This window comes from Sylvia atricapilla, chromosome 8 (assembly GCF_009819655.1).
Source record: "Sylvia atricapilla isolate bSylAtr1 chromosome 8, bSylAtr1.pri, whole genome shotgun sequence".
Lineage (NCBI taxonomy): Eukaryota > Metazoa > Chordata > Aves > Passeriformes > Sylviidae > Sylvia > Sylvia atricapilla.
In genome coordinates this window covers 12,612,599-12,716,286 of record NC_089147.1, presented here as the reverse complement: position 1 = coordinate 12,716,286, position 103,688 = coordinate 12,612,599, and the positions used below count along the sequence as shown (strand labels likewise).

The 103,688-nt window shown below is 44.9% G+C and overlaps 8 protein-coding genes across 9 annotated transcripts; 3 read left to right on the top strand and 5 right to left on the bottom strand.

Annotated features, from left to right (window-relative positions):
• Positions 1–5,328: 5,328 nt before the first annotated feature.
• INA (internexin neuronal intermediate filament protein alpha) lies at positions 5,329–11,828 on the top strand. The gene is made up of 3 exons (XM_066323631.1): positions 5,329–6,256; positions 9,716–9,840; positions 10,406–11,828. The coding sequence occupies exons 1-3, from the start codon at positions 5,402–5,404 to the stop codon at positions 10,677–10,679; spliced, it is 1,254 nt and encodes a 417-aa protein (XP_066179728.1). The 5' UTR covers positions 5,329–5,401; the 3' UTR covers positions 10,680–11,828.
• Positions 11,829–18,383: 6,555 nt separating this feature from the next.
• Positions 18,384–38,950, bottom strand: PCGF6 (polycomb group ring finger 6). 2 transcript variants are annotated; one of them, XM_066323630.1, is made up of 10 exons: positions 38,574–38,950; positions 37,539–37,638; positions 36,133–36,229; positions 35,491–35,546; positions 34,522–34,581; positions 33,814–33,922; positions 31,891–31,918; positions 31,183–31,281; positions 25,807–25,893; positions 18,384–20,626 (listed from the first exon to the last, which is right to left on the bottom strand). In XM_066323630.1, exons 1-10 carry the CDS (start codon positions 38,922–38,924, stop codon positions 20,576–20,578), a joined length of 1,038 nt encoding a protein of 345 aa, XP_066179727.1. In that variant the 5' UTR covers positions 38,925–38,950; the 3' UTR covers positions 18,384–20,575. The 2 variants fall into 2 exon arrangements, 1 of the variants encoding a protein (XP_066179727.1); XR_010744097.1 differs by lacking the exon at positions 31,891–31,918 and having other exon boundaries at positions 20,592–20,626.
• A 908-nt stretch (positions 38,951–39,858) lies between these two features.
• TAF5 (TATA-box binding protein associated factor 5) lies at positions 39,859–50,395 on the top strand. The gene is made up of 11 exons (XM_066323651.1): positions 39,859–40,466; positions 41,609–41,849; positions 42,533–42,848; positions 43,534–43,697; positions 44,161–44,296; positions 44,802–44,922; positions 45,587–45,716; positions 46,749–46,913; positions 47,810–47,987; positions 48,131–48,308; positions 48,604–50,395. Exons 1-11 carry the CDS (start codon positions 39,962–39,964, stop codon positions 48,819–48,821), a joined length of 2,352 nt encoding a protein of 783 aa, XP_066179748.1. The 5' UTR covers positions 39,859–39,961; the 3' UTR covers positions 48,822–50,395.
• Positions 50,396–50,636: 241 nt separating this feature from the next.
• ATP5MK (ATP synthase membrane subunit k) lies at positions 50,637–53,827 on the bottom strand. Its single transcript, XM_066323660.1, has 4 exons — positions 53,690–53,827; positions 52,640–52,737; positions 52,454–52,549; positions 50,637–51,629 (listed from the first exon to the last, which is right to left on the bottom strand). Exons 2-3 carry the CDS (start codon positions 52,724–52,726, stop codon positions 52,457–52,459), a joined length of 180 nt encoding a protein of 59 aa, XP_066179757.1. The 5' UTR covers positions 52,727–52,737; positions 53,690–53,827; the 3' UTR covers positions 50,637–51,629; positions 52,454–52,456.
• Positions 53,828–53,907: 80 nt separating this feature from the next.
• PDCD11 (programmed cell death 11) lies at positions 53,908–79,448 on the top strand. The gene is given in 46 exon segments (XM_066323629.1): positions 53,908–54,061; positions 54,971–55,084; positions 55,624–55,755; positions 55,938–56,105; positions 56,717–56,878; positions 57,486–57,609; positions 57,936–58,117; positions 58,648–58,755; positions 59,192–59,398; positions 59,713–59,837; positions 60,455–60,515; positions 61,182–61,328; positions 61,450–61,701; positions 62,551–62,688; positions 63,395–63,595; positions 64,147–64,317; positions 64,710–64,926; positions 65,693–65,833; positions 66,838–66,953; positions 67,117–67,357; positions 67,360–67,636; positions 68,119–68,181; positions 68,637–68,745; positions 69,204–69,293; positions 69,843–69,918; positions 69,921–69,944; positions 70,457–70,634; positions 71,284–71,340; positions 72,050–72,172; positions 72,480–72,553; positions 72,556–72,601; positions 72,768–72,963; positions 73,365–73,487; positions 73,817–73,866; positions 73,868–73,955; positions 75,026–75,185; positions 75,188–75,275; positions 75,931–76,097; positions 76,366–76,410; positions 76,413–76,433; positions 76,436–76,480; positions 76,483–76,518; positions 77,084–77,164; positions 77,167–77,248; positions 77,931–78,000; positions 78,002–79,448. Coding segments are annotated over 45 exon segments (5,466 nt in total). The 5' UTR covers positions 53,908–54,061; positions 54,971–54,982; the 3' UTR covers positions 78,104–79,448.
• A 2,430-nt stretch (positions 79,449–81,878) lies between these two features.
• Positions 81,879–84,346, bottom strand: CALHM2 (calcium homeostasis modulator family member 2). The gene is given in 6 exon segments (XM_066324475.1): positions 81,879–83,028; positions 83,030–83,088; positions 83,091–83,235; positions 83,237–83,275; positions 83,277–83,351; positions 83,435–84,346. Coding segments are annotated over 6 exon segments (951 nt in total). The 5' UTR covers positions 83,978–84,346; the 3' UTR covers positions 81,879–82,938.
• Positions 84,347–89,367: 5,021 nt separating this feature from the next.
• On the bottom strand, positions 89,368–91,784 carry CALHM1 (calcium homeostasis modulator 1). Its single transcript, XM_066324474.1, is given in 3 exon segments — positions 89,368–89,835; positions 91,237–91,514; positions 91,517–91,784. Coding segments are annotated over 3 exon segments (1,014 nt in total).
• Positions 91,785–96,185: 4,401 nt separating this feature from the next.
• Positions 96,186–99,027, bottom strand: CALHM3 (calcium homeostasis modulator 3). The gene is given in 9 exon segments (XM_066324445.1): positions 96,186–96,318; positions 96,320–96,572; positions 96,575–96,604; positions 96,607–96,643; positions 97,577–97,725; positions 97,728–97,831; positions 98,741–98,774; positions 98,777–98,810; positions 98,812–99,027. Coding segments are annotated over 9 exon segments (990 nt in total).
• Positions 99,028–103,688: the final 4,661 nt, after the last annotated feature.

Sequence of the window (103,688 nt, the reverse complement as noted above, 5' to 3'; positions counted from 1 at the left end):
CCACTGTGGGTTCACCCACACAGCACAGAAGTTCTTCCTTATGTTCAGGTGGAACTTCCTGGGCATCAACTTCTGCCCATTGCCTCCTGTCCTATTGCCCAACACCACCGAGCTGGGGCTGGTGATCCATCATCTTTACACCCTCCCTTCAGATATTTATATGAATTAATGAGGTCCTGTCTCAGTTGCCTCTTCTCGAGGCTGGACAGGCCTCAGGCTTTCCTCATAAGAGGTGCTCCAGACCTATGACTTTCTCTGATGAGGAAAAACTTTGTGCTGAAGGTGGCAGAGCACTGAACAGACCATCCAGGGAGGTTATGGAGTCTCCCTCCCTGAAGACATTCAAAACCTACATCCCTGTGTCATATGGTCCAGGTGACCATGCCTTGTCAGGGGAGCTGGACTGGACAATCTCCAGAGGTCTGTTCCAACCCTAACAATTCTGTGATTCAATGTGGCAACTCACAGAACAACCCCACAGCCCCTCCTCAGCAGCTTCCTCCACACAAAATCTCTGGGGCTGCGCCTCCAGGCCTGTACCTCCCTGAGCTCCCACAGTTCTGTCACCCCGCCTCCGTGTTGCTGTGTGCCACATGACGCTCATTTTCCATTTTCGAAGTCTGTTACAAGGCTACTTTATGTTAGTTTGCCACTGAGTTACCATACCTTGATCTAGGAGCTTAAGGAAGCATAGGCTTCAGTATCAAATAAAAACCTAGTCACTCTGACACAGTCTGCCTATGCTGCACATTGTTCATTTGTTTTTAAGCTCCACGATAGCTGAGAGAGCCAGAGCTTTGGTTAAAATGATGTGATTAGTCGTTGTTACTTTGGGGAGTGTGTCTGCATCATGGGCTGAGGCAAGGCTGGGGTCACTGTGTGCCCCATCTGCAGCCAGGAGGGTGGTGAGGAGCTCCCCAAGAAGCTGGCATGGCAGGAGGTGATGGCTGGGGGCTTGGGAGACAGTGACCATGGGCAGGTGTGCCCCATCCCAGTCTACTGTGAGCACAGACTACATCTCTCATACCTCCAGGCATGCCACTAGGTTGGACAGGCTGAGGGGATCATTGTGGAGAGCAGAAACTGCCTTGTGGTGCCTCCCCAGTTGTGCCACACTGGGTCAGCACCACCACAAAAAGTGCAGAGGAAAACAACCATCCCCGGAAAAACAAGCATCATTTCTGTCTGTTTTTTCCCGGTCCTGGAGGGCTTGAAAAGGCCTCACATTGGGATTCTGCCCACATCATGTTGATCCCTGCTAGCAACAAGGGTGATGGCAGCCATCCATCTACCCCACCTCATCCAGGCTGCTGTGCCAACCCACGGGAACACTCATTCAATCTCCTTTCCCATGCCTCAGTTGTCGCTAGAGGCTGGGGATATCTGCCTCACTCTGGCAGCAGCTCTTCTGTCCCCACTGCCATAATGCTTCCTTTATCTCCCCAAGGACTCACTCAGCTTTTCCTATTGCCCTTTACCCTGCTGCAGGTGATAAGGCTCTGCCATCACTCTTGGCACAGGGACACACAGGTAGGCAGAGTTTTGCTGACTTGGATGCACTTGGCCCATTGTACCTATCCTGGCTCTGTCAGCCTTGCTCCATCCCCTTCCAAGGGGAAACACCCAATGGCATCAGAACTATTAGTTCTGGCTGTACTAAAGCTCATTTTTGGTGCCTAGCCTCTGGTGGGGAGGCATAGTCTGCCAGGGAAGCTCAGCCTGCACTTCCCAATACCCCGGGACATCTCACAGCACCTGCACCAGATCCCCAAGAAAGAGTTTTTGCTTGGAGATGCAGACACTTGTATTTGTCATTTCCATGCATCCCTATAGCAGGGTCGCTCCTGAAATGTCTGTTTGTGTGTCTTTCAAACACATAACTCCAGAAGAGTCACTGAAGCCAACAAGGATGACTGAAAATGTGAAATGGCTTTTCACTATTTAAAAGTGAAATAGACAATAACCTTTCAGCCCAGGAAAGAGGTGAAGTGGGGTAAGGCAGAGGTCTGCAAGATTCTGCACTGGGAGGTGGATGGGAAGAAACCATGTCCCAGTTCTTCCACTGTGTCCCACAAGCCTGAGACATGGAATGAAATTAGCTGGCAGCCGCTCTGAAACATGAAAAAAGATGTTTTTTCATAGAGTGCGTTATCAAACTGTGGATTACAGAGCACAGTGGCATGCAGGACGTGAACTTGCACTGATTAGATAAGGGCCAGCAAACAGAGATGTGACTGCTGTCCAGGGAGCCCGAGAGCTGCAGACAGACAGAACCAGAGAAGTTATACCAAAGAAGCATGAATCTTCTTCCACTGTGAGAAACAAACTCCTGCATTAGTGCAATACAGTAAAGCCTTTTTCCTGTTTTTATTACCGTGTTTGTGTGTGTGCTATTAAGCAAATGCATCCATCCTCCTTATGTGTGTGTTTAACACTTACATGTTTTCTCCCTGGCTTTGCTGCCCTGACCCAAAGAGCTCTCCCACTTGCAGGGGGTCAGACACACCTGTGCCACAGGAGATCTGGCAGCAGCCTCCTGGAAGACACTGCGATCTGCCTTTTTCCCATGGCTGGCAAGCATTTCCCTCTAACAAAGCTGCTGTGGTGAGGCTGGGTGGTGAAACAGCTCCCCAGAGCATTCATTTCACAGGCTGTGCTGGCCAGGAGGTGTGTCCCACTGCCGTGTGTGCACAGCTCAAAGCACAGATTTCCCTGTGACTCACAAGCCCAGGTAGATTGCAGCTCAGGAGATAAGTGGTTTAATGAGCCTCATCATCAGGCAGATACTGTGCAGAGAATATCACAGAGCTTTAAGGAGTCCCCCTGCTGTCTCACAAGACTTGATTTTTGAAGTAACTAGGAAGTACAGAATGGTCCTGGATAATTTAATCCCTAATACAACCCATTGTTGTTTCGTTGGTGTACAATTCTTAGCTATGGGACTGTTTGTCTTCAGTGTTCTGCTTGTTTTCTGGCCTTATAAGGTTCCCCCTGATGCCACGTGTCTCTGTGTCCCAAGTTACTCAAGTGTCAAGGTTTCCTGATGCTGAACACATCACAGGCACTGTCTTGCTTTTGGTTTGTGCCCACTGGTCCAGCTTGTCATCTCATTTCAGGTCTGACATGCCCGTTTTAAGCATTTCTCCAGCCATAGTCTCAGCCTTGCTCTGCAGGACAGCAGTGCTCACTGTAATTTAGTGACTCTGACCCCTTGTAGTCATTCAGCCACACAGTTCCAGCAGTCACATCAGCAACTGGAACAGGTCTCAACTGTTTCATGCAGCTTCCTTCTGGGTGTGTAGAATGATGTCAGAACACTTCAACCCGTTGGGAGGCAAAGGGATTTGATCCCAGCGTCTTTCCCCATGGAAGTCGGCACTTCTGCTACTTCCTAGTTCTTGTGCCAAAGGAGACTGTGACACTCCTAACTCCGATGTTAGGGTATATATGTATGACAGTGCTAAAACAGTATGACTGAGGAAGCCAGGGTAAGCTGCACTCCACTTTTCCGTGACAAAGAGAACCACAGAAGCCTCTATTATCAGTAATGAGCATCAGAGGACAGAGCTGGAAACATCTCAGTTCTGTGACAGTTACTCACAGTAGTAAACCCCTGACTTAGGATATTGTACTGCAAAGGAGGAGATATTGAGGAAATGGTAAAATGCACTTGTGTGTGAGGAGTATGTGAAACACCTGGGGAACAAAACAGACCAAAGAGAGGATTTCTGCCCTGGCAGTGTATGCCAGGCTGCCCAGGCCAGGACAAGGACAGCTGGCAGCCCTATCTGTGCCGAGGCTCTCTGCCTGGGATGTTCTGCCATCAAAACATGAGCTGCTTGGATGATGCAAGTGTGCAGCTCATGCTGCAGCTGCACATTGAGCTACCTGTACTGAAGGGATTGCTCAACCACAGCAACAGCTCTTTTGGAAGTCACAGCTCTCTCCAATGCCAGCCCTGGCTTGTTCGTTCTCCCTGCTCATTTGCTGGAACTCCCTCGTGCTGTCCTCTGGTCACCTCTGAGGACAAACAAGGATAAGTGGAGTAGAGGAACGGGGCATCAGTGCAGGTCTCTGTGGCACCGAGATGTACAGCAGGGGGCAGGATCCAAACATTTGCTCATTTCACCATGTTTCTCACACTTAGATCACAATTAAGTTGTTTTTCCATCTCACAGCTATATTTTGTGCTGCTGCTCCCAGAAATCAGTCACTTCTCACTGGTGTCTTGGAGGTCCTGCACTGGAGTGCAGGCAGTGCACTTCACCTGGAGGTGGAATGTGCCTGTATCCCCCTTCCTGTCAGTGATGCAGCCTGCATACTACCGGCAAACCCTGGACAGTGGAGGGCCCAGACTGCGTGCATGGACAATAGAGAAACTGAAGTGTTTCTGTTCCTGGCAAACAACCCGAAGGCAAAATCCTCCCTGTGCTTCACCTGTGATACATTTGGACTGACCATTATCAGTCTTTGTCCTGGTCACACCCTGCTCCAGGCATATCCCCAGCTCTGCACCCCAACAGCCTCCATCCCCATTCCATGGAGATCCCACACAGCCATGGGCAACCTCGTCCTTATCAGAGAAGAGGGGCTGGAACCAACCCCCCAGGACACCTTCAGCCCAGACACAGATGCACAGCATCCCTTGAACATTGGAGGGGACAGCTGGGGATACCCCAGCAAGAGTGATTTGTGTGTGTATGTGTGTGTGCACCTGTGTGGCCGTGTTTTGTCTCTCTAGGTGCCTGCATAACTCTCTCTCTCCACCTGCCCATTTCTGTCTCTGTTCCTTTCTGCCTCTCCTTGCCAACGCATCTGTGTCTCTCCCTGAACGGCTGCTTATCCCTTTGTCTCTCTGGCTCCGAGCATGTGGACGTGTGTGTCTTACTGTGGATGTGCCTGACACTTTTCACATGCCTGTGCATGCATCTGTCTCTTTGTGTGTGTGGCCTCGTCCATATGCCTGTGCATGCTCCTTCAGCGTCTATGTGTCCGTCTATTCCCCACACCTCTCCCCCTACATCCATCCGTCCGTCCGTCCGTCCGTCCGTCCGTCCCGCCCCGTGCCCCGCCCGCTGCCACAGCCCTTCAGCACCGCGGCGGGCGGACAGCTCCTGCCGCCTCCCGCCGCGGCGGCACCGCACACGGCACCGCACCGCGCTCCGCATCGTGCACCGCACCGCGCACCGCGCTCCGCATCGTGCACCGCACCGCGCACCGCGCCCCCTCCCCGCCGGAGCGCTCCGCCCCGCGCCCCCTCCGCGCCGCGCTCCGCCCCGCCGTACATAAACGCCGGCACCGCCGCCGGTCCCGCTCCGCCGCCATGAGCTATAGCGCGGAGCCGGCGGCGCTGGCCGCTTCCTATCGCCACCTCTTCGCGGAGGCCCCGCGGCGCCCCGAGATGCCGGCGGGCCGGTGGGCGCGCCCCGGCGCGGAGCCGGAGGCGGTGCGGGAGCGCGGCACGGAGCCGCGGCGAGCGCGGAGCAGCGAGAAGGAGCAGCTGCAGGGCCTCAACGAGCGCTTCGCCGGGTACATTGAGCGGGTGCGGGCGCTGGAGGAGCGGAACCGGGCGCTGGCAGCGGAGCTGGCGGCGCTGCGGCAGCGCTCGGACGAGCCGCGCCGGCTGGGGCAGCTGCTGGGCGGGGAGCTGCGCACCCTGCGCGCCCGGCTGGAGGAAGCGCACGGGGAGCGGGCGCAGGCGGCGCTGGAGCGGGCGCGCCTGGCCGAGGAGACGCAGCGGCTGCGGGCGCGCTGCGAGGAGGAGGCGCGGAGCCGCGCCGAAGCGGAGCGGGCGCTGCGCTCCCGGCAGCAGGCGGCCGAGGCGGCCTTCCGCGCCAGCGCCGATCTGGAGCGGCGGGCGGCGGCGCTGCAAGAGGAGCTGGCGGCACTGCGGAGCGCCCACGCCGAGCATCTCGCCGAGCTGGGCGCCTCGCTCCCGGCCGCGGCCCCGCCGCCTGCCCCGCGGCCCGATCTGGCCGCGGCGCTGCGGGAGCTGCGCGCTCAGTACGAGGCGCTGGCGGCCCGCAACCTGCAGGCGGCCGAGGACTGGTACCGCGCCCGCTGCGCCCGCCTGCACGAGCGGGCCGCCCGCAGCCAGGAGGCCGTGCGCGCCAGCCGCCGGGAGGCCGGCGAGTGCCGCCGCCAGCTCCAGGCGCGCCTGGTGGAGATGGAGAGCCTGCGCGGCGCTCACCAGTCCCTGGAGAGGCAGCTGCAGGAGCTGGAGGAGCGGCACAACGCCGAGGCCGCCGGCCTGCAGGTGAGCCGGGCGGCCCCGGGAACCGTCATTGTCCCCTCCCCTGGCTCCGGGCAGCGGCGGGCACTGGGCGTCACCGAGCACCCTCCTCCCGCGCCATCCGCACCAGCCGGCACCTCCATCCCAGCAGCCTGTAATGTGTAGCACTGGGAATCTTATCCCACCCAAACACCCGGCGCGGTGCCGCACCGGTACCCGCGACCCCGCGCTCTTCCTCCCCTGGTGCTGTGCAGCGCTGAGCATCTCTGCGGCCTGCGAAGTGCTGCAGCGCAGCTCTCTCTTGCAGCAGCAGCCCCTCCCGCAGTTCTGTGCAGCGCTGGACACCCCGGCCCCATGCGGTGCCCCCGCCCCGCATTGCTCAGCACCATCGGCTGCGCTGTCCCGACCAGTGCCGCGCTACACAAAACACCCCCAGCACGGAACGGCACCCACTCCTCTTCCCTTGCGCAGCACCCACCCATGCAGGCAGTGCCCTTGCAGCGCTGCGCAGCGCCAGGCATCCCTGCAGCCTTCCCACCACCCAGCATTGTGTTTCTCTGCCCTGCACTCATATCCTGCCCCACCACGGCATTGCCTGTTGCCTTCACCCTTTATCCAGAGGCAAAACTCCACAGGGCAGATTTCGGGGAAGTAAGGCAGGACATCCCCTCCAACACTCCCTTCCTGCAGCGGACAGGACTTCCCTTCCCTCCCTGCTCACGGTGGTGCTGTTTGGGGCATCGATCCGTCCCTACCCTGTCCCTGAAGGATCCGGTCCAAAATTGCCTACACATTGTTGTGGGTAATTCCTCGAAGCTGTCTGGCCAGGCTTGGCCCTTTGCCCTGTGGCCTTGGCTCTTGGCACCTGCACTGCAGAAACTGGAGCTCTGCAAATGTTAAGTCTGGATTTGCAGACACATCCCAGCATCTTTATGTCTGTGGGAAAACTCATATAAGGCAGATACTGAGTGCTTCATGTCTCTTATTCTATTACCGCAGTATTGGCACATTTTCTTGCTACAGGGAAATGTTCATGATTTATAATAAAATGGATCATGAGACTGTTCTATTATATGGCTGTTAAATGATCTGTGATTTCTAAATCAAGCTGTTTCCTTGTAAATACTGAAACAACTGCCTTTAATCATACCTGGAAGGCCCAAGTAATACCTTGTCATTTCCAAGGCCAAATTTTGCCAGGCACTCTAGAATTCGTGACTTAGTTCCAAGCTGCTTGCAAGCTTCCTGAATAGTTGAGGTGATCTTCAACAAATTTTGTGGAAATAGGCAACATAAAATACTATCTATAGTGAAAAAATTATACACTTGATGGTATCTGTGTATATTACATTCTTGATGCCATGAAAGAGGGGTCCTGGGAGCAACCGATCAATTGGGGGAAAAAAATAAGCAAGTGGATTAAACACCACCATAATTGAAATTGCTTTTGTGACAGCATGGTAGTGCTTTCCTATATATGACCCTCAAGATCTGCTTTATGTGTAGCAATACTTAAAAGTCTTTTGAGCAATGTGCATGTTTAGCAGCTAAGTAATTTCCCTGGCTGCAAACAGTGGAAAAGGTTCGAAGTGTGTCTTAGAAGAGAATATTCCCATTGTCTGAGATTTTAAAATGATCCTGTTAAAGCAGAGGCAGGTCTTTATAATTGTGGGCTGCCCAGTCACATCTGAACCAACATGCAAGAGCTTTTTGTTAGGGGACAGGTTTGCAGTGGTGTGAGGAGGGGGTTTTTATTCTACCAGCAGGTAGAGCTGGGGCGTGGAAAAGAGGTGCAGACCAGGAACAAGGACAATCAGTTTTGAAAGAGCTTTTTGTTCATGTGTTCTACAGGCAGAGGGAGGAGAGCTGTAGGCACAAAGAGTCACAGCAGCAAGAGGGGAACTGTCCCAGGGTGGGGATCATCTCAAATCGTTCCTTCCTGTCCTGGCTCGGTGCAGCAGCATTCTGTCTGCATGGAGCAAAGGCTTTAATCTGTACAGCAGCAGCAGCCATGCATGTCCTGGGGCTTTTCAGTTGATGCCTCATGGATCTCCTCAGAGGCACAGCTTCTTGCAGATCTTTTGCTGTGGAAAATGGTCAGGGCAGCACAGGTCAAAACAGAAACCAAAAGGATGACTCCTAAATGTCCTGCAGGGCTGGTTGTGCCCAGCTAATGTGATTGTGACATGCTCTATGCTGCATTCAGGATGAGCTGCTACTCTGAGGGGCTCTGCTCGAACAGGGTCAGCATCAGGGTCAGCACAGCTCCCTGCTCCTTGGGCAGCTCCACTTGCTGTGACTGCCTCTGCGCTGTCCACGAGGAAGGTTAGGCAGGAGAGGAAGCTGGGGATGTGATAGGAATGGGAAGGGGACAAGATGAGGATGATATGGAAGAACAAAGATCGTTTGCTGGAGCAGAGGATCTGGAAGCAATTGCAAAGGCCTGACTCTGGGAGGGGGTGCAGGAGAGTGGAGGTTGGCAGTGGCCATTGCAGGGATCTGTAGGAAGGGCTACATCATGGCTTAAGTGCAAACTGCTGACTCATTCCTGTTCCAAATCACGCTCCTCTGGTGGCACAGTGGGGCAGCTGGCAGCAGGAAGCCTGACTGGGAAGAGCCCTATAGGAGCAGGTTTCACTGCTTTAAAGCTGCTGCTTAGATACCTATATGCATATGGGAAAAATACAAACTGCTTGTTCTCTGAGAAAAAAAAATAGAGAAAAGATTAGTATCCCTTGTTAATAGGAATTCTGGCCTTGGAGTCCTCCACATCATAGGTAGGACTGGTTAAAAGGGACAAAAAGCAGGGCAAAGCTGACAGAAGGACACCGTTGTCCATCTGAGCACCCTGGCTCTTGCAGGGCAAGCCCCTGTCTCTGTAACCTCCCTAGATCCCTGCATTCAGAATCCCCCACTCCAAGGCTCTGAGACATTTTCCCAGGAAGGTGACAGACTTCCCAACCTGGAGGGGATCCCTGGCAGCAGCACCTCTCCTTCCACCTCCTGGAAGTGTGTCCCAACCTTTCTTAAGCCCTGCAGACACAGACTGCAGCCTTTCTTCTCTGCTGCTGCAGCGTCGGGTGCTTTCACTTGTCTTGTTGAGCCACTGCCTCTATTTTGATGATGTTTAAGCCCAAAACTTCCCTCTGTAGCAGCCTGCCTTGTTCTCTGCAGGACTGGGGGTCCCACCACCATGCACTATTTGCCCATGCCACAGACCCTGCTGCAGATGGGAAACTACATAAATCCATCAATGGCTAAAGCCTCCCCCACTGCACACGTTCACAAGCCACGCCTGGTGCTCTACCTGCTTCTTCATCCCTGCTGGCATGCCATTTCATGGTCCTCAGCTTCTGGTGGGATGTGCCATCATGGATCAATTGCCCATTGCAACTTCCCTGTCTCTACAATGGGAAAAGCAGAGTGGGACTGTAGGAGAAGTCCTGTTCCAAAATACAGGGCTGAGCATCCTTGCCTTTGCAGGACACTATTGGACAACTGGAGGATGACCTACGAAACACCAAAAATGAGATGGCTCGGCACTTGAGGGAGTACCAAGACCTGCTCAATGTCAAGATGGCCCTTGATATTGAGATAGCTGCCTACAGGTAAGGCTGCTCTATTCCTGCTCTACCTAGACACTTCCCAAGCCCAATCCCTTGACCCCACTAGGCTGCAGTATTTTCAAGGGCCCAGAAAATACTTGGGCACACACTCAAGGAGCACCACAAGCATGTTGTTCATCTCCCCTGCCTGGATCTGCCATACTCCTGCCTGGGCAGCAGTCATGGCTCCATGTCCTGCCTCGATCTAGCAGCTGTGAACCACTTCACAGCCATCCCTCAGCCATCCCAGAAGCAGTATTTTTTAATGGGCACAGTTGGGGTTGGAAACTTGTCTCTCTTGCAAAGTTAAAAGTAGATGCAAAAATCTATGCTTTGGGTATTTATTTTCCTGGTGTTTTTGGAGAGGAAAGGAGAAAGTTGCTCTCATGTGCCCCATATTGCAAGTCCTCCAGAAATGATTGACCAAAATCTGATTTTGAATCAGTTTCATGATGCAGTGTGACCTGTGATGATGGCTTGGACTTGACTGCAGGGCACAAGTTGCTCTCAAGTTTTGCAGATGTTTCACATCCCCATACTAACATCTTCTCTTGTGATGTGCTTACAGGAAGCTGCTGGAGGGAGAGGAGACCCTCTTCAACATGGGAAGCGGCGGCCTTCCATCACTCAGTTCCCTCCCCAGCCCCACTTACTCCTTCCAGCCAAGGAGCTTTAGTTCCTCTACTCTGTCCTTCAAAGAGGAGGAGCAAGGAGAGGTTATTAAAGTGACCTCTAAAATATCATCCAGCAGGGCTGAGGTGATTGAGGGGACCATAACCTCTGTCAAGAAAAGAGGGAGGTTAAACCTCCATGGAGGAATCCTTGCAAATGCAAAGATGTAACCATCAGGACCCTGTTCACAAGCATTTGAGGGGGAACAGTCTCCACTCGGCCTTGAAATTGCTCCTCTGGGCACAAAGCTGCACTGGGCTCGCAGGAAGCCTCCCTTAAAACCACATAAATGCCGCTGAGGGCACCAACCCAGGGATGGCTTCCTTGCGGGTCCTGTCACACAGAGGCCGAGCTTGGCACATTGCTCCCTTTTAAATGGGGTGGGGGCACACAGGACAGGTAGCTAGAGATGCATGTTGGTCATTGTGGGGGTGGCACATGGACTCGTAGCACGCTCTCCCTCTCTCCTCCTGCGGTGGGCGAGGGGCAGCCAGCTGGGAATGCTGCTGAGCCAGCTCTCTGGGGAGGGGAGGGAGACAACTCAACATGTTTACTGTAACTAGTTTCAAGGCTACATACCTTCATCAACTATCCAAATCCATGTACAGCTAAACTCTTCCCCACTCCTCAAACTGTAGCCATCCACTTTTAACCTTAGAAGCACAGAAATAGCCATACTGGACTGTAACCACACCTGACATCTGATCTCAGCCACGTATGTTTTGAACTATAAGGAATGTTCATTTTTCTTTGTACTCACAAATCTTGTTTTCTGGCACTAGTCAAGCCAGGCACATGGGGTTTGTAAGCAGCAGGCACAAGGCAAAGAGCTGCTACATTGGAGGTGAAGGCACCACCTTGCTGTGGGTTGCACACCTCACGTGGTATCACTGTCTCCCAAATATGAGGGTCTGAGGGCCCCCTGTTTGGCTGCACAGTCTTCACATGAAAACCCTGTGCCCAGCTTAGCATCGTGCCCCAGCCAGCACTGGGAAGCTGCAGGACTCCTGAACACCAGCCCACAAAGCATCCTTGTCTCCGCTCTAACTGTTCCAACGTGTGCCAAATTCGATATAGGATTTAACAACCATAGGTTTCCTTCAATGCCTTAAATTGCCAGCGATCGCTTTTGCAAGAGCCGGAGACTCTGCGTGTTGTGTGCCAGTGCCCTGGCAGGGTTTCATCACCAGACCTTGCTGCCCTTGCGGTGCTGCCAGAGTAGTTCCTGGAACCAGCAAATTGTTTGCTCGCACTCTTTTCCTCTTCTATTGTAAGGCACAAGTTAATAATTAAAAAAAGAAATAGCTGTGTGGATCAAACCGAGCTGTTTTGTCATTTTTGCTGCTGTGTCATCTTGGGAACACACCTCAGTGTTGGGCCCACAGCTGGTTCAGTGCCCAGCAGTCCCTCTGGGCCCCGGCAAAGAGCTCAGTGTCGGGATGCAGCTGCCAACCCCTCCTGCTGGAGCTGCCTGGTGACACTGGACCCACCGATGGCAGTGGGGCATGTCGGGGGCTCACCTCAGGTGCCTGTCAGGATGGCCTTGATGTGTAGAAGAGTCCAAGGCCAGCTGGCTGAGGGAGAAAAGTCTGCCATGGCCAAGTGCACCTTCATTTGCTCAGAAAATGGGCTCTGAGGATGTGATTTGCATCACACCCCTGATAGTTCAGTCCCAAGGTACCTGTCATTTCCTCTCCATGCTGCCTGTGTGCTCAGGGGTTAGAAACAGCCTTGTGCTTTGCCTGCACAACTGAAGATAATGATTTACACAAGAGCAGATGAAGAGAGGAGGGTGCACCCACCTCCCAGATAAACTCAGCAGTCACAGGTGCTGTGACCAGCAGTGGCTTATATTTGGAAGATGCACATGTTCTGCTTGAGATGTGCCTGTAGAGGGAAAGAGCACAGGCAGCTCCCTGCTGGCTGGCCCTTTCCAGAGCACACTGTCCTGTTGCTATTCTGTTTCTGCTTTGTTGCACCACATCGTGGCAATCAGCCCCAGAGCCCCAGTGTGACAGCCACAGGCTTCTCCACCAGAGTTGCAGGCCAGGAGCAGCATGGCTACACCTTGATCTTGTCACACTGGTAACCTCAGGGATCATGCCTTGGACAGGCTGCTCACCACAGGGTGACAGTCGTGGGGAGGGCAGCCCTGCAGTGGGTGAAGCAAGGAGCACTTTCCAGAGGCAGGGGAGGGGCCCTCGGGCATGGCTGGAGCAGTGCAGCTCACCAGCAGCCCCCAGCAAAACAGCACAGAGCAACCCGGGGTGCCCAGGCAGAGCCGGGGGGAGCCAGCATCTGCAGAGTTAAGTCCAAGGTACTGGTACATAAAACAAGATCAAGAAATGTCCAAATATCTCCTGGCTCATCTGTCAGTTAAGAAATGCAAACACACAGTATTTTTCGCAGTCCATTGGGGGAATAAAAAGCAGATGTGACTGTGCAGCTAATGAAATATATTCTGAATCTCACTCTCCAGTGCTGCTGCTTTCTGTCCCTTGAGCATAAGCAGCCTGACCTGTCCTTTGTTCCCAGCATAATCCTCATTCAGAATTCCTGCTTGCTCAGCTAACTGGATGCTAATAATGAAACTGGGAATTTTAGTTTGGTGATATCAACGTGAAGGGCCTGCAGTGGTGGAGCAGGATGGAGGAAGCTGCAAGAAAGTCAAGAAACTATGTTGGAAAATGGCTGCAGTGTGAGGGCCAGCCCAGAGATTTCTGCATTTCTGGAGCTCTGCAGCAGTTTGGTGCTGTCTCATGATGTCAAACTCCAGAGGTGACAGAGGGGAAACAGGCAGGGAGGCCCATGTCTACACTCTTTTTCTTCATGAGAAGAAAAATGACAGCAAAGAGGGACTGAATATGTTGCCAATGCTGACCTCTGGCTATCTCCATCCAGGTCTTCTTTTCCATTGCTATCTTCTTCAGAGTGGCTCCTTTCACCTGCCTGCTTATATGCACCAGAAGGCTTCTACAGTGAAACCATAAGCTGGAACAGGACGATAAATCCTCCTTTGTGGTCCCATCTTTCTTACTGGGTTAAACACCCAGGCTGCCAGAGGGAAGGAGTGAGTCACACAGATGTTGAAAGATTTATATCTCTATAAAACCTCGACCTCTGGGATAAAAGGCAGCTGTGGACACGGACTGCACCATCAGCTCAGGAAGCAGCAGAGCGCAGCTATTTCTCCATGATACTGCATTTCCTTCATCTTTATGCTGGGGAGGACTTGAGCTTCCACACAGTGAGACAAATTCCCACCACTGGACTGGCTGGTTTTTTTTTTTTTTTGCCCCTGAATGTAGATGCTGGCCCATGCAATGGAGATGTAGAGCTCCTTGAAAACAGACAAAGTTGCTGCACACAGAGAAGTTTTGCTAATGACTCTTATCTAGATGCTGCAATTCATTAAAAAGTAAGCCAAAGAAAAAGCAGCCAAAGGGAAAAAAAAAAACACCACAAACCTCAAATGTTTTCCTCTGGCAGGAATACAAACATCTCCTTTTCCAGACTGAAGAAGAATGCTGTCATTCAGCAAGAAGGAATCAATAAACAATTCAGAGCAAAGTCTCTTCCGGTACCTTTGGCTGGATCCAACCAGCTCTCACTTTGCCAGCTCTTGGCGCAGACACCTCTTTAAGGAAAAGAGCTTCTTCCTGCAAAGGGTGACCCACACAGAGTCCCTAACACCAGTAGCCAAACAGATGTTTCTGAATGATCAAATGTCCCCATCATTGGGGTTTGACACTTTGAAGCAGAGTTTATGTCAAAATAGCACAAGCAATGCCAGCTCATTCATGCAAGACTTCCTAGGCCTATGGGAATAAGGATCACTTGGAAAATGCAGCACAATGTGCGAACAGGGTACTGCTTGGGGTGCGAGGATTTTCATTGACCCTGGTCTGTTCCAGTGCTTCCAGCTGAACCAAAGGGCTGCAGAGCTGGGGGGTCAGGGGGAAAGCACTCCTACAGATTGTGCAGGGGTCTTCAGCCAAAACCCAGCCCAGAGAGGCTCAGAGATGAGCCTGCAACTCTGTGACAGGCAATTACATCCTTGTTAAAGCAGACATTGTGCTGGCCAGAACTGACATAGAGCATAACATGAAGAAGGAACAGTGTCCATGCTAAACATCTGCTTAGACAGAAGGGAAATACCCAGAAAATGTCAGAGTGCAGTTCCAGAGCCCTGGGTACACATTCACTTGATGATGGCAGCAAAGCTCTTGAGGTGCTGTATCAGTTCTGGAACAACAGAGGCCCAAAGTCCATTCCCACCACGGCAGGGTCACTCTGCTCCTTTGCCTTTGAATTAAGAGGCAAGGCAGCTGCTGCTTGTCTGTGTGCCAGAGAGCATGAGGAGAAACAAGTTCTTGGTTCTCCAATGTCCAGAGGAACCTTGTAAATGCTCTGAGAGACATGGAGTCATTCCCTGAGATGATGCACATGCAGACTCAAGTGCAGTATGTAAGAACATCATTAAGTTTAAGCAAATTTTCAATGGAAATGCAAAAAAAAAAAACCCCAAACAAACAAAAAACACAACAAAAAACCCCACAAAACAAACAAGCAAAAAACAAAACAAAAAACCACCAACACAACAACAAAAAACCAAACCCACCAAAAAAAACAAACCCCAAAAATCTGCCTAAGCCCCAGATATGACATCTCATTAGCAAATTCCTAGTCAGTCTCTCAATAAGACCTGAGAGATGTATGAATAAGAATGCCTGAAGCCAAAATGATTCAGCAGGCTAAAACATTTAGGCTAGATTTTTAAGGAAGCAAGGATTATAGGATCATACTGTGACTCTATGTACTCTTTACCCCCTGCATCCTCCCCTGATCATTTCTCATGCTCATCAGCTCAACTTCAGCCACATTTGAGAGCACTGGAAGTCTCCAAGATACCAAACCCCTTTCAGTTTCATGCTATCAGGTACACAGGTAAAGCATCCTCATGGACTGAGAAGCTGAGCTTCCCCTACTGGACACCAGAAAATCCATCCACAGGACAGAGGTTATGGATGCCTCAACACCAAGGGCTCCAAAGTAGCTCTCACAGGAACACACAATTTTTCTCAATGTTTGCCAAGTCTTCACCACCCACTTTTCTACTCTTAAATGTTTCCTTTGGAAGAAAACAGACATTTTAAGCTGTCATTTCCAAATAGACTATTTTACCACACAATTAGAAAATGCAAACTCTCTCTTCCACTTTGGGAAACATTTGTTTCGCAGACCACTGCTGTATTTGACACAAATACACTTGTTTTACATTAAATCCAAACCCAGTAAAGATGGCAATACAGCTCCAGCAAGAATTCTACAGTTGCAGGGCAGCCAATCAATATTGCATTTTATCTCAGATGCAATTACCATTTCTCTCTCAAAAAGAATAAAATTTGAATTGTCCAGTGAGTAAACTTGTATCTACGGCAACATTCTGAAATCTCAGTCAATGTAAATATCCTTTGGCTCCTTTAACAAGAGTCTCTTAAAGATGATAAGGTAAAATTCCATTTGTGGCCACCTTTCTGCTGGACTAATTAGTATTACAGAAGAACCACGAGGTAGAAAAACCAAATAAAAAGCAGAAGTGAAGAGAATGCACCATTTGCAACATCTCTCAGCAGGTATTTATGACAGCCTAAAAAGTACATTTTAGGGAACCTAAATACTCAGGCTGGCCCTTGGTGCATTTTATTCAGCATATTAGAAGATTCGTGGGGACAATGTGACAATCTTTAAAAGAAAGGCATGCAATCCATAAAAACTCCTGTATCTGTCAATAGTCTTTCTCTCAACTACTGGAATGAATCCCTCCACTCATTTGTATTGACCACAAATTTCATACTAATGATATTCCACTGAAGAAAAGTAAAACCAGAAATGCCAGGGATGTAATTTTTACTAGTGACTGTTAAAAATGTATTAACATAAATCATTGCACATAAATGATTAATGATTCCCTGAAAATAAATTCAACATGGACTAGTATTAGATGAGCTTGAATGGTTTTTCGATAAAACTCTTTGGTTGTTTCACATCTACAGAAATAGGATTTAAGAGCTCCCCTGGCTCACGTGTGCCACAGGCTGGTGGCAGTGCAGAGCCAGGCTGGGTGCACCGTTGTGTTCAGGACATAAATGACACCTGACCCTGGCCACTGCAGATCCCCTCTGCTTAGAGGGCTCAGCTGCACACTTCACCCATCTCTTGAACCTTATTTCCTTCTTACACTGAACCTGTACTGAGCACAAAGAAAAAAGGCAGAATGTAACCAATATGACTCTGCTCATGACTTGATTGTAGCTTGATTCTGCATTTATAAGAAATCCAGAAGCTAAAGCTCATCATCTCCTCTTGCTGGGAATTAGCAGGTCTGTACAGGAACTCAGAATTATGCTGCACTTATAAGCAGTATTTAATAAGGATCTGTGTTAGCCATGATGCTGTTAAGAAGGTAGTGAGAAAGGAAAAATATCTTTCTTTATCAGAATTATCTCACGAAGTAAAGAAACAATAGTGTCTGTAAAATAATGAATGAGTCCAAGCACACCTTCCCTCACTTCCAGAGCACAAGGCTGGCTCATCTCCCATGAGGGCAGAGATGCCATCCCATAGACAGCCTCTTGTTACAGATGCTCCTCTATCATCAGGACCAAAAGTGGCTGGAGAGAAGCCAAGGTTAAAAGGAGACCAACAGAAATAAAACAGCAGGAGAGCTGAAAGAAGATTGGCACATTTTAAAGCAAGCAGGCTGATTATGCAGGAACCCACAGAGCCTCAGCTCATCCTTGGCAATAGCTAAAGGTCACCCTGCTGCACACGGATGTGCCCCAGGGGACCTGCAGCACTGGAGAGAAGGAACACTTCAGTGGTCTCAGGTGAAAGAAAGCAGGATGTTCACCCAGGAAAACTATGCTAAAAATACACTTCCTGAAGGCAGGTGAGGAAGAAATAGAGAGAATTTGACAAAAGGGAAATAACAGGTCACTAAGCATTCATGTCAAAAATACCACAGGCTATAGACCTTCAATCCTCCTCATGAAGCCACCGAAAGGGTGAAGAAGGGAGTGTTGGCCTTCTGCATTTTAGCCAGCATGTGATTTACCCTACAGGAAAATCCTTCTAAGATATCCAGGAGGCCTTTTTTTTTTTTTTGAAAAGCAGAATTTGACACTGACATTAGTGCCAGTGGCAGCACAGCCCTCTTGGGGCCATGCAAGTCAAACGCATCCTAGAATGACATTAATTTGAATTAACTATCAGCTTCTACACAGCTGTTAAACTCTGCACATGAGCCCTTCTGTAGATGTGAAGTTCAAGCCAGGGTTAAGGGCGAATTTGCAATGTAAAATGTGACTATACTGATAATGATTTTTAGCACAGAGGTATAAATTTGAAAACATAATGGAACAGGAGAGGCAATACTGAGTACTAGAACCAGATGCCTTGATTCCAGTGGCAGAGTCAGTTCACAGGGACTCAAGAACAAGAGCCATAAACATGAAAGACAATTGAGAGGCGGATTTTACAAGATGTTCTTGTTGATGAGAAAAGGGATCCTTTAACTACGTAGGATTATTTCTCCTGTATTTCTGTGGGAAAATCATCTTGACTTATTTACTGAGCTATTTTTCACCAAAATCCTCATTAAAAGGAGGGTCCCAGAGATTTCACGTTGCTCCAGCTAACAAAACCACACTTAGCTCCAGTGGAGACTGGTATTGAGTTACCCTTCACCATTCAATCTCATAACTGAAATTTGTCATTCTAACAACCCCAGAGCACATTCAGCAGTTTCACTATCATCTGCTATAATTCTGAGACTGACATAGGAAACATGGCATGAAAACACAAGGGCTCAATTTTAAATTGGCTAAAATAAAGTTTATTTTACTGTTACAATATATAATCTTTTATCAACACAATTCACGAGGTGTTTACAAAATAGTCTCATTTTCTGCTGCATTTTAAACACTACTTTTATACAAACTTTAAAGGTAAAATAGGAGTTTGTAGCTAAAAAGGCCTTTTGTTACATTTTTTAGAAGCATCACGAGAATTACTTCAAACAAAACTTTTTTTTTTCTTATGGTACCACCTTCACAGAAAAAACAATGTTTATTGTAAAGACCTGAGGGAGGATTCATGAAAGCTTTCTTTAGACAAAGGATGCCAGTCCTCTTAGGCTGACAGTGAACAAATACATTTGAGCCCTTGCAGCCCCGGGGGTGCATTGGGAAGAGTGTGGCCAGCAGGTCAAGGGAAGTGATCCTACCCCTCTACTCAGCCCTGGTGAGGCCACATCTGGAGTGCTGTGTCCAGTCCTGGCATCCTCAGTACAAGAAAGACAAGGACCTCCTGGAGAGGGTCCAGCAGAGGCCACAGGGTCTTGCTCTGCTCCTTAGGGACGCCTAAATGTCCCTTGCTGCTCCTGGGAATGTCCCCTCCATGCCTGACTGGCTGCCAGGGTATCCAGGTCTGGATGGAGCTTGGGGCTGCTGCTCAGGTGTCCCCAAACTCCAGAACCCCTGTACAGCTCAATCAAACCCTAATTCCTGGATTTAGCTCAATTGCTGCTGCTGCCTCACCAGCTGACTGAAAGGAAGAAAGGAGGAGTGAAAGAAGGAAGAACTTCTTTACATTGAGGGTGGCAGAGCACTGAGCAGGCTGCCCAGGGAGGGTGTGGAGTCTCCCTCCCTGGAGACATTCCAAACCCACATGGACACATTCCTGTGTCACCTGCTCTGGGTGACCCTGCCTTGGCAGGGAGGTTGGACTGGACGATCTCCAGAGGCCCATCCAACCCTAACAATTCTATGGTTCTGTAACTTAGGTGCTCTGAAATGCCTTACAAAGGAATCTCCTCCTTTTCTCTGCACTGACTGTAGGAAAGGGAAGGAGCCTGGTGCCTAATGGAAGCTTTCATGAATCCCCACACAGTATGCAGCACAACCATAATACACAGAGCTCTCTGGTCCTTAATGCTGCACGAGACAACATGGAAATCTTCAACAGAAGAAAGTCTGAAGTGTTACAGTTGTCACAAAACCTAGTATTTTAACATGTTAAAATAAAGTCACCTAATGTCCTCTGTGATTCTGGTAGTAACAGGCAGGTATTACATTACTCAACCCTGGTCTCCACTACAATGCACTAAAACACATTAAAAGAAAGAGTGGAAAAAGTGACCATTTTCACAGCTGCTGGAGAGGTATGTGCTAAAGTGAATGGATTTATGCTCCTGACAGTCAAGTCAGTTGATGGATTTTAAATCAGGTTGACAGTGATTACTTTATATACAGCAAGCAGGTAGAAAGAGGTGCTACTTTTTTTTTTTTTTTTCCATGCATAGTTTAACCAGCTTACAGCCAGCTCATCTCTATTCAGACTAGAGATGATCCACCATTTGGTATAAGCCAAACTACCAGCAAAAATATTTCCAGTGCAAACAAAATTGTCTTTCTTCAAGAAAAACAACAGATTTAATGCTACTTCTTAAAAAATAATGCTTATGCTGCATCATTTTCTACCTATTTTGGTCTGCATTTCTGAAGTTTCCTTCCTCTCCCCAAATCACATCCAAAGACAGAAGATCACAGTATACTTTTTTTTAGGCAAATGACTGTCTCTTCTCCAAAACAAATTATACTGCTCATTGAAGATCATCCCTGAGAGCACTGTTCTAGCTAGACACTTAAGACAGCAAGAGAAATGTCAGAGCTTAGAGGAAAAAAAGGCTGCTCACTCTGTGAAATCTTGTGGTTTTAGAAAGTAAAAAATTAGCTACTTCGAGCATTTAATTTCCCTGAGCTGAGTGAAATTTGAAGACAGTAATTTGTAACATGAAGCATAGCAACATCTACAGCTGTACTTACAGAAGCTGCATTTTACAGTGGTAAAGTCAGACATTACATTACTAGCACACAGCAGTTAGTGGTGGTTTCTTTCACTTGCTTCCTGCCACAGGAAATGTGATGGCTTCTTTGGTGAGAAACAGCAGTTAAGAAGCTCCATTGACTTCAGATTCTTTTGCCTTCTGATATTCTGGACATCTTTAAGTTAGTGGAGAAACCACCAGGCCATAGTGCAGTACAAGTAGACCATCCTAGGGAGAAGAGAAGAGAAAGAAACTGTCTCATCATAGCACTTTCCCTTATCCACGAGGCACTTCTGTCACCACCTGGTGTCCCTTCCATATGGAGAATGCAAGTTTTGAAGTATCAAGGCAAGTAACTGTATTCCCCTCTCCCCTTTCAGATGGAAAAGGGTGTTAAAAATAAAGTAAAATCCGGTACTGCTTTTCTATTGAAGTTATAATGGCATCATCATCATCAAATAGGCTCTTCTTTACAAGTCATGCTGATTTCCACATGATATTGTGGAGCAGAAAAAGCTGTAATCCATTAAGTAATTCTAGAAGATGCTGCCAAAAGTTGTCGCACAGGAGTCCAGACTACCACTCTATACATTTATTAAGTAATAAATGCATTGGATTAAAAAACCTCTAAATTACAAACTATTGGTTATTAACTCATGTTTCTCCTCTTCAAAGACTGCTTGACATAAAAAAATCCTTTTCATCTGTGAAACAGGACACTTCTGACCCATTAGTCTTACTTATGTCACTTAATTCACAGGCAGCTGCTGAAAGGCCTAGCACTTAGTCTGCTTCCACCACAGACCCACTGGGAATCTGACATTGCATTACACCTATTTATATGGACAGACTTTAAATAAAGTATTCTTTTGAAGAGAGAACTACGTTAGTACCAACTGATGTTAGAATTTTTACTGTGTTTTGCTTCAGATGTTTTTATCTGTTAATATACAGGATGTAAGATAATGTATTAGTATCAACTCACTAGCTTTTCTTCATTTTCTCACCCTGTTAATAACTAAGAATCCATTGCTAACTCCTGAAAGGATACAGGAGGAGACAGGAGCTTTAACTCACTAGGTGATTAGCATAAATTGGGATAGCAGCACTGCAAAGCAGAACAAGTTCTAAGAGGTTACTCAGGAACCTCTTGGCACATGAAAATGTTGTTATAACTTCCCAAAAATACTTATTCCTTGTGCCCATTAGTTCCTTGGTCAAAACCAGTTTTTCCTCTATTTTCCAGTTTCTTGAAGGAAATAAATATTTATACAAGAAGAAAATGCTACAATGTATTCTTTGATTAATAATTTGGAAATGGTACATTTGGCAGTAGGACATTTAAAGGAAATAGCCCTGTTAAACTCAAGGTCAAACCCACTGCAATTCCTTCTCTACAAAGAGAAGCTGAGGGTTTACCCCAGTAGTGCCACTTCTAACTCAGTAATTATTCACTTGTAAAGTCTTGCACATTTCTGTCTATGTTCAGCTGCTTTCTCTAGATACTATTAAGAGGAAATCCAAACAGAGAATGAGCTCTCACTGCCCATTACAAATCTCAAGGCTAACTCAGACAGGCACAAAAGAAAAGCAAAACTCTCCAGTGTCCTTTGACACACATTTGTGACTCTGACCTAAAAAATTGTAAAGGATCCCACCTGTTACACCCAACTATAAACTTTAGAGCGGATCTGACAGGTGTATGAGAGCATACACCCCTTTTGATATTCTAAGAGCAGCAGAAACAAAAAGTGCCCCATTTTCCAAATTCAATAACCCCATAGGAAAGAGTAAAACACTTCCATAGGAAATGTGTGCTAGAAGGTCACAGTAATTAAATTAGAGCACAGCTCTTGCTGCCTAGCTCAGGAGACCAAAAAACCAGCACAATAACACTGGGTTACAAGAAGGTGAGAGCTACAAAGAGACCATTATATTCTGCCAAACCTCTGTGCCAAGGGCCAAGGACATCAAGGAAGCTACTCCTTTTAGCTTTTCCCATGTGTGAGCTCATTATATCCATCAGTGGTGCAGAACTCTGAGAAGGCCCACTTTTAGACAAGTGAAAATAACCACCAGCTCAGATTAGGTTGCATTTGTGCAGCAGAGGGGAGGAAGGTAATACAGGGAAGAAGTTATATTCCCATTTAGTTAATAACAAGCTTCCTTTCTCAGCTACTTGATCAAACTCTTAATTACAGGCAGGTCTCAATGGTAACAAAACTGAGCCTTTTAAAGTCTCTGTAAGTGTCTTTGGTAACTCCTTGCAGTAAAGTCCACAAGTTTTACACTGTTTAAAAAAAGAAAAAAAGCAAAGTTGTTTCTTATATAAATTCTGCCAGTGACTTTTTTATGGTTTTGCCCTAAACAGAATCTAGAAATCCTACTTTCAGTTAATTAGGAAGATTTAACCAACCACGCAATTTCAGAAACATCAAAATATCTTGACATCTACAAGATCAAAGATTTATTCCTGATTCTTTTCTCGTCTTCTATCAACTACTTAGAAATGAATATATTAATTGCTTACATTCAACCACTAAAATTTGTTGCCTGTTTACTCTGATAAAACAACCCAAACAGATTACTATGGGGTCAGTGTCAAGAATATTTATTTTATCATCAGATCCAACTTGGTCTTCCCACACTTGTTGGAAAGGCAGAAATGTATCCAGAAGAGCTAAAATCCTGCTAGCTTGCACCTCCAGGAGACTTTCATTTACTCAGGCTCTAAGGCATCACTATCCAGTGTTAGTTAGTAGGGGGAAAAAAAAAAGAAAAAAGAAAAAAAAAAAAGAAATACAATACCCAAAATCTTCACAAGCAAATCTTATAAACCATCCAGTGTAAGTAAAAGCCACTAAAACTCCCACAGTGATTATTGTTCAGAATAATAAATCACACATAACATATGTGATGCTGCACTGCAAATACTACCAAAGAACGCACATTAAAATTAATATATTTGCCAAAGAGAAACTTAACTGCATTTTTATAATCACTTTTCCCAACAAAAAGAATAACTGCTGACATGAATGAACTTGCAAGTGAAAATGCGACTCAGAATAGCAGCCATTTTTCTCCTCTAACAGTGGTTGTACTCATCTAAATAAAAGAGCCCAATGTTTGTTCCTTCAAATGACTTTCTGTTGCAGAAGTAGCTACTGAAGCTGTTTTATTTGCATGAAGCATCCACAATGAACCTCAGAAACCTGTAAATGACAACAGCAGTTTTGAACAGTGTCTCAGCATCCTGGTGGGAGCTGTTAGGGACATTCCAAGCTCCAAGACTGATTTGAAAAGGCTGGAAAGTTACAAAGGCACAAGACGCCCTTGGAGTTTAATATAAAATTCATCAAACGTTCCTCTGTACTTGTAGTTTCACTGGCCAGGCCAACTGTGCCCCTTACTGAATTTCAGATCCTGGTGAGAAACAAACAACCCTCACCGTTTTAGACTTGACTTATCCATTAGGGTTTTTTTCATGGTTAATTATATAAAAATTTTTCCAAGTTGTTTTTTTTTTTTTTTTTTTTTTTATTTTATTTTTTTTAATCCTAGAAATGCATCCTCTTGATTTCTAAAAAAATATTATAATGTTAGACTAAAGAACACGAAAATGTCACAATTATTTCAATATCAAAAAAGAAGCAACATTGCTAACTATTTGGCATCCTTAGAGATCTTCTAACAATATGAAGAGAAATTAAAGATGAACCTGGTCTCAAATTTCCTGTCAAAAGCTGTCACAGTACAGCTGGTCTACATGTAACAGAAAATGACTATGAAAGAGCAAGACTTCACAATAAGCCAGGATGTTTCTTTTCTGTTTGTTTGTCTAATAGAGAAGCCTTGAGAGAATTAACTGCTAGCATACTGATTTGGTAATAAATGTGATTTGAAACATCACTGGAGAACGCATCCCAAGACAACTGCTCTCTTTGTGGAGCTGCTGACTGGTACTTTATCACTAAACATCAATCAGGCAGACCCAGTTCTGACAAGAAATGAAACTGCTGCAGTATTCCTTGAAGTGCTCCCCCAAGAGCATTTCTCACACATGAAAAGCCTTCGTGCTAAGGTCAAGTCTAAAACCATACACGTGATTATACCCCTGGACTGAAAAATATATCATCCCTCTGCCATTTAGTGAAGCTTTTAGTAGAAGGCACTTCCATCACTATATGCTGATTGCTGAATTTACTTACAATGACTCAAAGTGTTAGAAACAAGTTTGTAACCAGTACCCACTTCCTCCCAGTTTCCATCCCCTGCTCCCCAAACTGGAATAGGTTACATTTTCATTTCGTCTTCATGCTATTATAAAACAGCTAAGACATCAGCTATGGCATTTATTCCCTTCAGCTGCAGAAACAGCACAAGCCTCACAGATTTTAATGTTTGCCAACATCAACATGAACCAAATACCTCTGCCCTGACTCTGGGACCCCTCCTAGTGATTCAAATCAGGTACAAATGATGCAAAGTCCAAGAGATCTCAAAACCAGCTTTTTACTTCCTGCCCCCAACATAGAAGCCTTCCTGTAGCATAAGAAAGCTCAACAAGAATTTTAAATGTAAATGTTTGTGCATGTGTGAGCTAATTTTGCTACTATTTTAGCCCTCCTGCTATTTGCTAAGATTGCTTTCCAAATAAAATACCAATCTAATCCTATTTCTTCCCATTCTATTAAATATTAACTTTTCAGACTTCCAAGGTCAGATTAAGATATAATTTACCATATATCACAATTTTACATCTCCATCTTACGATGCACTTGGCAGAGTACTTCATTGCTTTTGCAGTACTTCTAAAATGGTGTGATCCTTTAAAGACACTTTGAAAATATTCACAAAGAATTAAAAAGAAATGCATTATTATTTGCAAAGCCAGCAAGTTATCAAGAAATAGCTGGCCATACACTCATGCTGTGACCAGAGCCAATACAATATGCATCAAGCACATTTACTGCATTCATTACCCTCTATCTTAGGTTTGTGTTTTTATAAGGAAGTTTATTCTCCTGACCCAGTCACAAGGATTTGCCTTATTTAGGATTTGTCCTCTGATTTCCCACAGAGATGCAATTGCCAGAGGGGAAAAACAAGGAATATTAATTGAAAGAATGGCTGGTACATTTCATCACTGGTAAGATGGCAACTTGTTTTAGGGAAAAAAAAAACAACCCCAAAACAAAACCCAACACAAATCCTTCATATCCAGAACATCATGAGACCAAGAACATGGTATACAGTCAGCTCTACTTACAAGATAAAAATAATTTTGCATAAACTGGAGAGATTTTTCTAAGTCACTTCTTCAGACAAGCTGGTGCTACCTGAGGGCTTAAGAGAGGTCTTCTGTTTTGAAACAAAACCCCTGGAACAAAGCCCCAGCTGCCACATACCTGTACTGCACTCTCTCCTATGACCTGACGAATTTCCCTCAGTGTCTGGTAGTGCTCCAGCAGGTGATCACCACATATTATATCCACCTGTGGAAAAACACAAGCATGGTTAAGTCCAACTTGCCTTTGGAGTAGCAAAACAGTATCCAAGCCCTTTCGATTTTATTAGCAGAGTTCAGTGTTAAGGCCATCTTTACCTCTGTTGTCCAAATGTATTTAGCATTCACAGCACTACTGCACTGCCCTAATGCGTTTCATGGCCCTGACCTGGACTCACTGCTGATCAGAGAGCACAGTTTATTGTTTCACTCAGTTTGGTGTGTCCACTGAAACAAGGTATTTAGTAATAGTTGTGATGAATTTAATGGAAATTTAAATCATGCATTAAAATGATCACACAAACATCTGGCATCATTAATCAGTGGCAAAAGAGGGAAACTTGTTTGTGCCACTACAAAAAAAAAGAGCCATTGCCTCCCTCATTTTTTATCATAAGGGAGAATAAACATGACAATTCCACTTAATACTGTGGAAGATGTGCCTTAATAGAAAAGAGCATCTTGGTGCCATTGTCAGTAGTTACATCACACAGTCCTCCTTCAGCATGCACTCAGTCAGTATTCCTGGGGTGCAGCTGCAGGGCACACTCAGCAGTTCCATGCATTGTCCTCTACTGCAGCTGAACTCTGTTAGTGGTGCCTGCAATTCCATGGGAGGCACTTTTGTTTAGTAACTGCCCATAAAAACAATAATTTTGTGGAAAACAAACCTTTATCAGGTATTTTGAATTCCTTGCCTTGATCATCATGAAAAATAGGCTTCTTTATAAAGTCACCATGGATTTACTGTGCATAATGTAAATCCAGTCTCTAACATTCCAAATTAGAGCAGCTAACACAGCACTGTTTTCAGCTCTCAGCTGGAGCTTACATTTTCCTTATGAGCAATTTCCAGATAAGGAAATGAGCGTGCTTTCATTTGTAAGTTGACAAGACCTCAAAACGGAAGATAAGAGCATTGACAGTGAGCAGTTCCACAAGCTTTCTGCAAGGGAACTGCCTAAGCTCTGCCCCTGCAGCAGTCGGGGAGCACACTGCAATATCATGACGTATTGCCTTGAGCAGCCACTTCCCACCACAGGATGCACTCTGCTGCAGCTATTCCACTCCCCAGATTAACCTTCTGCATGCTGACCCACTGCCTCTCTCTTGTCCTTCATGGAAAGACTAAGTAGGATTTATACTGGCAGACCACACTGTTCTGAGACTTGGGAATGCAGGAATTCTACTCCTCAGAGGTTCAAAAAGGACTAATTTACACCGCCTGTATTGCATGAGAATGATGCAGAATACTCTATGTATACTCTGTAATATTCATGTTTGATTCCTAATGTGCAGAAGATGTAAACTGCTTAGCAGTATCTCTGCTTTTAGCTCACAGGAGGAAGCCAGGAAGTAAAAATTTGTGTGGACATAACAGTAAATACTGATAAGCTATTAATCCCTATATACTCATATATTTAACATCAACATCTGATGTATTTAACAGAGTACTTGAAAAATATACTTATTTTCCTTTTGGAAAACTATCTGCAGTTCTTTCTGCTATCTCCCATACATTCTTAATCTCTACAGTTATTACTGCAGGAAGACAAACATGACTGCTTTGCTTTCCAGAGACATGAGTTTAATTACTTTTGCTTTATAAGCTTACTTCTACAATTTTTATAGCATAAGATACTGAAAATTCAATCTCGCTCCCAATGAAACATAACACATAAATGTTTTATATATTCTACAGAAATAGAGAATCTAATCTGTTTGACCAATACAGGATGCAAACAGACAGTCACAGCTGCTGACAATCTCTCAAAACAGAATTAGAATGCTTGTTTGAAAGTACACTGTTGTACCTGCTGCTCCAGTTTCAAATGGCAGTCAGTTCTCTAAATACCAAATGTTTCATCTCCTAATTCTAGCAGCAAAGCCTGAAATTCTGCCTGCTAATTGTTAAGATAGCATTCATTCTATAAGGACAAGAGAATAAAACATACAATGAAAAAAAAAATCTCAGATCAGTGCAAAAATAAGTTGTGAAATGTGTCTCAGAGGAATCCTTGCGTCATACAGGAATGAATACGTTCCATTACAAAAGAGGTACCAGCACCACAAGTGCTATGAATTTACTAAAATTTCAAATGACTGGTAAAATTGAAGCCAACTAGTACTGATTGCCTGAGACAGCAGTAACTGTAGCTTGACATTTTGTTGAAAGGAAGCATGAAGGTGGATCTGCTGAATACTCAGTCACTTCTGTTAAAATTCTTATTAAAATTAAGTAGGTTTTCCATTATGCCATTTCCTTTCTTTTGGTGGCATGTCTGCTATTAGAGCTACTTCTCTAAAAGGCACCATAACAGACAATTATAAATTCATGCTCACTAAGTAAGACAGAGATAAAAATAGAAAAAGTTCATGCAAGGGACACATCACATAAGACTCATCCCAAGGGAGAATTTGGCCTAGAAAGCAGTAGGCTTCAATCAATATTTTCCAAACCAAGTCATACTACCCAGGGAAGAACAAGGAAAACATAAAGTTTTAGAGACTGAATGAGTATTTGGGCTAGTTACTCAAAAACCAGTCAGAATTTCCCATTTCCTCTAGCTGCTGTTTACTTTCCAGAGGCCCTGGATGCTTTTACTCAAGGATCTAAGTTTGGCATAAATTGCATCAACAACTACACTGTGTATGAACACAGAGTCCTTTCTCCCAGTCTCCCCCAAGACTGCAGTTCACACACTTTTAGGAATGCACATCTGGTTACAGAAGACTTCTGTTCCATCAGCTACATTACTAAATTCCAAGCAGTTGAGCTGCAAGTCTTTCAGCTGTTTCACTCATCCTTACAGAAGAAATAGCAGGAAGGAATACTGCTGCTGCAGGAGGGGCTCAAAGGAAATTACACTCTAAAGAAAACTTCTGATGTCAAAGACAAGAATCTACTGGGTTCCAAACACCACAAACTGTATTTAGCCCCTATCAGATGTTACCTACTTAGTTATTACTGGCAATTCCAGTTTCTAAGAACTTATTTTCACTCTCTCCTAAAATATTCCAGCAAGAATATTCAAGAGACCTTGTAATTAGAAGTATACATAAACACATGCAGAAAGTTAATCGTTGCCCAAAGCACAAAGTTCAAAACAAAGCATCAGAAAGAGTAAACTACAGTCTGCCAGCTCAAGTGGGAGATAAAAATAAACGAAGCCGTAACCTTCAGCTAAAATAGGGAATTTAATCATGATACATTTGCAAATGCAAATACAGAAGTCTTAAAGTAATTTGAAGCCTCAGAGCAGAAAAAAAAGAACAAAAGCAGTATCTTCAAAACTGCTTTTTAGACTTTTATATATACTGCCACACACTAGCCAGATGGCTTATTTCACATTTTCATTAACCTAAATCCATTGCACTTGTGCAGGTCAACGAAGAAGGGCAAGTATTAGCTCATATTCCACATGAAAAGATTAAGTCAGAGATGTCCAAGCAGAGCCAGGAATTCAGGAGTGTGGATAACATACCTTCTATCACATGGTCACCAAATCAGCTCTAAAAGGGAATGACAAACATTCTCAAATAGTATTTCTGCAGACCGTCAAACTATGCTGATACTCAGTAGGAACTGACTGCACTCACAAAACTGCCACACGTAGTGTCCTTACAAGAAGATTCAACAATGAAACCAAAAATGCAATTGATATGCTGAGATAAAGGAGGAAACACTCTGAATTCCCAAATTTTTCAAAAATGAGCCTGGATATCTTCAAGACAACAATCATGACTTGGGGCATAAAAATCAGCTACAGGTTTCTAATGACCAAAAAAACTTGCTGAGAAAAAAAGTAGAAGCACATCATTAAAGATGAGAAAAAAAGGCAGCCAAGGCATCTGTCTGTAGAAGAAAGAAGATTTATTATTTCCTCCAAACAGGCAGGGCTTGCGCAGGAGAGGCCAAGGATTAGAACCAGCCAATGATTGTGCCTTACACCACAATGGCAAACCAGATACTCACAGAGATAGGAGTGACTGGCTCAGCATCAAGCAACATCTTTAGAAAGGAAGTCTATGAAATCATGAGCTTTTGAGCTGTAGCAACATTTACCCACTAACGGGGGATTGTACCTATCTGGCAAAGTCCAAGTTGAAAGTAACCAATGAGGGAAAAAGTTCTCTTAACAGATGATCTCAAGATTTTACAATCTGAAAGACACCCAGCACACAGGCAGAGGCTGATTTTGAAAGATGGACACCTGCAGTTTCCAAGACTGCAGTGTTCCCGAAAATTGAGACTCTGATGTGCTATTTAAGAAAATCCAAGCAAACAAAACAATTCCTTCCCCTCAAATAAACAACTAAATAACACAAGAAGTATCTCCAGCCTCATTTTGAGGACACTTATTTGTTTAGAATATCAAGTCACCACAATGTAAAAGCTACAGACTCTCACTGAGAGGAAACCAGCAAACAAAAATATATTAATTCCTCTGCAGGATGAATAATTTATATCTGATTGGCTTTGTCACCACTGGAAAGGTAAGCAGCATGCATACTCATTACTGAAGCACACAGTCATGCTTTATTATGCCACAGCTATTGTTGTATGAAAACAGCCCTAACTCCAAACCCAGCATGAAACTTCTACCATTTGCCTATTCACATCAGCATCAGTTTGATCTTCCAGGAATTGAAAGCTTTAAGAATTATTTACACATTACAGAACTCTTGCACTTGTCCAACTGAATGGCTGCTGAAATACACTGCAAAGAAGAATTGGAAGCTGGTTTTGACATGTAGTTCCTCTCAAAATGGTTGAGAAATATGAAGCTAAATCCTTTTGTACCATATTCTGCTCCTTTGAATTCTTACTTGGAGGAGAGTGTTTGTATTTGCATTCATACCTTTCATTTCAACACATCCATCCATAGTGTAATTCCTTCTTAGCCTTTGTTTGCCTTCAGTTAAATTTTATTATTATTCAGCTTGCACCTGTCTCTGCCTTTGCATGCTCCCACTTTCCCACTTTCCTGTCTAGTTTTACCTTTGAAACAGCAGAATCCCTTGGCTTGGAATTTCACTGGCTGCAATTTTACATGGCACTTTAGAAATTCTGTCCAATTAGTATAGTACTATGAAAATCTGAACAGTCTGACTGTTGCAAATAATTTAGAAGAGCTGTTCCTTGCAGATCACAACACTGCAAACAATTATTTTTTTAATACTTTCTGTATAAAAAACTCTAACATTACTTCTAGAATCAAGTGAACAATGGAAATGTCTGTCCAATGCACAGTAACTGCTACAGCAAGTGATGTACCTGACAAGCAGGGTCTAGATCCATTTTTCTTCTGAGGAATTTCTCCACATGTCCAATCGTTGCCTCCCCAGAAACACGCACAAACTTCTTTTCCAAAGGCTGCACAGAATAAATAAAGATTTTAAGTTAAAATTAAGTTAAAGGTTTTGGCACTAATCCCTCATGAACTCCAAACTCAAGCAACATACAATAAGCAGCCCAGTAACACAGAAACAGCTTACATTCTTGAACCCTTCTCTCATCTACCTGCAGATTAGCTCACAGGGAACAGACTAAATATGTATTAAGACTACACTTGCTGTTTAAACATTTAAAAATAATAAGCAAGTGATTATTTTTAAAATGTTTTAAACAGCCCTATGTTCTGTGTGGCCCCAAAGCCCCAGGATAAACAAGGCAGAAAGAAGGGTAAATATGAGACAAAAAAGGTAGGAGGTGATACTGAAGACGAAAAAAGATGATGAAAAAACCACTGTGACATATGAAGATAAAAAGAAGAAAAAAATGCTGGGTAGGTGTGATGTTATGCAACAATAGGTTTGAAATACACTGTAATACAATATTGGTAATTATTAATCTGATGAAAGCTCCAGCTGCACTCAGTATTCTTTACTCAGATGGTAAAGAAAACCAAACTAAATTAAATATGCTCAGGTTATATTTATTTCTGAAGTAAGCTGTAAGACAAAAATTTAATCACATTTGTACCTTAAAATTCCCTGTGCCTTCATTAGCTCTGAAAAAACAAAAGAGTAAATAGTCAACATTGCTAAGATTATTAATACCCTCAAGCTCTTTATTGTAACAGTGACACTGGTTTATGAATCTTGCATATCCAACTTATTTTCCTAACTCAGGCTCCTCCTTTCATTAAATTGCTATATATAAAATAATACTGGACTGAAGTTATATATCTTTTTCTCCTACCCTTTATTTTTTCTGCTCTATTTTTCTTGTGAATTCAGTTAGTTATGATATTAAGGTTTTTCTACATAAAATGTGAATAAAAACCAACACAATTTTTGAACACAACATAACCCTAATTTTCATAGGAGTAGGTTGCAATATTGATGCTGCTTAAACATCCATACTTTACAATCCTTGATATTTGCAACCTTAACAGACAGTACCTAAGAAGTTACTGACAGAACACTCCTAACTACCTAATGGGCTCTCTGGGATGCTATCTAGGAACTCAGGAAAGCAGCATGTGTTTCTCTGCAATGTGAAATACATTCAAGGGTGGCAAATAACTGAATTTCCAGCTGGCTTCAGCCAAGGTTCACTTATTTGCACAGCCTGAGCATATAATCTACCATTGATCACCTATACTCCACATCTCCTTCTTGTAGTGCAATGTGTAAATTTCTCAATTAATGCCAATACAAGACATTCCATTATTCTCATATTGCATTAGCAAGTTTGTACATATAAGAGAGAAAACAGCACAGTATTTTCAGTGCACTGGAGATGGCAAAAAAATCAAACATTGCTATAAATCAGCTGAGCATTTGCTATAGCAAACAAATGTAACACTTGTGCAGACCACACATGACCATGGCACTTTGAGTTACTGTGATTGAGTATCTCCACCTCTAAATATGTACTAGGTATCAGATAAAGTTAAGTAAATCTGTCGTGAACTAAGAAACAAACACAAATAATCTCTTCCACTACAGTTGTCATTTTCTTTGGTACAGTTCCACAGCCATGGTGACCACATTATAAACTGTAGAGACACAATGTATACAGTCAGATGTTCAAAGTAACAATTTCTTCTGGCTGGCTCAATCTATTCCAAGTTTTCTTTATCCAAAATGCTTTATTAATCTCCCATTGCCACAATAATCTCTTTGATTTTGACATATAAATTATCTAAGGTTTAAAAAGTCACTGGAATAAAATACAAAGTAGATGGTGTTAAGCCATCAACTTTTTTTGTTAGAAACATTCTGTTTCCCTTCATATAAATAACAAAACCACAGTGGAAAATTCCACGTGGTATAGATGGTATTTGCACAGCATTACCTGCTTTGCTGCCAATGCTGGACATTTAAAATAAAACTACCAAAAAATGAAATACAATAGATTCAAAAGTCATCTTGTTTCTAAGGCAGTTACAAGTTTACTAGGTTTGAGGTCTAAATGGACTTCTGCAAGTCAGGCATGAAGAAAATGAACAGCGAAATTAAGGCAGGAACGTGAATTCATTATGCTAAAAACTTTCTATTATTCGAAAGCCGCTGAGCGCTTCCTCCGAGCACATCCAACATTAACGGTGCTGCCACCTACAGGGATCAGGGACTGCAACAGACACTGATGTCTCTGCTCACTTTACTGAGACTGCACGACTTTGTTAAAAATAAAATACATCTAATCTTTTGGAACTATACTTCCTAGGAAGCTACTTTTATAGGAAAATACATCTTAAAATTTAATTATCTGCGTCATCTACCTGTGCATAGCTGGCTGTAAGTCACTACTGCACTGTAAGTTAAAGCTAGCTCCCCACTACTATTTCATATGGAAGAACTGCACATTTAATGAAAACCAAGAGTCAGTTAATGGCCCACCACATGCTAGCAGCACCCTCATGTCAGTCAGTTTCTCTGACACTTGCCCACAGCTCACCCAATAAACTCCAGAAGAATGGAAATGTCAAGTTCTGGTGGGATCCGGAACACTGAGCCCAGAACTTTCCGAGGTCTTCCTCTGCTCGGTGGAACTGGCTGTGGGACAGCTAAAATATTCAAGTAGCCAAAATGCAAAGATAACTTGAAATAAAAGCAGCATAAGATACTAGCATGCACTGAGCAAAACAGAACAGCTCACCAGGTAAAAAAGCCCATGCAATTCATCCTCTTTTTTTATTACTAAATCAGCTCTTCCTACATTCTATGCTGTGTATCTGAATCAGAAATTTAATAGCTTTCAGCACAGCACTCTCCAAACAGTTTTATTTGATAGGAAGACACAAAATAATTAAAATAATCACTCACTGTTTAGCAGACTTTGAAGCTCTCATTTTTACTCTGTAATGTGTATTCCTTATTAACAGCCAGAGCATAACATTATTGCATATTTTATATATATTTCTTGGTGGTAAGCAAAATACATAGTTCAGAATAATTCAGCCACAATCAGGGTTTAAGTGATGCCAATTTATCTATTTTTGTAATCTGAGATCTGTGACAAGTTATAATTTCCAGATAACTAAGAGTCTCATATTTCCAGTAGTACTTCCATCTTCAGTTGTGAACTCATATTTTAAAGAAAACCCTTAAGAATAAATTATATGCTATTTCCATAACAGTGTTTCTCAAAGTGATTAAAGCTCACCTGGTTTGGGCACTTCTAATCCTCTTTCTTTATAAAAGTCATGCATTTGTTTTTTCTCTCCTGAAAAAAATCCACACAATACAGATTGAAATGTTCCAGACGCTGAGAAAATCAATTCTCATTGACCAATTTTCAATGGTTAGAGCAGTAAAAACTTTCCAAGCTATTACAGACCTTCACCATCACTAGTATTTCATGTGGTTGAGATACTTAAGAAACCCAGACTAAGATTTTGTTAGTAAAAACTGGGAGGAAATTAGAGAAACTGGCCATAAATAATACTGAAATGGCTGCAAGAACTAGTATCCTTCTGGCTGTTATGTCTCATCACATGACATGGTATTTTACAAGATGTTCACACAGAGCACAGTACGTTTATACTATAGTTATATACACACAAATATTTGTACATATACATATATTTTTTACATATATATTCATGGTATACAAAGCAATACCATCTATAGTCCATACATATCCACTAGATTGTATATTTCACTCAGCCCACCCCGAGGGACTGTGCAGGATCACTGGCTCCCAAAGTTGAAGATAAATGAGATGAGACAGTAAACACATCTAAAATCAGACAAGTAAACATGGCAGTGAGGAAAAAATAGAAGCATTTGAAAGAATCAGTCTTGGAATTTTTTTCTACTGAGCCAAGAGAACTTTTGACACAGAATTATATGATACAGTTCTCCTAAAGTAAGAGGAAGGGCTGTGAAATACTATCTGCATGTTTATCTGGATACAGTGACAGCTGTGTTTCATGACACAAGGTACACACCACTACCACAATAGCATTTAACAGCCAGGAAGATGCCAGTTGTCACAGTTAATTCATTACAACTTATAAGCAAACATCACAAATTTATTTTAAAGAGTCCAGAGTAGGAAAAGGCTTTGGAATACTCTGTTTTCTGTTCTTTTCAATCTCTGGATAGTAAAATAACAAAGAAAGAGACTTACTTTCCTCCAGATTGACAACTAATTTATAGACTATATCTTGCAGCTGTCGGTCCAGTCTATGAAATGGGAAAAAAGGAAAAAAAAAAAAAAAAGAAAAGAAGAGTCTTTGGTGCAAGACAAAATGGTTTCACTAAATTGTAACAAAGGTGCCAAATACAACATTGAAATGGGATGTACAAGGAGTGACAGAGCAGCAACTTCACATCTCTCTAAATACTCATCCTGACAGAAGAGCTCCAACAGAAGCCATGGAAAGTTTAAAGCACCACCCTTCATGAACAGCTCAAGAAACTAAAACTCAATTTTTTGAGTTAAAAAATGTACAATGACAAAAAGTCTTCATCTTGAAAGGAAATCAAAGCAAATAGTTAAGTGTTTGTATCACCTGTAACACTGAGCAAATGAATAAAAATTTGTTACCCAGGGCAGGGGTAAACAAACCCTGGAAATGGATACAAACTAGATAAAACAATGAAGAGAGTCTTTTTATCTTAATTATTGTGGTGAAACTCATACTAGTGAAGAACACAATGTATTTCTTGTAACCATTTCTTTGTTTCTAACAGGAAAGCACTGCAAGTCTGTAAAACAAAACACTGAAAAGCAAGTAGCAAATCTATAAAAATGGGACAAATTTATTACCTGATATTATAGAGGGGCTGTGTCTGATGCACAACAATATTGCACTTTGGACATCTGTTGCTATAGTAGAAGTGCCTCACAATGCAGCTTTTACAAACTGTAAAGAAAAGAAACCCCATAGGAATCACATGTCCATTACACAGTGCCATCTGTTCGGGGGTAAATACAAAAGGGGTAAACACACCCAGACTTCCCATACAACATTTGTCAGAGACAAAGCGAAGTCACTGAACACTCTTAATCCAATGGATGCATGGGTGGAAGTTTAATGTGTATGCAGAATGTGAGTAGAGCTAAGGCAGAATATTGATTGCTGAAAAGCACCCTACAAACACTTTCAGTAGAAACAAGGTGAGTACTCATAACTCTCCCATTTTCATTGTGTTTTACAAGTCCTTTAAAATTTTTAAAGGAATGCTACTCAGTGTAAATACCTAGAATAAATAACCTACTATCAAGTCAGCTCCCCATCAGCCTGAACAGAGGGAACTTTTCCATAATATTTACCAGGAAAGTTCTAAGACATCACTACAGTTGCATTTGCAACATTGTGCTGTCCTTACTAACAGTTGTTTCTCTTTGTAAATTGCAAACTGTGCTGAATACTTCCTGCCATAGAACAAATTAGTGAGTAGTGCTCCAAAAAAAGGAGGGAAAAAAAAAAAAGAGAGAGAAAGTTTTCCCTCTATGCAGTGTGAACATTTGGGAGATCTAGTAAACCAGGATTCTTGGATTTAGGTATGAACATGGGTGTGGCTGAAAGAGTCAGCTTCACAGAAGGTGTTTTATTAGTTTGGAGAGAAAACAGTTCTGTTAGCACTGGGAAAATTGTTGGCACTAGGATCGAGGGAGGAAAATAACAAGACAATCACATTGAAATCAGTTATTTATTACCCACCTATTTCCATTCATCAGATTATGGACAGCCTGTCCCATGGGCAGACACTGTTTGTGTATCTGAACAGTTACTCCCACACAGGCGCTTATGGGGTTTTGTGAATTCACAAGCTCACATCAACAACAGCTTAGGAAACTTTCCAGTCCATTAAAAGCAGAGCCACTCAACTTTCTTTTCTCAGTTATACACTCAAATTTCCAGAGCCTACTTAAAAAAAAACAACAACTAAAAAAATGTATGTAGTAGCTCTGCTTTTGTTTTACTTGGGCTTTATCTTTTCCTCCACCTTTTTACTTCTTAATATGGAAAGCTGACTTCATGACTGATTGGTTTAATAATTTTCTGATGCTTAAAATACCCACAAATACATCCTGCTTAAGGAACAGAATAAAAGCAACACACGTTCACTTTTAAGAATGTATTTTTCTGAAGTCAGAACATTTCAACAGCTGAATTGGTTTGAATTGGCAACTAAACCCTTAGACAGACAATACTGACAGATACTTACAGGTGTGCAGACATTCTGTAATAGTTGTAGCATCGATAAAGTAACCTTTGCAGATGGAACACAGGATGTAGGGGGTCAGCTCTGCGAGGTTTATCATACGCTGCAAACAAAAATTGGTAAGAGTTTGAATACACAGGCTAAGCCATGAAATTGCCTGACTGCAGCTTCCAAAATACCATAGCCTTTAAACTATGGGAACAAATGGGATCAATAAGTTACAGGAAGGAGTTTTCCTAACAGATCAGTTGCTTCTCATATACAGCTCTTTTCTAAAGACTTTTACCTAGTCTTCTAAATTGAGCTTTTTGACAACAGTAATCCAATTTGTTTCATGAATCATACCTAAAAAGAAAACTTTAAACAATCATTTTGGGAAAAGTTCTCTTTGATAAACTCTTTTAACAAAATATCACATAGCCAGCAAGCTTGAAGTGAATAGGATGGCAAACATCATTATTTAAAAACGCTAAGCAATGCTCAGTTGGAGTCCCAAAGCAAGATACAGAGAGAGCTTGTATGACATGAGACAGTCATTTCTTGTTTGAGCACACAGTTATGGATTATACAAATACACATAGAAGCAAAGGCTGAAATTTCACTGCTTTGAATCCTGGTCATGGAGAACATTTACGAGGAACGCACACAAGTAGTTCCACAACAGCTTTCCTGGCTGAATAATATTATTAAAAAAAAAACGAATTTCTTCAACAGCGATGATCTGAGATGTGTGCGAGACACATTAGATTCTTACGCTTCCCCTCGTGCCAAAGCCCGACGAAAGGGCTTTCTCCCCTTCCCTCAACACCACCATTCATTTGGCCCACGTGCCCCCGTCTACCGCCCTCACAGCAACGCCGAGAGTTTGCAAGGGCTCCACTTAAATGAGATAGATGAACTGAACCGGCGTAAGAATAAAATAAATAAAAATAAACAAGAATAATAAAATCGTAAAAATAATAAAAAGCCCATTACCACACGCGGGGCACGCCGGGAGCGGGGCCTGGCGTGCCCCGGGCACCCTCCCATCCCCTTTACCTCCCGGTCGTCGTCCGAGTCGAGCTCCCCGTCATCTGTTCCGAACCGAGCCCTGGTGTCGCTCTCCATCTCCTCCTCCTCCACCTCTTCTTCCTCGTCGTCTTCATCGTCGTCGTCCTCATCGCCGCTGGACTCCGAGCGACCCCGTTCGAACTCGAAGGGGAGGGAGCGCGACCCCGAGCAGCTGGGGGCCCCCTCCATGTCCCGGTCCTCATCGGCTGGGCCCAGGCTCTGTCCCGCGCCCGCTCCATCCCCGCCCGACAGCGCCGGGACCCCGGATCCGGTGTCTCCCTCCATGTCCACGGTCCGGGGCTGGCAGGGATCGGGATCGGTCCACGGCCCGGGGCGCATGCGTGGGAACGCCGCGGGGCACGCTGGGAAATGTAGTGCTAAAGACCGCACGGCTGCGCTACCGCCCGTGCGCTTAGCTACAACCGGTTTGTAGTTTATAACCCCACGGCGCGCCTTTTTGGTGTGGTGTTGGGTTTTTTTGGTGTGTGTTTGTTTGTTTGTTGTTGTTGTTTTCTCCAAGCGACTCAATGAATGCTTAATTTGTCCCGAAAGACTCTCAATCACACAACACCAGTTTCATTCAAAATAAGGTTTTAATTCTGTAACATAATTAAATTGTTTGGGTTGCAATGGACCTTAGATATCACCTAGTTCCAACCGCCTGCAATGGGCAGGGATAGCTTCCACTAGAACAGGTTGCTGAAGGTCCTATCCAACCTGTCCCAGAACACTTACAGGGCTGGGGCATCCACAGCTTCTCTGGGGAACCCGTGCCAGTGCCTCACCACTCTCACAGCAAAGAATTTCTTCCTAACATCTGATGTAAACCCGCTTTCTGTCAGTTTAAAGCCATTCTCCCTTCTCCTGTTACTACACGCCTTTGTCCAAAGTCCCTCTTCCGTCTCTATTTTTTTTTTTTTTTAGACACTGGAAGGTGCTGTAAGGTCTCCCTGGAGTCTTTTTTTCTCCAGGCTGAACACCCCCAGCTCTCAGCCTTTCGACAAGTACCACTGAAACTCAGTTTAACAGACACGATTAAAAGAAGCAGTATTAGAAATATCTGGACAACTCAGCGACCCGGCCGTAATTAAGTTAATTGGGCACCCGGCCCCTGAGGGCACACAGGGCACACAGTCCCAAGGCCATCCTTGGTCTACTCCTGAGAGCTCCGATCCCTCGCCCCTCACGGCGCCCCGACATCGCCGCTCCTCACCGCGCCCCCGCTGCCACAAAGCGCTTCCGCCAGCGTCGCAAAACGAAGCCGCGCGTGCCTGTGGAGGCAGCGGCAGCAGTGCCCTTCCTTTGCCCTCACTGTCGCAAGAGCGGTCTCGCCTGGCGGCGGCCGTGCGCCGCCGGCGAATGGAAGGCGGCGCAAGATGGCGGCGCTGCATGAGGAGCCGGCAGAGGTAGTGACGGTGAAGCCGGACCCCGAGGCGGGGACGCCGCCACCGCCGCCCGCGGTGCCTTCCGCCGCCGCTCCCGCCGCCGTCCCGGCCGCCGCGGCAGAGGGAGAGACAACGGGAGCCGGTGGAGATGCGGCACCCCCGAAGCCCGCGGCGCCGGGCCCGACCGCCTCCCCGGCGGCGTTGGACCGGCAGACGCTTGTGGCCGTACTGCAGTTCCTGCGGCGCAGCAATCTCCGCGAGTCCGAGGAGATCCTACGTCGCGAAGCCCGGCTGCTCGGCGACGACCTGGGTGCCGCCGCCCTGAGCCCCGCCAGCGCCGGGCTCCTGGGGGGCTCCGGCAGCGACGCGGACTCCGGCGAGGCGCTGCTCGGCCGGGGCACCAGCGCTGCCGCCGTCACCGTAGGAGGCAACGTCGCCACTGTCGCGACTTCCAGCCCCGGGGTGGCTGCAGTTGCCGCCGTGCCGCCGGGGAAAGGTGAGACCCGCGGGGTCTGCGGGGTCGGTCCCTCCTCTCGGCGGGAACCTCGGGAAGTGGGGAGCCCGTATGCTGCTCGCAGCCTCGGTGGCTCTCCGTTATTCTGGGACACAAAGGTCGGTGTCAGGTTCTGGGTGCCACCGAGAGTCTACCCCGGCCTTCTGGGAGGTCCCTGGATGTCTCATTTCCCCATAAAATCCGTGGAGAAATCCGAATCTCCTGGAGAAGGGGTTAAAACCAGGATGCCTCTCGCATATGCAGGAAGCACTGTGAAGCGAGAAGTGCTCCTACTTGTCTTTGTGTCCCATCACAACTGATGGAGTAGCAGGAACTGGAGGTTTCCATTGTAATTGGTGGGGATTGTCCCAGGTGTGGCCGCAGGGATGAGAACAGGTCTGATGTACAGGCTGCGTTTTGGTGAAGGAGCCATGGGATATTTGTAGACAAGGCATTTTGCATTTCTTTATCGAGTTTCTGAGTACTTGAGATGTCCTTTGGATAATTCAGTTCTAAGTGTTGTTAATCAAGGTGTTCTGTGAGGAAGCTTTACTGAAGAATGGAATTTCAGGAACTGCTAATCTGAGTTCCTGTGAATGTGCAGGATAAAGTCAGCTTGTTCTTGACGTCACCAAATATGATTGTTTTTGTATAAAAGACAAAACAATGGAAGTTGTAACAACTGCTGTGTAGAACAGAATTGTCAGAGTGTTAAGTGCCCCTGCTCTGTGATTGTCATGTGGTGTTCTTGGTGAATTGTTCACTTAGTCTACTTAACTTGCTTGTTTACTGGAAGCAAAGTAATTATAGTGGGTATGTCTTACGTTCTGCTCCTTGTTTAAGAGTTTCTGGTACTAGCAGTAAAATAACTCATTCTGGTGATGTTAGTGGCTTCTTCCTTTACACTTAAAATCCTGGCTGAGTTAGGCTCTAAGTGCCTTCCTTACAGGCAACTGTTGGCAGGCAAGGTCCAAAAAACAGCTGGAGAGAATTGGTTGCTGGACCAAGGTGCTCTCACCTGTATTGTTTAGACACAGAGGACATGTTTTGCTCACCTGACCGGGGGGGGGGTGGTGGCCACTGTTTGTTTGCTGGCCCTTCCAGACTGTCTGAGCAGCTGTTGTTGTTGGCTGGTGCTTTTGCAGTGGGAGGCGCTGTGGTTGTGGAGGACCAGCCGGACGTGAGCGCCGTGTTGTCGGCTTACAACCAGCAAGGGGACCCGACGCTGTACGAGGAGTACTACAGCGGGCTGAAACACTTCATCGAGTGCTCCCTGGACTGTCATCGGGCAGAGCTGTCTCAGCTCTTTTATCCTCTCTTTGTGCACATGTACTTGGAATTGGTCTACAATCAGCATGAGAGTGAGGCAAAGTCTTTTTTTGAAAGGTAATTTTCGTTTCTACGTTTGGATTATTTTGTGTTTGCTACATTGGCTAAATCTGTGAGCTATAGTAGTATGGATGTATATATGTATACATGGGTATGTATTATTTTTCGTCTCTAAACTTGAAGAGATTTGAAATCTCAAGTAACAGTGCCATGGGTTGTAGTTACCTCTTTAAATTGTTTTCCAGTTTCCTGTTAGAAAGATGTGGAAACTATTGAAATGTGCATTGGCAGAGTTTGCACCATGTAAATGGTGTGATGATGGGCTCCTTGCTGCAAAAGTATCAATGAAGAGATTCTGCATCCTTAGGGAAGGATTGTGGCGTCAGTTTTTAGCACTGGAAAATTGCACTGAGATGCCAAAATAATGGATGCTTTAAGTATTTGCTGATATCATATCATGTGCATTGAAATTCTTCAAATTAGCTTAAATAAATTAATTTCTGGCTACTCTATAACTTTCTGTACTTTTACTATGTTTCACTGATTTATCATTTGAGAAAAAAATAGAATTTAATTTGTTTCATGGCACCAGACCAGTTGTAAAATACTTCAGTCCAAAAGGATAACTTTGTTTCCCTTCAAATGGTTCTATACATAGTTAAAATGTCCCTTGCCACAACTAGTTTATAACAAGTTTATAACAAATATACCTTTTATCTTATCTTAAATCGTTTCAATAGATTTCATGGGGATCAGGAGTGCTATTACCAGGATGATCTGCGTGTATTGTCCAGCTTAACCAAAAAAGAGCATATGAAAGGTAACGAGACCATGCTGGATTTTCGAACAAGCAAGTTTGTGCTGCGCATTTCCCGTGACTCTTACCAACTCCTGAAGAGGCATCTTCAGGAAAAGCAGAACAATCAGATCTGGAACATTGTTCAGGAGCATCTTTACATTGATATCTTTGATGGAATGCCTCGCAGTAAACAGCAGATAGATGCTATGGTTGGAAGCTTGGCTGGGGAAGCAAAACGAGAGGCTAATAAAGCAAAGGTAGGAGACAAAAGATTGTTGCACTTTTTACAAATCGCCCTGTTTTTTCAGGGAAATACTTTAGTGTAGATTGACAGTCATAACTTGAGATCTTAAAAGATAGCATGAAGAGAACAAAGGAAGAGAACTGTACAAACAGGTATTGACAGGAGTAGAGAGATCAAGATGTATTTTTGTCAGGTGGACAAAACTGCTGAACCCTTTTGAGAGACAACCTTGTGTTCAACCCACTGAACTAAACTTTAACTCATTAATTACTTTGGAGTTTTGAAATGGACACCTGACTATTTGGCTTCCTGTTTTGTACAACAGATAGTAATTCTGATTTGTAATTTTGACAGTTGTTACTAGAAGAGCTGTGTGTTTATAACCACAGTACCATACAAATAAATGAGGTAGGGTGGGGATTCTGCTTTAAGCAAGGGCTAAGAGATGGTGGGAGAACTTACAGTAGTCCAGATCAGTTGGCTGGGTAAACCAGAAGAATGTGTACCATATTCCTTTTGGGCTAAGCATTAATATATGCTGTAATATGAAACAGAGCAGCTTTAAAGGGGCAGGTCTATTGCTTGGACTACTACATTGAAAAGTTACCATTAAAAATTTAGTTTTCAGTAAGAACAGCAGTTACTGTTTTATTTTTTTGTTTTGTTTTGTTTTGTTTTGTTTTTTTATTGGCTTGTAGGTTTTCTTTGGGTTATTGAAAGAACCAGAGTTTGATGTGCCTTTGGATGATGAAGATGAAGAAGGAGAAAATGAGGAAGGAAAGCCCAAGAAGAAAAAACCTAAAAAAGATAATGTAGGGTCAAAAAGTAAAAAACAGGACCCTAATGCTCCTCCCCAAAACAGGTACCAAGGAAATGATGTGTAGAGAAGTTTTTACAATCCAGTCTTGTCAAACCAAATCTACATCTCTGTCTCTTCTCTCAATCGCATTTTTATAATTTTGGCTGTAGACAGCTTTAGCTGTAAGACTTCTAAAGGAGGTCATGGATCCCTTAGCATATAACCCTCTGTCACTGCCCATCAAATCAATCTAGATTATCTCCCTTGATGAAATTTTACTTGGTTACCCACTAGTCTTTTGAGGTCATACTCAATTGTTTGTCTTGTTCCAGTACCTGAAATTCTGAAAGCTACTGGCTCTCTTTCTTAGCAGTTAGTCTTCTACATAGTCTTTCTTCTTTTAAAATTCTTGTTTCTTATTTGAATACTGAGGTATGGGGTTGCATGCAAAGTTTTCACTTTCTTTGTTTGGATTAACAGTAAGGAAGGTTCCTTTACTTTGTACATTTGTGTGTTTCTTGTGTAGAATTCCCCTGCCAGAACTCAAAGACTCTGACAAGTTGGATAAAGTAATGAATATGAAGGAAGCAGCAAGGCGAGTGCGTCTTGGACCAGAGTGTCTGCCCTCCATCTGTTTCTACACATTCCTTAATGCTTACCAGGTTGGTAAAAGAGTTTGGGTAATAGGGGAAAGAGAATTGAAATAATGAGCATCAAATTTGCTAAAGAAAAAAGACGTAACAGTGTTGGCAAAGGGTGATTGGAGTATTTGGATTAAGCATTGCCAAGTTTATGTTCCAAAATATTCAAAATTCTCTTCAGAGACTCCTTAAACTATGAAATTGCCACGTTCCTTGGTTTTGCTTGGATTTTGCTGTAATTCTTTCTTTCACTTTTCCTGTCCTAAGTGTTTCCTGCAGAACATAGTAGATGTTTTGCACTGGAGTACTGGAAAGCAGTATTCTTTGTCACTACTGACTGTCCTTCATACATAAAGCTTTATTTTTAGTGGGACAAGAATTTATGTGTGCTTATGTTTATCCTACAGTAATTCTCTCTATTTTTATAAATGAGTTTAATTACCTTTTTAATAGTTCTTAGGAGTTTGTAATATTTGCAGTGTATTGTGAGAGATGCAAACAATGTAACTGGATATTTTGTGTGTAGGGTCTGACTGCAGTGGATATTACAGATGACTCCAGCATGATTGTAGGAGGCTTTGCTGACTCTACTGTCAGAGTGTGGTCTGTGACTCCAAAAAAGCTACGTAGTGTGAAAACAGCTGCAGGTAATTAAGACAATAACACTTAACAGAAGTATACAAAACTTGTGACATTTGTATTCTGCCTGAACAGGGAAGATAGCTGTGGCATAGAGTTGGCTGCAGTGGTTAGAGGCTTCACTTTGAAGAAACAGTATGTGAACAGATACATGATTACATCTTGCATGCTACTATTAGAAACAGTTTTAAAGGAATGAGAAATCTGGTCATGTATACCTGCTATGAAGTGGTCAGTGCACAGAGCTTGCAACTAGCCATAACTAGTGGGGAAGTAGCCATAACTAGTGGGGAAGTAGCCATAACTAGTGGGGAAGTAGCCATAACTAGTGGGGAACTAGCCATCTTGCTTCTTAACTGGATGGTAACTACAGGGTGTAATAGACAGTTGGGGTTAGGTGATGTAGGGGAGAGGCTAGAGATACTATGGTGGAAAGGATAGGAGGGAACTCTGAGAAGGCTGGAAAAGAATGTCCTTAGCTAAACACCTACACAAATTCATGGAAACCAGCCTGCTTTAATTCTGGTTTTTGTGTAACAATGTGTGGTGGTTGAAGCTGGATACTATGGAAACATTTCTTCATCTTGATCTTTAACTGAGATGTTGTCATACTGACATTTATCATTGAAGTTCTGACAGTTATTCTGATACATGAACTTTGAAATCTTGCAGACCTCAGTCTCATTGATAAAGAATCAGATGATGTCTTGGAGAGGATCATGGATGAGAAAACAGCAAGTGAGTTGAAGATTTTATATGGTCACAGTGGACCTGTCTATGGCACCAGCTTCAGTCCTGATAGGTAAAAGTTTACAAGCTAACTAGTTTGCTTGTCTTCAGTTTTAATTACATTCTACTCAATGAGAACATATTCTTAATGTGGCTTTTTCCAGGTTAAAGCAGTTCTTGCTCCTGCAGCCTGCAAGAAACTGTGTAAATACTCATAAAGTTCAGGGTGTTGAGCTTTGCCAGCTATTACTGAAATCAACTGTAGCTGAGAACACCAGCACCATTTTGGAGAATTAGGACTTAGATGGCAAAACTACAGTCTTGCAAACTGTAGTTTAAGCTGGGTTTTAACTAACTGATATATAGAGAGGAAAAATACTGCAGCACTGATATAACTTAGAGTGTTGCAAAACTTAAAGTCTCAGTAACACATGATAGCACTTCAAGTTTCCCATAGTCTATCGAGACTTTATTTTCAGAACGTATGGAACAGTATCTTTAAAATAAGAGATTTTAAACCTTTGTGTAATGGCAGGAGTCTGAGTGGTGGAAAAGAGGTTTAAATGTCTCAGGTTTTTGTTTTGCTTGTTTTTAGTCAGGAAACAGCCACCACAGAAACACAGCTGAGAAGTAAACTTTGTGTGGAACAAGTATAGTCTATAATTATTAATTGAGAATGAAAGCATGATATGAATTCTCTTTCAGGGAATCATGAAATTTTGTTCAGAGTTGTAATAGAAGATCTTTTAAAATAATAATATAGTGTAGCAGTTTACTAGTCATTTTTTCCTGTGACTGGAATTCCTGAGTAAAAACCTCCTCTGTGGTGTGTTTTTTGGTTTTTTCCCCTCGTTCTCCTCAGTATTAAGTGCCATCAGAATTAATCATCAATGCCAAATCATCTCTTTTTTTGCATAAGGGCCTAGAACTGGGTTCTGCTTGAATTGGTCATTGTTGCTTACTGCACTGAAATGCTGATTTTTGGGTGATATGGCAAACTGGTGCTGCTGAGGGGACACTTCTATCATGGACATCTCACAGTGTTTATATAATATTTATACAGCCCCCTTGTGAGTTTGATATGCTATACTTTCTCCCATGACAGGAACTATCTGTTGTCCTGTTCTGAGGATGGCACCGTGAGATTGTGGAGTCTCCAAACATTCACATGTTTGGTGGGCTATAAAGGACACAATTATCCAGTTTGGGATACACAGTTCTCTCCATATGGTTATTACTTTGTGTCTGGGGGACACGACAGAGTGGCTCGGTAAGAAACTGCATGTGTTTTTCACTTGTCTGGGTCAATTTGTGGTGGATTAACCCTGGAAGTCATTAGCTGATACACCCTTGCCTACTCTATTACTCAAATTTTATCTTCAGTTAAAATACTGAACAAATGTTTTAATGAAGTTTTTCTATTTTTTTCAACACACATTACATTATCTGATGACTAAAGAGGGATTATGTCCTCCAAAGTGACCCTCTGACAGATGTATTCTCCTCTAATTGTAGAACAGCTTGAGAGTATTTTTTATTTCTCCATTCTGAAAAGTATATTTTTTCCAAAAAACATCCTGCTAATTCAATAAATTGACCCAGAAGAAATCATTCTACAATTACCAATTACTTTTTTTTTTTTTTCTCATTGTGCAACAGATCATAGAATCATGGAACAATTTGGGTGGGAAGGGACCTTTAAAGGTCATCTAGTCCAACAGCCCTGTAATGAGCAGGGACATCTTGAACTAGATCAGGCTGTTTAGATCCCTATCCAACCTGACCATGAATGTATCCAGGGATGGGGCATCTCCCACCTCTCTGGACAACCTGGGTGTTTCACTACCCTCATTGTAAAAAATGTCTTCCTTATATCTAGATTAGATCTACCTTCCTTTAGTTTAAAATCATTATCCCTTGTCCTGTTGCAATAGGCCCTGATAAAATATCTGTCCCCATCTTTCTTTTAATCTTCTAAGTACTGAAAGGCTGCAACGAGATCTCCCCAGAGCAAACTCTTCTCCAGGCTGAACTGTTATCCTTTGCTCCATTGCAGAGGTACTTCAGCCCTCTGAGCATTTTTGTGGCTTCCTTTAGAGCTGCTCCAACAGATACAGGGACTGAACTTCTTCAGGGTTCTTTTATTAATAAAGCTTTTCTTTTCAGTCTGTGGGCAACAGATCATTACCAGCCATTACGGATCTTTGCTGGCCATCTTGCAGATGTGACATGTACCCGATTTCATCCAAACTCCAACTACATTGCTACAGGCTCAGCAGACAGAACTATAAGGCTCTGGGATGTTTTGAATGGGAATTGTGTAAGAATATTTACTGGACATAAGGTAAAGGCAGATCACTGACAGCGTGAAAGTGATTTTAGTTCTGTGCTGAGATTATAAACAGTTCTGTTCTGAACACAGCTTGACTGACTGAATGTGAGTAGACTTAATTAACTTGTTTTGATGCCTCCCGATGTCTGTTTCAGGGACCAATTCATTCATTGGCATTTTCTCCTAATGGACGATTCCTGGCTACTGGAGCAACAGATGGAAGAGTTCTGCTGTGGGATATTGGCCATGGCTTGATGGTTGGCGAACTGAAGGGGCACACTGACACTATCTACGCCCTCAGATTCAGTAGGGATGGGGAGATTTTAGCATCAGGTAAAGATCACCAGGAACAGTGAAGTGTCCATTGTATTCATTAATTCTGAAGAGGAATGATATAATTAGTTCCTTAAATTGAGAAAGACAAAGTAGAATCACTGGCTTAGCAAAAGCAGCAAGGACTGGTAACTTTTATGTGTGCATTCAGCATGCTATATGAGGCTTGCTATAGTCTTTTGCTTTCTGAGTTCTAATTTCTGTTAACTTGCTCCTCAGAACCATTTTTTATATACCATTTTATTAATAAAATACTTCAAATTTAAATGTGGGGGTTTTTTTGTTTTGTTTTTAGGTTCAATGGATAACACAGTTCGTCTGTGGGATGCTGTGAAGGCATTTGAAGATTTAGAAACTGATGACTTTACTACAGCCACTGGACACATAAACTTGCCCGAAAACTCACAGGACTTGCTACTGGGCACGTACATGACCAAATCAACCCCTGTTATTCATCTCCATTTCACACGCAGGAACCTGCTGCTGGCTGCGGGAGCCTACAGCTCACAGTAGATCAGAAGGCTGAGACTGACTGTGCCAAGTCATTGCAGTAGTGACCTCAGGATGTGAGATGAGGGGGAATGTCTTGAAGAGAAGGACCCCATGAGTCCATTGCAAGGAGTATGAAACTTAATGCAAGCAGCGTTTCTCAGTTCTGCTGTTTCATATTTATCTGCAGTTTGAAAACGCTGGCAATTGACAAGACATCGTGGCTGTAACAGAAGGAACTGTTTGTGGTGCTTTTGGTGACATAGATATGTACATATGAAATGAGCCATCTCTTCCAGAGGTGTTACTGAGCTCTGCTGAAACTTGTGAGAAGTTAACAGCCTCGACATGTGTTCTCAGATTTTTTTTAAAGCACTTAATTTATGGTTAGCAAGTGTTTCCTCAGTTTCAAACACAAGCAAAACTGTCCATTTTCAGGAAAGACGAATGTAGTTTGATTCACTACAGCCTGGGCTGGGCAGCAGGCGTGGTGAGACCACAGCAACAACCAGGGCATTGATGGAGTGGGCCTGACAGCTGTGAAGCTCCGTGCACCGTTTTTATGCAGCCAAGTACTAAGTCCTGAAAAGATTTCAAACTCATGCTCTTTTGAGGTGTCAGAAACACAGATCTTGTTACTGTTTTCAAGGTAGCCAGTGCTGTCAGTGTGATGAACAATCAGAAGCGCAATATGAACTTTATTTACTTTCATACTTTACTGTATGAGAAAATAAAAAAAGGGTAACTGATGCACAACTGAAATAGTTACTATTAAAAAAGTAGACTCAACCCCTTTACTTTGTATTAGATGTAAAAGAACATTAATAACCTGTATCCTTTCTGCATAAGGTTTAACATAAAAAATGGGCAAAACTAGCCAAGAAATTAAAACATTATAGCAGCACAAAAGGGTAAGTGCACAGTCAGTTAGCTTTTGAAAGGCCAGCTTGTCTGCTGAGTGACAATTCCTATCCACAAGATTGTGCCCAGTGAGTCCTCCTGGACTACCAATAAAGCTGTGTTTTATTTCTAAAAAAGAGTAAAACATGCAGAACACTGGGAAGAATGTTAGTGTCTTTGAACCAAAAACACCGCCACCAAAGGCTAGGTCCAGTGCAGCTTGGGTTTGGGTTGGTTTTTGTTCTTAATCTCTTACAAGACTTGTGCAAAGAAATCTGTTTTGTGTTCCTTATTATTTCACAGACTTGGACACTTGAACAATCTACTGGCTCTCCAGTGAAAAAAAAAACAAGACTTGTCATTTCTGAGGTCAAGTAAATGGAGAACTACCTCCTCTTTCGTCTCTTGTCTTGCTCTAACTCTCAAGAGTAAAGCTATACTACAGGCATTGTACATCAAAATAAAGTGTGGAATATTCACTAGGACACCTAGACATTTTCTTTAAACAAAAAAGGGTAAAACTTAATTTTCTTGATTTTTTTTGTGTGTAATGATACCTCAACAAAAATTTCCTAGTTCTCAATATGACCAGTTAGTTTTAAGTACAATTTTTGACAGCTTAAAGAAAACACTGCCACATTCTGCCTTTGTGTTTTGTACAGTTTTATACTTTTGATATAATAAATACTAAAACCACATAGTTTGTGTCTATATGTTACAAGACTGTATTTACTTCCCTAATGGCTGCAATGGAAGCAAGAGCACTATGGAACTGTGACAACTCTGCTAAGAGAAACAAAGTAATCAGAAACGTTTAAGTTGATGAATAGCCCTGTAAATCTTACCCTAAAGGAAGGTGAGTGGTTCTAGCTCCTGAGATTGTTACTCTTACAGCCACCATTCTTCAGCGGTGGAATTAAACACAGCTGAAGCCATCTATGCAAACACTCAGGAGGGAAAGATGACCAGATTTGTTCAGCAGCCCCAAATTGTTCAGCATACACAAACATGACTTTAAGAAAAAATGACGTAGAGAGAGCACCAAGACCCTGTAAATAATTTTTCCAGCAATCATTCCTACCTCCTGCTGCCCTCAGTTTGGGAAGGGTAGTTGCAGGCTTTAGCACGGTTTCCCTGCTGTTGGCAAAAGCCACATCAGCACTACTGTGACATCTAAGGAAGGTATCAAGTGTTAATGAGCTACAGAAAGACAGTGTGGAGAATCTGATAGACATATTTTAGTGTTGGGCAGGGAGGAGGCTGCACACACTTAACTGTGGTAGAGCACCTCCTTTCACAAGAGGCAGGAAAAGTAAGCACTGGACTATGTGGGTCACCGTTGATGAATGTGCAGAGTTATGGCAGCTGAACATCAGCAGGCTAAGCCATTTTCCTCCTCCCCTCCACAAGAGAAGCCAGTAATAGAAAAAGCTCAAATATCGTGACTGGGTCAGCCCATCTTCAGAGGTTTTCCATCAAAATAAAAGTGGTTCTGTGCAAAATACAGACAACTGAAGCAGATGTCATGGTTTTCATGTGAGCTACTAGCTTGGAATGCAAAAAGTAGGAGCACCCAGGTGGCTGCAAACCATGACACGGATGTGTGGAGATGCTTGGATCAGCTCCAGGCCCTGTGCAGTGTTATGGCTGTGCAGCTGAAGTCCTTCCTGGGTTACTGCCTGGTGCTCAGAACACATTAGGACATGTTACAACAGCAGAGTTAAGACAGTAAGGACCCGATCAGATGCTCCATCTCTGCTACAAGCAACTATTTTTGACAAAGGAGGAAAAATGAGAAGTACCACACTTGAGCTTTTTTGGATCATTTTGTACTTCCAATAAAACAAGTAATTATTTATATTTTATTAGCCACAACAAGTCATCAGCTTGCATTACATTGACAGAGATAGGAGGTTCAAACATGCCAGGAACCTGCCAAGAGAAGAAAGGTCAAACATAGCAAGTCTTGCACAACGTTAACTGAGCATCCCCCTGCCCCAGGTGCACACTATTTTAGCTACAAGCAGCCAAATTTCAGCACATGCAGGAAGAAGTGGCTGATGTCCCCTTAACATATAACAACAATGCCAAAGTTCATTGTTTTACACCTCTTTCTTCAGGCTACGAGGACAGCCCATAGGTTTTGCCAAAATGCCATTTTAGTGACAATTCTTTATTTGAAAGTGACTCCAAAATTTTGTAACCCTTGGTTGTTGCTATACAAGTCCAGTCACTTCTGCATGGGCCTTGAATACGCACAGTTCCATCATATGGTGCTTTTTTTCCTCTGTTTAAATATAGGTTTTAACAGACTGCATTAATCTCTACTTGGAATTCTAATACAGTCAAGAAATAAGTCCTTTACATCATTATTTCAATATCCTACATAGCAAGTTATTCCTACTTTACAGCAAAGGCAGACCAAATATTTGTAGGCAAAGATTAATGTATCTTGCTGCAACATCCTTCTGTTCCTTCCTCTCTGCATCCCATCCCTAGTCCCATTTACCATATCAGAAGAACAAGAATACTGTATCCCATACTTTCTGCACTCCCCTTAATAACCCACTTTATTCAGAATGCCCCCAAATAAGTTGATGCTATAGTTTATTTGATGTTTAAAATGGTAAATAGGAAGTCCATGTGCCTGTGTTTCTGTTTCTCATTACACTGTATAATTGGCAATTAGTCCCTTGTCACCGCTTCCTGAGCTGGCAGTGAAGCATTTTGGTCCTGGTGGAACATCAGCTACTTACCTTTTACTTATCTGTCACAGCAGGAGTTTGCTTTTTAGGCCTAAACTTGAAATACAAGACAAGGAGTGCAACACTTGCGTACGTTGCTATTACATACTGGAAAACAGAAAAGTTAAATATAGTTTCAGTCTAAACCTCAGAAAACGCCATTATACCAGACTACAAAACAATGTACATAATACATACATTCCTCCTGCCTACGACAGTATAGGAATTGAAGTACTTCTGAAATCCAGTGAACTGGTGCTGAGATCCCGAGTCATGGCCAGCCATGGCTGCTTGTCCTAACAAACAGTACAGGACAGTTAATTAATTTAAAGTCACCTGGATCAATAAGAAAACCAATCTAATCTCTACACTGAGCTTCATAATTCCGTTTTCTGCTCTTAAATCTGCTTTCAAGACATTTGATAAGTAGTGGATATAAATAAGGACTAGGCACATCCAGGGCATTCTCTCTTGAGGTACAAAAAAGGTGATGGGAGCAGATAAGCAAATAAAGGGTTCACTGCACAATAAAGGCAATAAAAAGTGGGGTCTTACAATAAAAGTGGGTTTTTTAATGTTTAGAAATATATCTTTTTTTAAGAGGATGCTATGTCTAGGACAAACATTTGCTGCTTATCTTCTTCCTCCCCCCAAAGGCACCCCACAGCCGACACAGTTCCCCAACCCAGCACACGCTGCAGCCGCCGGTGCCCCGGCAGCAGAGACACGAAACTGCACCGCAGGTGCTGCGGTCACTAACGCTGCTCCTATGTCTCATGCATCGCTTATCTAACCCAATCCAGCAGCGTTACCTCTGGTGTATAACCAGGTAAGCGTTAGCTCGGCCGACTGTGCAACAGTTAAAAAGCTTAACGAAACAGTCCCTTTAAACGTTTGCCACACACTAGTGGCAAAGATTTGAGAAGCCAAGGTCATCTTTTCTCGTGCCGGACCGATACAAAACCCTGAGCAAGAGCCGAGGCGCCCTTCCGAGGACGGGAAGGCAGCCCGTGACAACACGAGTCCTGTTTTCCAGAGGAGCTCGGTGCCCTTGCCCGCCTACACTCGCGACCCCGCGCTCACGTCGGGCCGGGTAAGGGACAACCAGCGCCCGGAACTCGGCGGGAGCGACTCCACGGCTGAAGGTCGCGAGTGCCCTGGCACTGCGGAGAGCCGCCCTCCCACCCGGCAGGAACAGGACCCGACTCCGGGCTGGGACCCGACCCCGCCCGGGCCGCCTCGCCGTACCTCGGCCGCCGCCGTCCCCGCCGCGCTCTGCCCTTCGCCTCTGCCCTCCCACAAGATGGCAGCCGCAGGCGCCGCGCGCCGCACCGCGGCGCGCCGATTGGCTGTGGCCGCCGGGGCGCGGCCTGGCCCCGCCCCCTCCCCTCCGGGGGCCCGAGGAGCGGCTGCGCCACTTCCGGCCGCCCTTTGCCCTTTGCCCTCTGCCCTCTGCCCCGCCCGCCGCTTCCGCCCGGCGCCGCGTGCGCCTCCCGCTGCCGGCAACCATCCTCATCCCGATCCCGGAACCATCCCCGTCCCGATCCCGGGGACTCTCCCCATCCCCATCCCGGGAACGCTCCCAATCCCGCGCTTCCCTCTGGCTGCGGCCCCGGGCAGGTAAGATGCCAGCCCTGCCCGCTCCAGCGGAGCCGGCGCGGTTGCCGGCATGGGAAGTGTCTGTGTTCCTTAGCCAGCCCTGAGGTGAAGCGTGCCTTGATGGGCTTTCGCTTTATCATGTGCTTTTCATTTAAAGGAGTTTTGTATGTCTAACGGGTTGCCTCAAGTTTGATAACATAAGGTTTCAGCGCTATTTTTTGTATTTTGTTTGTATTTTTTGTTGGCTAATAATAAACAATGGTGTTAGTAGCAGTATAACCTCAATAAGCAATACTAATATAGTACTAGCAACTACTTTATTTAATACTTTGTTATTAATTAGAATTAGTAATAAGTGAATTTTGGCCTAATAAGAAAGGTGTTGTTTATTGATTGAAATACTAAGTTTAAACACCTATTTTATGTACGTATTCTTATGGCTTAGACCATAAAGAGGTAGCAAGTTATATTAATCATAAGTAATCATAAGTAGTATTTAAAAACTAAAGACGCAAGCCAAGCTTATGTAGTGTTTTACTCATAGCTTTCTCCTTGATGGCTGAAGCTGGTAAATTCAACCACTGAATATAGAAAAGACTCGTTTAGGAAACATAAAGTTAAAGCAGTTTTATGAGTGTGTATGTGGTGTATCTAAGAGCTTTAAAAATTAGTACTGTAATACTTCAGTGGAAGTACTGTGCAGTAGTAAAAAGTGTTACGGATGTGCATATTTAGATGGATCGTTGCAGCATTTAATTGTAGTCAAATGTTAAATCCATTGGAATGTGAGTTTCTGTTTTATCACTGACTAATGAGCACAGCCATCCAAAGTCTTTCTTATTTTGGAGGTAGTTCACTCTTATGTCACCTCAGTATTCATGAGGAACAAGCACGATAACTGTTTCATTTCTGCTTTGTCATTTGTCCCAGAGCAGTGCAAGCATGGCATCCATGGAAGAAAACTTTCCTCGAGGGGGCGTTCAGAAGAAACCTGCAGAAGGAAAAACACCCAAGCCAAAGTCGGAGCGGGACAATTTGTTTGACGTATGTTGTTTCCATGGTCTTGATTAACTTCTCAGAACTCTTCCACTGTCAGAATTTGACTGCAACCCTCTCTACCTGTTACTTCTACAGTAAACAATAGAACTGACATCCACCATCCTCCGGATCTCTTTAAGATCCCTGATATCTGTTACATCTTGAATATGATGACTGAGAAAGTTCATTGATCAGGGTGTAGCTTTTAAACTTTCCACAAGCATCTTATCCCAAGGTCCTGCATGGTGAGCCTGGTGTTACTGGATACAGGCTAAGTTGGTCTTTCTGTTAGTAGAGTGTGGTGCAGATCTCTTGCATCACTCTTTTCCATTCCCAGGATTCAGCTGTATAAATGATCAGCCTCAGCCCAAAGGAGATACTTTGGAAGACGTGCATGTAGACAGACAACAGTTAGCAAGATGATTCTCTTTTTTTTTTGTCCAAATCAGTATTTTATTCATGGCAGCAGAGTTCTGCCATAGTGCAAAATTTGTTTCTCTATCCACTTTTATTTTTTACCCTTCCATGCTTGTAATCTGCTTTAGGTTCAACATGAAGAAAAATCCCAGAAAAGAAAAAGGATCCAGAAGGATCAAGGAAAGCAGAAAAGGTTCAAGGCAGACAAAACAGCTGCTGTTAAAGACAATGTTACGAATATTGGACCACTCACAATTGAGGTTGGTGCATAAATGTTTGATTTTATGTGCCTCTCTTTTTTAGGCTACATAAAAATGGCATGCTTTTCCTCCCTAAACCTGCCAAATATATTTGTGAACCAGTACAAAACTTTACTGCTTGTCCCCCTGTTATCATTGATTTGCCAAGATATCTGTAATATCTGTTTTTCCTGCTTTTCCAGGCACTCAGTGAGGGGATGCTGCTCCTTGGCTGTATAAAAGAAGTCACTGACTATGAGCTCGCCCTCAGTTTGCCCAACGGCCTCTCCGGATTTGTGCCAGTCACACAGATCAGTGATGCCTACAGCAAACTGCTGACCAAGCAGGTGGCCCAAGGAGAACTCCTGGAGGTGAGACCTGGGACTGGGGCTATGATTTGTGCTTGGAGCTAGAGAGTGTTGTTAGTACCTCAGAACGAGCCCTGAGGTCTTGCTTAGGAGCTTGACATTGACGAACCTTGGTTTGGAACTGGATTTTCCAAGCAGACTGCAATTTTCTGGTAACAGCTAACTGCTAGAAAAAAAAATAATGAAATAATCAGTTACCCTGCCTCTCTGTTGTCAGTGGTGCCTGAGTTTCCCCAAGGTGTTGTGGAATGTGGGATTAGCACTACCCCTTTGCTGGTGCTTTTCCCTGCTGAAGGGGGAGGCTAGGTTAGGGTCACTGTTGGCTCTGTAGATGTTTCACTGTTTCCTCAGCTGCAGTCTGCTGACTCCAGCTCATTCAGTGCTTTTAAGCAAAGCCTCTCAGTCTTGCTGACATGACACAGTGTCATCCCTGCCTCTCTACTGAGATCATGGTGTTTGTGGTATTTCCTGCCTGTTACTGTAGTGTTGACAGAGAAACAGGACTTTGCTATAAGATTTTGTTTTCAAAATCTGCTTCAGTAACAAATTCTAGCCTTATATTATTTAATATTGGAAAAATTGTATGTTTCTCTGTTGATCATGTTGCTGGGCAGGAGTTGAATTCGCTCCCAGACATATTTTCTCCAGGGACACTGGTCAGGTGCATCGTGACCAGCATTGAGAAACGTGACGATGGAAGTCGCAGTGTCAAGTTATCAATTGACCCCAAGAAGGTCAACAGGGGCCTGAGCTCTACAGCACTAGCAGCAGGCATGGTAAGTTTTCTGGGTCTGTCACAGCCTCTCATTTCAGGCTCTCAAGAGCCTGAAATGCTCTTGCATTTCAGTTTGTCCTTACAGGGGGTCAGAGCAGAATGTGGAGCTGCTCCCACCATGGAAGACACTTGTGAGGAGAGGGTGGGTTTAGTTCCTGTCTCCAGGTTGTCATTCATAAAATTAATTCATTTTTTTCTGTTCAATATGGCTAAGTTATTTAATGATTTCTTTCTGAATAGGTTTCTTCATTAATTTTTACAGAGAGTAATATATAACATGGCTTGCAGAGGTGCTTGTTTATTTATGTTTTGTGTTTTCAGCTGTGATTGTATGCAACTGCTATGTTTGATCATCACAGTTCTTTTCCTGATAGTTTGTGAGCTCCTTATGTGGATAGCTGGATAAAGGTAGAGTTAAGACCTCGCTGTTAGCTGAGTTGTGTAATAAGAAAGAATGTAGTATTCTTGCTACTGCTCTGAGAAGCTCAGTTCTCTGTCCATGCAAAACAAGAGAGTACTTTGATGGGGAATCTCTTACCATATGTTCATTCTTTGAGGACCCAGCTGTTTCGTTATGTTGCTGAGCTGCAATGCTTTCCTCCCAACAGTTGCTCTCTGGCTCTGTGGTGAGTGTGGAAGACCATGGCTACATCATAGATATTGGTGTTACTGGAACTCATGCTTTCCTGCCTCATCAGAAAGCCAAAAATTACATCAAAGCAGCCAAAAAAGGTAAGAAGTGGTGCAGGAGGATCTGATGGGTTAAAATGGAGGTGGAGAATGACAGGGATTAGAGTTTATTATATCTGTGGTGTTAGTGCACCTTGGTGGGATTGGGTCAAGGTGGAGTCTTGGCAGGTTGCTGCAGACAGCAGCTTTGTGGCTGGTCTGCAGCAGCCTTTGTGTTCCAGCCTGTGATCTGACAGACTGTGTTCCAAGCCCTGCTGGCAGTAAACTTCACTTAGATTGAGAGAGGACTCTGTAAAAGCTTTGGAAAAGGTGGGAGGAAATTCTGACTGTTCTTGGTAGAGGTTTTATGCTGTGACTTGTCTTTGTAGGGCCTGACCTAAAAATAGGCCAGAACCTGAACTGCCTCATTGTGGAAGTGAAGAATGAGGGCAGGGTGGTCTGTTTGTCCATTGATCGATCGGAGGTGGCTGCATCCATTGCCACAGAGCGACAGAACTGGGCACTCTCGAATTTATTGCCAGGGCTGGTAGTGAAAGCTCGAGTGCAGAAGGTAAGCTCTGGTTTGGATTTCTTCTGTTGTGTTGGTTTCTTTTGAGTGTTGCTGAAGGCAGGAGATAGGTGAAGCAGAGATGAGAGTTTATGCCCTGGAAAATTTCTGCTTGGTCTCAATTACTTAGCATTAGCAAACATAATCTGCTAGACAGTCCCCTCCACTGCATTCACTTGAGGTGTGATCTCAGTTCTGGTTTTGATGACCTGGGTGTAAAGGTTTCAGACTGAAGCTGGTGCTGGAGTTCGAAGCAGAACAGGATTCATTTTGTGCTTTCTGACATTTACTGCTAAAGTATTCAACAGGATAGCCGTAGTCTTCAGAGTACACACAGCATTATCAAAAAACTAAAGGGTTGTTTTTTCAACAGAGTGTGCAAAGCAGAATTGTTAACAGTTTTTCTCTCTCTTCTGATCTGCTTGTGGATTAACACCTGACAGTGCCATTTTTTGAAATGTGTGAATTGCTCTCTGTGCTGCTTGAAAACTGAGTGCGGATATTTTTTAGCATCATTTTGTTCCCCTTTTTAGGTGGACCCACTTGGGATGAAAGTGATATTTCTGTCTTACTTCACTGGCATTGTGGATTTCATGCACATGGACCCAGAAAAATCCATGAGCTATTCTCCAGATCAAGTGGTAAGGAGGGTGGAGGATTCCTGGAGTTGTTATGTTGCTTACAGCTTCTCTTATCTTCTCCAACATTTCTTTGCAATTGTCTTTGAAATCTTAAGGCTGATAGTCTTCTTTCATATCATTTACTTGAATTACTATTGTGGCTGCTTTAAAGCTGTAAAGAGCAAAGCCATTCCTGAAAGACTTATTTGGGAAGCCTGGAGGGATAGATTTGTGTGGTCATGTTCCCCTCCATGCATTGATACCAGCCTAGTCCATAAACAACAGACAAACGCAAAATTCCCTCCTTGGTGAAGCTGTTAGAAGCGAGTGATGTCTTAGCAGCAATTCTGGAAAATGCTTGTCCGTGGGCAAAGAGTTCAGGTCCTGAACAGAATGTCTACAAGCATGAGTGAGGTGCCTTTGTCCTGTTTTGTTCAATGAGCACGCTGTGTTGCAGGTGAAGGCCTGTGTGCTGTCTGTACACCCCACGTCCAGGGCGGTGCGGCTCACGCTGCGCCCGCCCTTCCTGCACGCCGGGGGAGCCCCACGCCAGCTGCCCGGCCAGCGCCTGGGGGCCGTGCTGGAGCAGGCCACGGTGAAAGCCTTCTACAAGCAGTTTGGGGCTGTCTTTGAGCTTGACGATGGCACTCTTGCATTTGCACGGGTAAGTGCCAGGCTCTAGGGGCAAGTCCTCCATATCTGTCTTAGCCTGCTGGGAAAGGGGGCTAGGAGAGGGTTTTGTTTTTTGCCTTTGTCCTGTTGTCAATACAATAAAACTAAGACAGCATGCGAGATGTTTGTCAAATGATACATCCCGTTGTTTGAATTGAAATGGGAGGGTTACTGTGGAAGAGCTGGTGAAATCTGCACAAAGAGAATGTTAAAATAACAGATTTGTCAGATGCTACCTCTTCAACATAAGGCCCACATCAGTGTTTCCATTTTCCAAACACTGACTTGTAATTCCTTTTTTTCTAGTTGAAACATCTTTCAAAAACCAGAAAATCCTTTAAACCTGGGGCATTTAAGGAAGGTTGCAAACATAAATGTCGGATCATTGACTACAGCCTGATGGATGAGATGTGTATTGTATCTCTGAAGCAGTGAGTATGACACACTCTTCCAGAAAACTGGTTGAAGATTTAGAAAGGTGTTTGAGAGTGGAAAATATTACACTGCTTTGCTGGACCGGAACTTGCCATTTGGGGTTTTTGACTTGTGTCTGTGTTGTGGCACATCAGGTTATCTGGGCATCCTGCACATATTCCCCATACTCTGTGGAATTGGGACGCCATCAATATTGTTGGTGAACTGAGGCACAAGGAGGCTAAATTAGTTCTGCTATGATTGTGTCAGAGGACCATGGCTCAGCAGGAAATTGAGCCTGGATCTTGCAGCTCATTTGTCTTATAAAGTCCCTCTTAGTACTTCCAACTCTGTGGCTTTAAGGAAAGCAGATTATGGGTCCTCCTTTCATGAGGCCATAACTGAGTGACTGTCACCTGGAATGGAGCCTGGTGAACCTCCCTGAGCTTTATGTCGTAAGAGTTGTTTTGGGAGATTGGTCAGTGGGAGTAAAACACAGCTCTGGAGTTGTAGAACACTGGGAAGTGTGCAGAATAATGAATATTTGGGACAAGTCAGAGATGGGACTGTCTTCTCTTATCCTGGATTTCCTTCAAGATGACTGACTGGTGTTCTCTTTGTGTCTCTTCTCTAGTCAGATTATTGAAGCACAGTTTCTGCAATATCAGGATATCCACTCGGGTGATGTGGTGCAGGTGAGCTTCTGAAGGACCCCCGAGCATGTTATACTTAAAACAGTGATCTTGCCAATGTGCACTCCTGTCTAATATGTCTGTCCAACTTCTGATCCAGACTAGTGAGATGAAACTGAGAAAAACCTTGTCTTGCAAGACGTGATTAATGGAATGCATTACTCTTCCCATTTTGTTCATGTTTTGATTCATGGTGTGGTGAAGGCAATCAAATTTTACCTATGGTCAGTCATTTATTTGTGGCCATGAGTACATTTTTAAAAAGACTTGAGTGAAAGAAACTAAAACTTGCCTTGCAGTCAAAGTAAAAGTTCATGTATGAACAATCACAATGAGCTGATGGGCAGAACTCATGATTGTTATGTTTGAGTCAGGGCTGTATTGGATATGTCTCTGGAAACAATTCTAGTTTGCTAGTATCGATAGGGATTTTGCAGAAGTAATCTATACTTAAAGAAAAGAGGCTGTACAACAACTGTAGGAAGTATATAAAAGTTAACAGGTCAGATTAGTTGCGTGGAGTGTAGTTTGGTCTATAATTACTTGGGGTTTTTTTGAATGTGATTCAATTTGGTGATTATAGGTGTTGTGTCTTGGCTGTTTCCTACCTGACCACAGTCTGCTCTTCATGCTGAATTTACTGATTCTTTCCCCTATTTTGGGTTCTAGGGCAAAGTGCTCTCTCTAAAACCCATTGGGATGAAGGTGAAGCTGGCTCATGGGATTAGAGGACTTGTGCCATCTCTCCATCTCTCTGATGTGATCCTGAAGCAGCCTGAGAAGAAGTACAACATAGGAGATGAAGTCAAGTGTCGGGTGAGAGCTGCCAGATTGGGTCTTCAGCTGCTTTGCACTCTTCCCTTCTGAGTATTTAGCAGCTGGATTGATCAGGCAAAGGCAGACATACTTCTTGAACCTTTGTACTCCATTCTTGTAGGTGCTAGAGTGCAATCCTGGAGGAAAGAAGCTGATCCTTACTCTAAAGAAAAGTCTCATCCAATCAAAGCTTCCAGTCCTCTCAAATTATGAAGATGCAAAACCAGGCCTGATCACACATGGCTTTGTAGTGTGTGCAAGGGAGTTTGGCTGCATTGTGAAGTTCTACAATGATGTCAAAGGTCTGGTACCCAAGAATGAGCTGGGCTCAGAACTCATATCTTGTCCAGATAAAGTCTTCTATGAAGGCCAGGTAATTAATGAACCTCTTCTTTGCCATATGCTTAAATGCAAAAGAGGAATCTGCAGTTGAGTTGGTTTCAATGTGGATTTTCCTGAGGAGCCAGCTACGCCAGGAGATGTCTGTGTCCTTTCACTTTATTACTTAGTTGTGCTCCATTTAAACAGGTAGGCTGTAAAAAGGGCAGCTCTTATTTGGGTATGTCTGACTCGCCTTTGTTTCTAGGCCCTCTCTGCTCTGCAGAAGAACACGGTTGCATGGTATGTGACTTAGATATCAGTAGAAGTCTGGAGTTCGAGGCTGCTGTTTCTCCTAAGCAAGTTAAAAACTCTTACCTACAGAATCATAAGGATGATGTTTTCTGCCTCAGTATTACTCTGGTTATCCTGTTGGTTTCAAATTACAGGCACTTTAGGAACTGTGTTATTCACAGTTCTGGTTTTTGTTGTGGGCAAAGTTACAGAGATTTCAGCAGTGTTCATTTTTTTTTTTTTTGGTGCTTTTCTTTGTCTTTAATCCTGTTATTTGTTAGATGGTTTAGGAGAAAGGTAATTTTCTAGTCAGAAGTTCTGACTGCATATCTGGAGATTTGGATTTTATCCTCAGCTCTGCTACAGACCTGCCATATACTTTCACAAGTATATTTAATGATTATGTACTTCTGTTTTCCACCTGTGTGATCAGGACATTTGTCTGTGGGTGAACCTGTTAAGTTCTAGGCACTGGCCTGCTATCTTCAGGTGTGAGAGAAAAGTGTATTGTGTATGTATGTCCCTGTCTTGGTTTGTAGGTCATAGCAAACTGAGGAGGATGGTTGGCTGAACTTAACTTGTGTTTTATACTTTTTTTTTTTTATTGTAGGTTCTTAAAGTAATGGTCTTAAAATGTGAGCCTGAGCAAGAAAGACTCCTGTTGTCCTTCAGATTATCAAGCAAGCCTGGCCCTGAGGACAAATGGAAATGTACTCCTAAGGAGAAACAGAAATACCAAATAGGAGAGGTATTGAATTCAATGGCTTATTCCTTTTTAGCCTTTTCCTACTAATTTTCCATATGATTTGGTATCATTTTGAACAACTTTGCTTTGAGAAAGCTGATGGTGATCAGGAATTACCATTGAATATGCGTTTCTTACTGTGTGGCTGACCTCCTGGATCAAAAACTGTATCTCAGTTTTCAAAGATCAGGATAAAGGAGCCCCAGGAGAGTCCTTCTGGAGGTACCAATTAGTGCTCCAACTCCTTGGTGGAATCCTCTTTTTTATTTTCTCGATGCTTCTGATTTTCTTGCTCCAAAACCAGCTGCTTTTGCTTCCCTACGAAAAAAAAAAAGCTTTAGAGAAATGTTTTGAAATGTTTCCCTGTTTTTGCAATAAACAGTTTCCAACTCCCTGCAGATATTGCTAGTGCAGGAACAGGACTGTTCTAATCTTGATTAAATTATTTCTTTCACCCTTCAAATGAGAAGTCACAACCAAGAGAATGTTTCTAGCTCTTTATTTCTCTGGGAGCTGAGAATTAGTTTTTATTTTACCTGCAGCATTGGCCTGCTTTTTAGCTCAGCCCTGTTGATGTGAGTTTTTCATGTATAGCTGGGAGGCAACATCAGATCCTCTGCAGTATATCACATCACATCCCCTGTGCCTCAAAAGAGATGACTTAAAAAACACTTGGAATTTTATATCACTGTACTTGTTCTCTTTTCAGGTAGTTGATGTGAAAATATTGAAGAAGAAAGATAATGGGTTAGAAGTTTCCATCTTAGAAGATGAAGACAATGTGGTAGGCTGGATCCCCACACTGCACCTCTCTGACTTTGTTGCTACCTCCAAGCTCCTGTGGCACTGTCTTCAAGAGGGAGATGTCCTGCCCAGAGTTATGTATCTGAGTGACAGGGGAGAGCGCATTGTATCCTTTGCCACCTCAACCAGGCAAACAAAGTGTTGGGGAGGAGGTATCTCTAAGGATTCCTGAGTATCTGCAACAAACTTAAGATTACTGTAGTTAGCGTGAAGTGGAAGTGTCTGTCATGCTAATGATACTTCAAAGAGGCATTATAACTTGTGCTAGAAGTGAGGCTCAGCTGCGGCTACAATCTCTTCAGAACTAGATTGTGAACTGACTTGTTTTCCCAACCAGCTTCTGGGCTGTTCAACCTATCACAACTTCAGGAAAAAGTTTGCTGTTTTTATATCAAAAATCTTAACTGAATTGTTAGGAAGTTGATATTTCTGCTACTGTGGAGCATGTATCTTTAATGCTGAGCAGTTTAAGAGACATGAGTTGCTAAATTTTTGTGTACGAAGATCAAGACAGAAACTGGAATTACAGCATTTAGAGCTCCTGTACTCTAACTTGCAGCGAGTGCTTTAGTGCAATGGTTAGCACCACTGAGAGATTTGCTTGGCATCATGCTGCTTTCATCCATCTTTTCCCATTTTTCTTAACTGGCTGTTCAGATCTTGAGTAGAAAGTCTGCAGTGATTTCTGCTGTGCAGGAGGAGCAGGTTGTGAGAAGCTTCTCTGAAATCCAGCCTGGCATGCTGTTGACTGGTTATGTGAGGAATGTGATGCCCTTTGGAGTGTTTGTGGAGTTCCCTTTTGGTGTGACAGGACTGGCACCTAAAGTGGTAAGCAATGCCTTCACTTCAGTAAGCAGCATGTGTGTGCTCAGGCTGCTTGAAACATAGTTTTAGCAAAGGTACAGTAACAAGGAGGGAGGGACTGGACTGCAGGTCCTGCATTTGCACAGCTTTCTGCTGCAGGGTAAAAGGGTTTAAGTTTGCCTTTTAAATCACTTCCAGAATGAAACTAAGCGCTTCATTCAGGTGAGCTTAAGCTTCAACAAAGATTTCATGTGACCTCAGTAATTCATTTTAATTGATGGGTTTTTCTTAGTCTTTGTTAATTTCTCTTATGCATTTACATGAAATTGTAACTCAAACCCATCTGAACAGCTCTGTGGGTGGTTGATAAGCACCAGCTGTGCTCAGTAACCTTGCCCTCTGTTTCCTCTGAACAGAGCATGAGTGACAAGTTTGTGACAGACACCAAGGACCACTTTGTGGTGGGACAGACTGTGATTGCAAAGGTGATGAGCATTGACGAGGAGAAGCAGCGTGTGCTCCTCAATCTGAAGGTGTCTGAGTGCAGCTCAGGAGATTCTGCTGCAGAGAGCTTTGCCCTCCTGTATCAATATTTCAAGGAGCTGAAAGAAATCAGGAACTTGTCGAGGAGAGGTAAAAGACTGTAAATAAAGGGCAACAGGTAAAAGAAAAAAGGTACTCTAGAGGAACAAGAAAAGAAAAACATTTAAGTGAAAGAAAGTTCGATTCAAACAAAGACTTTACTTTCCAAAGTAGATCATTCGAAAAAGGATGCTTGACAAGAGGCTTTTTGTAAGTACAGCTGGAGCAAGCCAAAGAAACTACTCTTTTCATTGAAGTTTGCTAAGCCTCTTGCATTGGTTTTGGGTCAAATGCTTGCGATAACCCAAGCACAGTACTCATATGAGGGTGAGTTTGTTCAGACAGATTTACCTATATGTATTACAGGTCCTCCAGCAAGGGTATTCACACATGCTGTTTTTCCAGTGGTTTTATCAAATTCTGAGTTTATCGTTTTAGATTCTTCCTATAACCAGTACATTTTAATGTTTGTTTCCTGTAATTGTGAAGTGACAGGTCTGTTTTGTGCTTCTAGTGTTGCACTATTTTGCTTTCACTTTTTTCCGTATGCAGTGCTGGGTGCCAGTGTTCGTATAAGATTGGAAAATATTCTCTCTAAAATTATTAGGTTCTTAATGTCACACAGGGGTTTCTACTTTGATTAACTCCTAGAATTTATTTTGTATTTCTGCAGATTCAGGAGCCTAGGCTTTATTTTCCCTTATGAAGTCAGATGAATGCTTCACGTACCACTGAGTAAATGCAAAGGCTTGTCTTTGTTTTCCAAAGAAACAACATAAGTAAAACTAATTTCCTGCTTTTTCTTCCCTTTATTTAGGAGAGCCTAGCATTTGTGAGTTGGTGCCTGGGAAGAGGGTGCATCTGGTGGTGCAGGATGTGAGGGAGGATGGCTCAGCACTGTTCAGTAGCAGCTCTGTCACAGGCTTGACTGTAACTGCCACCCGTTACCATTTGGGAGGTGAGGGTCTTTCCTTTGCTTGTGTTGGTTTTCAGTCTTGTACTTTGAAACCTCTCCCAGAATGGATTCTGCTGATCAGGAACTAATAGGGAGAAGTCTGATCAGACTAGGGATGGCATTGAAGGGTAGTTAAGTTTCTCAGTGTCTTGCTGGCCCATTTGTGTGATCCAGAAAATATGATAGAAACCTACCTGTGCCTCTGTTAATCCTGTCTCATATTTTGGGCATCTAGTTTGTGCTCAGAGATCCTTATTTGAACCATACTGTATATAGACAAAGATGAATACAAGCTCCAGCTTTCTTGGTTTTTTTTCTTCTTCCTTGAGAAAGAGCATACTTCAAGGAATATCTATCTGAAATTGCTGTCAATTTTTCTAGAAAAATCAATAACTTTATAACAGGACTGCAATTTTCCAATTCAAAAATTAAAGAAAGGTGTCAAATTGTGCAAAACCAAGCATATACTTGCTGAAGTAATGAATAAACCAGTGAAAGCAAGATAAACCTTTAACTTCAGCAGAAGTAATAATCCCAGCACTTCTGTCTCAGAAGAGTTTATTTTTTTTCCTTAGCAACAGATAGACTGATGATAGTTTTGTGCAAATGTTAGGAAAATCTTTTTCAAAACCTATATTATCTTCACCTTGTTTTAGTCAGCCTTGTCTTCATTATTTAAGAGTTAAATTTTAGATTTAAACAATTAAAATAATTTAATTAAATTTAAGATTTAAATAATTAAATCAACTTCTTTTTTCCAAGAAAGATCAGCCTTTTTCCAAATACAAAGCTCTCTCTTTTTTCCCTCATTGCCAGTAATGTTGGAAGAATCTGTTCTTCAGTAGACTTACTATATGTTTGGTACTAATTTGGTTCAGATACAATATTAATTAAGCAGTCTTTGGTCTTCAGGAATTAAACCTTTTGTGTGTGTTATGTACCACTATCACAGTTGCTCAGAATTCTTCATTGTCATCAGGACATAATTTCCTTATGCTCATTTGTAGACAAAAATATTGCTCCTGGTGAGAAAAGGAAGGCATTTGTTCTTCATGTGGATGCTGTCACGTCTAAGGTGTATGTTTCTCTTCGGGAAGAACTGTTAAAGCAAGGACCCAAGCGGGTGAGTATGCATTCAGTTTTTGAGTTTGTGTCTTTCTGCTTGTCTGGCAAACTAAGTGATATTTCAAGGGGGGCTGTTTCCTGTTTTAGAGCTGTAGGAGGTATAGTGAAGGGAATCAAAATCTCAGCAGGTGAAGTCACTCTATGTGTCCATTTCTGTCTAGCGGCTCCGAGAGAACTCGCAGTGCTCTGCGGTGGTGCAGCACATCACAGAGCACTTTGCCATCGTGTCTGTGCTGGAGACAGGCCAGCTGGCAGCTGTCCCCATCGCCTGCCACTTCAACGACACCTTCCGCTTCGACTCGGAGAAACTGAGGGTGGGACAGACAATCTCTGTGACCTTAAAAGCAGCGAAGGAGAACGACCACGGAGTCTTGTTAGCAGTACAAGGCCCAGCCAAGAATAATGTTTTGTAAGGGTGCGGAACGAGTCGGAGACAGCATTAGAGGAGATGCTTCCTGCTGTGAAACACTCGCTGTCCCCGGGGGATGTTGTCACTGGTACTGTTAAATCTGTCAAACCTACCCACGTCACTGTTGCCATTGATGACAAGCTGACAGGCTCAATCCATGCATCCCGGATTCTGGATGAAGTGCCCATAGGCTCTTTTCCAACTTCGACTCTGAAAGCTGGACAGAAAGTGACTGCTCGAGTCATTGGAGGCAGAGATGTGAATACTCACAGGTGGGAGAACGTATACATGGTATTGCTTCTGGAGCAATGCAGAGGATAAAAGAGTTTGTGTTTCAGTTCAGGTCATCTAGGCCCTCCGTCAACAAATGCTGTTATAGCTGCCTTTGATGGAGTAGTTCAGGCCTGAGGAAATCTGCTATTGTATTCTAGCCCAGATCTAGCTTTCAGTAAATTAGCTTTCTACCTGTGTCGCTGTATTTGTCTTTGAGTATAGATTGCAAGAAGAAAAGATGCCTAAACTATTAAGATCCAGTGGAAGCCCTAAATAAAGGCCCCAGGGACTAATTTTGCTGGGGTATTTTGGTTACCTAAATTGCTACTGAAATGTTAATAGGAAGAACTGGAACTGGAAAGCTCTGGTGGTTTTAGAGGGCTTGCACCTGGGGTTTTTTTGCCAGTGCAGAGGCATTAAATGTGGGTGACTGGGGCTTGGGGAGATCATGAAAATCTTTGACCCTTTTCCTCTTGTTTAGGTCCCTGCCAATCACCCATCCACACTTCACACAATCCATTCCAGAGCTCAGCATTCGACCAAGGTAAGTGTTTGCCTCTGTGCTGTCTGCACATGCTTTACAGATCTTGTATCCTTGGATGTCCCATCCCTTGTAGCTCTCATTCATAAGGGAGCTGGCCTTGAGCAAGGACCTCCACATATATGCAGTGAGGCAAGTTACTCTTACTCTCTCTTTCACACTAACTTGGGTCCTGTAGCTGTTTTAAATACCACAGTGCTCTCCTAGCACATTATTTCCTTTCAATATCCTTTTGGCTTCAGGTTCTGCCAGTCTCGAGTCTGTCATGTCTATTCCCATCAGAAAGATTTCCTCTTATAATCAGGGAAGAATTAATTCCTGGTAGAAAAAATGCAGCTGGGGAGGGGTAGTTTCACAGTAGTACTAGCTTACCACATTCCCCTGGGTTTCTACCTTCCATCTTCATCATTAGGATCAAAGTTGTTTTGCTGATATCCTCTTTCTTCTTTTGCAAACAGTGAAAAAGAAGGGGAATTCACAGCAATGCTGAACCTTAAAGAAGAAAGTTCCCTTAAGAAACTTGGACTCTACAATGTTGGGCAAACAGTCACCTGTTTTGTAAAGAAGGTGAGGTCAGAGTCTTCTTAGGAAGTGTACTGGGGGAGGCAGCAAGTGGGTGTGACCTCGGGGGGGATCTTGGCTCTGACCTAAATACTGAAGACTATGGTCTTCATTAGCTGTCAGGGCAGCCCATGGCAGTGGCAGTCTTACCAGGAGAGTAGAGGAAGGAAACAAAAAATTTCAGTACTCAATGGAGTTAGGCTGACTTGTCCTCTTTGGCATGCCTGTTTGTTGCCAGCAGGCTCTAGTAAAATGCTGATCCTCTGTGTGCACTTGCCTGTGAACCACAGCAGTGTTATGCTTGTAAGAACAGAATCCAAACCACCATTCTTGCTTGGTGCAGAAGCCAAGGCTGGACTGGTTCTTCTTAGCCTCAAAACTCAGTGAAAAATTTCTGTCAGGGAAGATTTTCTTTTCCCCCAAGGCATCACACTGTCTTCTCTGGTTATTTGGTGTCTTTTTAGTATAACATGCTCAAAAATTGGCTGGAGGTAGAAGTCGCCCCTGACATTCGAGGAAGAGTTCCTCACCTGCTGCTGTCTCTGAACACCAAGGTAAGAGGCTGTTACTGGTGTGTTGCTGTTAGGGACACGAAAGAAGGAGCAGGCAGCAGAAAGTCAGCAGGAAAAGCTCTGAACTTTATTTTTTTGACTTTATCTTATATACACTTTTACAAGAAGGCCAAAGATTGGCTACACAGGTAGCCACCTCTTCGACCTTGTTGGTGAACATCACCATCAATCATCTTTCTCCTCCCAGAGGAGAAATATGTAAACAAAATAGATAAATTCTAAAAATATACATAGTTTTCTTGAAGCTGCATGAGAATAAAGTACATACACAGACTTCTTTCTTCCATATGCTTCTCCATGCATAATTACTGCAGATACTTCTGACACCCATGTTAACTCATAACCCAGTGCTCTGCAAGTACTGTGCCTGTAGCTAGTTTGGTGCAGGATAGGAGAGCCATTGAAGCAGTGCTGAGCTATCAGTCATCAAAGATGTTTATACAAAGTGTAAAGATTCACAGGGGAAACACAAGTCAGAGTTGTGCAAAGCTCCTTTTCTGGAAATAAGTGTAAATGTGTCTTTTGTTTCAGGTCTTAAAACATCCAGAAAAGAGCTTTAAGAATGGCCAGGCAATATCAGCCACAGTGACTGGAACAGATGCCAGTGAAGAAACCTCTGCTTGTCACTCACAGGTATTGTGGAGCCTTAACAGCAGGACCCCACCCCATGTGATGCTTTACTTAGAGTTAGGCTTGCACTGACCCCTCAGGTGAAGATGTTACACTCCGGAGCCAAGCTGTACCTTGCTGTAGAACAGAACTAACTGAGACCCTGAATTAGATGTAGCAACATCTAAGACAAGTGAGGTCAGACCTCTAGGATAAAGAATCACTTTTCTAGTGTCTCAGACTGAAGCCCTTGTCTGAGCCCTTCTGAAGATATTCCCTTCTAATCTCAGACATGAGGTGGTACATTATCACATTTGTCAGTTATTCTGGATCTTGGAATTGTGCAACTAAGGGACTTTGTCTGGGCTACCAAGGCAAACATGGCTGCGAACAGAGATTGCACAGACTGCACCTTACGAAAAGTGTGTGGGCTTGATATGTGACTAGGCAACTAAAATCAGCTACACTAACTTATTACCTCTGTTGCTTCCTATTTTGAAGTATTATGAAGCTCTTTTCTTCCTCACCTTTTCCAGGAATTCAGTCACTAGAGCAGGACACCATCTCTGTAGGCATGGTAACAAAGGTGACTCCACACATTGGTCTGACCATTGCACTGCCAGGTGGGAAGACTGGCAAAGTCAGCATCTTTCACCTGAATGATACTTACACAGAGGATCCTGTGGGGAACTTCAAAGTTGGCAAGATTGTCAGGTCAGTAGTTGTCTTCCTTGTTCCTTCAAGCTGCAAGGCTTAGAAATATTCTCCTTTGGTGACAGGCTTTTCACTGCCTTGAGGTAGCACCAGACTTTAAGGTCAGTCTGTGGCTAAGAAGTGATGCTGACTTCTTTACATATGTTTGGGTGAAAGTCTTGTATTTTCCATTTATGAAGAAGCCCCTTTTCAGCTGCCTTCATGGACTGTCTTTTTGAGAGTAGCTACTCTGTTAGCTAAGGTGCTGATGGGGCTAAGGGTAGCCAGTTATCCCAGCTCTGCAGTGGTTCTGTGGGCTGTTTGGCACCTGAGTTGTTTCTGCATTTGTAATGCACAAGCAGTTGCATTTCCTTGCTTCACATACTTGTTGGGAATGTTGGAGAGTGCAACAGGCCAAGTGATTTCAGGTGTAACAACCTTTAACTCTTTTGTATTGGCAGTAGAGACAGTAAATCAAGTAGACAGGTTTCAAAAGTCCTTTATCTAGTTTTATGAACTATTAATGCTGGTTTGTATTAGACAGAACGTACTCCAAGGAACAGAGTGCTTTGTTTCTTTTTCTACTAGTGAAAATAATTATTTTCAGTCTGTGGCTTTTTTTTGGTGTGTAAAAAAGCTTTCTGTTTTCTCCCCATCCTCTGCCATGCAGGTGTTACATCCTCTCCAATGAGAATGGTAAAATCCAGTTATCTCTCCGGCAATCCCGGTATGTATCATCCCTCTAATCTGTTAATCTCCTACTAGTAAAAAAAAAAGATCATGAAATACAGTTGTTGTTTGTTTGGGAAGATCAGTGAGAAGTGTTTAAAGAACAAGGAGGGTCTGACTTTGCACTTTACATAAAGCTGCTCAAGTGGGTTCAGATTTAATTTCTGTTTGTCATAGTTTCTAGGCCTGCCTTATCTTTTTTTGTTTTCTTATTTCTACCACTGTATTTGCAAAACAAACATGTCATGTTTCAATGTTCAGCTGCATCTGCATTTTAACAGTTATGATTAAATAATAGGCTTCGCCCTAAATGTTGCTTGAAATTGAGCCTCTTGCTTTGTCTTCCTTATGAAACAAAAGTGTGAAATTAAGTATCTTAGAAATAAGTGAGGAAAAACACCAAGCAAATGCTGTGCAAAATTTCAGCCAGCATTTTACTCTCCTCATTTTCTTAGTGTCAGAGAAAGCCAGGCCGATGTGTTTGGCTTTGTTTGCAGCAGCATGTGTATTCCCTAATGCTATGTGGAGCTTGGCAGAAATGCAGAAAGTCCATTAGTACATTTCAATAACTGAAAGGGTGTCTCTGATCCAGTATGTTTTCCAGAGAGTATTAGCTGTTGTTAATACTGAGCTGTTTCCTGCTATCCAGAGCAGAATGTGAATTATTCAGATGAGTGCTTTAACTTCTAACCTCTCCTTCCTTTTAGGCTAAATCCAAAGATAAACAGCAAAGTGGAGGATATTGAAATAACAAGCATCAAGGATGTTAAAAAAGGCCAGCTAGTGAGAGGCTATGTCAAATCAATCACTCCATCAGGTGTATTCTTTGGGTGAGTAGCCTGAGAAAGGTATTCAGGCAAGTGATAACTTACTGAACTATTCTGGCAAGTGATAGCTAACTAAAGTGGAGAACTTACTTTGAGTGTATGATTGTGGATGGTCTCTGGCATAATGTGAGGTCACAAAACAAATTTACTTTTGGGAATCAAGATGCCATGGAGACTGTCTTGAGCCTGTGAAATAAAAGTAGGGAAAGTTAGTGAGACAATAAATAAAACTGGTGGTGCCACGAATGCACTTTATTTTTCTTTCCTCCTGCTGTAGAATACTTATTTTTGATTTTCTTCCTCTTCTCAGATTGTCCACTTCTCTCATGGGCCGAATCCTGTTCCAGAATGTTTCCCCATACTTTGTACAGAAACATTCCTTATATGAAAGTACCTTCCTGAAGGAAAACTGCTCACTGCCAAAGTGCTTGGGTAAGTCCAATGTTCTTTAAAAAGGACTATGAATTAGAAGAGAGGAGAGAATAGAAAGATGGAAGATAAAAAGAAGGTTTGAAAGAAGTTCAGATCCCTTCAGTCATTGTAAATGCTCCGATTTTTTCTTACTCTTTTGTCGTGCTACTCCGGCGATGCACCACAGGGTAAATCGAAAAGAACAACATATTGAGCTCTCTCTCCTGCCTGAGGACACTGGGATGCCAAGTGTTTTGCCTGAATCCCTAGGCCTACCACCATATGGAGCAGAGGAAGAGAAAAGACAGACAGATGATGAGGAAAAAAGAGAGAAGCCTAAGCTGAGGACAAAAAGGAGAAGAGGAAGCTATGAAAGTGGTCAGGTATGGGTGTGATTGCACAGTATATGCTAAGGACTTTGTTGGTTCAAATACTGAAAGTGACTGGGAAGATCCTAGTCTCATCCCAGAAGGATGAGACTGAGAAATTAACAGGCTAGGAAAAAAAAAATATTAAATTCCATTGGATATTACAAAAGATCAAAAACTATTGCTTTGAGTGGGAGCTGAGATAACAGCCCAGGTGTATTTCCTGTCCTTTGATCTTTGCACCTTATGTAGGTGATTGTGGGTTTTTCTCCACTGTTTCTGTTAGCTGAGAGAGTGGTGGGGATGCTGTGCCGGCCATTGCCCTCTCTCTGCTGCCAGGCTCTTTGTGATCAGAATTGCCTTCAGATTGTCACAGTTGTTGTCCTTCACTGTCCACTCATTTCCACTTGTTGCAGGAGGTGAAGCCAAAGAAGAAGAAGATCTGCCCAGCAGATGAAAATGACAGTGGAATTGAGGTGTATTACCGTGAGGAGGAAGAGGATGACCAGGAGGAAGAGACAGCTAAAAAGAAATCTAAGGTGAGAAGTTTGGAGGAGAACCTGAGGCTGAAATGGCCTTCTAGCTCTACTGATACATGTCAGTTTGACTTTAAGACAATAAGTATTACTGCTACAGATGGGAGTGACACAAGCTGGTATTTGTTGTCATCAAAAAATGGCTTGAGGTGGATGGAATTTAAATTCCAGCAAAACTGGTCACAGAGTTAATGTTTTTTGATGGGCTGTTTGCAAGTACAAGAAGTCAATAGTATGGAACAGAGAGATGCCACAGCAAAAAGCAGTTGTCTGATTCCAGTTAAAAAAACTTAAAGTTAAAACCCAGGGCATTTTCTGTCTTCTCCAAACAGGAAAGGAAGCCTGGTGAAGCTCCCAGGCTGCAAGTTTCCATGGCTTCACCTGGATGAAGACAATGCAATGGATATACCTGTGTTGGATCAGAAGGAAGAGAGCTCAGAGAGCGAGGAGGAGGAGGATAAGCAGTCCAAGGTACTGTGTAATTGTGTTGTCTGCACAGGAGACCCCCAGAGTGGCTGTAACGTGATGTTTGGTATTTGCATGTCTGTCTGCCCTGTAGCAAAGCCTTTTAACCCAGGAGACAATCTTGACAGCTGACACAGAACTTGTTCAGCTATTTTGAACACTGACTTTAGTAGCAGATACCTCTGAAGCAGAGGAGGAAAGGCCCAATTTTAGCATGGCTGCATGAAAAACAGGTTTCTTACATTGACATGTTAAAAAAAATCAAGTATTTAGAGTCAAACAAGTGTTTTAATGAACACAAAACTTTATTTAATGTCAGGTCTGTTTTTTACTTTCCTGAGTGTCATAATTTACAGAAAAACCTGGAGGTGAAAAACCTGTGAAGTTACAGTCCTCTTATTTAGCAAAACACCAAAAAGCACCAAAAAAAATCTTCTTTCTTTTATGCTATAACCTTTAGAAAGGTTTTCCAGTGAGAGCAATTCAGCAAAATCAGAAACAAGCTCATGAATTCCTTCCATGTTTGCTCTTCAGGATTTCCCCTGTCCCTTAAAACTCACCTCTGTAAAGGCAATGCGTGCTGATGCTTATTGCCCAGGGTAACAAGGCAGAGAACTATGGCACTGTGGGTTCCAAATTTAGACTTGAGTCAGCCTAGTGATCCAGCAACATACCACGCTTGTACATGGGGTGAAATTGTGTTGGATTTTTACAGACTGAAGGAGGGTGGTGGTGAGTACTGGCTGGAGGGTAAAGATGGAAGAAGGAGAGGGAAGGGCAGTTCTGGATCCTGCAGTTGGGGTGCCAGACTAGCAAAATATTTGGTCCCTCAATGTATTTCATTAAAAAACGGGATTTCATCTACTGCTGCTCATCTTTGAGGTGTGAACTGTGTAAGAAGGGATGTAGGGCGTGTATAATTTTTATCCTCTTTTAAACAGTTGGCCTCATCTCTTCTTGTGGAAACTGCTTAGTTTTGGACATGCTGAGGTCTGGCTGTACTTTAGCTGGACCTACCTATTTCCCCATGAAGTGCTTGCCTTTCCTCAGTCCTCAGTCCTGTTTTGCTCTTTCAGCTAAAGAAACGAACAAAGAAGGAGAAGGAGCTGGAGAAGCAGAAGAAGGAGAAGGAGCTTTGCAAAGTAGAGGCGGCTCTGATGGACCCGGGTCGGCAGCCGCAGTCGGCAGATGACTTCGACCGCCTGGTGCTGGGCAGTCCCAACAGCTCCATCCTCTGGCGCAGTACATGGCTTTCCACCTCCAGGCCACAGAGATTGAGAAGGCCAGAGCTGTGGCAGAGAGAGCACTTAAAACAATCAGTTTCAGGTAATATCATCAGTAAAATCAGTTTCTGCTTTTCTTTTCTCCAAAGAATAAGTCATGATGGGGTAGTTTGTGGTGGAAAAACACGGGTTACTACAAGTGTGAGTCTCTGTGTATGGAGTGACTGGGTCTTTTTTAGTGAGCTCAGAAGGATTAATGGTAGCAACTGTCAACCTGGCCCTCTGAAGGTCTGGCCTGAGTCACACCACTGGCCTACAGCTGACCTGCTGCAGGTCCTGAGCTCAGGAGCTCCTGAAGGTGTCACTGAGTGCACAGACATTCTTCTGGGCAGTCAGAAGCATTTGGAAGAGCATAATGCTGTTACTGATGCCTTTGAATCAAAACATGAAACAAATGCTGAAACTCCTGTTGCTTTTGCCATAGGGCTATACCTTAAATCATCTCTACTGCATGGTTAAGTATATTGTGCTTTCTTGACTCAACCTTCTGATTTTTAATTACAAACTACAATGATAAAAAAACTGTAGTGTGAATCAACTGCTGTGTTCTATTTCAAAAATGGTGTTTAAGGGATCAGTATGTCCTTCTTCTTGTCCTGGAGGCCTGCTACAAGTCAGTGAGTCTGTGTCGGGTAGTTTGCAAAAACCTGGTGAAGACTGGCAAAAGGCTGAATATTCTTGTTTGCATCTGCTTTAAGGGAAGAACAGGAGAAGCTGAATGTGTGGGTAGCTCTGCTGAACTTGGAGAACATGTATGGTACTGAGGAGACACTGATGAAGGTCTTTGAGAGAGCAGTTCAATACAATGAACCTCTGAAAGTCTTTCAGCATCTGTGTGACATCTATGCCAGTTCTGAGAAGTACAGGTAAGACAGTGCAAGCAGATCCCTGGCATGTATCCCATTCAGGCATGCCAGTAAACTGCAAGTGCTGGCTGTGTAAGCTTCCTGCTGTCAGATGTTGGGTCTGTCCTGTTCTTTACTGGAATTAATGGGTTTGATTGACAGTGGGCAAGGATGCATTGATGCTTGCTTTCATGTCATAAGTGTTCAGAGATACCCAGGCAAAGAATAAAAGTCTTAAAGCTGCAAGGCTTTGTATGAACGTGTGATCTAACCCAGCTCTGTTCTTCCAGCAAGCAGAAGACTTGTACCACACAATGCTGAAGCGTTTCCGTCAGAGAAGTCTGTGTGGCTGAAGTACGCTCTTTCCTCCTGAAGCAAGGCCAGGCTGAGGCTACACACAGGCTTCGGAGCGTGCTCTCAAGGCTCTGCCCACCAAAGAACGTAAGCTCTCTCTGCCCCAGCCTTAGTGTGGACCTTAATGTAGACAGGGATGTGCTGCTCTCTGATATCTCTGCCTGTGACAGCATTTGGAATAATTGAAAAGTGCAGCCACCTTACTCTTAGGGGAGGGGAACTTTCAAGCTGAATGTCACTACTAAATGCAACCTCTGCTAAAGGCACCAAATCAAATTTGCTGTGATGCACAAAAGCAAAGCCCCCAAAGCAAAGGCAGCTTTGAGTTTTACAGCCCTCTAGAAAAGTTCATTTGGTCTAAGCCCAGGTTTCTGGGGCTGCACCATGAGTGCTGCATGATACATTATGAATATAAAAAATAAACCTCTTTCTCCCACAGAGAGCTGAAATGGGAAGTGAACTATGACCTTTCTGTCTCCCAATTTGATCCCACCTTGGTCCAGAACCTCTTTACAGCAGAGCCTTTTGTCTCTGGGTAGAGATGGTGCTGTCTCTGTGCCTGCCTCTGTTCTGTGTAATTAATTCTCACTCGTGTTCTATCACGTGGAAGAGAGTTGCTGTGATACCCTAACAATGTCATTACTTTTTCCAGATGTGGATGTTATTTCAAGGTTTGCACAGCTGGAGTTCCATTCTGGGGACACAGAACATGCCAAGGCCCTCTTTGAGAGCACCTCAGCAGCTATCCCAAGCGGACAGACATTTGGTCCATCTACATGGACATCATGATCAAGCATGGCAGCCAGAAGGAAGTACGGTGAGTTGTGTTGCAGCAGGGCTGGGAAGGGGCAGAGCACACCTGAAAAGAGCAGAGGTACCTTGCAGTGTGAGGTTGTAAAGGGCTTCCCACAGAACAGCAAAAGGATTTTTTTGTTTTTTTCCCTACCCCAACTGGGGTGTGTGGAAGTGCTTATCCTTTCTGGGACTCTGGAAGAGACCCCAAAGAGACTCCACAGGGCAGAGGAGACTGATTGTAATTTGTGGCCTGCATGATAGAAACTAGAGGGCTTGGACTGAGGTTCACCTGTCCTTCTGCAGGGATTGCCTTGTATCTGAAGGGTGAGATCAATCTTGAATAATCAGTCTTTGTATCTTGTGATGCAAAAATGGAAAAATACACTTTTTCCATTTTTTTTCCTGAGAGGTGACAAAAGGTAGTAATTTTCCCCATCCACTTTATAAATGCAGGATCCAATGCAGTGTCTAGATCTTTGTTTAAGTTGACCAGCAGCCTTAGTGTTCTGCAAGCAAGTAGAAGACTTCTATGTAGAGATTTTGGCCGATTGTCATGGATCTCTTTCTTCAAGCACCAGCACTTCACAGTAATTTCCCCTGAATGTTCCCCCTGTCTTTCTGCTCTTAGTTAAAAGACAGGGTACAGGGCTTGTACTGAATGCTGTCACAAACACAGTGATTTTAATCACTTTGGTTTCTTGCAGAGACATCTTTGAGAGGGTCATACACCTGAGCTTGGCACCAAAGAAGATGAAATTCTTCTTCAAACGCTACCCTGGATTATGAGAATAAATTTGGAACAGCAGAAAGTGTCATGGCTGTTAAAAGAGCAGCGCTTGAGTATGTGGAGACCAAGAGTTCCCTTGCTGACACCTGAGTATGGTGCAAGTGAAAGCAGAGAGACTTCACTTTCCATGCTCTGTGGGAACTGAGAAGTGTGGAGTTCTGCCCTGACTGTCCATGGACATGTTTCTGGAGAGTATTGGTCTGTGACCAAACCAGCTTGGAAAGAACAATCAAATTAAAATATTTGATAAATGTTTGCAGCTTTGTCCAGATGTTACAAATAATCCTGGTCTGTTGATGACATGTTTTTAAATATAGACTGTTTTATAATCAAAAAAAACCATCAGCCATACCTGTTTTACTTCCCTGGGGAAATTGTGCAGTTATGACACACTGCTTTTAGGTACAGCAATGTCTTACAAACTGATTTTTCTCACTGTTAAGATGGCAGAGAAGATTCTTGTCTTTTGGATGAATTACACTTCAAAAGATTTATCTCGGGTGCTTTTGTGCTCTAGAAATTGGCAGAGCAACACTGGATTCTGTCATAGTTGAAGCTGGAAGGAAACTCTTGATGATAATCTTCAAGCTCCTGCTCAAAGCAGGGGTCAGCAAAACTAGGTTGCTCAGATGCAGTCCCAGTTTGGTTTTGATTTCCCCAACAGTGGAGACCTCACAATCTCTCTGGACAACTATCTGTTGTAACAAGTTGCTAGAGATTGATGACAGAAAAGTAGTGATTTTCAGTAGTCATTGTCTCTTAAGAGAAATCACTGAAGTAAAAGAAAAAAGTGTATTTTCTGTGCCAAAAAAAAGTTATTCCAATGTAACCTTCTGCTTGGAAAAAGCCGGGTACTTAAAAAAGCTGTCACTGATGTCAGTATCCTATGGTCCATATCCTTACAATTGTGTATTCCTCCCACTTTCCACTGAGATGTGGATATGATCAGCCACATTTTACACAGGAAGAACTCGAGGCAAGGGGATAAAGAGGATATGCAAACAGATGTGATTATCCAGTGTAGATCCTAGTGAGTAGATGCCCAGCTTTGAAGTACCAAACCTGAAAAGTCTTACTCATTGTAGCTACTCTAAACTCAAAACCAGAGCTCTGCAGGAGCCATCTCTTCTGCTTCTGTGAATGCCCATTGTTGGCAAGGCTGCATGATTCAGCATTATTTAATTCCCAAGTCCTTTGGGAACGAGAAAACAAGTCAATTCACTTCTTGCCCCCAGGGAGAGCAGGGTGCTGTACTCAGATTTTACTTAATGATCTTGTAGTGGAGGAGGTTGATTGCAACATCCAGTAGCAACTGCTGCCTTTTTTTTAAAGGACACAGCTTCAATGATGGTGGCTCTTTCTTTTCAACTTTTAATTAGTTGCATAATAAAACATGTAATAAGCATTGAAATAGAAACCAAGATCCCTCAGAGGTATTGTTTCTTCTTCACTAATGGAGCTACTATAGTCTCTGTATGTAGGCAGGAAAAGTGAAGACCTGTGTGTAATTCTCTGTAGTGGAGGAGCCTGGTTTGAACCCATCTTGGTGCTGGGAGCTGTGACCTGTGGGACTGCTCTGTGATGGGATTGTTGTTGGTCTTTGGAGGAAAAGCTGGGGGTGTGAGCTCACAGCTTGTGTGATCCAGCATGCCAGGAAGATGGTGGGCTCAATTTTGCTCTTGGCATTTCAGTGAGAAATCTAACCTGGCTGCTTGTGTGTAACACCCTGTGGGTTAATGTTCCTCACCTCAGCATTGTCACTGGAGGACACTGGGTGACAGGAACAGCAGGATATTCCTGAGGGTGCTGATGTGTCTCTCATCACAGGAGGGGCAGAAGCCTAGGGCTGTCTCAGTGGGGATCACACTCAGGGTGGCAGAGGAGAGGAGAAAAACCAAATCTCTGCAATTGCAAACAATTTTCTGAGTGTAGTGTCTTGTTCCACTCCTCACTGACAGATGTCCACTCAAACATGCCTCTCCAAGAAGAGGGAGGGAAAACAGACAAGCTGGACAAGCCCCTAGGCCATCCTAGCACATGGAAAGAGTGGATTTAATGCAGGAGAGAAGGGATGTAAACAGAACAAAAGATTGGTTTGTGCTCATGGTTTATTCTTAGGACAAAAATCCATTCTCAAGCATTTTTGTCTTGCCCCTTTCCTTCAAACGAGGGGAAGGGGGAAAAGAAGGAACCAGAGTGGAGATGGTTCAAAGAAATAATTAGGACTATCAGGAAGGCAAGGGACATAAAGGAAGTAAGAGGAACTCTGCTTTGTTTCAGCAAGTTACCTTGTGTCTGCTGCTGCGTGGGGGTGGCATGTGCGTCTGCATGTTCACACTTGAGGACCAGTGAGAAGAAATGCAAATGAACTTTGCATCCCTTTCATCATAAGTTAATGCAATTTCATCTAACTTCCATCTGATTATTTATGTAGATTAGTTGATGGTGAGGCCTGAGAGCCAAGCCTTCCCACAAATGCAAAGCAAATCTGTGGAGAGGTTGAACAGGGATCCTCGGAGGGCCTCGCCCATTAAGCGGTGTTCCAGCCTCTTTATGTGAGGGAATAGCCTGCAGCTCTTTCTGGCAAGACACCATACTTGTCAAAAGCTTTTAAAATAATTTTCTCTCCTTTGCTGCAATTGTGTATCCTGATACACAAGATTTGTGCTACTCACTGCAAGAATAACTAAAAACACACCTTACTACTTGTAATACATGGCAATGCTTTAAAACATTCTAGGATGATCTGGAGAGGATCTGAATCCTTTAATAGAAAGAAATAAGAAAAAACAAGTTCCCAGTCCTTGAGTTCAAAGAGAATATTAAATTATGCCTTTTCTGCTCCCTGAAAAAAAACTCACAAGGCAATGAAAAATAACTCTCATTTAATAATTTATTTAAAATCTCCTTGTGTGTAAGCCTCCGAGTTCTGTGGGTTGAGCTGGTTTTTGAAACACTTATGAAGGCTTTTGGTAAATACAGTGTAAAAAGAAGTTGTACCTATAACAAAACAGTTCAAGTAGGAAAAGCAAACTTCTCTGTTGTGCCAGCACTTTAAATAGTTTTGAGTACACGGGCTCGACCCCTGGGAGAAAAGGGACTGCAATGCCAGAGAGCAGCCTTGAAGCCATAGTCACACAGTGTCATGGTGAGGGTAGTAATCTTACACCTTTCAGAGTATGGCCAAGTCCATAACAGAGGCCTTCTGCTTCAGGGGCCAATTAAGGCAGTGGAAAGAGTTTTACAAATTCATTGGGAGATGAGTAGGGAGAGGGCTGCTGTGTCCGTTTTGCTCCAGGGCTGCAGCCCTAGTGCAGCAGATGTGTGAATGTAAGGTACTCTGTGGGCTGGCAGCTTTCTCATCCCCTTCCCCTCTGAGAAAAATGCTCCATCAATACAAGTGACTACTACAATTACATGGTATATACACTATATGTATGTTTATATACACATTAATGTAAAGCTAATTCTGGTGAGGTCTTCCTGCAGCTTGTAACCCAAACAAGGACTCTCATCCGATGGCTGGATGAGAAATGCAATGAGATGCAGACAGTGCTGTGGGTACTTTTCCCTCTCAGTCTCCACCTCACCAGCTTGCCCCAAAGCTGTTCTGCTGATGGTGCCTTCTCTGGATTTATGACCATTTGGGTTCATTAGAGATTGCCAAGCCTTTAGTAAGAACAAAGGGAGTTTTGTGTCTTACCCAAATTTCAACTTGGTAATTACAGAGTGCCTTTTTGAGTACCAGGAATATTGGTGTTTCCTCCTGTGTAGTCTCTGTTACTTGGTGTGTTCTACGTTACTGACCCATTCCTTCCCAGATACCATTGCATCCTCCTTGCCTCAGGGAATTTACCCACTGCTTCCTGCTTTTACCTGCTCTGTAAAGTCTGTAGAGTGTTCTGGACCTGCCTGTGAACAGGCATCACACAAGTGTGTGAGAAGATCTCAATATCAATAAAACAAATAGGTGTGGGATGGCCGGGGCTAACCCTGCTGTGGGTGAGACAAGTGGAACTGCAGGAGTCACAGTGAGAAATGTGCCCATCTCTTGCTCCCCAAGGCTTCTGCTGATGCATCAGACGGTGGGCTGCACTGGCAGCCTGGAGGTAAGGGCTCTTTGCTCCCCTGTGTCTCTGGGAACAGCAGTGAGACTGCTGTCTCTGAGGGAGGGCTTCCCCAGTCTCTGCCTTGAGGCTGTTATGATTCCTGTTGACCTGCTGAAAGAAGTAATCCTGCTGGGAGGTATAGCAATGTGGACGTGGATAGTGGTTGCTACTACATCTCCCCAAAAAGCATTTCTTCTGGAGAAGCTGCTCGGGTGGGCACACAGGCGAGGCTTTCAAGTCCACACACACCACGGCTAGCTCAGTGAAGAAAGGGCAGGAAGGGTCTCATGTATAAAGTTCCAGCACAGTTTATTTTGCAGATGCACGCTGAAGGGCTTTAGAGACAGAAAGACCCAGATCAAAGGAATGTTCAGGGTTAAGTATGAGGTCAGGAACCAATGGCCTGAGGGCAAGGGGCAGTATGAGGGCAGGGCAAAGGGCAGTGACCTATAGGGGACATAAGGATGGGACATTAGTGATACCATGACTAATGGGGAAACAGGGAAAGCTGAAACCTTGAGAACCAGGGATATATATGAACATAGAGGTGGACAAGGCCCACGGGCCAATGAGAAAGACAAACTGAGGTAATTAACACAACTGTAGAGCACCATGGGGGAAGCCTTTTTGCTCACCCTAAGCTAAAAAGCTTTCCTGAAGCCTACGGTAGATTCTTCCAAGGCATCAGCCTAGAAGTTTCCCTGACAGCTCAGGTGCCTCCACAGGGAGGAATGTTCCCTGTGCATCCCTCAGCTGATCACCAATACTGGAAGGCCTGCCAGGCAGTCTGGGAAGCACTGCTGGTGCACATCTGTGTCAGGAAGCTAAAAACAGCAGTTCGTGGCTTCTGGGTTGGCCCGTCCCTTCCACACCTTTGGCCCACTTGTGGAGGCGGCTGTAGAGGGGGAAGCCCTTGTTCCTCTCGGTAGATGTAGACACCTGTGATGGCATTCCACTGGGGGCTCGCTGGACGCCCTCCACCGGGAACTCCTGCACCAGCTCCTTCTCCTCCTTGTCCAGTGCCACAAAGCCAAAGAACTGTTTCACGTTCTTGGCTGCCAGGATGCGGGAGTGGACCTCGGCCGTGCGTCGGAAGAGCTTGTCCTCGTTGGAGGCGGTACTGGGCCCAGTAGGCCTCCTGGCGGTAGCTCAGGCGGCGAGCAGCAGTGCTTCAGGCACTTGTTGAGGAAAATCAGGACCGCAACGATGCCGAGCAGCCAGCCAAAGAGCTGGGAGAGAAGAGAGAGGCTGCGTTAGGACATGGCAAGGTGGCCTTACCCACTCCCCGTGGCTTTCTCCCTGGTGTGCCTACCTGGGACTCGTATCTCAGTCTCCGTGTCACCTCGTCCCTGAACTTGGTGAGGTTTGCTGGGACGTCTCTACAGGGGAACTTGGCCAGCACATCGGCCCCATACTCAGCTGGAAACTTGTCCAGGGAGGATGGCTTGACGAACTCACTGAGGGCACAGATGTAAGCTTCCCCACGCAGCAGTGAGATGACTGACCAAGTGATTGGTGCCACAGATGCCCGGCCCATGATGGAGCCGAAGAGGAGGAAGGTGGCAGCAGCAGAGAAGTTCTTGGTGCCACGCTTGTGGCACTCTGCCACCAGGTTCCAGGTGTGGTTGTTCCAGATGACGCCAATGAGGAAGAGGGCCAGGGCCGGGACTCCAATGGCAGCCAGCCCATAGATGTAGTTGCGGGCAGGGGAGCAGGGGCAATTGAAGGCAACAACTGAGAAGAGCTCCTCACTCCCCACTGTGCCCAGGGCCACCAAACCATTGAAAATCATCACATCTTTGCTCTTGAAGAACAAGGAGAGGAAGCGGAAGTTCTCAGCGATGAGGGCGGCCATCTCGTCCAGGGGCTGAGGTGTGTGGGGGCAGCACCCAGCACTGAGAACACTCCAGTGGGGGATGAAATGGCCTGGAGCTAGCTGATGTGCAAGGAGCTGTTCCAGGAGCAAGACACCTTCGCTGATGTCCCTTCCTCCCACCTGGTGTCCCAGCCTCTGGAGCTGATTGCTGATACCAGGGATACTTCACAAGGGGCTGAAAAGCGACTTCCTAAGCAATATGTGAAACCTCAGCCATTTTAGTTTCCCAGCAAGCCCTCCAAAAGCTTCACTACAGCAAAGATGACAGGTGGGACATCTCTTTCTGTCCCTCTCAATTGCATGTTTGTCCTCTTTCTTTCTGTTTGCTTTTAGTCACCTCCCACAGAGGTAATTATTGTCAGCATCACGGCAAACTTGATGATCTCCCAAACCTGCAATGAAGGAGAACACCATGTTACTGGGAAAACTGGACCAGAGCACTGGCACTAGGATGTGTCCCCAACCCTGACTCACACAAGCCCAGCTACACGTGGCACATGGGTGCTGGGGTTGTGCTGCTTTGAAGTTGCTCTGTGTGGCTTTTGCCTCCCTCTTTAGTGCTGATGAGTTAATATTTATTAATAGACACAGGTATTTGAGGAAGGCAGCAAGGGGTGCTGTGAGACATCCCAGCAGATTTGGGAGCACAGAAATGCAGCAGGGGAGGCCCAGGCAGGAGCAGTCTTTGCTGAGAAGGATGAAGGGATGCTTGGGGTTGTTGCTATCAGCAAGAGAAGTTATTTTCTGGGAAAGCTTATCCTAATGTCTAGAATACAAACACTTATGCTTACAGAATACAAACACAAATGCTTATAGAGCTGGGACAGCAATTATGTGTGAGCTTTTGCTAGGATTAGGTGTGGCAGGATGATCTCCTGCACGTGAGTGACATAATCGTACGCCCTGTCCTGGCCTGCAGTCCCAGCTCAGCCTCTTAATTGCTGCTCCAAGATTGAGTCCCTCTACCTGCAGCCTCAGTGCCAGAGGTGCTGTTTGGTGCTCTTTCCCTTTGTTACACCCCACTGACAGGGCTGCAGGCACTTGGGGCCAAGCAGGGAAAGACATGTGCCCTGATTTTTTAAGGGCAGGGAAATAACTAGGGAATATATCCACACTCTCTGCAGTGATGGTCATTCCCCCATCCCATCTTCAAGCTGGATTCAATTAATTTCTTGGCTGACTTTCCATCAGTGCTGCATCCTCACAGGTTCCTCCTCAGGAAGTCTCAAGCACCTTGCAAGCTCTGGGAACCCTCCCCTCTGACTAAACCTGCTGGCCTCAGAGGAACTGCTGTCACCAGGGTTTGCTGGAGGCAGGAAGGACCTGGGCACTCAACTAACCTTCTCTGGCAGCTTGCAGTGTGCTGGAAGTATATCTGGGGCTACCTGGGAGCCATGGCCCACAGGGCTGCCCCAAAGTCTTCCCTGGGCCACTCCAACTGCAAGGACAAGCCTTCAGGGACATTCAGGCAGAAGAGACAAAGATACTTTAATCCCTATGGTCTTTTGCACAAGGCTTGCTCTTACACTGTGCTTTAAATCACTATTCTGCCTCAGTTTATCTGCCGCCTCAACAAATCCTGGTTTACTCCCTTTCTCCATGGGGCAAGGGTGGGGAATTTGGTCAGAAATTTGGCCTCTGTTCTTTGCTGTGTCTAACCCGTGGCAATCCCTTTAAAGTCACACTGTGATATTGCTGACTTCAAATGTAACAGCCCTTAATATCTTCCTGCAGCTTCCCAGTTTTCCATACGCAAAACTCCCTCTGCAGAGGAGACAGACCAGCTGAAAACTGCCACCACGTGATGGGAGCCAGGCCTCCATCTCCGTGCCTGCTGGAACTCCACGTTTGCAACCAGATGCTAAACCCACGAACTTGTTGTTGTTCAAGCATCTGTTGTTAGTTACCCACAAACAGCCCTGATAAACACAGCCCTGTAACCTTCCTGACAGACCGGCAAATGGCAAAGCAAAAATCTGAGGAGCTGGCAAAGAGAAGTTTTGGCCATTTAGAGGTTACCCTTCCTCCGCTTGGTAGTTATGGTCTGGGAGAGAGGGCTGGGTAAAAGGGGAGTTGTTTTCAGCAGGTATGTTTTTAGGAACCTCTGTTTCTTCCCCCAAAATATATATGAAAGCAAGAAAAAATTAAGTCACTTACTTGAAAAAGTGGTTGAAGCCAATTCTGGAGCCTTTTCAGCCCTTTCTGTGTATTTTCACTCATGCTCTGGGTGGGGGATTTCCAGCAGCACGCACGGCTGCGCAGAAGTCGGGATGCAGGTTGAGGCTGGTCTGATGGGCGAAGCGGAAGCTTTTAAAAACAGCCTTAACAGTTCGCGATGGCTTCTTTATTCAGTTTGAAACATTCTCTCCGCTGTCGGCTTTTGGGAAGAGAGAGGAAGTTGTTCTCATGCCCTGAGCTTGGGTGGGGCAAAGAAAGAACAGGCGCTTGGCTTCTGCCTCTGTGCGCGGCTGAGGCTGTGCCTTAAAAAAAAAAAAAAAAAAAAAAAAAAAAAAAAAAAGGAAATGAAAAGTTGGGAGAATGAGTTACTGGAAAAATCACACCGTGCTTTCTGACTCATGATGCAGATGTGCAATGGCTGGCCGGGATGGCCGGGAGTTTGCCTGGAGACGGCAGTGCTGAGGCGCCTCACAGGAGTGCAGAGGGGAAATGGTGGATCCTCCAAGCCTAGGGCTTGGCTGCAGCCCCCATGGTCCCCAGGGGACTCAGTGATGTCGGTGGAGCCACACCAAGCAGGCAGGGACAGCGCGGGAGAAGCCCATGGTCCCACGAGAAGGGGCAGAAACCTCTGCTTTAGCACACGGGAGCCGGCTGAGCCAGCGAGAAGCCGCCCGCCTGGGCGGGTTTTTGGGGCATCACCAGCTCTGCGGGCTGCCAGGCTCCGCTTCCCCCAAGGCGGGACGGAGCAGGCTGGGGGCTGAGCAGGGCCGGGGCCATGTGTGCAGGGATGGGCACAGCCTGAGTTTTGGCGAGTGCGCTGCATTCCTGCCTGGCTCAACTTTTCCGCTCGCTGGTTCCTCTGCTTGAGCGTTGCCTGCGAGGCAGCCGAGAGTGCCTCACTTTCTCTTTGCTCCCTTCTCTCCGCCATCAGCTCCGGCTCCTGCCCAGCCTGTTGCAGAGGCCGGAGGCCCCCATTCTCCCCCCCACCCTCTTTGCCGTCTTGTCTCCGCGGTTAAACTCAGCTCTCCCCGGAGAATGTCTTCAGCACAGGCAAATCTTCAGCAACACCCACGTTCCCCTCCGCCCCGAGCAAATCCAGGCTCAGCCCAGGGCTGGCAGTTCAGCCGATGGGATTTTTGGACCGTCTTCCTTCCTACCCCCGGCTCTGGGATCCCCGGGCGGGTTTTTGCAGCTCTCAGTTGTCTGGGTGCGGTGCATCCCTCGGGACTCTCACACGCTCGGTGCTTGCCTTCGGCTGGCTCCCCTGCCGGCTTGGTGGGGACCCTGGGGCTGGCTCTACGCTCAGGGCACTGCAACAAACCGGGATCAGCACTGGGAGCACAGCCCGCCTGAAATCCCAGGGGCTGTGCGGGTTCCCTTGGGAAGGCTCTCCTCCCAAAGGCAATGAGCAGTGTACCGAAATTCCAGCACGGAGAGGAGAACCTGTCTCATCTGTGAGGACTCTGCAACTGCTGAATTTGCTGCATGAGGGCAAAGCTCTAATTCTAAAAATCTTAGTTAAAGGTCCAAAAGCTTCTCATTGCAAATGCATCTAGTTATTTTTGCACCTTAATGGCTTATGTTATGTGCTGCTCGCCATTGTGGGGACTCTGAGCACACCTTTCCCAGTGAGCCATGAACAGTACTGAACTGCAGATAATAGGAGTGGAAACCACCTTTATCGTTTAATCTCCTTTGCTTTGTAAATCAGGTTTTGTGCCTATTAATTTCTGGGCAGGTGCCTTAATTAAAGTTTGGGTGTGAAGATTAATGACAAAGCCATGTCATGCTCCCTTCTGGGAGTTGGCCAGATTCAGCCTGCCCTTGACTATGAGATTGCTAAGATGCTCTCACAGCAGTCAAGAGAATTTCCTCATAATTTTGGTCCTTTGTTCTCTTCTCCCCAAAGCCTCTGTGGAGTTACACACTGATAATTAAGGTTTATGCAAATGACACCTTAGTTACTGGCTAGCCATAATAAGTTGTTTGAACAAGAACAACACAGCAGAAAATTCAAGTGGATGAACATATCAGAAGGGATGTGCAAGGGCCTGCATCCTGTCATCCTCTGTTTCTGCAGAAGTGGGCATCCACCTTGCATTGTGTAAAGTTGGCGGTGACTCCCCAGCTTCTCCTCTGAGGTCCAGGGCTGGCTGCTGCTGGCAGCCATGCACTGGTCAATTCACACTACCTCAGCACCTCAGGCTTGGCCTGGGGGCTCTTCCAGTCCTTTTCATTGCATCCAAGTAAAGAAACACCAACAGCTTTTGTAAATAGCTTTTATAAATCCTGGTGTCTGAGCACAGAGCTTGAATTCTAAGCCTGAATTATTTATTTGGCTCCTTAAACAAACACCCAGGTGGGTTTTTAACAACAGTCTTTGTGTCAAGGAGAGATACAGGAAAAATTGTAAGAACAAATCATCCTGAGGCAGATTTGTGGCAGGGTGTTGGCCTGGCTCCCTCTCCACTCCTTGCTGCTGAACGATAGCTGCTCTCCTTGTCTGGACACTTCCCTCAAGGAGCATCTCTGTGGAATCCTCATTTAATGGTACCTGTAACACCAACCATGCTGTTTCTGTCACATGGAGTGCAATATGGGATGTCTCTTCACTAGCTCATTGCTTTGGTCAAATTTATTTTAAAGCTTTTCTTGGCTTGGGAGCCATGTGTCTGTGGGGATGTAGTGTGTGGAGGGGTAATGTGATCTTTTAGGGTTTCACAGCTTGGCAGGAGAAAGGGACACTCCCAGCTTGTTTCCCCACCAGGAAATTTTTAATACTGCCTAAAACCACATGCAGTGCTCAGTGCCGAGCATGTCATGAAGGAGAGGAAGTCTTGCACATCTGTTAGTGTCTGTCTTGGCAACTGCCACAACACAAACCTGGTGCTCAGTGGTATGGGACACACGGCACATCTGGCTGCCACGTTGCACCCTTCAGCATCCCTGGGGCTCTTCCATCACGGCCTTTCAAAATTGCCCCTCCTGGCACAAAACTAATTACCTGAATTACCAATGCTGTAGGACTGGATGTGAGAGCAGACGGGATCACATTGGCACAACTGAGCCCATTGGGTGCCTGTTCCCCTGCAGCTGCTGTGGCACTGACCCTTGCCTGTGGCCTGGCTTCATGTGCCCTGCAGCCCATCTCACAAAAAGGTGATTCTGCCTCTGCACAGCCCCATGGGCTCTCACACCCAGCTGTAGTAGGCAGCTGTCTCTCTTCGGGGTGCAGAGGGATGCGTGGGGGGCTGCCCCTCTCCTGCCCAGCCATTTCCAGTGGGGAGGGCGGGTGAGTGGAGGTCCAGTGGGGGCTTGCATCTGTGCCAGCTCTTCAGGGCCATGTTCATGGTGCTCTGGTCTGTGATACCCAAGAGCTTCTCGGCAGCTTCCCCTGCATCAGCAGGGGCTTTCCTGGGCAGGTGGCAGCGAGTAGCCACCAGGTCTGTGCTCATGCCCTCAAAGAACTGCTGGATGCAGACCTTGGCAAAGCTCCTGGCGTGCTCTGCACACGTCTCATCAAACAGCTTGCGCTCGATGTCGATGTAGTGGGACCAGTATCTGCTCTTCAGGAAGGCAGCCTGGCTGAAGCAAGGCCGAAGTGATCTGACCAAGAAAGCCAGAGTGGTCATCAGCAGCACAAAGCACCAGCCCAGAGCCTGCAGAGATGAAGGGGAACCAGAGCTGTCACAGGCAGGCAGAGCACATGTCCGGCAGAACCAGCCAGCAGAACTTCCCTGGTTTGCAAACAAGCCTGACTCCACTTCGGGCTGTTTGACATTTGGCTGTGTTTACACTGCAAAACTGGATGAGGAGGCCCTAGGAACCATTTGCACTGAAATTTTGTTCAGTGCATCCACATAAGCAGCACCTCTTGCTTCTTGCCTTTTAGAGCATTAGCAGGCACTGACCATAAATAACACCAGGGCTGAATCCTGTGCCCAGCCCTTGGTCCCTGCCTCTGATAGAATGATGCCTCAGCTTGGTCCAGGATAGCTGTGTCCTCTGACTTTAGCTGTGTCCTCTGACTTGCAGTGTTGTCCCAGGTACTCACTGGTTTATACAGCTGTCTAACCCTTTTTCTGATCTGTTAAACTTAGTAACATCTACTGTGAGTGAGCAGCAGTGAAAGCTCCCCTGTTAATGGGGTCTGACAGGGAGGGTAAAATGAGGGCAGAGCCAGAACCAGTCTGTCTTGTTCACCATCAGTCTTAGCTCAGGCTGCCTCCAGGCTGTACTGGCAAAGCTCATGAGGTTCAACCCTCCTGGAAATGCAGCCCCCTAGAAGAGTAGCTGATGGGGAGATGGTATCTGGGACCTCTTGTTTTTAAGCTCCCAATGCTTTTCAATTGGGGTCTGCCCAGGAAAATCTGCTTTGTGTCTTTGGAGAAGTCCCTGTGGCTCCATTTCTCTTAAAGGGGATAATAATTCCTCTCTGCCCTAAGGAGGTCAGCCAAAAGGGCTGCTTGACTGACAGGTGTTTCAGACCATCCTGTCTCCAGCATGGCCCGGAGCAGAGGGTTTGAGCGGAATTAAGCACAGGACAAGTGACAAGTGACACATCTTTATTTGTGGTTCCCTAGGATGCTTAATAAACACACACTGGCTGTTCCCATGCAACAGCAGAGACAAGTGGCATAGATGGTTATCAGCCCATTGCTTGCACATGTTGTAATAAGAAGCAAGAGCAAGAACAACTGATGAGTTATTGGGGAGGGTGACAACCTACCAGCCACTGAGTAAGATCCATCTCCACCCTTTCTGAACTTGTTCTGAATTTCCAAACATGCAGATGATTTGGCTGTCACTGCTCTGCAGCCCGGGGCTGCCCAGGCAGGAGAGGGGGCCAATTATCAGGATGACTTACAGCTAAATCCTCTGCACCACACTAGAGGCAAAACTCCACGGAGCTGAGTCTGAACACCTTGTACCCCTGCAAAATTACCAATCTCTCCTGCTGCAGCTTGACTTCAACAGGCAGATTCTGTTGAGTGAAGAGCTAAGGCTGGCAGTGCCTAACCCCAAGCTACCAGTGAGAGCACAGCCATGACACCTCTTACCTGTGAGATGCAGCGCAGGTACCTGATGGCCACTTCATTGGCAATGAGCTGCTGCCCATTGTAGATGTCCTTGCAGGGGATTCGTGCGAGGACGCGCTGTACCTCCACCTGGGAGAGGTGAGGGTGGCTGGCATTGCCCAGGGTCTGCACGGGCACCGAGGTGCAGAAGGCACAGGTGATGCATTTGCCATCCAGCAGTGTCACAGACACCCAGACCGCGGGGGCGATCATGGCCCGCTGTGCCATGGAGCAGAACATGTAGCGCAGCACAGACGGTCCTTGCCCCGCCGGCCCTGCGGCCGCCTCCACTCCTCTGCCAGCATGGAGATGTTGTTGTTCAGCACAAAACCCAGCAGGAACAAGATGAAGGGGGGCACCAGGAGGATGCCCAGCCCATAGGCCAGGTTATAGTGTGGCAGGCAGGGGCAGTTGAAATCAAAGGCTGAGTACATCTGGGTGCTGGCAAGGGCCATGATCCCACAGATGCCATTCATGAAGGACTCCTGGTTGGACTGGAAAAACTGGAAGATCATCCGAAACTTGTCCATCTTCACTTGATTCCTTTCCCCACCAGAGTCCAAGCTGTGGCCTCAGTTTATTTTGTTCTTTCAGATTCCTCTTCAAAGATGACATCACCAAGTTTCTGTGTAGTTCCCTGTTTCATTCATGCACTCTTACAGCCCCACTATTTAAAGCAGAAAATTAAAATGTTTTTTCTGCTGATTTTGCTGCCTACAAAAGCTTAGGGTTTGCTTCTTCCTGCTCTCCTTTGGATCTATGACCTGGGTTGTTTCTGGTTTGTAAAACCTGAATCCATTCTTCTCCACATCCCCATTTCTGCAGTCTCCCAGCCACCAGTCCTCTTTGCTGGAAGGTGCAGGTGTTACCATGGCTGTGTGCTCCCCAGAGCACTTTGTGCAGTTGGCAGAGTTGGCTGATTGGCTGCTGGAAACCTGTTTGCAAATGCAGGGGGTGAGTGCTCCTCCCAGGAATGAATGAGACACCCCACCTCTGCAGTTCTGGCACACATGGAAAAACTGGATTCTAGAGCTTTCCCCTTCCCTCCATGTGTCTGCCTTGCCTCAGCAGCATCTGAGAAAAGCACCTTGCAGGTGTCTGAGCTCCTACTTCTGTACCTGCTTCACTGGAAAATACCTCTTCTTTTTTATTCTGCAGAGGGAGGGGAAAAGAAAAGGAAAAGCAGAGGAAGGAGAGGTAACAGTTAGGCTGGGTTCAACTTCTACAGCACAAATCTAAAAGAAGTGAGTGGTGTCAGTGGTGTTTTCCTGTATCTCAGTTCCCAGTTCACAAAGCATGGTGCACTCAGTTGCTCCCTCAAGCTGACCAAAAGATGAGGGATTACTGGGACTACAAGTGGCTGTAGAACAGACGGTGGCAATTGCTCAATCACTCCTGTACAGGCACCACCTGAGCTGTTGACATGAGGACCAAGATACATCTGGCTGGGCACCAGTGACGGCAATGATGGCTGGGGACACGTATGTTCTCTTCACCAAGGGAAGCTGTACATAGGTGGGTGGCACACGGAAGACACAGGAGAATTACTTTCCTCCAAGGTTTTTTGGAGTGTCAGTACAGAGGTAGGAAGCCAAACCAGGTGTTTTGACCATTTGTCAGTGCTGCAGGTTCTGAGTCTGCCTTGCACCAGTCCTGGGGCTCAGTTGATTATGCTGGGTTCACCCTCAAATGCCACCGCAGAGGTGAGCACAGAGCCCAGTGGGTAATACCTGAGCAGTCTTAGCTCTGCCTGCTGTGGAGAGGTTAATTACATGATCTCATCAAATAGGAAGAGATTTTCCTGCATGAATATAGATGAGGCATATTGTATTGCTACCTAAGAACTCAGACTGGCTTCTCTATTCACCTGGCAAGTGGCTTTTTGAAGGGCAGTTCACATCAAAGCCTGTGTGAATCAACCCCATAAAAAGGTGAGAGCTGTTTGATCTCCAGGAAAACCCTGCCTTTTATTAAACATGAATGAAGCGCCTAAGCCTGCTTGGTGCACAGCACTACAGTTCTCACTGAAGCCAACAATAGGTCAGTGGCAATCAAAAAAGAGCCCATAGAAGACAATGCCTGGGTTTTTCTTTCCATGTTGCCTTGTTAGGAAGGACTTTCTTTTCATGAGCTTCACAACAGAAAGTTCACTCTAACTGAACTTTCAAAATCCCAATTTATTTAAATTCTCTCTAAAATCCTAACTTATTTGTGCTCTGAAAACTCTGTCCTGAAAGAGACGGTACATCCCCAAGTCCCTCCCAGGGTCTGGTCCTGCATCTGCACATGGAGACAGACTCCAAGGGTGGAGCTGAGGAGGGCTTTGCATGTCCCAGTCAGTGTGGGATATAGAAAGGAGGGATGTGAAAACAGTAACAATTCCCATCAGGAGAGTTTAGGAAGTGACTGGGGAAGTTGTCTTTGCAGTCAGCTCTGCTGTTTCACAGGCTTGGCAGATGAGGATCCCTAAGGATTCCGAGCATATCTGCAGGTCAGGCATCAGAACAGCCCTGGGAGACACAGAGCTGCTAAAGTTGGTGAGTCACTCTCTCTGCCCCAACTTCCACAGGAGGGTACACACTCTTAATAGAGCTGGTGGGAAGAGACCTCTGGAGATTTTTTGGTCCACCCACTGCTCCCTGTACAAAGCATGTTCAGGCTCACATATAACTATGCTGGGAATACTTCCATAGATGGAGGTGCATAGACTTCTGGGCAAGTCTTTCCATCACCCTCAAAATCAATGTTTCCGTCTGTTTAAATGGAATTTCCTGTATTGCCTCTTGTCCTGTCATGGTGTGCTAGGTATCCCTTTCCACAATGGAGAAGGGTTCTTGGGCTTTAGAAGGAAACACAGCAGGAGACTCAGGGAGGCTGGGAGGAATGAACACCCATGGCTCCTGCCAACTGGAACTACTCTATGACCAGATCAGAGTCTTCCAGCAGCACATGAACCTTTGTAGATCTTCAAATGTATGGTAGCACCCTTAAACCCTCCTGTTTTCTCTCTCCTGGTACAGATGACAAATCTGTTCCTCTTCCCCTTTTTTGCATTTTATGGGGCCACACTGGGATGACTTAAGACCTGAGAACATGGAAAGCAGCATGCAAATGGAGCTGCAGACCTCAGCTCTGAGTGTGTTAGGAAAATACCTAATTTGACTAGTATGGAATAGTGAGTCCAAACTCAGCCACAGCCTCAGATTTATGACGTTGTGTCTGATAAAAGTAAACCAGAGACACAATTCACACAATTCAAAGTGCAATGTTGATTTCAAGTAAGAGCTCAGAAGCTCCCTGGATCTAAAGAGCTCCTGGGGAGAAGACCATTGTATTTTCCCCTACCAGCATGGGCCACAGCTGGCTCTGTGCACTCTCCTGACATATCCAAGGGAGCTCAGGGACTCATTCAGAACTGATTTTGCTATGCAAATAGAAAAGCTTTGCAGCCCATCCCTCTGCACCCTGTAGCTCCTGACTGGGCCTCAGTGGGCAAAGGGGTGCAGCTGCCCATGGGTAGGCTATGGAGTTATTTTGCCTCCCAATGTTTTACCCAGTACATCCTCATTCTCCTGCCTGTGCATACAAACATTCTGGGGAGGAGGTGATGCACCTGCCAGCAGCTTGACAAGTCAATTTGGGGGATTAATACGCATTTTTATTTGATCCCTCATTTTGGATTTAGTCCCAATGTGGTCGCAGGTTTCTCTGCCCCTATCCCACCCTCTTCTTTCCTCCTGGAAGCCCTGCTTGCCCCACCTATCCATGCACACCCAAGGAGACATTTCTTCTTCACCCCACCTCCTCCCAGCCCCTCCATGTTGCACCTCTCTCTCCAAGAGACAAAGCAGGCATCAGTTCAGTGAGGTTCAGCCTGGAGGAATAAATGTGTCTGTTCTGGGTTGGTTTGCAGTAAAGACTTTAATGCATCCAAGCAACAACCCTGGACAGAAGTACCAGTCAAACTGGCACCATGTACAATGGGGGCTGGAAAAGGCAGGTGAAAAAGCAATTACCATTAAAGACTCAGAGATAAGGATACATTCAAACAGTTTGGAAATGCCCAAATAGGTGTTGCAAGGATGATCCTCTGGATAGGTCAGTTTGTACTCAAATCTAGCAGGGGTGTGTTTAAAATCTGTGTTCAGACTTCTCAGGCAGAGTCAGTGTGTGCTTTCCATGGCTTAGCTACCAGTGCTGACAGCAGCTACCTGAAACCCCAGCATAGGCCCATGGCTGTGTTATGCAAAGCCTCCATCTCCTGTTCCTTCTGCAAATCCAACCCAATCCAATCCTTATTCAGAGGTGTCTTCAACTGAGGTTATGCTGCTCATGAATTCAGTGTTGCCATATTTAATTTTTCAAATGCATGGAGGTGTTGATGTGTTGTTAGAGCAGTTTGGCAGCTGGGCTGGGGGTAGCCAGAGCTCTCAGTAGATGGGAAGATGTAGGAGGTGGTTTTGACTTTTTTGAGTAAATATGTTGGTGTGGTACTAAGAGAGATGCTAAGTAAATAATTTCTGTGTCAGCTCTGATAACCCTTTGAACCAGGTTTCATAGGAATGGGCAGGAGCTTCTCCCACCTCTGTTTGTGTATGTTTTGTGTATGCAGCCAGATGTCGCTGCTGTGGTTAAATCCTTTCTGAATCCAGAACAATTTTATCTTGCTGTAAGAAGCTGCAAACTCTTTGATACGACAGAAGTGCCTCACAGAGCCCTTGGCTGAGAAATGTCATTAACAGTGACTGCATCTGGGACCCTTGGACCCTCCCAACTAGCTGGCTTTGGAGGTTTTGCTAGGCATGCCTTGGAGTGGAGCCTTTGGGGTTGGAGTTTTGGAGGGTATGAGCATGACTGTCATCTGCCTGCTGGTCCTCACTTTGTGCAGAGGTTTGGCAATGCTCCTGCTGTGTCTGCAGGACAAAGCCCCTTTACACATTGGTGTGCTGGGGGAATCTGGAGTGGATGCTTGGCTTTGTCTGTGCAGGACAGAGGGGATCTCTCTTGCACCAGGAGATGCCTCTGGGTGCCTGGCTGACATCCAGGGGAGGTTTCTCTAGTACCACGTTTCAGAACTTTGTTCACCTGGTCCTGGTCTGTGATGCCCCGGAGAAGATCTTCCTCTCCTCCAGCCTCCTCTCCCTCCCTAGGCAAGCTGAAGCTGTGCAGTTTGATCTCTTGCCGCATGCTTTCAAAGAAGTGGAGGATGCATTTGTGAGCAAAGAGCCGGCTGTGCTCACAGCAGGTTTCCTCAAAAATCTTTTGCTCTATGTCAATGTAGTTGCTCCAGTGTCGTGCCTGCAGGAGGGTGGCCTGTTGAAGCAAGGTCTGAGCCAGCGGGCAAGGAAGCTGCTATGATAAGGATCAACAAAATGCTCCAGCCAAGTGCCTGCGTGATAAGAAAGAAGCAGTGAAACAGGAGCAAGACAGACACAAGGACAGGCACAAGCTCTTTGCCCTGTATCAGTGAGATAGGGAGTTTGTGTGGCTGGAGGGGAAATGTGACGAATCTGGACTCCTGTCTTTGATCTGTCCCCTGTAGTCCAGCACCCCACACTGCACCAGCAGGGTTGGTGTAATTTCCACCCGGAGAATATGGATATTTATCTGTGCATGAATAATTTAGTAAGGATAACTGATTGCAAAATTGCCTGGAGCAGGCAGGCATTTGCTGTGAGCATAGGAGTGCCCCAGGGAAAGGGGACTTAGTGCTTTCCTTTGACATTTCCTTATCTCCAGTGATCTTCATCTGGCCACCTACACTAACTCCAGGGTCCAGGAGGCCCCACAGAAGCATGAAGACAGCCCAGACTATGGGCAGCTCCTTTTGATAAGAAGGAAGGGCTTGTTTTCAATTACTTTCCACCTGTCCTGATGCCTGACCTGGCACTTCTGTACCAAGAGCTGAGACCAGTCAGGGCTCCACACCCCATTGTGCCCTGTTCTATTGCTCCTGAGCAAGCTGTTTTCATCTGTCTAAGCTTGCACTGTCCTTAAAACAGTGGGTCCTGTCTGCAGGGTTAGCAGTTAGAAAGATCTTTTAACACTGAACAGGGCTTTAGGAGACACATCTTTTATTACCTGGGTTTAGAAGCTGCTGGTTCTTTTATTAAACCATTCATTATCTCTTTCCTTTTCCCTACCTGACTCAAGATTATCACTTAGGATAGCATAGCCAACATTTGGAGGCAAAAAGAAGCACAGAGCAGCCTTGCTCCCTGCCTGACCACAATGAGTGATGGCAAACCAAGGAAGAGCAGGAACAGATGCCACATGCCTGTTCACCTCACCGACATGAGAGGCTCTGCCAGCAGTGACCCACCTGGGACCAGCAGCGCAGGTACCTGGACACTGCCTTGCGGGACGTGTTGTTCCCCATGAGCTCGTCATCCTTGCAGGGCACCTTGGCCAGCAGCTGCTGCACCTGCACTGTGCTCACATTGGCAAAACCCACAAACTTCTCAGGATCCCGGAGCCGCTGAAAGCACAGATCAGGCATTTGCCATCCAGGAGGGTGACTACGATCCAGACGACAGGGGCAACCATGGCTCTCTGCATGATGGAGGAACACATGTGCCTGGAGCAGCAGAGGGAGAGGTGAGTGGGTTAATTCTGGGAGCTTCCTCCTCATCCAGAGCCCTGAGGGATGCAGGCTGTCCTGTGCCTTTACAGTCTTTACAGACCCAGGGAACTGACTCCCAGGGCTGCCCTCAGCATTGCTCCAGCTGATGCTTCTTCTGCTCTGGTATGACTTTGTTGGTTCTGCCTCTCAGTGAAACCTGCACTAGCACATGGGATTGCTCTGTGTGCTGTCTGCACTCAGTGCACAATCCCCTCATCATGTGTTTGCCTTGACTGTACCCTTATGTCTCACATGCACAGATCTTTGTCAGCTCTCCCTTGTCTTCCACATTCACACTTCCTTTTCTCATCAGTTTCAGTCTGGAAAATCCCCTTTTTTTTTCTGCAGCTTTTTTGCCCCTCTGTGAGCCAACCTGTGTACTGCATTAAACTTTGCATGTAACAGATGGAACATGATTCTCCTCACTCTTCTACCAGTACAAAACTGAGTAAAAAACTGAGATGAAGGGAGGGAGACCATGAGTCTTTTGATAAAGAATGACTGTGATGAAAATGCCATACCTTCTGCATATTTAAAAGGAAATACCTCATATTTTTGCACATGGAAGCCCCAGGAGACACCCTGTGAATGCATGACAGGGCAGCAATGCAGTTCCCAGGGTGGCGGCATAAGCGCCAGGTGTTGAGGCACTCCTGCTCTCCTTAACTGGGATGGAACGAGACAGCCTTAATTCTGCTGGATGTAAATGCATTTCCCATACCCCTTGCCCCTCCAGAGTCATGGGGACACATCTCAGGAGATGAGCTTACACGAAAATTAATCTACCAGGAGGATCAAAGCTACGGAGAAAGACAGCTAAACAGGAGGTGAGAAGAGGGATGCCACTACTGCTGCAAACCCCACCTGATGACAGCCAGGTCCTTCTTCCTGTGCCCGCTGGTCGCCTCCACTCCTCCAGCATCACCAGGGACTGTCCTGTTGAGGATGAGGCCACACAGGAAGAGGATGACAGGGGGTATAAACATGGTCCCCAAGCCATATACCACATTGTACTGAGGCAGACATGGGCAGCTGAAGTCAAAGCTGGTGTACATCTTTACACTTGCCAGGGCCAAGAGCCCACAGATCCCGTTCATTACAGACTCCGAGTTGGATTGGAAGTACTGGAAGATCATCCGGAAACGATCCATCATGTTCTTGTGGCTAGGGGTGCTCCTGCTGGGAAACCTCTGGCTGCCCAGAGTGGCTTGTCTCCCTTTGTCCCTCCTTCTGCTGCCACAGGGCAGAGGATGCACTGGATGCACTCACTCCCCAGTCAGCAGGAGGATGAGGATGGAAGAGAGCCGCAGTGATAGAGGGAATACCCTGTGCTGGGGCTTCCCCACTGGCACACCGCTCTCACAAGTCTGTCTCTTGCCCAGTGCTTGTCTTCCAGGACAGTTGGTAGCTTTTCTAGGTGAGTTGATGGATACCGACTCCAGCAGCCTTTTTTCCCACCCTGTTGTTCATTTTCAGGGCTTGCCCACACAGCAAGGAGTGACAGCCTCCAGCAGTGCTTGGTGCCTTCCTCCAGGGGATGGTAACTCTCCATGGAGAGCCATTGGAGGATGCCTGTGAGCTGCTCTCTCTGCTGATTGAAGCCTTTTGAGTGATCCACTGCCTAGGAGAAACCAGGTAAGTCAAATGAGCTCATTTGTGTTTCTGCTGCTGCCCCACTTCTCTGTGTGTCCCCAGGGCTGTGTGGGGCAGGGAGCACACACCTGGCTCCAAGTGTGCTGCATGGCTGCAAAGCTCGGATTTCCCTATGAAAATGGGCTGAAAGGACCAACCGTCTACTCAGGAGGATGTGAGAATCGATAGCTTTCAAAGCCTGGACTGACACCTGGGGGCAAAGGCCTCTCTTGGCTGTCCATCCCATGGGTATTTGTACCATACTACATCCATGTCCGAGGCTCTTGCACTGGAGCACTTCTGGCTGCCCATCAGAGGGCACAATGCAATCAGAGCAGTGGGTTCTTTTGTCCCATGGGTCTGGGTTATTCACCTTCGTCATCTTTTTGTCTCACAGTTCATTTTACAGATAAAGACATCTCATTGCGACAAAAGGAAGTTCTGGGGGATTTTTCTGACATATTGAACATAATTTCCTCTCCCCAGCTTTCCTCTGAAAATACCTTCAGATTTCTTCTCAGCTCAGGTTTCCAAATGCATTCAGGAAAGGGGGAGGGAAAAAGAGTGTTACTTTTTTGTTAAAAAAGAGAGGAATTATCTCCTCTGAAGTACGCATTGCCAGCACTGGGGTTCAGCCCATGCTGTCTCCCACTGCAGGACTGGTTGCCTTGATGGGATCATCTTGAAAGGGATCAGCAGGGAGGAGGTACCTGTAGTTATTCACAGGCACATACAGATGAATCACAGATGAATGTCATCTCCTCCAGTCTGAACAGCAACTTGCACAGTTACTTTAATGAAATACATTTGCTCCAACCATAACATTTGTGCTCTCCTTTACCTGTGAGTGAATTGCCTGTTAATGTTCATCCATCAGCAATAAAACCCCCTGGCTAATCAGCTCATGTTTCCATTTTGCCATTATAGGACACCAGGACCCCTCCATATTGCTGTTATAGGGCATCATGACCCCTGGCTGAACTTCATAGCTGATTTTTAGCCAGGCTGCAGCCAGTCTTGGTTCTCAACTGCCTCAATACTCAGTGGGTTTCTCATTTAATGGCTTGCATTTATGTGCTGACTCGGCTTCAGAAAGTGTTGTGCACTCTCTGTAGAACAATTACTTTAGAAAAATCATTTTGCCTTTCTAGCTCTCCTGGCAAAAACATAGTAAAGGCTAAACAGTTCCTTACAGCTCAGGAAAATAAGATGTAAAAAGAGTAGGAAACATCCTTCGACAGGACAATCTACAAGGGAATTTTACTTCTCCCAAGTGCCATCTCCTGACCTGGATATTGAAGTCTGTAAAGGATGCCTCAGGGTAATCAGTGTGCTCAATTGTGACTGGGATCTCACCAGTGATTCAGAGCTGAGACATGGAGTTGTTGAACTGTAGAAGAAAGGGAATATTCCTTAACTTGCAGAGGAACATTCAGAGCTTCCTGGGGAAAGAGAGAAAGGCCTGTTGAGGTAAGTAAATTGCTAGAAATGGACAAGGGTTCAAAATGTTTCTCAAAATTTATCACATTTGATTACTTAGTTCTCAGGGCAAAATGAAGAGGAAACAAGGATTAAAAAAGCCTATCTCCTCTCCTCCAGCAAGGGGCCTGCCCCACGTGCCCAGCAGCGTGGTCACCCTGCTGAGCCTGCTCTGAGGCTGCCTGCAGCTCTCAAGGGCACCACCCTCGGAGGAAGGCAGCTGCTCCTTGATAGCAAATCCAAACCCATGCTGGAAGCTGTTGTTTCTTCTGGAGGGCCATGTTAAACAACTCTTTGCTTTTGCCTCAGCACTGCAGAACACAGCGCAAAGGAGAGAGGCTCCCTTCCTTGCCCCTTTATGGGAGAAAATACCAGCTGTAAGCTTTCTTCCTCAGATGATGGAGAGGGCGAGTACAGGTGTGAGAAGTCCCTCTTGCTTTGAGGACAAGGATAATTTTATCTCCAAAATGTGAGTTGGTCATGTAAAATAAGATATGTTCAGCAGGAAGGTGTGGTTGGTTTTGTGCCTGAGCCTGTGATCCCAGAGCAGCAGTGATGCTGTGCATGTGTGGCTTCTGGGGGTGTGCATACTCAGAGCAAGTCCAAATCCATGTGTTTTGGCTGGGAGCAGAGGCCAGCAGTGCAGGTCACACTCCTGTCTTCCTTTCCTCTGCTGGGACTGGACCATCTTTCCCACAGGAAAGGCAAGTGTCCAGGAGCAGACATTTCATCCATCCTAAAGCTTGCTCTGCAGGAGACTGGCCTTTGCCAAAAGCATTTTCCCAGCAGTAGGGAAGGACCCACAGAGCTCCTGCAGGAGCACTCCTGGCCTGTGGCATGGGAGGTGATGGGTTACCTCACTGGGAGCCATTTGCAATTGTTTATAACTGACAAATTATTTAATTATCTGGACTGATTTTTTTTTCTGCCCGGAGTGTGTGCTTCAGGCAAAACATATTTAGAAAGCTGTTACATGGGTTGGTCAACTGCTCCTTAGATGATGTAAGGGCTTAAAGAACAAAGCTCGCACACACAAAAAGCACACAAAATGAAAATGGACTTCTTTTCTCTTGTTAAAAACGAGGGGTTGTGCAGTTGATCTGAAATGCACAGCAACGCTGACACCCACCAGAGTCACTGTCCTGTTCTGAGTGGGTGCTGCAGTCAGGGTACCCCCTGAGCACCACAGGTCATTGAGTTATCACCCTGCTCATTTTTGTGCCTCTGCTGCTGGATGATAAATCAGGATGCAGAACCGGCCCAGCGCATCCATAGACTGCAGGACACGGCTATGACATGAGTTTAGTTCTGAATGTGTCTGAATGTGTCTTTTTTTCCCAATGTCTTGGCTCATTAATTGCCATATAGGGATGCCACCTCCACAGGGTCTTTGTTTAAAACAAACACTGTGTGGCCACAAGGAGCAGGTACCAAGCAGTGTGTTCCCTGCCTCAGCTTCCCTTTACAGAGTTAAGAGTGGATCCCCATGAACACTTTCTCTGAGTACCAGGAGGGTGAGTGAGTTCCTGGTGAAATGTCACATCCCTGTGATATGGGTGCACCCATGCTTTCCCAGGTCAATGTCAGAGGCTGTGGTCTAGTCTCTGTTTTGGGGCACCTCTTGGCTGGTGCACTGGAAACCCCTTTCCACCTGGCTGTATTTATTCAGAGGACATGGGTTAGTGCTTTTTCAAGGCTTAGAGGAAATTTGTCATCTTGTGTTTGAGTGAGGGCCATTGCCACTGTAAATGGCCTTTCCCAGCAGCAGTGCCTGCTGACCAGTTTCTTGTTCTTCTGCAGCTCAGGTGAGCATGTTGCTAACCCTTGGGCCCACAGGGAGACACTCCTGGGAGCCTGTCTATTCTTGACCAGCAGGTTGTAACAGAACTTTATCTTCTGTGGCCTTTTTCAAACAGTTTGGGGCCCAGTCCCTCACTGATATTGGAGGACAACAGAGAAATATGACTGCCTTATTTTTTTTTCTCCAAATCTGGCAGAGGATTTTACTCCTCACTGCCTGGAAATCGTTCAGCATCTTCAGTTTATCACAGCAGAAGTCAACATCATTTTCAACTGCCCATGAAGATGGACATAGGCAGTATTTCCTCATATGCAAACTTCTGATGGTCACTGGCAGCAGTGACAAATTACAGTTTTGCTAGCTCCATGGGGGAAGGGACCACCTGAATCTGTGATTCTGTGGGTATTTTTGCACAGCTGTGTACTCTGTCCAAGCTAAGCAAATAATGAGTAATGACCACTAAATGATTAATGAGATGCTAGCAAAATAATGGCAGCATTGTAAAATGTAGTTTGTCTTCACTAATGATGTTCTCTGGAGATTAGATACTCCTGTGTTCTGCCTTGTAACTTCATTAAAGCATGAAGCTGACTGCCAGTGAGGAAATATATGGCTTAGCTATGTGTTGTTCTTCTTAAGAGCTCATTATATATTGCTGTCCTGGCCATTAGCACTTTGCTTTTTGGCTTACTTAGAAGCCTTATTTCCTGATCTCTGCATTATCCCAATCTTGACCTAATTCACACCATTTCTGACTGAGAGGGATTCTTGTAAGGCCGTTTATCTGCTTGACTTAGAGCTGATTCTGCAGTGACATCATTTGAGATAGAGTCTCTTCTCAGCTAAGAGGGAATTGGGGAATTAGGTGGAAATTAAGAAAACAGATTGTTCTCTAAACAT

Coding starts and splice junctions, on each gene's coding strand:
- ATP5MK (XM_066323660.1), bottom strand. CDS start 52,726: ATGGCTGGCCATGACTCGGGATCTCAGCACCAGTTCACTGGATTTCAG. Junction 52,550..52,639: donor CTGTCGTAGGCAGGAGGAAT/GTATGTATTATG, acceptor TCTGTTTTCCAG/TATGTAATAGCAACGTACGC.
- PCGF6 (XM_066323630.1), bottom strand. CDS start 38,924: ATGCGCCCCGGGCCGTGGACCGATCCCGATCCCTGCCAGCCCCGGACC. Junction 34,582..35,490: donor AGTTGTCAATCTGGAGGAAA/GTAAGTCTCTTT, acceptor GATTTTTTTCAG/GAGAGAAAAAACAAATGCAT. Junction 33,923..34,521: donor ATTAGAAGTGCCCAAACCAG/GTGAGCTTTAAT, acceptor TGAATATTTTAG/CTGTCCCACAGCCAGTTCCA.
- TAF5 (XM_066323651.1), top strand. CDS start 39,962: ATGGCGGCGCTGCATGAGGAGCCGGCAGAGGTAGTGACGGTGAAGCCG. Junction 43,698..44,160: donor AATGCTCCTCCCCAAAACAG/GTACCAAGGAAA, acceptor TTTCTTGTGTAG/AATTCCCCTGCCAGAACTCA. Junction 47,988..48,130: donor GAATATTTACTGGACATAAG/GTAAAGGCAGAT, acceptor TGTCTGTTTCAG/GGACCAATTCATTCATTGGC.
- INA (XM_066323631.1), top strand. CDS start 5,402: ATGCCGGCGGGCCGGTGGGCGCGCCCCGGCGCGGAGCCGGAGGCGGTG. Junction 6,257..9,715: donor CCGAGGCCGCCGGCCTGCAG/GTGAGCCGGGCG, acceptor TTGCCTTTGCAG/GACACTATTGGACAACTGGA. Junction 9,841..10,405: donor ATTGAGATAGCTGCCTACAG/GTAAGGCTGCTC, acceptor ATGTGCTTACAG/GAAGCTGCTGGAGGGAGAGG.